Below are 110370 nucleotides of genomic sequence, written 5' to 3'. Positions count from 1 at the left end.
TTATTTACCGTTTTGTACTCGTTGTTGAGAGAAACCATATTACTCATGCTTTGTTTGTATCAGTGGCATTTCTTTTTGTTAGGGGTGGGCACTTGAAACCGAAAACTGCAACCGAAACACGAATCAAATCAAACCAAACTGAACGGTTTGGCTTTACGGTTTCAAAACGGTTTCGGTTTGAAACCGAACCGAATAGGGGAAAAACAGTTTGGTTTCGATTTCGGCCCTCCGAAACCGAACCGAAACCGAAACCGCATACTTTTATTAAATGTTAAAATTTAATTGGTTATTTGATTAGAACTACAATTACATTGCATTTGTTAAGACTCGATTGTGCATGGCATGCCCCCTTTACTTGTTATTTACCAGAAGATAGCAAGGTATGGATATTACACTAGAATAGTATTTTGTTGTCGTCAACTAAGTAACGTGAATTTATGATGGTATCAGACCCTAAACTTAACGCCAATTGTGAATTTGTGATGCAGCGAGGCAAGGAAGTCATTAAGCAGACCGCATGTTGGGCAAGCCCTTGATAATCTCATCTACAATTACAGTCTGACTTTTTGTGGGAAGGCTTTGGTGAATTTGTGATGCAGCAAGGCAAGGAAGTCATTAAGCAGACCGCATGTTGGGCAAGCCCTTGATAATCTCATCTACAATTATAGTCTGACTTTTTGTGGGAAGGCTTTGGCTTAGTAAGCCAAAAAGTGCTCTTCAAACTGCACTTGTATTGGTTATGATCACCCAGAATTGCAGTTATTGGACTTTCTTTATGTTACACTTTCTGTGTGTTTGCAACTTTACTAAAACACATCTACCACCTTTTGTTATTAAAAAAATTTCACATAGTTTGATTGGTAGGTTCTACCAAAACTAGAGTTATTAGAATCTTTTTTATGTTTGGGTTTGCGGTACTGGCATCGTATTTGATGTGCTCTTAGTTGCCTCAAGTTGAATTATTTTGTTATGGTCCTTGTGGATGTGAATTTTGTTGTCATCAATTAGGTAACCATAATAGTTTTTTCAAACAACGAAACCAAACCAAAACCGTTTGAAACCGAACCAAATGGTTTGGTTTCATTTTGGTTTTAGCCTCAAAACCGCACCGAATCAAACCGCAAAAACTTGTGGTTTTGGTTTTGGTTTCACTCAAAACCGCACCAAACCAAACTGCGCCCACCCTACTTTTTGTATATTAGTTCTTTTTAAGACTTGTGGTAAGCTGTTTTATGTTCACCTGAACTTTGTTAAATGAATTACTCTACCTTTGAAAAAAAAGGCATTCACATGGGTGGTGGTGCTCTCTAGTCTTTGCATTCGGGGCTTGCTTTGGTCAAATTTTGTCTGTTGAATTAAGTACCGAGTATACTATATCGTATCATTCTAGAATTCCCTTCGCACTTGGTCATGATATAGCTACCAATCCATTTTATTATCTTTAAAATAATTTTAATTGTTCATAAAAAATTTAAAAAATAATTATTTGATTTATATTCTTTAATTTATCGGAAAAATCATTCAGTGTAGTAGTACTGATTCATTTGCGTATGGTCTTTTGCTTAAGCTTGGCTGTCACATCTCGGCCTGGGCTCCCACCACATCTTGGGCTCGACTTCACCATAGCACGATATTGTCCGCTTTGGGCCCCAACCACGCCCTCACTGTTTTGTTTCTGGGAACTCACACGAGAACTTTCCAGTGGGTCACTCATCATGGAATTGCTCTCGCGCGAACTCGCTTAACTTCGGAGTTCTGATGGAACCTGAAGCCAGTGAGCTCCTAAAAAGCTTCGTGCTAGGTAGGGATGAGAATATACATATAAGGATCACTCCCCTAGGCGATGCGGGATCTTACAATCCACCCCCCTTAGGGGCCCAACGTCCTCGTCGGCACACTTCCAGCCAAGGATTGACTCTGATACCAAATTGTCACATCCTGGCCTAGGCCCCCACCACATCCAGGGCCCGCTCCACCACCGTAGCACGATATTGTCCGCTTTGGGCCCCAGCCACGCCCTCACGGTTTTGTTTCTAGGAACTCACACGAGAACTTCTCAGTGGGTTACCCATCATGGAATTGCTCTCGTGCGAACTCGCTTAACTTCGGAGTTCCGATGGAACCCAAAGCCAGTGAGTTCTCAAAACGCCTCGTGTTAGGTAGGGATGAGAATATACATTAGTGGCATTTCCATCTTTGCTAGGTTGCGTGGCTCGTCAACGGCGAAGTATCTGTGAGTGAGCAATTTATTTTATACCTATACATATTGATAGTTTCCCTAAATGCGTAGTTACTTCACTTTTATGCTTATATTGCCAAGTATTCGATATTGTGATATGAAATGTGATAAATGCTGCTATATGGTTGAGATATTATTGTCATGACATTCATACATATTTGTACATGCTCATCTTGCTGCACCCCGGTGTTAGTACTCCGTCCAGGGCCAGGGCCAGTTCTTCACGTGTATGTTCACATCCGTACCATTCGCTCGCCTTGGATCCAAGTTAGGTGCCAGTTCTGTCGGGTAAATTGCATTAGGCAATCCGACTTGTACGTGACCATGCTTCTGCACCAGTCTTCGCATGATCATAGTACTAGAGCGCCTTGATTACACCCAATCCTGTTGGGTATAATTACCTTAGGCAGTTCCGACTCGTGTGCTAGCTTAGATGATAAGCAAACTACTTATTATTGATTATCACTTGATTATATTACTTTGGCATTTGATATATCATGACTTGGCATATTTCTGATTATATTGCTGTTATATTTGATTATATACTTACGTAGTATGTTTTAAGGAAACTATACTTGTTTTACGGCAAAGGGTTAGTATATTCAAAAATAAAGGTTTTCGTATAAACATTGTTTTGCTGACCCACTCAACTTTGTTTTTCGCCCCTCCAGGTTTAGTAGCTGTCTTTACGCGTATACGAGGATTTTGGCAAATCCCAGGAGATGGTTACCTTCAGTGGTATAACCCTCATCCTATTTACTATACTGTCTTATACTCTGACATCACGTGTGAAAAGAGTTCAATCCCGCGCACTCTTTTGATTAGGCACTTTTAGGTTTAATTTATTTACTTTTTCCACATCACTACACTTTATGGCTTCGTCACCTTCCAGGTGTCAGCCAGCACAACTCGATTTGGAGTCCAAGTAGACATTCCGGGTCGGGGTGTGTCATTAGCTGTGATCATATTAGGTAAGTATGCATGTGGGGATAGATATATAAATCGGATCATGTCACTGTCATATGGATTATGCTTGTGTCCTCTTATGGGAGACTTACTTGTCTCTCCACTTCCGAATTAAGATTAACAAATTTTTACTTTCCGAACATCATAATCGGAATCATTATTTTTCTTTATTATCATTTAAAGATCTTCTGCCAAAAATCATTCAATTCAGAGATCGTTTAGTCATCTATACGTGTTAAACCAATCAACGATTTTGGTATTAATAGTATTCTTATGATGAACTGTCAATTTATTTTATGCATATATATGAATGGTTAAAAATCTCCAAATTGACTTTTTTTTTTTTTTGCAATATGATCTTTAGATGATAATAATGAGAATTAATTGTTTCGTTTATGATGTTTAGACAGTAAAAATTTGTTAATCATAAGTGAGAAGACAAATCTAGAGACACAAGCATTATCCTTGTCGCATTGATTGACGAATGGAATGGCCCTTGCTTATTTTATTTTTGGGGTTATATAGTTTCGCATCCACAATGCTTCTCTCTCTCTCTCTCTCTCTCTCTCTCTCTCTCTCTCTCTCTCTCTCTCTCTCTTCTTTTGTATATAATAAAAAGGCCGTGATGTAATTCCATTAAACTTGATAACTATTAGTGCGTGTCATCTTAATTCTGATAGTGTACTCAGCAACTGCAAGGGAAAACTGAAACTTGAAAAGTGAATTATGATGATCAGGGCTTATAATAATATTAATGTTAAAATTAATGTTGTTTTTTTAGAAGAACCTTGAACATTTCATTAAGAGGGGCCGAATATAAATTCAGTACAAAAAACAAACCCCAGAAAAAAAGGGTTTTACATTTGAAGAGATTTGTTTTTCATGTGCTCAGAACACAAACCATTACAAAACATGTCATAGATGACAATTTTTGTTTCAAGTATCTCTTCATCACTTATATTATGACATATAATGTATTAGCCCATGTGCCGAGTACATTGAAAAATTTCTCCTGCAATTGTCACATAAAACCAAATGATTAACATGTGGAACAATGAGCAAAAATAAAAAACTAGCCCAGCTCGTTTGAAGCCGCCATAACCCAGATCTAATTTTGCCAGAAATTCCAGTGTCACCCGGACTCTGCCTAGAGAAATACACTCCCAAGAGGAAAGGCGATTCCACTCAATTCCTCGCGACACTTCATCGAGCATCAAGACGCGTTCTCTGTTCGTAAAAGTTAAAGTTGTTAACAAGCTAGATAAAGGCTTAAAAGCTATGAAAATAAATGATATACTTTTGACTAGCTCGATCACTATTGCGACATGCATGCAGATTGAAAAAGCTTTGTCTATCGTTTTCTCATGCCATCTTTAACTATTAAAATCTAGCTTTATTTTGTATGAGCACTTTCCCAACACTTGATACCCTAACTGATCATGCATGCGTAGTCTTGTCTCGCATACTTGCGTGCTTGGGTGACTTTGAGTTAATTTGTCCTTAGGTTTTCCTTTTTACAAGTCTTTCCACATACATAAAAGGCATGCAAAACAAATTATAAAGAAAAATGCATGCTTTACCGAAGTCATGGTCACCAAGGAAAATAAGAATGAAATGATCATCATGAATTCAAGTTCTATGCCAGCTTGCTGTAGCAATCAATATATAAAGTAGAAGATTAATTAAGGTGCACTAATAGACATAATTGTTCATGTATATTAATTAATATTTGGCAGCATATATGTACAATTAATCACAATTCTCCATGCATGTGGTCATATAATTATAATAAAAACATGTAATGATAGAACAACACAAAATTTAAATGATTTAATTAGGCCTAATTTGACATAATTATTGATTATTTGTCTCTCATACTCACATTAGAAATAAGAAAGAAACTAATCAAGTCCAACACATAGATTCCACCCAACCGTTGGATTGCCACTTTTCTTGGGTGACAATAAGTTTGAACAATTCCAAACCGAGCCTCTTGGATTGGCCAATAGATTGAAGTCTAACCCGATCAATCCAACCAACTCCCACTCCTACTAGCTAGTTGCTAATGAAGTTGGTAAATGGATGGATATATTTACCAAAAACTGAATTTTAATTAATATAAGTTAATTTAATCATCAGTTATAACATATAGCTTAATAAAATTGTATAACAAAAAATAATAAAATAACTTAATGGGAGTTGGGGACGTTATGGAAATGAACTTGGCACGGTTCCGATTATTTTCCTAGGGATCTGAGGATCCCGTGATTATGACCATTTATCATACCTAACAAAATTTAAAATTAAATATAAATACTATCTAACAAAAACTGATCGTATGATATATGATGAACGGTCATGATCACAGGATCTCCCAGATACCCATGATCCGGCAGGATCCTTTTCCGGTTTTATTATAAATGGATACCGTTGCTCTGGTCCCGCGGAAATCTCTGGCCCTCACCTCATTCTCTCTCTCTCTCTCTCTCTCTCTCTCTCTCTCTCTCTCTGTGTTATGCTCTTTCTTTGAAATTCGCTCGACCTTATTATTCCATCAATATTTATTCTTTATTGTTCCCTTTCTAATCCTACTCATCTATCTCCTAGAAAAGAAAAGAATGCTGCTAATTTTTTTCTTTCTTCTATTTGGTTGCTGTGGTAGAATGTAGATTGTTCTCTTATCTGACAGAATACAAGAAGTCAGTTGGCAACTTGCCCGGCCAGCTGCCTCTTGGTAGAGATCACCTCATCACCAGTGGGAGAAATCAAAGGAGTTAACAGGATTTTAGGACGTCAGTGTTGTGCCAGCTGCACTATTCCAGGCTAGCTAGCCTGCCCTGAATTAAGCTTTCTTCTCAGTGCACGCAGCTGCTGGCCTTTTATATATATGATCGATCGATTTCACGTGCTCATCAATTAAGAAAGATGTTCTTGATCGATAGAGGGGATCGGTTTAATTAGTTTGTGATTATGTTATGAATCAAGGCTAGTAAAGTTTCTGTTTCCTCATAATCCATAAAAAAATTACGTAAGTGCATACGAAATCAATATATTAATTCATCTTCTCCTCCTCTCCTCACTTATATGTCTTTAATTGTGATTTTTGCTGCTGCTTCTTTTTTTTTTTTTTAACCTAATAAGATTCAAATCACCTTATCATTTTTAAGTAATTAATTAATTTTCGCTTTCGGTTTGAAGTATTGTTTGTGTAGAAGAATATACGATCATGTCATCTTCCGTACTGGCACGAACTGGGCGACAGCGACAACGATATGACAACAATTTCCGCCTCGTTTCCGGGTATGTAATATGTTCGCCATTCTTTCCATTCCTTACTTTCATGTTTTTCTTTTCCTTTTAATTTGGGATTTTCGCTTCATATATATTTGGCTTATTCTTTATTTTTACTGTTGGCATGCCTTTCGTTGCTTGTTTTAATCAGTCATGTTTTCCATTAATTAAATTGTCTTTTATCTCGATCGGTTGCCTTCAAATTGAAAATCCTTTGGTAGGAATAAGCTCTTGTTTCGTAATGAAGTAAAAATAATTTGATTACTGAGAAATAATAATATAATTATATAGTAAAGCACCAAAAGAAAATACAAACAAAAGTATCTTTTTCTCATGTCCCGACCACCGGCAATAGCATGCATATACAAAGGTATCTTTTTCCCATGTCCCGATCGACCACCGGCAATAGCATGCATATACCTTGATAATTGACTTTCTTCTTTGATGGAACCAACTTGTCTTCATCTCTCACTTGTCCGTTCCATTTCTTCAAAATATAGTCAAATTTTTTTATGTATTCAGAATATGAGCTGATATATTATGTGTCATAAAACAAATAAAGGAACATTTGGAATTTTTTTTATCCACTTGTATTATAACACGTGATGTACCAACTGACCCATGTTCTAAGAACGTTATCTCTCCAAAATATACGACTATTAGTGTGCCTTAGCATGCATATATATATATGTATAATTTTTTTTTAAACCTCGACTGTAAGAGGGAATTTTATTGATAACGAAATAAAAGTTACACCTAGTCCGGGGGGGGGGGACATAAATCTTACCTTTCTAGAAATGCAAACAATAAAGATAAGGAAAATAGAGGGGGGGAGACATGAAATATAATCCCTCTAATACCAAACTTAAAAGTCTAAACTTGCAAAACAGATTAAGCAACATCACAAAAACAAGAAAGTTAGTCAATATGCAAATTAATTTGAGAAACAGTAGCCAGGAAAGCCTTAGCATGCATATATATTATGGCTTCAATTTCTTTATGTTTATGGATTTAAGTGATATTTTTTGTCCCATTTTAAGAATTTCTAAATCACAAAATCGTAATGATAATTACATAGGGTAATGTTAGGGAGACTAAATTTGTTGACAAAATTTTGGAAACTAAATTACATGGAAGTTGATGATTAGTTTATTACTTAACCGTTGATAAATGTGTTCATTCCTATTGGTGACCATCATTTAGTTTGCCAAATTTATCTATAAATTTAGTTTTCCTAGCATTACCCAATTACATATATACACAATACGGGTAATGCTAGGGAGACTAAAATTTTAAACCAAATTTGTAAGCTAAATGATGTGTCATCAATAGGAAATAAGTACGTTAATCAACGTTTAAGTAATAATCCAATCATCAACAACCACATCATTTGGTTTGCAAATTCGGTTTAAATTTTTTGGTCTCTCTAGCATTATCTACACAATATACATACATCAACTATTACATAAGCTTGACCTTATTTCTTAATTCCCTAGTAAATTAAGAATTACACAGCGAGCAACTAGACTCAGATGCCACCACAACCGCTACCACCGCCACTACTGTCACCCTACCTCTATCGTTACCTCTGCGCCCTAACCACCGCACACCACTATACACTATATTGGCACTATCACCATACATCTACAATTGTCGCCACCACCACCACCACCAACATCAGCACCACTATCCATGCGACAACTGTCGTCGTCACCACCGCCAATATCATGTCTATTTTTGTTATTATATACAATTCTATCATTTTTACATTAAAAATCATTTAACGCTTATGCACTATTATCAGACTCACAACACTTTAAATAATACAGTTTGCTAAACACTCATCTGATTACATCTGGAGGTTTTTCAAACCATGCATGAGACTTGGTCATCTAACATTAAACCCATTCCCGCAAGTCAGTGGGCAACCTTATTCGTATCGCGTCGACTAAACGTAACCTTCCAATGGGGGAACGATTGCATAATCTGTCAAGCATCATTTAAAATGTGCCCAAAGGCACCATTACATGTCGCTGCTGCATTATGTTGGAGGGCGTTGATGACCAGTGATGCATCACCTTGCATCTCAATAGGAGAGGCCACCAAGTTGTGAACAAAACTCACTGCAGCGCGAGTTGTAATGATCTCCGCCATAACAGCCGAGCAGGCTCCCCGCATTCTTGCATCCATGGTTGCCACAAAGTCTCCGTGCTCATTTCGAACCACCACGCCAATCCCCCCAAGTCCTCCTAACTCATCCCACAGGCCATCGAAGTTGCATTAAGCCACCATACATCAGTTTCTGCCACTTGTGAGGGGTTGACACCCTGCTGCTCTTCTTGGACCCCCGCCATTTCCTGTATTCTTGCAGCCACGCTTGAGCTTTGCAATGGATATCTACTTGGTTCAATGCTTTCCCACTCCATAAAAAAGAATATTTGTTCGTGGCTAGAATTTCTGTTGGGGATGTTTCCTAGCCGACGAGCACACAGCTCCCCGAGAGGTTGGCGCCGGCTGATGCTTTCTGTCGGGCTTGTCGGGCAAATCTTGTCGGGCAAGGCTGAAAGAGAAGGACATGGTTAACTTTGAAAGGTGCATTTGTAGAGCCTTAGGTGTAGGCATTGAGGCTCACAATCAAGATTAACTTTTAGGTGTTCAGGCTTGCCACTGCCATCTATAGCATGGTAGATGTAAAACAGATGTTGAGTTTTAATTGTATATATACCTGAGAGGCTGTTTTAGTTATGAAATATGTCTTTGTGGGGCCTTAGGTGTAGGCCTTGAGGCTTCCCATCAATAACTAACCCAGTACTCGAACATATAATGTTTATTTCATTGATTGCAGAAGTGTTATGACTATTATACTTCTAATTACCCGAGCCCGAAGAGCAGAATGCATCCAAATAGGTGCTTTTGTAGGGCCTTAGGTGTAGGCCTTGAGGCTTCCCATTAGAATTACTTCTATACTCAAACGTTCTACGATAATCATAATATAACAGAAATAAAACTAGGAAATAGGTCGATTACTTGCGTCCCAAGTAATTTCTGACTTCTTGTTATCAAAGACTGTCGTGGATGGGTTAAGTCCACATAAAGTTCTTTTTTATGCCTTGAGACCAAGGACTTTTGAATGATCAATCTTACATGCCCGAGGGTTTAGAACTTAGATCTGATTTAAGTTGTGACTACATATTCCACTCGGATTCAAGCACTGATGAGTCTTTTAATCATCAACTTGATAGAACTAACTTGGATACAAATGGAAGTATACAACATATTATTAGACTTATGAATGAAAAGACAAAAAACAAAGAGGGTCGGGCAAGATTGGTCGTCTTGCAACTTCCTATCTTTGGGATTTATAGAGGGGCTTGAGAGCTTTAGAAAGAGGGGTAAAGAGATGAGTTTACAGAAGGAAATCGATACTACAGTAGGATTTATACAAGGTAGCAGAGCTTTTACAAAGGCTTTGGGTGAGGGTTGATCCCGAAATGGATGAAGGCTTGGGCTAACTACAGCTTCGTTGAAAGAAAATCTGGCTTGAGCAGAGTTTGTGCTTGTATTTGTTTGTTTGTTTGAGTGTCCTCATCTTTGATTTCTCTTTCTTCTTTTATAGACAGTTTGGCTTGGCCTTCTGTAGCTTTAACCTTGCCCGAATGCAGCTTGAAAGGCAATGACTCATCAGCTTTTTACTTGTACTGCCACTGTAAAGTGCTTTTGGGCTGATTAGCTGGCTGGTCTACACCACTTGGTCTCTAGGTAGGTGAATAAGTGGTGCAAATGATCTGCACCTAGTTGGGAAAAAGCCCTTTTCTGCTTTCTGGGCTTTGGCTGGGCTTCGGGCCCCTTTCCTTCTAGTCCTTCTTTTGGGCCGACTCCCTTTTGAGCCCAAAGTTCAAGTTTTAACCCAAACAATATCTTTCATTCCATTTAATACACCCCTCCTCCACCATTAGCTTGTCCATGGTAGTACTGAGCTCCACCCAAAAAGGAACAGGACTCAACACCTTGAAAAAAATTTCACGAGGCACCCAGGCTATCCCCCCAGATTTTGATGCTTGCTTCATCGCCTACCCTCCATCGGGATCCCCGTCGAATGATAACTCGAGCTTCCTCCAAGCTTTTCCAACAATACGAAGCGTTTGCCTTCACCGGAGCTTACATAAAATCTAAAGTTAGGGAAGTAGTGAGCTTTGAACACACGCGCAGCAAGGGAATTAGGTTGTTGAATAAATCGTCACCCTTGCTTTGCAAGTAAAGCAAGAGTAAATGCATATATGTCTTTAAAACCCAATCCCCCCTCACTTTTAGGCTTACACATTCGACGCCAATTTACCTAATGAATTCTTCTTTTGCCGAGTTCATGCAATTTTGCAACCATTTGAGTTAATTCTTGACACAAAGTTTTACGTAGTAAGAACGTCTGCATAATATACAACGGCACTGCTTGTGCTATGGTTTTTATCAAGATCTCCTTCCCTGCACTACTCAATAAGCTTCCTCTCCAGCCATTAAGTATCTTCCACAAACGGTCTTTCAATTTAATTTATTGACGAAGATGATGTTGAAAGGATGGATTAGCTTGATTATAATTAAATTTATCTAATTTTTTTAAAGAGAGATAATGTTATTATTGGATGTGAATGTAAATAACATGTGTTGTGCACATGATGTTAGATAGGAGTGTAAATGGCATGTGCTGTCTTAACACACTAAAGAGATCAAGAACAACTCACAAATTATACGAAGAAGAATAAAGGTTTAGAGAAGAAGCTATGAATCTCAAATAATTTCTGCAATTATATTTCTATATTCTCTTACAATACATGGAGGAAAAAGTCCCTTTAACTCTTCTAATACATTGACTTAGAAAGTAAGTTACCAATCCCATGTGCACAACACATGTCATTTACACTCTTATCTAACATCATGTACACAACACATTATTTACATTCACATCCAATACCCCCTTTCAATCTTAAGTCGAGTAACCCAACTTAAGATTGAAACAGTCCCTTAAAAAATCAGGTCCGAGCAAGCCCTTTGTGAGAACATCTGCAATTTGATCTTTAGTACACAAGTACTGAACTGACAAGTTTCCTTTTTGCACCCTTTCACGAACAAAATAAAAGTCAGTTTCTAAATGTTTAATCCTGGAATGCTGGACAGGATTCAAGCTGATAGCAATTGTAGACTGATTGTCACAGTAAATGACTGGAGGAGAATGCAAAAACACATGTAAATCTTTAAGAAGTAACCTGATCCAAGCAATGTTTGCAATTGTATGAGCTAAGGCACGATATTCAGCTTCTGTGGAACTCCTAGAAACAGAAGACTACTTCTTTGATTGCCAAGAGATTGGATTATTTCCTAAGAACACCACATAACCAGTAATAGAACGTCTAGTGTTTAAATCAATCGCCCAATCATAATCACTATAAGCATTTAAAAATAAAGATCCACTAGAAATGTATGTCAATCCACAGTGAAATGTACCTTGCAAATATCACAAGATTCGTTTTACCATGGCAAAGTGGACATCAGTTGGAGCACCCATGTATTGTCACACTGTATTAACTGCAAAAGGCTATATCAGGACGAGTGAAAGTGAGATATTGGAGACCTCCAACTAAGCTTCGATACAATCTTAACACACTGAAGAGATCAAGAACAACTCACAAATTATACGAAGAAGAAGAAATATTTAGAGAAGAAGCTATGAATCTCAAAGAATTTCTGCAATTATATTTCTATATTCTCTTACAATACATGGAGGGAAAAGCCCCTTTTAACTCTTTTAATACATTGACTTAGAGAGTAAGCTACTAATCCCATGTGTACAACACATGTCATTTACACTCATATCTAACATCATGTGCGCAACACATGTTATTTACATTCACATCCAATAGTTATGTTGGTCGGGACTTAGGAAAATAAAATCAAGGGTTGTTTTATTGACACCCCACATTTTTATGAAAACACCCCACATCCAAAATATTCCTCTAAAATTCCAACTTTGTCCCTCATTTTTCTAAATACACCCCCACCCTCGTACAAAAGTCAACAGCAAACAACCTCATTTATACGGCCACTACCTCTGAATAACTCTGTCGTTGACATCGCATGACCGACAACTCCCATGCAGTTGGTAACAACCCATCACCTCAACTCATCCAATTGGATAACCCTTCAGCCCCATCACCTCCGTCGCAAAAATCTGTCGTCCAACACTCAAACTCGCCCACCTCGTCTCCAAATTTCTTGTTGCCAAACTTTACCAACCATCCAAAATTCCAAATAGGGTAGAAGAAGTACATGCAATTTCTTGGGATTGTAGAGAGAGAGAGAGAGAGAGAGAGAGAGGATATGGTGCCATGGTGAGAGGTTGGTATTTTGCTCCAGATTTTCTGGGGTGGAATAGTGGAGGACGTCGTTGTTTTTGTAAGATTGTGGAGTGTTTTAATTTAGTTCAAATAGGGGTAAAAGAGAAAATTCATGTGAAAAAATGAAAGCGTGGGGTGTTTTCATAAGATTGTGGGGTGTTAATAAAATTACCCTAAAATCAATCATGTAAAAGATAACTTACATATGAAAGAAGGATGATAATTAATATATGATTCTACTGATTTAAAGACACATTGTTGTGTGCTGCCTGCCTTGCCTCTCAATGAGAAATATTATACCGTAAATTTAAAAGATGTAATTCGCTCTGGATATTTATATAATGGATATATAATGTCATATAATATATATATATATATTGTACTTTAATTACTATATATCAGACTGTATATAATATAGGGAGACTTTGGATATAGTCCTTAACTACCAATGTTCTTTGACGGAAACATTTGCGGTTTTTAATTTTTGATTGAAGTCCCTGACATTAATGTAATAATGTATTTCTATGTAGGTTATTATATTTTTAAATTAAAAATGAAATTTGTAGTTATTTATATAAATGAGATTTTAAATAAAACCCATAATTTATAGAATTAAAAATATTAAAGATAAATTATACTCTCCAATAGATTATGTATATATATACATGGGTACGTTCATCAAACCTAACCAAAAAATTATTGTACCGAAACATGGGTACATTTTTCAAAAACACAAACAAAAACAAAAAAGATATTCATAACATTATTAAATTTCTTCTATTAAACTTAACATGGATACATTCTCAAATCAACGGAATAGAAATTACTCATATAAGTTTAAAAAATGGATTAGAAAAAAAGATTGAATGAATTTTATATAAAAAAATGGGTACATTTTATTTTTCAAAAAGGGTACATTTGACATATAACAAATCGGTATATTTAAATTTAATTAGAAAAAATTGAAATTTTATACGAATGGGTGCATATAAGATTAAAACATTGAAATTTTTTTTATAAAAAATTAATGGGTAATAACTTATTGTAAATTTATTTTTTTATATTTTGGAAATGTTTTGAATTGAAAATTAATTAGGAGTTTAATAAGGGTGTGAGTATTAAAAACCTAAATCAATTACTAATTTTTATTTTTAAAAATTATGTAACTGACATGTAGTTCATTAATAATTTAATGTTATGGACTTTAATCAAAATCTAAAAACTGATAAGGTTTCAGAAACTAGGGATTGAATACTAATTTTTCATATAATGTATTACTCATAAAGCTAGGTTGTAATTGTACGTGTTGCAACAGATGCATTCCTTACCGGATAACAGAAAACTATGAAGATGATGATGAGAGTGGTGATATTGAGAACAAGATACAAGTTCTTATGGTTTCTTCACCAGACCGCCATGACAGAGTCTTCCCAAAAGTATACATACATCATCTTAATATATACCTTATTAATTAATTAATTTTTCCAAATTAATATCACTATTAATTCATGATTTGCTGAATTTTTTTCGTTTAATTAATGAACTTCAAATGTGTGTGTGTCTGTGTCTTAAGTAGGGTGGATGGGAGGATGATGAAACTGTTTTAGAAGCTGCTTGTCGGGAAGCCTTTGAGGAAGCAGGGGTCAAAGGAAATCTAAGAGTATGTACTTAGATCCATTAATTGATTATTAGGAAGTTATTTAATTAAGCTTGAGCTTGGCCAATGTTCGTGTGATAATCACCAACAATATGTATAGTTTGTTTGTTTAATTATTTGTTCTCTCGATCAGGAAACTCCGCTGGGAGTATGGGAGTTCAGAAGCAAAAGCAGAGAGGAGATGTGCAGCCTCAGCCTGGAAGGAGGATGCAGAGGATATATGTTTGCATTAGAGGTCACTCAAGAGCTTGATACCTGGCCAGAACACCAAAACCGTGACAGGAAATGGGTAATTCATTAGTACTAATCAAAGTAGATATTAATTAAATGGTATTTCTTCTATGCTAGTACTCATGAACCATTGGGAGTGGGAGAGATTAATTAGCTAATTAATTAATTAATGTGTATGGATACAGCTAAGCATAAAGGAGGCATTTAGGGTGTGCCGGTATGAATGGATGCGCAAAGCGTTGGAGCAGTTTCTGAGAGTCATGGGAGGAGGACTAGTACTGTCAGTTTGTGATGATAATGATAATATTGATGATGAGGATGGAAAAGTGAAAGTTGTGGAGATGATGATGGGATCAGAAGATGAGATGAAATTAGGAGGGGAGCTGCCACCTTCGGATTCTACCCTGCAGCCGCCGCTGCTGCCGTTGTCAGATGCGGAACATGTGATGGCTGAATGTAAAATAGTGTCGTCAAACTGCTACATAAAGCCAGCTTCTTCTTCTTCAAGTGCTAGTGCTAGTCAACTGGTGATATCAGTTCATTGTCATGGCACTTGGCTCTCAAGGACAAGCGGGGGTTGCCATTGATGGCATGCCGCATGCATATGACTATCGATCAAACATATATGTATATATGCTGCTGCCAATTAAATAGGCAAATTGGCATATGTGATGTTCAATTTCTCGGCCTAGTAGTGACCCTGACTAAATGGAAAAGCAAAAGCCAAATTGTTTGATGAAACTTTCTCCATCGATCAAATGTCATATACATTGTCATGATAGTGTAACTTTTAAATGTTTCTTTCTTATTAATAAATAAATAAATAGAGATGCATATGCAAATTGATGCAAAGATAAAATATCAGCAGAAAGTTTTAACTTTTTATTTATCTCCACTCCAAATTCCAAGATTCACTTATACATACGGTAGCGTTCTGATTTTTTATTTTTTATTTTTGGTTAAGGGTTCTGAGTTCTGACTGATTTTTTTTGAAATTTAGAACGAATGAGGCAAATAAGCCACTGAGGAGAGGAAACATGACTGGAGGAGGGATTTTTGTGTAAATTTAATTGGGTCATCGATCTTCAGCCCATTAGTCTAGCGAAACGGGAAAAGAGTCCACAACGATAAACCATCAGCTGCATCATGATGCCCCCCTCATTTGCTATTTGGCCCAATCCCCAACTACTTTCCATGAAGGAATTTTTCAATGTGCTGAAACCATGATCTAGCATACCCATAATCTTAATAAAGTTGATTGAAAATATTCAAAATTTCTTGTTGATGAGTGGGAATTTTTTTTTTTTGAACAAAGCATACCCATAATCTTAATAAAGTTGGTTGAAAATATTCAAAATTTCTTGTTGATGAGTGGGATTATTATTTTTTTAACTAATGATAGCATCTACACCAAGAAAGAGAGGGTGAACTTAGCCTCACAATGAGTTAGTAATAATATGGTTCAAATTCGCATTTAGTAAAAATTGAACTTAAAATCTTTCACTTACAAATAAGAAGAAATACCACTAAACCGTAATAGTGACGAGTTAGATTTATTTTATTAGGAAGGAAATAGACACACACGCATTGGACACGCGTGGAAATAGACTGACTTTCAGAGTGACAGACAGGTGGCGCAGAGAGAGTGGGGGGATTCAGGAGGGAAGCGAAAGAAGAGAAATATGCCTCCCCGCCCCAGATGAGAGCAAATGGCAAAATCCCTTCCCTCCCTCCCTCCACTCGTCGTAATTATTTCAGGAATTAGGGATTTATCATTTAGGTGGCAAGGAAGGGATGCCAAAATTTTTAAGCTTTATAATTAGTTGATATAATTTCAATCATACCAAGCTAAACGACCAGAGTAGAGTCCTTGTAACCTAATCTAAAAATCTGAAAAATCAAATGCTTTCTATCATTCTTTCTTCTTCTTATAATATAAATATAAAGGTGCTCAGTTTTAAGCGTTTAGTTACAGACAGGCAGACAGACGGACGCAGAGTAGAGGTGATGATGAGATGAGGTGATGAGGTGTTGAGAGCCTCCAAGGAGATTGAGATGGACAGCTTATAGCTAGTTGTTTTGTAGAAGAAGAAGCCTAGCATAGCCTCTTCAGATTAGGATTAGGAATTTAGGATTAGGCGGCGATGGAGCCGGACTCTGCAATTTCGACGCCCTCCCGGAATCCTCCTCCTCCTCCTAGTCAGGTACTTGCTGCTGATGCTTTCTTTTCCCTATTCATTCATTCTTTCTTATTACTTTTGCATTCATTCATTGATTCTCTGCTGCTGTTTGGATTGATTTGGTTTCTGTCTGTCTAATATCTATCCTTTCCACACTCGCCCAAATCCTTACCTATTTCATTTCATTTCAATTCAATTCAATTCAATTCATTTGAGCACTGGTCGATCCTCATGTATGTGTAACCACTAAGTAGCAAATGAGATTCTGTTAACTAGTTGTAATTTGGAGATCTTAAATACAAATTACAAATTCTCAATCTTGTCTCGCACTTTTCGCCTTAAAGAAGAAGCCGGTTTTTCCCAACTAGTGCAGTGTGGTTTATATTTTAAATCGTTATTTCCTCAGGAGGATTTGTTGTGTGCTTGTACCAGCACTCATTGAGTGGCTTTACGTTCTTGTCAGAGGATACCTAGGCCCAAATATATAAATAATTGAGTTTGAAAACGACGAGAAGTAATGGAATGCCTCATTCAATCACTTCCATATCAACTAGTTGGCATATAAGTATAGTTTGTGTTCTCTAGTTAAGGATTTTGGCTTGTAATCATTTTAGATATGGATTCTTTCTCCTATGCCCTGGGCTGAATGTGATTCATCTGTTACTTACCGACTAGTGTAACCAATTAACCACTTGTTGCTTTGCAGCTTTCATGGGTGAATCTCTCCAGAAATCTCATACTTGCATATCAAAGCCTTGGCGTGGTTTATGGGGACCTTAGTACTTCTCCTCTCTATGTTTATACTAGCACATTCACAGGGAATCTGCACAACCATAACTCTGAGGAAGTGATATTTGGTGCATTTTCTTTAATCTTCTGGACCATTACACTGGTACCCTTGCTCAAGTACGTCTTTATCCTATTGAGTGCTGACGATAATGGTGAAGGTGTGGTGACACTTGAATACATCCTTTGTGTGACATCTCATACTTGTTCTTATTGGGTCTCCAAAGGGTCAATATTTATTCTAATTCGTCTCAGGTGGGACTTTTGCGCTTTACTCGCTGCTTTGCCGCCATGCAAAGTTTAGTTTACTTCCCAACCAGCAAGCAGCTGATGAGGAGCTTTCAGCTTACAAATACGGTCCTTCATCACAGGTTGTAAGCTCTTCCCCATTAAAGAGATTTTTGGAGAAGCATAAAAGGTTACGGACGGCCCTACTAGTGGTGGTATTGTTCGGCACTTGCATGGTCATAGGAGATGGCGTGCTCACTCCAGCAATTTCAGGTACGGTACTAAGTTGTAGAATAATTGTTGGTGTTGAATACAGTCTATATTCATCTAATGTTAGTAAATCACCCATTTCAGAACCCTGAGACAGATGAGAAAAAAGAACAAAAAACTTATGATAACATTACTAAGTTGTCTTGCCCCTTAGGGAATATCCAATAAAATTGGGGCTCCAATCCCTGTAAACACGAGGAAGATGTATACATGTACAATTCGCCGCATCCAATACACTTCTGAATATATTCCTACCATTCATTTAGTAGAGCCACTTAATAATACAATGTCTGTCAGTCTTTCTGTTATTTGTTGATATGTTGATTGTTTTATGCTCAAATGCTGATAAGTTTTCAGTAAGCTCTACCTAATAAAATATTTTGTCTAGGCAAACCCAGATTGTTGATTTTTAATATTTGTTTCTATAATAATGTTTTCACACTTCCCTTGATTAAGGAGTTAAATCTTTGAGCGTTTCTTTTTCACGTGCAGTTTTATCAGCGGTATCAGGGTTACAAGTTACAGAAGAGAAATTAACTGATGGTAATTCATGATGCCTGTTCTATATCTTTGAGCATTTCTTTTTCACTTTCAGTTTTTTCTTATATCTTTTTTATAAACGAGTTTGAAATTCATGATGCCTATTCTATACTTCTCTGTGTATCATATAATTGGCTTTGCTTTTGATACTAGGTGAACTCCTCTTGCTGGCATGTGTCATATTGGTTGGCCTGTTTGCTTTGCAGCATTGTGGCACCCACAGGGTAGCATTTTTGTTTGCACCTATTGTAATAATCTGGTTGATATCGATATTTTCCATTGGGCTGTACAACACAATACAGTGGAACCCAGATATTGTTCATGCATTGTCGCCCCATTATATTATCAAGTTTTTCCATGAGACTGGTAAAGATGGTTGGATTTCTCTTGGTGGGATTCTTCTCTCAATAACTGGTACGCTGAATTCGAAAATTGATGGAAATTTTTTACATATAAATAATATATTTACTGGTTGTTGTACTGGTGTAACTATCTATACGAGACCTCTTTGGGAGAGTTATCTTAGCCCTGCAGTAACAAGAAGTTATCGTACTGGTGTAACTATCTATATGAAACCTCTTTGGCAGTTTTATCGTAGCCCTGCAGTAATAAGAAGTTATCAACGCCGTTAATTTCAAGATTTGCTCCTGCATGCTTGCTATTTTAAGTAAACTAACTTTTAGGCATCTGCATGTTTATCAGGTACTGAAGCTATGTTTGCAGATCTTGGTCATTTCACTGCCTTATCGATAAGAGTAAGTTTATTATTTATCTTATGATAACCTTTTTATTTTTATAAAAAAAATATGTGGTTTGTTTGCTCTACCCACTCTAGCTTTGTACGCCCTGATCATTATGATATGGACTGTGAAATTTCAAAAGTGAGAATATTTTTTTTTTTTTTTGCTCTTGCTTGTGCAGCTTGCGTTTGCATTTGCTATATATCCTTGTTTGGTAGTACAATACATGGGTCAAGCTGCTTTCATGTCTAAACATCCTGGCTCCATTCGTTACAGTTTCTATGACTCCATACCTGGTTAGTTCATCCTGACATTTATCAATATTGCTTTCCAGAATTTTGTTCTAAATCAGTGTTGGTAACTTTGCTCTCTGTCCTCCCATATCCGCAAGTTCCTGTATTTTGGCCCGTCTTTGTTATTGCTACCCTAGCATCAATTGTTGGAAGCCAGGCTGTTATAACTGCTACTTTCTCAATCATCAAGCAATGTCATGCCCTTGGTTGTTTCCCCCGAGTCAAAGTTGTCCACACCTCAAAGCATATATGCGGGCAGATCTACATTCCAGAAATTAACTGGATCCTTATGATCCTTACTCTTGCCATAACCATTGGATTTCAAGACACTACTTTGATCGGAAATGCTTATGGTATGTTATTTCTTTGTATCCCCACCTCCTTATCTGCCCCTTAAACAATTAAGTGAGGATGACAAATTGTTCACTTTTGGTTCTCAGGACTTGCTTGCATGATGGTTATGTTTATCACGACATTCCTTATGGCACTGGTAATAATCTTTGTTTGGCAGAAAAGTGTGGTTCTGGCTGCGATTTTTCTGATTTTTTTCTGGTTCATTGAGGGAGTGTACTTATCAGCAGCACTCATTAAAGTACCTCAGGGAGGATGGGTCCCTTTTGTTCTCTCGTTCATCTTTATGATTGTTATGTATGTCTGGCATTATGGTACACGGAAGAAGTATAACTATGATCTTCACAACAAAGTCTCGTTAAAATGGCTACTTGGTCTTGGCCCGAGCCTTGGTATAGTCCGGGTGCCTGGGATAGGTCTCATATACTCAGAGTTGGCAACAGGAGTTCCTGCAATATTCTCTCACTTTGTAACAAATCTTCCTGCATTCCACAAGGTGTTGGTTTTTGTTTGTGTAAAATCAGTTCAGGTGCCATGGGTTTCACCTGAGGAACGATTTCTGATTGGCCGGATATGTCCAAGACCTTATCGTATGTATAGGTGCATTGTGAGGTATGGGTACAAAGACATCCAACGGGATGATGGGGACTTTGAGGACCTGCTCATACAGAGTATAGCAGAGTTCATCCAGATGGAAGCGGGGGAACCACAATTCTCAAGCCCAGAGAACACATCATTTGATGGAAGGATGGCGGTTATAAGCACGAGGACAGTGCAATCAAGTTTGAGCTTGATAGCTAGTGAACAAGAGGGTTCTGGTGTGGGGGACTCCATCCAAAGCAGCAAATCTTTGGCCCTGCGGAGTATGGGATCAGTGTATGATGATGAGAACCCACAAATGAGGAGGCACCAAGTGAGGTTTCAGGTGCCGTCAAATGTGGGTATGGATCCTGCAGTAAGGGAAGAGCTGATGGATTTAATCCAGGCCAGGGAAACAGGGGTTGCGTATATAATGGGGCATTCATATGTGAAGGCGAGGAGGTCGTCATCCTTTCTGAAGAAGCTTGTGATTGATATGGGGTATTCTTTTCTTAGGAAGAACTGCAGGGGCCCTGCCGTGGCGCTTAACATTCCTCACATCAGTCTTATCGAAGTTGGGATGATATACTATGTCTGATGGAATAGATGTTATTGCTCCTAGGCGAGGGGGAATAAGGACAAATAATCGAAGGGGTAGGGGGGTACATATCTGCGCTTTGCTTTTGTTTCAATTTATTGGAATTGCTGTCGTCGTTTTTATTTGGTAAGCAACTGCAACACCACTTGGCGCCTGGGGTGGGTTTTCAAGTTTCAACTTTATTTTTGTAGAATTAATCATAAATTAGAAAGGCTTAGTAATTTATTTGCCCCTTGAAACTGTCTTTTATGGTATATGTTACTGCCAGGTGCCAGCGCATGCATATTATAATAATATAATAAGGCTTAGTAATTTATTTGCCCCTTGAAACTGTCTTTTAATCTCATTTTACCCCTTAAAACTGTTTTTCTCACTTTAAATCCATTTTCGTCTCATTTAGTCTCAATTCAATCCATTTTCACCCATTCTGTCAAATAAATGTTAAATTAGAGGTGGTATGGGCATTTTATTATTTATACAATTCTTTGCCGTTAACTTGCTAAAACAATTTCAATTCCAATTCCATTTTTCGGCAACTCTAATTCAAACTTTCGTCTCTCTCTTGCGGATTGATGCGTAGTTGAGTTGCAACCGTTGGATTCAATGACTAGCTTGAATTAGATTTTGAAACACAAACTCATTATTTGCTTTTTCCAACAGCTGCAACTTCTACTCCACACCAATATGCAAGAGAAACAAACATAGGTTTTAATTAGAGTATCAAAAATGGATTTGGGATTGTTTAACACCAAAAAAGAAAATAATGTTGACATAGTTTTAAGTATTTAACACAACAAAAAGATATCAACTTCTAAAAATTTCTTAGCCATCCAGTAGACACAATGTAATTAAATTTACTTCATGCAACTACTCCAAAACCACAGATGGAAGGCGCATTTCTCTCAATGTGGGTGGGACCCAATAAGTCCAAAACAATCAAATTTATTTGCTACCCAGTAACCCAATTTTCCCAGCAACCAAACAGTAATTATAAAATATCAAAAAATTGTTTTTTGGAAAATGAGAATAATAAAAAATAATTCACGTTTTTTACCTTTTACTTTTGCTTGCCTTTTCTTCACTGATCTCTTTCTCTGCTTCTTAGTATTCGATTTTCCGACTCTACAAAACCCAAAATTGACTACAATAAACTCAAAACCCATTAAAAACTTGAACAAACCCAAAAAACCAAGGAAAGCACAGAAAATATGAGAGTGAGTATTCTTCCTCAGTGCAATGTTTGAGAGAGAGAGAGAGAGAGAGAGAGAGAGAGAGTAATGGAAGGTACCTAAGGCCACCAAACGAAAAAATAGAAAAAACAATGTGCAAACGATGGGACAACAACAAAACGGAAATTGAATAAAGAGGGGGAAATACTCACCGATTTGTGTGAATCCTAGCGTTTATTTTCCGGATTGCCAGTTGCAGATGAAGAAATCATACAGAAAAGGCATGGAGGAGGGGGTTTTGTACGGAAGACAAAAGTGAGTTTGAGAAATTCATCCAATTTTCCCTTTTGTATGTTCTGTGGGAATCGAGAACGTGTGATAAATGGCGGTTCCATGTCCGGTCTGTCAACCGCTGCAACTGCTGCTCTGAACGTGCAATAGATGGTTTCCCTCTTTCCATCTGGAGTGTTTCTTCAAATAGGATGTGATGTAGCAGTTGTGGAATAATTGATCTAAAGGGTGAAAATGAATTTAAAGTGTGAGTGTCTTATCCAATGGTTGTGAATTATTATCGTTGAGAATTCCGTATTATTACGTTTTTAACCCTATTTTTTAGACAGTTAGTTTTTGGTATTTTGCATATGAAGTGAGGGCATTCTTGGCATTTTGAATGTTTCACCAAACTGGCCTTCTCCCTTTATATATATAGATAATAGATAATAAGGCTTAGTAATTTATTTGCCCCTTGAAACTGTCTTTTAATCTCATTTTACCCCTTAAAACTGTTTGTCTCACTTTAAATTCCATTTTTGTCTCATTTAGTCTCAATTCAATCCATTTTCACCCATTCTGTCAAATAAATGTTAAATTAGAGGTGGTATGGGCATTTTATTTTTTACACAATTCTTTGCCGTTAACTTGCTAAAACAATTTCAATTCCAATTCCATTTTTCAACAACTCTAATTCAAACTTTCGTCTCTCTCTTGCGGATTGATGCGTAGTTGAGTTGCAACCGTTGGATTCAATGACTAGCTTGAATTAGATTTTGAAACACAAACTCATTATTTGCTTTTTCCAACAGCTGCAACTTCTACTCCACACCAATATGCAAGAGAAACAAACATAGGTTTTAATTAGAGTATCAAAAATGGATTTGGGATTGTTTAGCAGCCAATTTGGAGGGAAAGAACAGTGTCAAAAGTAAAATTCTATACTACCCTTTAATTTAATGTTTATTTAATAAAATAGATGAAAATGAGGTGTAACATCTCACATCGCCCAGGGGAGTGGATCATGTAAGCCTTATGTGTATATTCCCATCTCCACTTAGCACGAGACCTTTTGGGAGCTCACTAGCTTCGGGTTCCATCGGAATTCTGAAGTTAAGCGAGTTCGCGCGAAAGCAATCCCATGATGGGTGACCCATTGGGAAGTTCTTGTGTGAGTTCCCAGAAACAAAACCGTTATGGTGTGGTCAGGGCCCAAAACGGACAATATCGTGATACGGCGAAGTTGAGCCCAGGATGTGGTGGGGGCTCAGGCTGGAATGTGATAATTTGGTATCAGAGCCAATCTCTGGCCGGAAGTGTGCCGACAAAGACGTCGGGCCCCTAAGGGGGGTGGATTGTAACATCCCACATCGCCAGGGGAGTGGATCATGTAAGCCTTATATGTATATTCTCATCTCTACTTAGCACGAGGCCTTTTGGGAGCTCACTGGCTTCAAGTTCTGTAGGAACTCCGAAGTTAAGCGAGTTCGCGCGAGAGCAATCCCAGGATGGGTGACCCACTGGGAAGTTCTCGTATGAGTTCGGAGTCGAGCCCATAATGTGATAGGGGCTTGGATCGGGAAGTGACATGAGGTGAACTAGGAATAAGTGAGACGAAAATGGCAGTTTTATGGGACAAAGTGAGATAAAACCAATTTCAGAGGTAAAGCAAGACTAAATGCAAATTCAGGGGCAAATCAATTAATAAGGTGAATAATCTCTACTAATTAATAAAACACTCATTGTCAACCAAAACTCTATTAAATTACCAGTTTAATCCTCTAATTAAAACGGAACATGAATAAGAAATATAGGGCATAAATGTAATTTCACACAACCAAATTTTGCTTTTTTTTTTCAAAGTCTCACCTATATGTAATCATAACATATCTCTCATTCAAAAAAATAAAAAAAAAATTTCCCACTCCCACATTCTTTATCACTCTCTTCCTCTCTCCTTCTATTTCAAAAACAAAAATAAAAAATTTTCTCACACTCTTTGTGTGTGCCCATATTCTAGTAATAATAATAATAAGAACAAGAACAAGAACAACAACATTGGGGATTGATTTCTGTACGTTTGAAATTCCTTGGAACTTTGGGAGTTGGGAGGGAAAGTAGCTTCACCTATTTATCTATATCAGCTATAAAATGTAATGAGCCAGTTACCAGCACCACCGCCTTCCTCCTACTTGCGACAGTGACTTTAATTATTAGACTATTAGTCAATTAGGCAACCAGAAGTTGGATAACCAACTGAATTAACCCAAACCCATCCTCACCTCAAGTCATCTCATTCATGTGTGATGTGCTGCTGCTATATGTATATATACACACACATATGCATTAGCTGTTAACAGAAACATCATACAAATTAACAACACAAGAAACAACTGCGTTCTCAAGGAAACTTTGGAAAATGGCTAAGTACCAAAACAATGCACTAGTAATACTAGCTTTTGCCGGCATCATGGCGCAGGAAGGAATGTTAATGGTGGCTTCTGCTCAAGGAGACACGTCTTGCCTCAGTCAGCTTGCTCCTTGCCTCAACTACCTGAATGGAACCCGTCACCCGCCCGACAATTGTTGCGATCCTCTCAAATCGATGATAAAGTCTAATCCACAATGTTTGTGTAGTATGATCAGCAACCGGGCCACCAATCAAGCTGAGCAAGCCGGCATCGATATCAACGAGGCTCAGCAGTTGCCTGGAAGATGTGGTGAACGTGTCAACCCGCTCGCCTGCCTTTCAAGTAAGATTCATTCATCGCACTAATTACCAGCATTGTCTTACTCTTAATGAATCATGTCCATAGTAAAATAAATTAATTCTCGTTAATTATCTGTTTGTCCTCTCCTCACCATCATCTAGTTAATTACTCTCTCTCTCTCTCTCAGCAGGTTCTCCTCCTAGTCGTGCTCCTAGTAATTCCAGGAACTCAGTTCCAAATTCTGCAAACGATGCCTTTTCGTTGCTCTCTCGTGGAAGCCTGGCGGCCACAGCTCTATCGTCGTCTCTTCAGATTCTTCTATTTATTGGTATCAAATACAACGCATTATTCTAGATGGAACACTTGTGGATATTGGCATATTGCTTGCAATTATGAAAACAGTCTTCTTGTATTTAATTAATGAATTATTCTCCTCCTACTCTTGCTCTTGTTATATGGGATTATTATTATTATTATTATTATTATTTCTTTCTAAATACAATTTCTGAGTAGCCCTAGATGTTGTGATCGATGCTGAACAAAGATGATTGTGGATTGATTTTATATGTAGTGCCTTGATGATTAAAGATCAAAGATGATCAATGTGATGAATGGGTGTGGCGTACCACATATATCAAATTTCTTATTGTTTTCACTTTGTATTTTCTTATGTGTTTTTCTTTTTATCTCTCTACACGCTCTCTATTTTTTTCTAGCGAACCAATGCCGAACGTTCGTGACCACTGCTACTGTCCTTCTCTCTTTCTTGTTCTTGAGTTTGATTTTTCTGTATCTATTAATTTATGTGAACTATATATCCCAATCATTCTGGTACAATTTTTAAATAGATATGGGAATGGAAAATATTCTTGTATTACTCTTCGATTTGAATTAGTATTTTTACTTTTATTATCAAACAAGCGGGATTTAACATCAAAAGCTTCAGGGGATAAAACTTCGAACAATGATGCATGAAAACGGAAACTACATTTCAAACCGATAGGGAAGAGAAAAATGTCGATGAGGAGGGGAGTTGACGAAAGAGTATATAGTGTTGGATTTATCCAATATAAATCAACCTTTAAGTGGTCTACTACATGTAATAGGAATGTAATATTGGAGAATAATGTTAATTGTGATTTGATCTCTTAAAGATATCAGTCCTATATAAGGTGTCTTATATTGGAAATAGGATTGATGTAATCCTTAATTGAATATGATTATGATACTTGACTTGGAGGCTAATAAAGTAAGTTTAGGTTTCCTTTATGGATGGAAACCCTAGCTTTTAGCCTATATAAAAACACCGGTCCCTATAAGCCCTAGAACACACAACATAATGCTTCCCATAAAGTAGTTGTATTCGGCTAGGAGTTTATAGAAGATCTTGGTGTTGCCGTGCCCTGCCTGTTTTCGTGTTCGACTTCCATGGCCGCCGTTGGAATCAGGTCAGTCACTCATTCGATTGTGTTTTAATTGTATAACCTTATAAGGCTCACAATTGGTATCAGAGCCACTGGTTATATGATTAAAACCTATTAGGTTTGAAGTTTGATTATATAATATCTTTTCTTTTGGACTGCGGTTTTTTAAATCCAAATTGTGATTGCATTCGGCAACATCACCATGTTGGACCTGCTTGAAAACTGCATAGTACGGTTCTGCATATAATTGTATATACTTGGCATATTAGTATGATATGCACGGCACATGTTTTACATCAATTCCTATTTGGTCTTAGAGACCGAAATTATCAGTTAAATTAAACAATTACATAATTGGATAATCTGTTTCTGCGAGTGGTGCCAGTTGAGTTCAAGTTTTCTTCCACTGCCACCACCCTTCAATTCCAAATGTGGGCTTTTCTAATTGAAGCACTAAATGATGATATTGAATTAACTATAATAAAGGAAGATTAAAATAGTTGGTTCATTAGTTCATGGAATTGTATAATTGGAATTACCATGGTGCTTAACGTTTTCTATTTCAATGTTCATATTAATGTTTTGGTTCAATTGAAATAGTCATTTTGTTCTAACCATGCACCGGAGAATTTGAGTTGATCAGCAAAGCCAAATAAGGAGGTTCATATATGCATCGCATATGAGATCCTGATGGAGGTCGGTTCTAACCTTGCACTGGAGAATTTTGAGATATATCACTCATAAATTGGTAAACTAATAATTGTTGAATGGTAGGTTTTCAAGCACTTCAAGCTTCCTTTCTTGTATTTAGTTCTCATAAAGAAAGATTGGAACAGTTTGCTTTGCTCATCTTTACTGAATTAATTATGACTGGAAGAAGATGGCATGCTTTAAGCTTTCTTTCGATATTCATGCCAATGTTTTGGTTGAATTGATTTAGTGGTAGATACAACTTTTTGGCTAACGTTGTTGTCAATTTTGTAAGCATATAGAAATATGTACTTCTGTACTAATCTTGCCAAGGAAGACTATGAAGCATCTCAAGTCAACAAGCTCGGTAAAGTCTCCTATCAAAGCAAACAATATTGATCATTATATGTGTCAATTGCGAATTAATTAGTTGATCATGCATATGGTTAGTTTTGACTATTAAGTTTTAAACTTGGTTATCAAAACAAAGAGAAAATATATGTTTTGAACATGATTAATTATGCATATAAGTGGCATACAGAACGAGGGAAAAGTAGATTTTTTAAGATATGCCAAGATGCATGCATATAAAAGTGCATATATATCTTGCTTGTTCGTGGCTTTTCGTTAGTAATATGCATGAGTGAGCCTATTGGCTGGTCCCAGCAGCTCCAGTCACTGCTTCCAGGGTGGAAAGGCAACAAGGGGACACTAAGCACCCCTCAAAATATAATTACATACCTTATAAGGTTTTTGGAATTACTTCTTAAACTCCAAATCTTTATTGCCTTTGTTATCCATTTGAATAAGGACTAATATTGTTTGCCATGAATTGCAATTGCATAAGTGCCAGCAATTGTTTGATCAAGCTAAGTATACGTAATTTTCTAAAGCCAATTATGTATCTAGAAGTTCACATTGCATGTGTAAAATTATCATGACACCAGTATCTAAATGGTATGTATATGGTAAACATGCGGAGAAGCATATGTAAAAATGCATAAATTATTTTATTGTTTGAGACTATATTTTGTACAAATAGTCTGGGTGTTTCGGCATTAGTACAAGAGTAAGTCTATTGCTCTGTTTTTCATGGGTAATAACTAAAATGGACATATGGCATGTTTTATTAAAGGGATTGGGTTGTCCTAACACAAATGTGTTGATTAGTAATGCAGTATACTAAGCATGATGGGGGATTAATTCAAGTACAGTTTATAATGATATTAACTCCATGCGGAATTTGCATGACTAATCAAATTAGTTTTGTCTACAATTTTGCTTTCCTATCTCAGTATAGTCATTTAATTGTACATGACTAATGCATAACTTATGGATTGACTGAGAATGATAGAAAGCATCCAATGACAAGAATAAGGGTATAATACAAGTGAATAAGGTTTGTAGTAATTATGTGACAATTCTCATTTGTATTTTAACTATTTATTTGAGAATTGTGGTTGGTCATGTGATTATAAATATGTTTATAAAGAAGTGGTGAACATATGAAGGCATAAGGTATGTATTTCATTCAGAGCATGTGACTAAATTGATAAGCATAAGTCTTCAAACTTGTTTATAGTTTATTAGTTTTTCCCATGCCTAAAGAATTTAAACAATGCTTTAATCAATCAATTTTTATGTGCCATAAGGGGAGAAGAAAAGAAATTAATCAAGGCTAATGTATGGCATGTATTGGAGATGTTTCTTTTGGAAGAAAAGAATTTTGGTAGTTCCTTTATTTAATTTGGTATTTACAAGGCTAATGCACGATTTTGATGCTAATGTTTTAGGAGCCTTGTATTACGGAAAGAAAGGTACAAAAGAAAAGGAACCCGTTTGACTTAAGAAAACATTTGAGCAATTTAGTTTTTAAATTAAAGGAATGTATTGTTCTTTTGCATTACATAAAGTATTTCTATTTCAAACAATTGACTCCATAATGATAAGTATTGACATTCTTTTGGTGGAATAAAATTTGTTCTATATGTGATTAATCTCTTTCAAGTATGCTGTCAGGTTTCTTGAGATTAATTTAATGTCAAAGGGAGTCATGAAGGAATTAGTGCCATTTGTTGGCAAGACTCAAAACTCGAATCAGGTTATCATAATTTTGTCACTTACAGTTAATTAATCCATGTGACTTCTTGTATCGTTTCAGGGCGGAGTTGATCAATGCCCTTTCAACTAAGCAAGCCGCAACGACTTAGTTGACGATGAAACTGTGCCCTTTCAACTAAGCAAGCTGCAACGGCTTAGTTGTCGATGAAACTGTGTTTTTGAGTTACTTCGGTCAATTTTGCATCTTAATTAGAATAAAAGGGATAATCTTCTTGCCTACAGGTGTGGATTACTTCTTTTAGTTTAATTAAGATGGCATAGTATGAGTTTTATTTCACAGAAGTTGTGAAAACCTTCATCTTGCCTACAGGTGTTGAAGTTTTTCATGAAGGAACTTTTGTGACATAAAATCTAGTACTAGAAACTAGTTAATTTTCTTGCCCACAGGTGTAAATTAATTTAGTTTCATGAAGTTAATTGGGATAAAGTTCCATGCCATTAGGGACAAATATTTCCACAATGAGCCCCATAAAAGGTTGTGGTTTGAAGGCATGGAAATCGGTTGCATCATGATGTATTTTGTATCTCTTTACGAGACTAGTTGATGCAAAGTATTGGACCCATGAAGGTTAATCAAGGATTGCTAAGGTACGCATTGTTTAAGTCTTATGCTTGTAAATCTTTTCAATTTGAACTATGATGTCTGTTTAGAGGATGAAATTTGACTACTAAAGTTTCCTTTGGACATTGAAATTGAAATGATATGAAATTGAATTTGTTATGGATGCATAAATTCATGATAGATGCACATAATTGTTTCTGGCAGATTGCGTGTCTTGATTTAAATCGGATGAATGACACGTCTAATGGTCACCAAATGACCTGAATTTTGGATATGTTCAACAGATAAATGTCTACTATGTGTCTGCGAATTTTCGTAATTTTCTGCCATGTATGTTAATTATGGTGAATTTACTAGTAACCCATGATCGTATAGACAGTTTTACTGGCAGATTGTGTTGGTCTTTTGAGACGTGACTTTAGACTACTATTGTGATCCAAAACGGCTCTGTATTTTTATTTTATGAAGATTAGTATGTCTATTTTGATTAGTATAAATTTGGTAGCAATCAAGCTTATAAATTAATTATGATTAATTCTAAAGTAAGTGTAACTCGTTGCTGAAATTCTGTTTGACAACTTTATGTTGGTTGAGATGTCTATTTTATTATGTCTAAAATATAGAGCAATTTTCTTTAGGAACATCTTTGAAAGAATATATTAACGAGTGTTTGCCCAAGTGGGAGAATTAGTGAACGAAAATTGGGCTTCACACTCATTAACTTATTTGCAAGTATAAACTCTGAAAACTTAGTGGGAGTTGTTCTAAAATTTTGAGCACTAAGTGGACTTGCATGAATCTATTAAAGCATTATTCTATCTTCCATGAATTTGTGTTACTTGAATGTCTATAATATGTTTAAGTTGCACGAATGGATACTTGGTATATGCGTACATTTTCTATTACTTGCAATCATTTGGATTTCTTGGTTGATCATTTATTTTGGGGCTCATAAGGACTTAGCATAAATGTGGACTTATTAATACATATAAGATGGTTGTTGGATACATGTTTTGTGTAACAGCAGTGAATGCTTTCAAGCTCAGTTGTACCTTTCATTGAGGTAATACGCATTCATTGACTAAGTAAGGCTACTCCCAAAGGCATATTTTCAAAAGTATGATTTAAGTATTGATTTGCAAATTAAGTAACGATGTTGCAGATCAGTGGGAGTTTGAGTTTTCGTGTTAGTAATGCCTTACAGTTGCAGATGACCTATAAGGTATGTATAGAATCCATGTATTCATTTTAATCTCCAGTTGGATTCATTAAGTCACATTTTTTCGTGTGCTAGTCAATCATCTGATAAAATATATATAAGATATCAAATTGTTATCAAATTGCATATTAAATGGCATGACATGGTTTATGTACTACCTCAGTTGTGAGGATTTCCATCTTGCCCGCAGGTGTTGGAAATCACTATGAAAGTAACTGGTATGGTGCATAGATCAGTGTCAGAAACATATTAATTCATCTTGCTCACAAGTGTTGAATTAATTTGTTTTATGAAGTTTTCGGGATATTTTACTTGGACATGTGCCTATTTGGTATTTTCAGTTGTGTCCGTTGGCTACAAACATTGTTTGTATTATTACTGATCTAATGAAAGTGATGCATGATTGTTTTGGAGATGTATTCAGACCTGCAGGTTATGGTGGTTTCATTAGATGAAGGATATTTGCATTGGCAGATTTAAGGCTTCGAAGAAGCATAAAGTGTAACTTGTGAGTTACAATAAAGTGGACCTGAGATGATATAAAGTAAGACATTTTGGTTAATTTAAAGTTTATTTAAAGTTTCATCTCTTGATCATAATTTGTGTTTCATGTGAATGAGGATCTTAGCATGTGTGATTATGAAGGTTCTGGGTTGTGTCAACCTTACAACCTTGTTAGTTCCATGTTAAGAAATGCATTTGACAGAAATTGCATTAAGGACGAGATGTAATCACTCTTACATGGCCACTAAAGTGACATTAGTCTCCAATCTCAAGTATAAACGTGAATATTACATTTTGTAGACCAAGTGGGAGAATGTTGGATTTATCCAATATAAATCAACCTTTAAGTGGTCTACTACATGTAATAGGAATGTAATATTGGAGAATAATGTTAATTGTGATTTGATCTCTTAAAGATATCAGTCCTATATAAGGTGTCTTATATTGGAAATAGGATTGATGGAATCCTTAATTGAATATGATTATGATACTTGACTTGGAGGCTAATAAAGTAAGTTTAGGTTTCCTTTATGGATGGAAACCCTAGCTTTTAGCCTATATAAAAACACCGGTCCCTATAAGCCCTAGAACACACAACATAATGCTTCCCATAAAGTAGTTGTATTCGGCTAGGAGTTTATAGAAGATCTTGGTGTTGCCGTGCCCTGCCTGTTTTCGTGTTCGAATTCCATGGCCGCTGTTGGAATCAGGTCAGTCACTCATTCGATTGTGTTTTAATTGTATAACCTTATAAGGCTAACATATAGCGGTGCCATTGTCGACAGCGACGACTGCTAAACATTCTAATTTTTTTTTTTGGCAAGGGTAAAGAGAAGAGGGGATCGTGGTCGTTGGTGACGTCGACGGAAAGTGTCACTGGTGCTTGGGTTGAGTTCACAGAGAACGGGAGACAGGATGTAGAGAGTATTGTTGATAGTCGGTGATTTCTGAGTTTCTTAGTTTTGTTTTTTTGTTTTTGTTTTTTCCAGTCATTTAAGGGCAAATTTAAAAGTTTAGTAGTGAGAATTTATTAGTTGGGTGTGAGACGATAATTGGGTTCAAATAAAATTTCTCATTAGTTCGTAACAGTTTTGTGATAATCGAACCAACCAACAAAAAGTATTAAGGCAGCAAAGACCAATGCACCAATTGCAATACAATAGAGTTGTAATTCACTAGTTATTACAGATGCTAGCCAAATTTGAAAAAAAAAAAAAAAACCCATAGGTTATTTGTATTCCTCAGAAACCCCCCCCCCCGTACATCACCATTCAATATTTCTTGACCCATTATTGGCCAAACCACTTGGGCACTAGGTCCAATGTGATTAGGATCACTTAGTCATGGCTGAGGAGACTACTTGAGACCATATATCACCTTTTTCACTTGAAAACTTTCCATTCCTCCCCCTGAGCTCAAAAACTTAGTGGAGGTCTCCATGAAGAAAGGCCCTTTTGACATCGAGCTGATGCAGTGGTTAAAATCTGTTAGCTGTAACTGACAAAATGATTCGTACAAAGTTGAGTTTAGTTTGGCCACAAGAGCAAACGTCTCGAGATAATCGATGTTATAGGTTTGTGTGAAGCATTTCTCCACGCTACGAGCCATCTCGATGGAGCCATCAACTTTGTGTTTCAGGGTTTTTCTAGTACGAGAAGACCGAGAAGGATGCACCTCTAGTGTACCAGTTATCGTGCCCTCGGTAAACGCTGGGTAGCCAAGTGCGGAGCGAATAACTGCTGAAAACATCTAAGTAGTAAACCCACCCAAGATGAGTGCTCTCCTATTCTGACTTCCCCAGAGCCACTAGGCGGTGGAGCTATGGGATTTGACAGCGGACTTAAAAAGCCACCTACAAACGCTTTACGTCCAATTATTTGGGATAACACTTGCATCCTCTGTATTACCGCGACTGCGGGCACAGAGTTAGCCGATACTTATTCTCAAGATATTGTCATTGCTTCTTCTCCGGAAAAAGAAGTTCATGACTTGTAGATCTTCTACCTTCACGCGACATTGCTCCATCAGGCTTTTGCCCATTACAAAAAATTCCCCATTGCTGCCTCCTGTAGTAGTCTGGGCCGTAATGTATCCCTCAAATCTCTCCTCCATCATTGGTAATAAACTTTCTGAACTATTGTTTTGTTCGGTTTAAGTTACAAATCTTTTTTGTTATATGTAAAAAATAGATGAATTTGCTTACTAGTCTACAAAGGAAGATAACTGAGGGAGATGGTTGATTAAGATTCTACAGGGTGGGCTGAAAACTTTGAATCTGATTATGGCTCTCGGAACTTTTAAAACTCACACAACTACAAAATTAGTGCTATAAACCCAACTTAAATAGCATGGTTTCTAAATACAAGACTCAAGCTCACATAAACCACTTTGAAAAGCTTAAAATGGAACGGTTTGGTATATCATCATCATCTTCTTCTTCTTCTTTTTTCAGTTGGAAAGACCTTTTATAGAAGAAAGTTTTTATTTTTATTTTTTTATTATCACAATTGATCATTTATCTTTACCAACTCATTAGTTTGATCCTTTTATGTTTCAAACTCATCCGTTTAGTGTTTATCTATTATCTTACTAATCAATGTAGTCATTGTCGTTATATTCTGTTAAAATATTTGTTAGGATACTTGTGTGGACATTTGTGGAACCCACAAAGCCAATCACATTGTGTCAAGTGGAGGACACTAGATAAGAGGACTAAATTGACGAACTTGAAACATAAAAAATCAAACTGATGAGTTGGCAAAAAAATAAAAGGAAAACTAATGAAAAAGATTTGAAAACTTTAAGTTTTAACAATAAAGATAAAATCAAGGATAAAGTGAATAGTATCATAATTGACTTTTTAGTATAAAAATGTGGTTTTTCGTTAAAGTGAACAGTACTATGAGCTTTTCGTTAAAGTTCCCAAAAATAAAAGGTGATAAAAATCTTATAAAAAAATCATTTAATACTATGGTCTAGTGATATTACTCTTCACTTGTAAGTGAGCTGTCTTAGGTTCGATTCTTGCTAAAAACATATATGGATTACATTATTGCTATCGTATTATGAGATTAAGCTCATTCTCTCTCCTTAGTGTACTATAAATAGTATAGTTTGTTAAAAAAAAAAAATCTTAAAAAAAGGAAACAGTGCTGTGTTTGTTGGGAAAGTTGTAAGCCCACCAAGGTCCATTACCAACAACAAGAAGGCAAATGGCCCAAAAATAGAAATATCTGGTGTTGAGTCTCAGTCAGTGTGTGTGGGACTGGGTGGCATGGCGTGGGCACATATCCTCCACTCCATTTGACAAAATAATAATAATAATAATAATAATAATAATAATAATCTTCCACTCCACATATCAAATGCCTGCCATTGAATTGAGTCGATGACTCACTTATCTCAACTCTCATATTGTTCGCAATGCAATTGCAAAAGCAGCAGCAAAAGTGAAAAAACGAATGGTGAAAGTAAAACTGTAAAACCCCTCTAAAACCTCTCAACTTTATCCACTGAAGGGTCGCTCTGCAGGGATCAAAAAATGGCGTTGCTCCTCCCAATCCCCGCCCTAAACTCTAGCTCGGCAATTCGAGGGCTGAGGGTGCCGCCGTGTCCCGGGGCCAACTTTTGTTGCAGAGTCGGACTCGGAAGAAGAGGACTGGTTTGCTGGGTGCCCAACGCTGTCTACACCGCCCAGACTCACACCCACACCCAAAGCACGGAACAGCAGTGGAAACCTAAATCGGGGAAGAGAGAGGATTCGGCAGAGGGCGACGACATATCCATTCTGAACGAGAGGATTCGGCGGGAGCAAAGCAAGAGAGAGGGCTCGGGAACGAGAACGGTGATGGAATCGGAGGAGGCGGATAAGTACATAGAGATGGTGAAGCAGCAGCAGCAGAGGGGCCTCGAGAAGCTCCGAGGCGATGTTGGTTACAAGGTGGACCCCTACACTCTTCGTTCTGGGGACTACGTCGTCCATAAGAAGGTCGGCATTGGTCGATTCGTTGGGATTAAGTTAGACAGTACTAGTCCCAATTTCAATTCCGCTTCCAAGACTGACTCCATTGAATACGTCTTCATCGAGTATGCCGATGGCATGGCTAAGCTTCCTGTCAAGCAGGCCTCTCGCTTGCTCTATCGTTATAATCTGTACGTTTTCCTTCCTTTCTGTCTTTCTTCCTTTTCAATCTCATGAATTCATTCCACAAAACAAACAAACCAACCAAAAAACGATACGTTAACTTATAATCTGTATGTTTTGTTTCAGGCCGAACGAAACGAAAAGGCCTCGCACGTTGAGCAAATTGAGTGACACCAGTGTCTGGGAGAAAAGAAAGACCAAAGGAAAGATTGCCATTCAGAAAATGGTTGTTGATTTGATGGAGCTGTATCTTCACAGACTCAAACAAAGACGCCCTCCCTACCCACTCACTTCTGCCATGACTCACTTTGTTTCTCAGTTTCCTTTTCAACCCACCCCTGATCAACAGCAGGCTTTCATTGATGTTCACAAAGATCTAACCGCCAGAGAAACCCCAATGGACCGCTTAATTTGTGGAGATGTTGGCTTTGGCAAAACCGAAGTTGCCCTGCGTGCCATCTTCTGTGTAGTTTCTGCAGGGAAGCAAGCTATGGTTCTCGCACCCACTATTGTTTTGGCCAAGCAACATTTTGATGTTATTGCAGACCGGTTTTCTATCTACCCCGACGTCAAGGTTGGACTTCTCAGCAGGTTTCAGGTAACCCAAGTCTTTTTCTTACATACTATACTTATTGGGTATCACATCTTATGCATTCTGGAATTTTCAAACTGCTCCCTTTAGTCTTAAACTGATCACAACCGTTATGGCATGTAGACCAAAGCAGAAAAGGAGGGGCATTTGGACATGATTAAAAAGGGGCAATTGGACATAATTGTTGGGACTCACTCGCTTCTTGGAAGTCGTGTTGTGTATAGTAATCTGGGTTTGTTAGTGGTTGATGAAGAACAGGTTTGTCATCGAATCTGCTATCTGCAACAAATTAGATTCTCTCCTAGTACCTACATAATCTTCTTTCTTTGTCTAAAAGCATGCACTTTCTTTCTGCTAAATAGAGGTTTGGCGTCAAACAAAAGGAGAAGATTGCTTCTTTCAAAACATCGGTTGATGTTCTTACTCTTTCTGCAACACCTATACCACGAACCCTGTATTTAGCCTTGACTGGGTTCCGTGATGTTAGGTAATGACTTGTCTTTGGACTTATAGAGATCTCTAGATCTAGATGCCCATTTCAATTTGTTCTGTGATACTTGGTAATGACTTATCTTTGCCGTAGTTCTTGCGTAATGCCAGTCCCTTAATTTGGTGCTGCTGTAATTATGTATTCTTCAATTTTTCAGTTTGATTTCAACTCCACCACCAGAAAGGGTCCCTATCAAATCCCATCTTTCTGCATACAGTAAAGAAAAGGTTTTATCAGCAATTAAGCATGAGCTGGACAGAGGAGGCCAAGTGTTTTATGTATTGCCTCGCATTAAAGGTAACCTCATTGAATGATGATCTATGCTTTTTAATACTCTTACAAACGCTAAGCACAAATTTCTTTGTCATGATGTTGCTCGGTAGTAGTGTCTGTATTGTTTCTTTTCAGTTTTATCAATGACTACATGCATATGTCACTATTTTGTGAGCCTGTTAACTTGTAGAGTAAATGAGGACTGCCTTGTTCGTGGTTCTAGGTTCATTTGGCTTACATGTCTAAAGAACAAAAAAAATTCCATTACTGAATAACAGTCTAATTAGAGGAAATTCAAGAATGTTTTCCCACATAAACTTTTGGTTCTCTTGATGGCTGATACATATTTCACTTCTGTTCTTATGATGCAGGACTTGAAGAAGTGATGGACTTTCTTGAACAGTCATTTCCTAATGTTGAAATAGCTATTGCACATGGGAAGGTATTTTCTTTCTTGCTTTGGCATTTGGTATCTCCAAAGGAAACCACTATGTGATGAAATTTTAAGAATTAGGGAAATTGAGGATGCATCAGGATTTGAACAAGAAAGTTCTTCGTATGCATCATTTTTTTTTTGTCAAGTTGTATGCATCATTTGTTACAACTTATAAAGGGATTTGCTCATTTGAGTTTCTTTTTCTGCATGTCAGTAATTATATCTGCATATTTTTTCAGCAATATTCAAAGCAGCTGGAGGAAACCATGGAGAATTTTGCACAAGGTGAAATCAAGATTCTTATATGCACTAATATAGTAGAAAGTGGGCTTGACATTCAGAATGCAAACACCATCATAATTCAGGATGTTCAACAATTTGGCTTAGCGCAGTTGTACCAGGTCTTATTCTTTCTTCTTTCTTTATATGTTTCCAAATGGTGCAACATATAAGGAATACTAACATTTGAAATTGTTATTATGGTTATTTTAAGTGCTTTTCAATTATTAAACAGGAGAATGTAATGGTACCTGAGCTTCTCCAACCCCTAATCCATTTTACTTACTGTGTTCTTTTTTGTTTCATTAAATGCATAAATGGTAGTAGTTGCGGGGAAGGGTAGGCCGGGCAGATAAGGAAGCTCATGCATACTTGTTCTATCCAGAGAAGTCACTGCTAACTGATCAAGCGCTGGTACTTCTTCTCCCTTATAGAATATTGTATACATTTTTGTAACTACTTGTGTTACCCTTCATGATATTTAGCACTTGTTTTTCATGATTGCATGCTATGTTAGATACAGTTTAAAGGCAATTATCTACTTTGCTCTAGATTTACTTGTCTGTGGTTACTTTGGAGTGTTTAAAGTAGCAATCATTGTGGTCATGCTCTAGGAGCGACTTGCAGCTCTTGAGGAATGCTGTGAACTTGGGCAAGGTTTCCAACTTGCAGAGAAGGACATGGGAATCAGAGGCTTTGGTACCATATTTGGTGAGCAACAAACAGGGGATGTTGGAAATGTCGGCATTGATCTCTTCTTTGAAATGCTCTTTGAGAGCCTATCCAAGGTTTACACACATGATTCAATATTTTACCTTTTACTTCTTGTTTCCATTTTAAGTGCAATTTTGGCTAGTTTTATTGTCATTATTATTATTGCATTTGCAATATCTTTTGTTCTGTAACTGCATAAAAGATTAATGTATGAGATGGAAATGGTTCAAAATATCTAAAATGGTGTTCAATATATTCTCTTCCTCTCTCGAACAATGCACACATGTAGTAACTGTTCATTCGTTAGGCCCACTCAAAGTCTAGAATTTGAGTTCTTATGTGAAATTTTGAACTCAAAACTTGCTGTTTTGTTTGTTTGATGCCAGGTTGATGAACACCGTGTAGTTTCAGTTCCTTACTGGTCCGTTGAGGTATTTCTACTATCACTTTCAGCATCTTAAAATAAACACTTGAACAAGGATAGATGCTGATTAATTTTGACACATCCTACTGTACTTCCTAGAAGAGATTGGGATGACAACATGCATGAATATTTGTATTTGATGGGTGTGTTTTATGTGCTTTTCAGATTGATTTAAATTTAAATCCTCATCTCCCCTCTGAATACATAAATTATCTGGAGAATCCCATGGAGATAATTCATGAAGCCGAGATAGCTGCTGAGAAAGATATCTGGAGTTTGATGCATTATGCTGAGAATTTACGCAGGCAATATGGAAAGGAGCCACACTCCATGGAGATTCTTTTAAAGAAGCTTTATGTGAGGAGGATGGCAGCAGATCTTGGAATAAGCAAGATATATGCCTCGGGAAAGATGCTTTTTATGAAAACAAGTATGAAGAAAAAGGTCTTCAAGCTGATTACCGAATCAATGGTCTCTGATGTCTACCGAAACTCTCTGGTTTTTGAGGGTGACCAGATCAAGGTAATCTCATATTTCATGATTAAATTTTCTTTTACATTTTGACAAGTGAGCTAAGTTTCGTAAAAGAAAATTTTGTCACGATATCATCATGTTGGTTGCGTCTCATGTTGCAGGCGGAACTTCTTCTAGAGCTACCGAGGGAACAGCTGTTGAATTGGATCTTTCAATGTTTGGCTGAACTGCATGCTTCCTTACCTGCTCTCATAAAGTATTAGGTGTCTTAGGGCACTGACAGGAATTCAATTTTTTTTTAAAGACGGACTAGTACTACACTAGTACACGATGGAGTGGATTTGTTAACCCTTTTGCCGTACTTGGAAGCCTTGAGCATTAGCATATTGATTGGGTCGTAAAAAGAGAGAGCCAAATATATCTGCCTGAATTTGTTGTAAAGCCAAGATGCCGTATACCTGCGTGAGTCACTTGGTAAGTCATCACCAATTGATCTGATGGTTGGTTTATTCAAATGGGTCTAAGTTATATCAGTACTCTGCACTGCAGGTTACTTGTGAATTAGGTAAGCAAGACAAGTGGAGGGAGATACATCATACATGCATAGATGCATACATACAAACAGGTGTGTGTGGGGCAGCGAAATACGCACTCTTCTTGTCATGCATGCATCCGCATACGCCATACACATGCATACGACGACGATAATCCTATTTGTATTTGTATACGGAAGGAAGGATCAGTCATTCCGTTGGTAGGGTATATGCATAGTTAGATACTAATTTAAATGCTCATCTGTAATTCTGTAAAGTGGAGTAGTTCTGCACTTGCTATTACTAGTAGAGATAGAGAAGAGAAATCATTTCAAATGGTGGAGGTGCTCTCTAGTCTCTAATTACTCTTGTTTCTCTTCCTTGCTGTTGCTAATTTGCTACTTTGGTTTGGTATTTGCCATTTGGTTGGTGGTTGCGGTGCGCCGTTGACTGACGGGTATAAAATCGACAGGTGAAGCCACGTATGCAGATAAATTACAGAATGTGGTCGTCCACTGTCACAAATTAATTTTGTGGCTTTTGTATTCTTTTACAGGAAATGGTTTTTTTTAATTTTCTGATTCGATTCTATCATTTAATTATCTATTTATTTATTGAATTCAAATGCGTATAGAAATAAAATCATGCCATTATCTAATTTTTATTTAATTTATTCAATTTACATATTAGAAATAATAAATTTACAAGTATGAAATGAAATAAATACATAAATACAAAAAAGGGAGAAAAATGTCAGATGTCTAATTAGCGATGGATTTCTTTTTATTTAATTTTCAGTCAATTGGTGGAGAGAAATCGAACCTCTTCCGACGTTAAGAGAAAGATCGGAGCATCATCACTAAATTATGACGTTAATGAATTGAAAAGAAAAGGAAAATACCAACATTAAGAGCAAATTTGCTAGTGCCAGGCAGCAAAGCAAAAATATTTCTAGTGTTGTCTCTGTTTTGGAGGACGGCTCACTTTACAGTTACAGATAGATTAGTAGGAAAGAGAGAAACGTGGAGCGTAGATCGATGATGGATCCCACTGGTCCAAGTCTAACTCTATTAATTTTGATTTAATTTATTTCATCAATCAAGCAGCTGTCCTGTGAAGCTGTGATGCGCCCTCTCCTTCCCAACTGATCTTATTAGAAATTAACAAGAAAGAAAGAAAGAAAAAAACAGAAGGAAGAAATGAGCTTTCAAGATGTGCAGAGTGGCGGAGGAGGATGGGGAAGGAAGGCATCGGCGTTTCCGTCTCAGGCGGTGGCTGCCGGTATATTCCAGATCAACACTGCCGTCGGCACTTTCCGTCGACTGGTCGATGCCATCGGGACTGCCAAGGACACTCCCGATCACCGCCAGAAGCTGTGCGTCTCTCTCTCTCTCTCTCTGTTATGCAAAATCGTTCATGATTAATGTGTTCTTATTGTTATGTAATGTAACGAGTGGAAATGCAAAGTGCAGGCACAACACGAGGCAACGCGTACTTGAGCTGGTAAAAGATACGTCTGCCAAGCTCAAATCCCTCACCCAATCTGATCACCAATCCAATGTCAATGTGCGTTTCTTTCTTTACCTCACTCACTCACTCACTCACTCAACTCACTCTCATCACTCATGCCTCCGCCTTTTGAATTTCATCTACTAAACTAAATCACACTGCAACAATTTCAGGCATTTCTTTCTTTCTAATTTAATTCAAATTTCAAAAAAATAATAATAATAATAATAAGAAAAAATGTTGTGATGATTTTTCAGCCGAGTAAGCAGATAGAAGATGCGAAGCTTGCAAGAGATTTCCAGACCACATTGCAAGAATTTCAGAAAGTTCAACAGCTCGCCTCTGAGCGCGAGTCTACTTACATGCCTTCCTTGCCAACGTACCACCCCTACCCTACTGCTACATTTCTCCTCCTTATCACCTTTCTAATTCAAATATTTATACTTGTGTTTGTGTGTGTATGTATGACATTGGCTTACCTCCACACCTTGTTCCTGTTCTTGTTTGTTTTTGTTCTCCTTGTTTTATTGGTGCTTGCTTTGACAACAGCTCTGCAGCTTCCGCCTCTGCCTCTGGGGAATATTTGGAACCTAGCAGTGGCAGCACCAGGGATCAGCACCGCCAACCTTTCCTTCAGGACCAAAAGAGGTAACCCATTTCCATGCTCTCTATCTATATTCACATCATTTGCTCTGCCTAACATTCCAGTCCTTTTTCTTTTCGTTTTATTATTTCTTCTCTCATTGACTCGTTACCAATTTCACATCATCCTTCCCTTCACCTTCCACTTTTGTCTTTTCATCATATGAAAAAATGATTGAATATTGCTTACCGTTCTTCAGTTCGACTTTTTAACTCTTGTATTGTTAAAAAACTTGGAGCTCCCATCCCATCCCATGGCTATGGCCAAAGTTATCTTTTGTATTTTCAGTGGCTCAAAGTCTCAAGTTGCTTCTATGAATCGTGTACATTGGGAGGGAGTCTTAACTTCGGCTGACAACTGACCGTGTATGGTTAATAGTTTGAGCATCTTTGCATGCACACACCCTTACACATGGGTTGGGTTGATACACGTTTTACAAGGATTCGCATTTCTGTTTTGAACAAACACCTCACCTACAGGCAGGAGTTACTTTTGCTTGATAATGAGGTTGCTTTCAATGAGGCCATCATTGAGGAGAGGGAACAGGGTATTCGAGACATAGAAGCACAAATAGGGGAAGCTAGTGAAATTTTCAAGGACCTTGCTGTTCTCGTCCATGAGCAGGGTGTAGTCATTGGTAATACAGCTCACTTTCACTTTGCATTCATGGAGCTTTTTGCTCTTATTTTATTTATCGGGCATATTGTTCTATCATTGCAGATGACATTCAATCAAACATTGACAACTCTTCTGCTGCAACGACCCAAGCTAGAGTTCAACTAGCTAAGGCGTCCAAAGGAGTTAAATCCAGATGCTCATGGGTAAGGAGTAAACAATAAATTAAACAAACTAGTTAACTTTCACGTCTTATCTACCCCACTTACCATTAATACAGGGTGTTTAGTTCTTTGTGATTGATCTGTTAGGGGAAAAGGATGTGTTTAGAATTGTGCACGTTAAAAAAAGAAGTGAGAATTAATGTTATCACAAAAGGAATTAGCATCCTCACATCAAGTCATCTAGACTGTGATACATAATATAGAAAAGAAGACATTAGGTTGCAATAAGAAATGGAATTTACGAGCAAAATTGCGAACACAAAACTTTCACTTGTTTTGTTTAGTGACAAATAGCAAGAAGACTGTCTGGTCTGGGGTAGCAGAGATTTTGTAGAGGACATGTTTGGGTAGTTTGCGAACAAGATCACCCTACCACACAATAATTTTACGTTATCTTAGAATTTGATTCTGATTATCTCCTGTTTGTTATTTCCTGTCAAATTCTTGTCTGAAGCAGCGTATCTTATCTTCAATGTTGGTCTATTATCTGTTGCAGTGTTGGTGGGTGCTGGTAGTTTTGGTCGTGGTCGTCGTGATCGTCGTAATCGTCCTTATCATATAATGTGCAAGTACATACATACATAGTCACTGTGTGCCTCTGCATGACAATGTTGTTTGTCTGATCAATTCTTTGTTTACTGATGTCCTCCAGCTTTTGGTTGAGGTTTACATGTATTAGAGTGGAAACTGGAACGTCTCTTTTTTCACTTTCCTTTTATCTTGCGGCGGTTTTGCGTGTTTTTGTTATCTGTATTATGGTTCCTGGGGTTCACTTTTTGTAATTTTTTTTGTTTTTAATAGTGGATTACTAGTTTTTGGTTTAGCTGTCTTGTTCGCGTATATTAAAAATGCATGTCCTTTCCAGCTCTCTTCCAGAAATGAGACCACGAGAATACGAATGGAAAGAAGGTGAAGGTGAATATGGTGAGGATTTGGTACGAGTCCTGAGATATCGATGTCTATTTTCTGAAATGTAAATAGTGGAAACCAACAATAAAACTGACCAAGCGGCTGCAGTGATTTATGTGTTGAAGACGATTGTTTTCGTGTTTCCGATATGAAACATAATAAACGTGGTCATCGGCAATTCAGGATGCCCATCAAAACTAGGGAATGATCTGTTGGAACAAATCCTATTCTAACATTAACCCTAGACCACAATCAGACATAAGGATCGAAGACAAACTTGTCGAAGCAACCATAGTAGTACCATATCAGTAGTTTCAGGAGAACACATTTGTGCAGCATAACTGTCGAAGCCATCGTGGTTGTCAAGGAACTCTTCTACTCACTTAGAGACCTTTATATTCTAATGGTGATAGACCCCTTGAACGTAGAACACTTTCTCTGTGAGTAGGGAATTCATTTTATATAGATGCAATGGTAGCCAACTTCCATCTATCGTGGAGGGTTGGTTATTCACCCGTTGCACCCAATCCCAACCGTGTATGGAGCAGTAGTGATTAGTGCTTATTTTCAAACGCATGTTGGAAGTGTATTCCTCAATTATAGGATGTAGCTTTACACGTATTCAAACTCTATTTGACTTGGGGAGCATTTTTGTTCACCACCATAAACTATGGTGTATGCTCACCATACACCTAATCAATTGACACGTGTCATTTCACTTAACTCTAGTTAACTTTCATATTAAATGTTAGTTTTTCAATTTTGAAAAACATAACCAAGATTAAGTGAATTGACATATGTCAATTGATTAGGTATATGGTAAGCATACACCATAGTTTATGGTGGTGAGCAAAAATGCTCCCATTTGATTTGTATTACCAACCCATTACTTCTCCTTTATCCTAACTAGTTGAGTCCACATAGGATTCTTACATGATCTTGGGTCCTCAAACTAGGGATCGAAACTATGGACCCTGTGTTAATGCTTAAAATTTGCGGGTCAAACTCATACAGGTGTGGGTTGATACTCACATATCGTAAGGTTGACTTAGAGGATATAATAATTTTAAAAAACAATAGTAAGATGAACATAAGGATATATCGTGGTTCACTCATAAAGGGCATCTTCATATTCACTCAACAAATATAGTCTAATAAATATTTAGTCTTGGTCAACGTGACTTCATCTAGTGGTTATTTGTAGAGCACTCGGAAAGGTGGTTGTTCGTAGAGCACTCTGCATGCATAGCATTGTATGTCTAGCACTCTTCCTTAGCACTGCATGCTTGCCGCTAAGCCTTGCACTGCAATGGTGGTCCTGATAGAGAATCCTGATTCGGCGATCTAATTAGAGCACCATGGTTTGGTGGTCTAATTAGAGCACCCCTTTGATGGCCTGGTGGTTTGATTGGACCAAGATTGTCTCCCCTCCCACCTTCCATCCCCTTCCATCCCCTCCTACTTTTCTAGCCATTGATTTAATGTTTAGTTATTTTAATGCTCTAGATTTTACCACCTCACCAACAACTCCAAAGCATCTTTAAAGCCCGATTTTGCATACTTTTTATGCTGCCTTTCCCACCTCCTCCTATCCATTTCCTGACTTCTTTTTGCCGCCTCCAAAATGACCATAGTCACTTATCATTTTAGCATCCGCCAAAAATATTGGTTATTTGCTCTTCATTATCCAATTGTACGGCCAAGAAAAAAATGAGGACCCCAACATGTTATCAAAAAGAAAATACAAATCCAATAGCAAAAAAGAGCAAAAAGAAGCAAAGAAAATTACATAAACAGACCTGGGAAGACCCAATGAAGATGCAGCAGTGTGAAATGGCATAAGGATAGAGTTGCAAAAGGTAAGAAGATCAAACTTATATCGAATCGGCGGAAGGTGAAGTCATCTTAAGTGGAAGAGGCGGGAGAAAATGACTTTAGGGGCTGGAATGGCAGCAAAAAGAAGTCAGGAAATGGATAGGAAGGGGCGGGAAATGCAATAGAAAAAGTATGCAAAATTGGGCTTTAGATTCTTTGGAGTTGTTGGTGAAGTGACAAAATCTGAAGCATTAAAATAGCTAAACATTAAATCAATGGCTAGAAAAGTAGGAGGGGATGGAAAGTGGGATGGGAGATACTCTTGGTCCCGTCTAATTAGAACACCCTAGCACTCTGCCTAGCACTTCAAAGATTGCCTAGCATGTGCCAAAAAGTTATCTCCTCTTACCTCATGAGGTCTTAGTCCTCATTTCTTCCTTTGGGTATTGGTTTTCTCTTCTTTCCATGTGCCTTGGACTTCTCGTTTCTAGAGGCCAGAAAGGACCCTGCGTTAACGGACTTGGATTGTCTGCCCTCCTATTTCGGTGCCCTTCCCGTGCCCTCCTGTTTTGTGTGGTCACGGTTAAGCCACGTCAATATTTTATATTATTTTTTTATAAAAATAATAAAACAAAAAGAAATAGTAATATAAAATGTTGACGTGGCTTAACCGTGACCACAAAAACAGGAGGGCACGGGGAGGGCACCACAATTAGAGGGCAGACAATCCAAGTCCTGCGTTAACACCCTGATACCCTAAACTCGACCCTGAGATCTCATTGTTCGCGTGTCAGTGGAACATAAGCACCTAGGACTTGATGGCTAAGGTCATTGTAACCAATTATACTGATTCTGCCACCCAAGATCCAGACATGTGGCCACAACTCCAGAGATGCGTAATAACGACTCTGACATGGCTGGAATGACAGTCACCGATCTATACATGCCTTGTTAAAAGTAATCTTCATTGAATAAATCTAGATTTGTAGTAGAATCTTGATTGAATACCATGATTAAAATTTAAAATGACTAATCTCAATTGAACAAGCCACTTAATGGTATTTCTTTAGCTAGTAAGTGAGATGTCTTATGTTTGATTCTCGTTAAACAAGAATTTGAACCACATTATTATGGCTAGCTCAGTGCAAGTCTTATCTCACTCCCTATTCCTTTAGTTTAGATAATATCATATGTTAAAAAAAATACTCAATTGAATATACCCCTTAAAATGTTTTCTTTATTATGACCTAAAATGCACAATAAAATCTCGCTAAATTCACAAAATAAAAAAGTCTTCACTTTTCAAACTGAATTGAAACCAAATTGTTATTGAATACAAAAGAATTTTTATAAACAGTTTATAAAGTATATTTGGATTTTATAGACATTTAATTTTGTCGAAAACCATAATCAATACCTTGAACTTTCATAGCTTAATTTTTGATAGTCGGATCGAATAAATTGAAAAAAATCAATAACTAAAATAAAATAAAATTGTGTGAAAATAAAAATGAGTGTGTGATCACTGTCATATTTAAAATCATAAAAAACAGCCATAATTTTACTTTTCTTTTTACAATCTACCTAAAGAAAATGCAAAATATGCCTTGTTGCCTCACCAATTGGCAATGCGCCAAAATGCTCATGTATAAAGAAAAGTGGCCCGGCCCCCATACGTTTTCCAGCGCAAGAGTCTTGAGAATTGAGATGGGTGAGTTGGGAAGGAGAGTTTGCAGAGGTTATGTGAATCATCTACAGCGGTCGTCGGCTTCTATATCATAGGCTTCTCAGGATCTGAGGATCTAAGTAATTAGGAGGATCATCTGATTAGGATCTGGTTGGGATCGGAGCGGAGGTCGAACGATGACTGCCTGTGTTTAGCTTTTGGCCTGCCTCCTCCTCGTTTTTTATTTATTTATTTCATTGCGAGTATTTATTTATTTGAAAACAAGTAGTCGATTCGCGACTCAAAACTCCAAGACTCAAGAGAGTTAAGGATTGAAGCAGCAGCAGAATAAGCAGGAAAAGAGAGAGAGAGAGAAAGAGAGAGAAATGGCAGCCCTAGTATACCAGATTATGTCTTCCTCCGCATTGGTATCACTGGGACTCTACCACATGGTGGCCACCACCCGCAACCACCTCAAATCTCCACAGTCTTATGCCGCCAAGCCCTACCACCCCTTCCCCCTCTCCTCTTCCTCTTCCAACCTTAATCCTCCTCCTCATCATCGCCTCAGGTATCTCCAGCTCTATGCCATAATCGCCTGCCTATTGGTCGCCGTCGTCCACCAGACCCTCACCTCCTTCGACGCCGACCCACTCCTCAAGGGCAGCACCCCCGTCCACCGATTCACGTCCCTGCAGTCCGCGGCCTCCCTCTTCCTCTTTCTGGTGCTCACGCTGGCTCTGCTGCTTTCCGAGTGTGCCCCATCGGTTCTTCCGCTGCCCTCGGATCTGGTGTTCGGGCTGGCCGCGGCCCTCTTCTACCTGCAATCGCTGGTGTCGTGGGGGGCGGCGTCGGTGCAGACGTCGGATCTGCAGGCCAAGTGCGACTCGGTTTCCGGTCGGATCACGGCGGTGGCGTCGGGGCTATGCGCGGTTCTGGCGTGCCAGCCGAGGGTGTTCGTGGCGGATGTGGGGTTAGGGGCGGCCATGTGCTTGCAGGGGCTGTGGGTGTTGCAGACTGGGCTGTCGCTGTACGTGGAGGCGTTCATCCCGGAGGGGTGCCACAGGCTGCTGGACGTGGTAAACGCGGTGGAGGGTTCCACCAAGTGCGACCTGGACGAGTCCCGGTTCAGGGCGGTGGCCATTTTGGATCTGGTGTTCTTGGTGCACGTCATGTTCGTCCTGCTCATTGTCATGGTCACCTACGCCGTCGTTGCCAAGTCTGTTGGAATCCGCAGATTGGGTTCATATGAGGCCTTGCCCAACGCTGCCCCCTCCTCCGACCACAACCACATTCAGATGAAAGCCTTGAGCGGCACTCAGGCTTAGCTAGCATCCATAGCCACACCCTCACCCTCGTTCAGGAGAATCACCGGTACTTTTTTTTTTCCTTTGTTAGATTTTTTTTTTTTTGTTCTTTTTCTTTAAATCACTGTAGTACTACTGTGATGACATCCGGCAGATTTTTGATTCTGTGTGTATACCATTAACATTAGTTGCATTATGTTACCATCACAAGTACAAACTGCAAACTGCTCTGCTCATTCTTTTGGCTCTGGTATCTTTTTTTTTTAACTTCTTGCCCTATGTTGCCCTCTCTCCTACTCTTACATTGTTACATTAATGAATCCGGCTCCTCTCTTATTTCCTGCCTGTTTGTTGTGTGGTTTCTTCTTTGTTCTTGTCAATTAGATTAGATTACTTGTTTTGCTGGCGTACTGCTTGAAGGGCCTTTACTGCCTACCATGTTGTAATGAACTTGTAAAATGAAAATACCATTTAGGTGGCAATGTCGGGTTAACCATTCGTTTGAGACATCTTCAACTTCTTCCCAGGATTGCATGATTAGAGTTAGAGACACCTGCGCTTAAGGAAATAGACTCACAGAGTGTGGGTGGGGGTGGCAATGTGGCCATGAAAGATTCTAAAGCTCTTCACTAACAGCTTCACTATAGAAAGAAAACCAGATGCAATGATTTTATTAGTCTCCTTCTTTCTGAAGTAACTGACGAGTAAGATCTGTTACCATACATGGGGTAGCTTTGCGGATAGTGAAGGTACCCAAACTCCTGCATTTCACTGCAAAGCACTCCTTGGTTGGTAGATATTTTGAATTGAAAACTGTTTGGTTCTTTTTCAAATGGCATGGTATAATCTTTCAGGTGCTTCGTAACAAGTTTCAACGCGCGTTTGAAACTTTAGATACTCTCATCTTGGTTCTTTTTCAAATGGCATGGTATAATCTTTCAGGTGCTTCGTAACAAGTTTCAACGTGCGTTTGAAACTTTAGATACTCTCATCTTGGAAATAGATTCAGGTGGTTGTTCCATTTGGTTTCATGTTTTTGTACATCTTTCTAAATTTATTCTGGCAGTGCTTTGTGTGTCTGCTCATATGTGTTAATTTAAGCTGGGGATGTGCTATCTCAGGATTTTGATCGACGGTACCAAATGACTTTGTTGTGCTTGGTATTGCGTGATAAAACTAAAGCATTACCATCATTGTCATTCTATAGCATATATGATAAGATGACGATTAAAGATTATGTTTGATACCAACTTATACTATGTAGTTATATTGTTTGCATAATTAGAGTGGGTGTTGGATTAAGTTACCGTTTGTTTATAAATTTGTTATATGAAGGTATGAAGTTGATGAAATGGAAGGCTGAAAAACAGAACAATTATAATTGATTAGTATGAGAAAGTTGTGGTACTACTAATGGTGTCCTCTAAAGAACCGTGTGCGTTTCATTCTTTTTTGTGTTTGTATAAGCTGTTACGAATAGCATTTCCCTTACTGGGAGTCTGGGAGGGCGTAAATGGCATTGAACAGAGTTAATCAAATACGATGGTTTTGGTCGAAAACCGATAAAAATGTGATTGTTAGCTCAAGTTTTTCTGACGGATAATGCAACAAGGACAAGAGCACAAAATTCCATCTTTTGGCTAGCTAGGACATTGAATTCAAACAGCCATGATTAATTCTCTCTCTTAGCTAGGACACTTCATCGTATGTCAGTTATCCACCACAAGAAGATACAAAGATGTTAATCACACGACACACTACAGTAAGAACCTATGCATTATCTGGAAAAGTTTTTTGGCCACACCAAAAGAAAGGGACTCCGTGTTATATTTTATGATATTCCTGAATGCTCGGAATCCTGATCCCAAATAAACAATAGGTTGAGAGAAATTAGCTAGCTACCTAGCCACCTCAACTGATTTCTCTGCTTACATTTCCAAGAGAGGGAAATGCATGTGAGACAGAATACATTTCTATAATTATCGGCACAATTGATCAATATGTTGATTGAAGACGGGAACTAATTTTAATTTTTTATTTTTGAGGTAATGCGTTTTGTAAAAGTATATATACGTAGTTGAAAGTTGGTGTCAAAAAGTAAATAACGTATAAGTGATATATTCGCGTGTTCTCATCCTTTACATACTGCATCGACACGAGTTTTCAATAATATAATATTAAATTTTCTTCAAAATATATTTGCATGTTCTAATTACAAAAATTGCAAATTGGTTCACCGATACATGTAGTCGATGGGCAGAGAGTATGCAGATACTCGTCGTGCTTCAACCTCGTGAGAGGTGATTCCAGTTAGTTAGTTAGAATTAGTTGAATTAATTTGAAGAGCTGAGGTAATGTTTTTCAGGGTTTAATGGAATTACCAGTAATAGCCTAATAGGTAGTTCAAAACTCCAACCAAATGATATCAAACAAACAAACAAACTACAACCCGCCTTGTAAAGCCAACAGGATCCTCTCCGGATCCTTTTGGTGAGGATTTAGTGAGGATCTTGAGAATTCGTAAATCGTGTCATTTTATCGTACATTTTGCAGTTAGTTTTTTTATTTTTAAATATTGCTTATGTTTATTTTTAAATAAAAATATTTAAAGTAATTTTTGATCTCATGATATACGATAAACAAACACAATTCACATATTCTCGGAATCCTCACAAAGAGGATCCGGTTTCCTTGTAAAGACGTTGCTGGCAGTTTAGAGGCGAAGATTGACTACTTCAATGACAGTTAGTGGAGCCCACTCCTTCCCCAAGCGAAAATAAAAAACAAAGATGGACGGACAGATGATAGCAGTTATAGTTTTGTTGTCATGAGGGTTAGCGTAGGTGATTGTCTTGCCGACAAGTTCAAGAGTACGGCCGTCATAGCGTGCGTTGAAGCATCACGCCTTGGGCTATGGACCGGACAACTCTTTTCTTTTCTGTCTTCTTCTCCCTCGTCGTCTCTCCTCTTCTTTCTTGTTTCTGGCATTTCTGGCATTCATTCTTCCCTAATCCTTTCCTCCTTAATCTCAAGTCTTTCACATCCATCCATCCATCGATCGATCTCGCATCTGGGATTCTGTTCTCTTTGATAATTATCTTCTTCTTCTCTCTTCGGGAAATAACACACAGATTAAACAGAAACACAAGGAAGAAAAGTAAATACCTTCACAATTTGGATCCGCCTCGATCGAAATTCCAACTTGTCCTTGAGAGACAGGGGTAAATTAATAGCTCCAAATGTGGTTTCTTTCTATATTTTTCTTCTTATTTCTTTATGAATTTATTTGTTTGTTAAATGTATTTATGATTTCTTATTCTTATGCCTGATCTATCGAATCGAAACGAAATGATAATAAATATTAATTTTTTCATCTGAATTGTGAATCATATCATATAGAATTACAATCATACATACATGTTATTTTTGCTCTTTTGTATCATATCATATCATATTATATCATATAGAGTTACATCTGTCAGATTGTCTGTTAATGTGCAATACGATTGATTGATTGATTGTAAATTCAAATTTCACATAGAATTACATCTGTCAGATTGTCTGTTAATGTGCGAGACATTGGGAATTCCTCAAGCATTTCTCTTGCAAATCGCCGCTATATATGTGATTGTATTCTACTTGTGCCAGGTTCAGTAAGTAATATTGGTTGGCAACTTGACACCTAAGCTGCATGCAGCCTCGGCTTCACATCTCTCTCTAATCCATGGGGGAGTGGGTCGTTGGAGCTTTCATTAACCTTTTTGGCAGCATTGCCATCAACTTTGGAACTAACCTTCTCAAATTGGGGCATAACGAGGTTTATTCTCCATACTCTATTACTTTGGGTGGCTGTCTTGTGTGTATGTTTGCCCATTCCCTTCTTCTCGTTGAACCATTATACATTGTGATCGTGTCTAACAATCTTTAGGCAAATTGATAACCTTCCACATGTTATTGTGATGACTTTCCCACTAGTAGGGTGTGTATGCTTTTTCCTTTTTTTAGCACTTTACTCTAACTGTTACTGCACATTGTTGCTTGAACAATCAACATGCAGCTTGCAAAGCAACAATACAAACCACACCTTTCATTGCATGCTAAATCTTCATTAGTCAGACTTTTACTTCCATTGATTTCATAGTTTTCATTTGATGTATGTGAGAACATCTACATTTCGTGTGTTTTCAATTCTCGTATGCTGTCAACCACTTTGTAGCTAATCTGAAAGTGCAGACTTGAGCCACCTGTGTTCCTTCTGTAGCAATTTAATACTGGTAACTGTATTTATACCATGATGCAAGCGTCAGAATGTTTATTTTCTGTTTTGGCAGAGAGAGAGACATTCAATACTAGAAAGTGATGGAGGAAATGGAAAGCTTCCTTTGAAGCCTATTATACACTATCAGACATGGAGAGTTGGTACAGTTTTCTCTCTCAGTGCTTCATCTGTTCTAACTGTTTTGGATATTCTAGTTTGCACGGTGGATTACGAACACAGGACTTAAAATAAGTTAGCTTTCTTCATATGCAGGCTTTTTATTTTTTGCTCTTGGTAATTGCCTAAATTTTGTATCCTTTGGATATGCTGCTCAGGTCAGTATAAACTCTATTTTGTTAGCCTTGTTATTTGAATCCACAAAGTAGGATTAGTACTATACATACACAGATGTCAACATCTGCGACAAGAATATCTGGATGAGTTTGTTATTTCTAATTAGTTTTGTTTTCTTGTATCCTTCTGTGCAGTCACTTCTTGCGGCACTGGGTTCTGTTCAGTTTGTATCCAACATTGCCTTTGCTTACTTTGTGTTAAACAAAATGGTGACTGTAAAGTACGTTATAATCTGAAGTGAGATTGAATTTTCATAACTGTAATGCTGTCCATACATCCATTTTACACATATTTCTGAGTACATCTCTATGTAATAAGACTGCTTTCTTTACAGGGTAATGGTTGCCACAGCCTTTATCGTTATTGGGAATATTTTTCTTGTTGCTTTTGGCAACCACCAGTCACCTGGTACATGATTCATTTTCAAGTACCATCCCAAACTCCCCCCTGTTGTAAACACACACACACACACACACACAAGTACAACGATTGTCCCTGCAAACATTGCATACAACAGCCTTATCACATCCAACCCCATGTGTGCTGGTCACATGACTGGTTATTGTGAGAGGGCCGTAATATATAACTGTTGCAGAAAAGACTTTCTCCACAAACTCAAATGTAATGAAGTTTAATTGTTTTTGTTACAGTATACACACCTGAACAGCTGGCCGAGAAATACAGCAATATTGCATTCCTATTTTACTGTATGATCTTGGTTTTAGTTGTTGCCTTGCATCACTCCATTTACAGGTGGGAATTAAGTGATAAACTCTTCCTTCTTATTGGTATGGCTCCAACAAAATTCATTTACATCAATTTCTGGATATACAGGAGAGGAGAGCTTCTGCATGCTGTTTCTGGCCAGGATCTGAGACCCTATTGGCATATGCTGCTTCCTTTTTCCTATGCTATAGTTTCAGGTGCTGTTGGATCATTCTCAGTGTTGTTTGCAAAATCTCTGTAAGTTATCTTTCCATGATAGTTCTCCTTGTGTAACGCATGTGGTGCAATCATGCAATTCCCTTCTGTTTCTAATTCCTTTGTTTTTTCGTGGCAGATCTAACCTGCTACGTTTGGCCATGTCTAGCAGTTATCAGTTACATAGCTGGTTCACATACTCCATGCTCCTTTTATTTCTAAGTACAGCTGGATTTTGGGTATCAGTTGTTGCAGATTAACTCTAGATTACTTGTCTCACAAATTGCTGCAATTGCATGCTGTCTTGCTATGGTTCTTTATTTAGCTTTTATATTAACACCTTCCACTTCCACTTGTGCAGATGGCTCGTTTGAATGAAGGATTGTCATTTTTCGATGCAATTCTTATTGTTCCTATGTTTCAGATTGCTTGGACATTCTTTTCCATTTGTACAGGATTTGTATATTTTCAAGAATACCAGGTTCTCTCTCTCTCTCTCCCCCCCCCCCCCCCCAACCCACCCCAAAACATTTTTTTCCTTGGAATATGTTTTTGAGGTTGTGTGAAAAGCATATTTTTGTTCTCAAAACAGGTATTAGATGCACTAAGGACAACAATGTTCATACTGGGAATGATGTCTGTGTTCGTAGGCATTACTTTGCTGGCACCTGATGATTCCAGAGGTATTTAATTCATATTTTAAAAATTTTAAGCTGGCAGAATATCAAGACGTGAACTAACTCTTTAAATTTCAGGTGCTGAAGTCAAAGAAAATCCATCTTTAGTTTCTGTGGTGTCTTCAAGCATTCCAAAAGACATGGGCAGGTACAATACATTCTTTTATGCAACTTTTATTATATGATTTCAATATTGTAGCATATTGATAGCAGTGCAAAAGTGGATATTACACTGTTGTTTTAGTTTAAAAACATATGTTGTAGCATATGCTTTCAAATTTGAGCTGGATGAGTATTCTTTTTGTCAATTTCACCACTGTTTGACACCTGCGTGGGTGTTACAGGTTTGCTGTTTCATCTGAAGATGTACAAATTAGAGACACACGATCATTTCTGCAAGGAATCCTGGTGAAGATTTCAGATGCGATAGTGAAGGCAAAGGTGATCTAAACTGGCTTGTTGAACTTACTGAGATAGAATCCTGGTAAATATCGCATGACTGACTATTAATGCTCTGAACTTGGATCCTTTTACAGACTGCTTGTGCATTGTCACTGGGATTTGGAGATGATTCAATCAATGCATCTGCTGTCCTCGTGATGCCTATGGTGTCATCAAAGATAACGGGCTTTAGAGGAAATGGGTTTGACCGCGCCAAGATTTTCTCCATGAGAAACTCTGGTTGGACCAAGATGTCCATGGATGAAGATGCTACAAAAATGCTGGAGACAAACCCCGTGCTCTCTGAGAGCCCGTGATAGGAGTAGTAAATTGCATTAAATTGCTTCTTAGGAGGGAATTATATTCACTTTGTTGTGTTTTGTAGAAATACAAATGTTTAGGATTCGTTGTATTGTGCTTTGATGTTTTTTTAACGAGGTGTAATTCGTCACGTTATTGTATATTCTTTGCTAATATATTTGGAAGAAAGCTTTAGTAATCGTCCATGAGCTCTATATCGATCGATATGCATTTGCATCACCTTTATGCACCGACGCCCCCACACAATTGGTTTAACCTGAGGACTCATGGTGTAAAAGTTCTTAAAAAATAACTAGGCTAACACTGAAAAATTAAACAATAGTATTTCATTCTTCATTCATGATAAGAAAAACAGCATTGTTATATATTTATACGGGAAATGACTGTTTATCTTTATTTATTTATGATTATCAGATTGAAATAAATAAAATAAATAAAAATAATCATAAATAAAATAAATAAAAATTAAGGAACATGTTTAAATAGATATAAATTAGGTTTTTTTTTTTATCCAAAATGGTATTTGAGATTTGCATAAATCCTCACTCTGATTTGAAATCGATAGAATTGGTTATTGAGTTTGTCCACAATCAATCATTTTGGTCATTCTGTGAAAAATCTTCTATAAAATAAGGATAAAATGATAAAAATACCCTCAATTTTTGTCAAATTATTTTGACATATTGTTTATTAGATTGAGGGTAATTTTGTTATTTTAATCCTTATTTAACATAATTTTTTAACGAATGACCAAAATGATTGATGGTTGACAATTTCAGGAACTGCTTTTATTGATTTCAAATATCAAGAACCAAAGTAAATAGTTAAGCAAATCTCATAGACCATTTTGATAAAAAAAAACCTATAAATTATACATCAGAGCATGATAGAATTTTTGTAGTTGTGTTATTTGTTTTTAACCAAAATTTGATCTACGAAAAAAAATTAAGTGTTGAAAATTGAAATGTAAACCCAGGAGACGTGTAATGAATTGTAGTTGCCCGAAAAAGAAATATAGTTGAGCGGTATCTTGTAGTTTGAGTTGGAAGAGGATCCTCTCCCGATTCACTTTGTGGTGATCTTAAGAATTTCTATATTCTAACCGTTTATTGTACATCATACGGTCAGTTTTTGTCATATATTATTTGTGTTTAATTTTAATTAAAAAAAAGTCAAATAATTACTAACCATACGATACACGATGAATGATTAAGATATGAAGATCCTAGGATCCTATAATTATTTGAAGTTCGAGATTTGTAGATCTACTCCTCGACTCAAGAGAGAGGAGAGATACTTGGTACGCCTGCAGCCTTAGCCTGCAGGAATATATATCGATATATCTACAGATGGAATCCAGCAGAGGAGGTGCGATCGTAGAAATCAAAGTGGTGTCGTGCAAAGATCTGAAAGCCTTCAATTTCTTCCAGAAGCTGTCAGTTTACGCGCTTGTGTCGGTGCAAAAGGATGACAATAAGCAGCAGGTGGTGGTGGATCAACAAAAACAAATGATGAATAGAACACCAACAGATAAGGAAGGAAATGGGAATCCAGAATGGAATCACGAGATGCGCTTTGAGTTTGATCAGTTTGATGACGATGATGATCTCTTCATTCAATTCGATCTACGACACGAGGGTGTGGGCCTGTTGGGAATCGGAGACAGGAGTATAGGAGAGGTTCGTGTGCCCTTGAAGGATCTCATACGCCTACAACAGCAGCAGGATGCATTGGCAACGTACGTAAATTATCAGGTGACGACTAGCGATAAAAAGCCCAATGGGATACTGAACTTCTCCTACAAACTACTGAATTCCAAGCTACCTTACAAATTTGAGGTACATATACAATACACCCATATGAACCATGCATCCCTCTTAATTATGTATACATACATATGTATATATAGTAAAATTGTGAAAATAATAATAGTTATAGTGATCATTATATACATATACTAATATTTGATTTGGTTTTGGTCGTCCATTTGAAAAGGGTAGTACTGGAAGTCATGATGTTCATGATCATCAGCCGCTGCGTATCCAATATCCCACAATTACATTTGAAGACGATGACGATGATATATGTATTAGCAATAGCAATATTAGCAGCGCCGGCTACCACAACAAGTTCAACAGCAGTACCCAAGTCTGCAATCCGGCCAGCTCGCTAATGGAATTACATCAAACTCATACTAGTAATGCGCATTACAATTATAATCCTCCTCCGCCACCACCGGTGCTACCCCCAGCAGATGATCATGTTCATGCCTATTATCTACCTCCGCCACCGCCACCGCCACCTCCTCATCCTCCTCCTCCGCCACCGCCCATGGCAGAATATAATTATCTTCTACCTTCTCATCCAACTCGCCCGTTCCATCATCCTTACCATGATTACGGTCCTTGGAGACCAGAATTTAGACCACCGCGGCCACATGGACATTGACATCAGCTGGAGGTCATAATTGGGTTTTTTTAATCAATTAGTTTGATATATTAATAATAACGGGAGAGATCGTCGACGTGGTTGGTACTGGTACTGGTAGCTATTTCATTGTAACCTGGCCAACCGGTCTGACTTTGACTGACTGCCGGTTGGGAAATAGGGATTTTTCCAGTTTGACGTTCCTTTTCTTTTCTACTAAATTACTGTGTTTTTTTTTCTATTTTTATTTTTTAATATAATGATATATTTGTAAGAAGTGCGGAATAAAATAATATCATACTCGCAATTTACCATATTTAAATTTATAATATCTTTCATTTACAAGTGAAAGGAAATACACGCTACTTTATTACTTACTCTTTGAGCTTTTTTGGTATGCATGATTCGATTTGAATAGGAAGCTCTCGAATTTCAAGATATAGTGAAGGTGAAAATGGATGGTTTTCAGTTGGTGGGAATTAAAAGATAGAGGATTAGCTATGAAGGAAATTCCCTCCTAATCCTACCATTTTAAAAAGAATTGGAGAAGAATTGGAGTTGTTAAGTTTTCTTCACAAATATTTCTATAATTTCACCCTTCAACATACATTAATTCTAAATTCATTTCAATCCAATAATATATATGTACCAAACAAGCCATTTATGGAGATATTTCTAAATTCTTAACAACTAATGGTCGTAATTTTAACCTACTCTTCTTCGTGGAGAAATTTCTTAACTAATGGTCTCCTTCTCCTCCTATCTCTCTATTAGTCTTGACTCTTACCTTTATCTTTGAAATGATGTTGTTTAGCTTGCTGGGTCATTTCTTTGTCTCTATTCTTAACAACTAATGGTCGTAATCTTAACCTACTCTTCTTCGTGGAGAAATTTCTTAACTAATGGTCTCCTTCTCCTCCTATCTCTTGATTAGTCTTGACCAATGTCTAAAATATCTATGATATCAGAAATATCGGTAGTCCAAAAACACAGAAATTTTGATAGAAATATCGGGATATTATCGATAGCGATAAAAATTGAATAAAAACCACGGAAATTGTAAGAAAAACTTGGAAATTTTTATTGAAACTTTGCAGGATGTTTATTTAGTCAATTATCTATTAGTTTATCACAAAAAATTGGAAGGAAATACATTACATGATTGGATTTAACTGATTTAAGTTGATGATATAGCGAGATGACAAACGTTGTGAGTGTAGAAAATATGTAGTAATTAATGAAAGAAGTTTAAACACATCATAATCATTTATATATAATGAATTAGTACAATATTTTACACTTTATACATTGCGTGGTAAGATACATGAGTGACTTAGTACCACATAGAGTTCCTACCTTGATCAAGGTCTAAAATATCGACGATATCGGAAATATCGGTAGTCCAAAAACACGGAAATTTCGATGAAAATATCGGGATAATATCGATATTTTAGACCTTGGTCTTGACTCTTATCTTTATCTTTGAAATGATGTTGTTTAGCTTGCTGGGTCATTTCTTTGTCTCTTTTTATGATTTGTTATCATTTTTTTTCTTCAGGATTTCTATATATTTCATCTAGTTTCTTAATTAGCTAGACCACTGAAAAGTGTCTGCTAGCGGGATTGGGGTTATGTTGATTTAATTCTTAGATGATCAGCTAGAATTTTTATTTTTATTTATTTATTTTTTTTTTTGTAACACTTGGGTACTGAGTACTGAGTGCTAAGTAATCCAAAATTTACTGACCTCCTAATGGCCCAGCCTGTCAACTTTTTTTGGTCTCTAAACCCTAAGCCAAACATCAATTACTCTGTAAGCCAAAGATTCTTCTTCTCCGTGGGATTAGCTACACTCCACCGTGGAGTTCTAGTGGGCGAGGGAATGCGCCCCACTTCTACCACGTCAACCGTTAACAAACAAATTGACGGACAAAGAAACAAGATATGACATTACAATAAATTCATAATTTGATGTATGACATTGCAATGTTCAAAAGATAAGGTATGAGTTTGTTATGTGACCCAAAGTTGAGATGGTAACATATAATTTACTCATAAAAAATAACCTTTTAGTGGGGCATTTGATATCAACTAATTAAAGGGGTACTCCATGTGTCAAAACTGATGTTTGGGTTCTGAAAACTCTGAAAATTTTCTTCATAGAGTTCATAAATAATTAAGTTTTACCTTCATTAAAAAGGTAATACTGTTGCAGTCATATTTAGAATAGGAATGTGATTGTGTAAATCCTAGTGTATCTAGGGATATCTTTGAATATTCTCTTTAGTAGTTAGTATCCTATTAGAGTTGTAATATTATTAGGGTAATGATTTAACCTATCTTACTACTATAAATAAAGACATAATGGGGTGATATAACACATACCTCACAATTAAATCTCTTTCTTTTCTCTCTTGCCGTGGGCCTCTCTCCCTCTCTAGTCCTAAATACAATTTAATTAAATAGGCCTACAACACGTTATCAGCACGCTCTTGCTAGAAGCTAAGGAACTGAAAGGATCGTAGGAAGAGGTTTTCTTCTACAAAATTCAAAGGATTTTATTTGTTTTCTACCAATCAGGTATGCTTAAAATAAAGTAAGATATTTGAAACGTCCACGAAGCATGAAAACATTCCCCATAATGCATGAACCCCTCGTACTTATATTTTCCTTCTGATATATATTGTATATGATTCATATATTTGTCAATATATATATATATATATATATATATACGTTTCATGGATTAAGCAATTATTTTGCTATGTGGAATTTGTGAGTCAAAAAAAAAAAAAATTGCTTAATCCATGCTACGTTCCAAACCCTAGAGATGTCAAAAAAAAAATATTTATGGGAATTTAATGCGGCTCGTCGCCGCATTGCCGTAAGCACCATCGCCGACCATTGCAGTTAGCCTACAGCCCAACCGCGTGGAGCAAACATGGGAACGGCATCGTTTAACGCAATTTGGGCTTTGTTGCTCATGCTAGACAACCCAAGCCCTAGGCCTGATGGGTAATCACGGGACTGATGCCCCTAACCCAAACCAAGAAGGCCTAAAGCTTTCTTGGCCTTGTCCCGCGCGTCCCTGGCCCAACTCCAGTAGCTAAGAGTTGTTGGGCCTTTCTTAACCCATGCCCAGGCTTGCCTCCAGTAGCCTGTTGCTTGCTGGGCATCGGCCTATTCGCCAGCAGCTTATGCTGCTGGTCTTGTAATGCCCATGCCCAAAACCCGACCCCATTTTTGGCTGGGTTTCGTTAGTGCCAACCTGCAAGCCAGCCTTGGGCTGGGCCTACTCCCAGGCCTCGTTTTGGCCCAAACCAATAGCTTTTGCTGATGGGCTCACCCAGACCACACAACCCAGAAGCCTGCTGCCCTCCCCGAGGCCCAATAACCTGCAATTGAGCTGAAGGGCCTATCCTCGAGTCGTCACCCATACCACACAACCCATAAGCCTGCTGCCCTTCCCAAGACCTAATAGCCTGCAGCCGAGCTGCATGGCCTGTCCCCGCGTCATTACCAGCCAATTTTTGTCATCCCCACATTATAAATCATGCCCAAAGTATTTTTTTCTTCGGATACTTTGGTTTAAGCTAATTAATTCTAATTTAATTATCACTTGGTTTATCACCAACCGAAGCTAATATGACCCGTCTATCATTATTTTACTTCCACGTTGACCCCGTTTGGTCCCGATCTATTGAATTAATTAAAAGTGACTTGCAGTCCATTAATATGATAATTAATCCAAAATTATTGACCTGAAGATCACTTTTGGATATTTACGATTCAATAATTTATTTTTCTACTTTGAACCATTGACATCCTTTCGTAGTCCTGAAACTTTCACACTTGAGTTCCCGCAGCAACTCAAATCCATTTTAAATCAGCATATTGCATTATATGTTCTCGCAGGACATCTCATTCATTAACTAATCGTTCATAAAACTAAATTGAACCTGTAGTTTCATATTTAGTGCCTTTGAAACCTGAAGTTTTCATTCAAAACTTACCACATGAAACCTGTAGCTTTCATGTTTAAATTAAACCAATACATGTCTATAGACCCTGAATATTCTATGATGTATGTCTATGGATTTCCATAAAACTTACCACTTGAACAAGCTTGATTTCATCGCCCTAGAAGTCTTTAGAAGAAACTACCTAAAGTGGGTTCAAGATGTGAAGCTCCATCTTACCGCAAAGGGTATTAAAGCCACCATTGAGGCACCTACTGATGCCAACCCCGGCGATGAAGCCCATAAAGCTACTGCAATGATCTTCATTTGAAGACACATCCATGATGCACGGCAGACCGAGTACCTCGCTGAGGAGGACCCACGCACCATCTGACTTGCTCTGGTCGACCATTTCGATCACTAGAAAGACATTTACTTGCCTGAAACAAGACACGACTAGTAACATCTACGCTTCTAAGACTTTAAGTTTGTGAATGAATACAACTATGAAGTTTGTAGAATTTGATCACTGCTTAAGTTCTATAAAGTGGACTTAATAGATGCAGATCTCCTGGAGAAGACCTATTCGACCTTCCATGCAACCAATACTATCATGCAATAACAATATAGGGCACATAAGTTCACCAAATTTTTGGATTTGATCTCTGTTTTACTTCTCGCTGAAAAGCAGAACCAGCTTTTGATGAAAAATCATCAAGCTCGACCAACTGGCTCAAACGCCGCACCTAAAGCATATGCGACCAATTCTAGCAACTATAAACGACGAAAGCATAGTCATGGCCATGGTAATGGGCAGCAAGCCCAACCATGGGCCCAAGGTTAACAGAGCCAAGGCCCCCAAGGGAGGGAATTTGACCCAGAAGTGCCAACCCCTTGCCTCTAAAGCCCTAAATTTCAAGAACATGGGAAAAACTACCGTTCAATCGGCTTCCACTGAAATGCACATGTGCTACCGTTGTGGATCAAAGGATCATTGGTCATGCGTATGCAGAGCTACCCCCGATGCCATTGCCAAGTATTATTCCCGTCGTGAGTCTAACTTTACCTATGTGGAACATCCTGAAGATGCTACTACATCTATGGCGATATCGAATTTTTAGGAGGCATCAGCTCCTATATACGAATAAGTTTTATTCTTCTAAACATGTTTTTAGGGTGTCTTTACCCTTAGTGGCCGAACCCCTCCCCCTTATTTTTTAGGTTTATGGTTTAATTTTTGGACAATTTTCTAAATTTTTGGAATAATTTGTTTGGTTTTGGTTTGTTTTGAATTATGGATATTAATTTTCGAATTGATTAATTGAATGAATGGAATTATATTTATGCATGGACATCCCATACGTGACATGATGCGCCGTATCCTTAAATCATCACATGGGTATCATTTACCTCCATACATTGGATTCTCGCCATGCAAAGTTTGTTCTCTGGGGAAGTTCAATACTTAAATACTCAACCCTCAATTACAAAGAGTATTCACAACACTCTTAAGTTTCTTCAGAGGATTCAAGGGAATATTTGTGGACTTATCCAACCAACGTTTAGACCATTTAGGTATTTTATGGTGTTGGTTGATGCATCAACATGTTGGTCATATGTCTTCTTATTTTCCACACGTAACACTACATTTACGAAACTCCTAGCACAAATTATTAAGCTTATGGCTCACCACCCTGATTATTCAATCAAGTCGATTCGACTAAATAATGCTGGAGAGTTTACGTCACAGAATTTTGACGACTATTACATGTTAGTTGAGATTAAAGTTAAACATCATGTACCACATGTTCACACCCAAAATGGCCTAGCAGAAGCTTTCAAAAAGCGCCTTCAATTGATAGCTTGGACTTTGATGATGTGAACCAAATTGTCGGTGTCTGCCTACGGCTATGCAAGATTGCAAGCAACTATGTTGGTCTGCCTGAGGCCCACCGCTACCCAACCTCATTCACCATTACAGTTGGTTACTGAATACGAGCTTGACGTCTCGCATTTACGTGTGTTTGGGTGCGCAGTCTATGTGCCAATAACGCCACCACTAGGTACCAAAATGGGTCCTCAGAGAAAAATGGGAATCTATGTCGGTTATGATTCACCATCAATTATTTGCTATTTAGAGCCTTTGACATGAGATATCTTTACCGCACATTTTGCGGATTGTCTCTTTGATGAGGCATTCTTCTTGTCATTAAGGGGAGATAAGCATGCTAATGTTCCTGTGAACACCGCGAATTATCGTGGTATGCTCCCACTATGACTCATTTAGATCCCCGCATTGCTAAAAGTATGCTGGATGCTTTTACTGATCTAGCAAAGGTGACGAGATCACATATACTCGCTACAAACGTACATACAAGGATAGACGTACCTCAAGTACGCCATAGTACCGCCTGGGAAGGCCAAACCATCCCCGAGGGTGGGGCGGCCGCACTTTCCTCGTAGCCCAGTACATTGGCGGTTAACCAATCATCTGCTCATACCCTGAAGCATGGCAGACCCCCTAGTTCAAAGGATTCATAACACTGGAAGAGGAAAACGGCACAAACTAGTGACCCTAGTATGAATCTGACCATTGCTCACTCATTTGTTCCAACGCATGTGGTTATTCTAGATTACAGTGATGTCTTATATGAGACAACCCGACCTCTCAAGAATCGTGAGATTTCGATCCATTACACAATATTGGATGAGGTTTGGAATCGGAATAAGATGATCATTGACGACGCATTTGCGTACATAGTAGCTACTGACATCATGCTTAGCTATGACATTGAAGCACATTCCGTCGATGAATGCCAATGTAGAACGGATTGGTCAAACTGGAAACAAGCAATCCAAGTCAAACTCGATTCACTTGCAAAACATAAGGTGTTTGGACTTATAGCTCATACTCCACTGCATATGAAGGCCGTGGGCTACAAATGGGTTTTCGTGAAGAAGTGTAATTAGAATAATGAAATAGTGCGATACAAAGCACGCCTCGTAGCGCAAGACTTTTCTCAACACCTTGGGATTGATTACGATGAGACGTATTCCCCCGTAATGAATGTCATAACGTTCCGCTACCTTATCAATTTGGCGATTTCTGAAAAACTGAATATGTAGCTTATAGACGTGGTAACCGCGTATCTCTATGGGGATCCATATACGGAAATCTACATGAAAGTTCCAAAAGGACTTCCATTGACTGGTTCAAATAGTTCTAGACCGTATAACATTATCTCTATTAGATTGAGGAGATCACTCTACGGATTGAAACAATTTGGGTGGATGTGGTATAACTATCTGAGTGAATATTTGACAAGTCAGGGTTATGTGAACAACAAACTATGCTCATGCATGTTCATAAAGAAGTCACATTCTGGATTTGCGATCACTGCAGTTTATGTCGACCACATGAATCTCATCGGAACTCCCGCAGAACTTGAGGAAATTGTCGTTCACTTGAAATCGAAATTTGAGATGAAAAATCTTGGGAAAACTCGATATTGTCTCGGCCTAGAGATCGAGCATTGTTTGGATGGAATCCTAGAACATCAATCGAACTACACTTAAAGAATGTTGCGACGTTTTAATGAGAATAAAGTGAAGCTTTCGAGTACTCATATGGCGTTCGGATTCTAAATGCTAAACGAGATCCCTTCCGTCCTAAGAAGGATGAGGAAGAGATTTTGGAGCCTGAAGTTCCATAATTAAGTGCAATTGGTGCTTTATTGTACTTGGCTCAATGTACTAGACCTGACATCTCCTTCGCTGTGAATCTTTTGGCTAGATACAGCAATGTGCCTACACGCATACACTGGAATGATGTTAAAGACATTTTTCGCTACTTCAAGGGCACAACGGATTTGGGTTTGTCACAAATCCTCGAGAGAAGTCGCCGCCCCCCTCGGTCGTTGGGTTGATTCTCGCCTTGTTGGTTATGTAGATGCTAGTTATCTATTTGACCAATATAGGGCACGTTCTCAAACGGGTTATGCCTTTACTGTTGGAAACATCGCTATATCTTGGAGATCTAACAAGCAAACGCTAGTTACGACTTCTTCGAACCATATATCTTGAGTGCTTTTGGTTGAGAGCAGTCATGGAACATATTCGAAGCACTAGTGGTCTTACTACCGTCGTTGATCTTCCTACGATGATCTTTGAAGACAATGCAATATGTATCGAGCAGTTAAAGAAGGGATACATCAAGGGAGACAACACCAAGCACATAGCATCGAAGTTCTTTTATTCTCACCAGCAACAACAACATCATAACATTGAAGTTAAGCAAATCCAAACTTAGGATAACTTGGCTGATCTTTTTACCAAGTCATTGGCTGAGTATACTTTTCAAAAGCTCGTCCAAGGAATCAATATGCGTAAATTATTTAAGTTGAATTGCTTGTAGTTCTCTTATTTGGAAGTTATGTCTAACTCAGGGGGAATATCCTTAACATACTCACTTGATCTTTATGTACTCTTTTTCCTACAATTATGAGCATTTTTCTCACTGGGTTTTTGCTATCTAACGAGGTTTTGATGAGGCACCCATCATGGGATGATCATACTCTGTTGAGTTCACTACTTTCATCCTATTTGACGTTTGTTTTAGATATTATGCATACTTCTCATTTTTCTCCTTAGTCTATGGGTTTTCACCTGCCTTAGGTTTTACTATAGCGATATTTTGTGAGTTTTACTACCAATGCATACTTTCTTTATATTTGAGATTCGCATTCGCTCGTTGTGCCGCCGATTTCATAAACTGTTCTACCTCAACTGTTGAAGATCTGATGTGATGTTTTGTTTGAGTATTTACACACTCAAGGGGAGCGTTGCAGTCATTTTTAGAATAAGAATGTGATTGTGTAAATCCTAGTATATCTAGGATATCTTTGAATATTCCCCTTAGTAGTTAATATCTTATTAGAGTTGTAATCTTATTAGGTAAGGATTTAACATATCCTAATACTATAAATAAAGGCACAATTGGGTGATACAACACACACCTCACAATTAAATCTCTCTCTTCTCTCTCTTGCCCCCAACCTATCTCCTTCTCTATTGCTAAATACACTTCAGTCAAATAAGCCTACAACAAATACAATTTAATCTTCATAGTACTTTTCTTTTGAATTTTAAAGAAAAATAATAATAAATACCCCGGCTAAGCAACGTATGACCACTAGTCAAACATGGACAAAATTTAAATTGAGGCACCTGATTTCCTAAAGTTGCACCCACTAGATACTAAAGCTAGAGCTGCCTAGAACCGAGAGGCATCTAATCATTTTATTATATATTTTTGTCATTATTCTTGATAAAGCCAAAGTTGAAATATAATCGTTGGTGCTTTTTTCCTTTGGTGGTGGTGTATGTGCTTTTTTTTAGTTGATTACGATTTCTGCCCGACTATACAGTGACATAATTTGTTTGAAGTTTGAATTATCAAATGATTTTTATTATGTGTAATTTTAAGCTAACCTTACATTAAAAAAAAGAAAATTTTAAATCCAAAACACAATAAATTAAAACAAAATTTATTGACTACTAAAATAATACACCACTTGCTAAATTAAAACAAAAATCCTCCAATATTAATTTCCTTACAAAGTAAGAAATAAGAATATTTAGCTAGCACAATCAATCACTTTAACCATCACTTTCACTTTTTTTACTTTTGCTTTTCTTAACTCCCACTCTTTCTCTCTGTCCCATAAAAATGATATACAGCTAGCCAATTGCATGTAAACATAACTCTATAGCATGACCATGTGTCATTATATATCTATATAGACAAAACTATATAAAAACCCATACGCACACCACGTAGCTAGATAATTGCAATGCGCCTGCGTACAAATCAATAGTGTGTATCTCTCTCTCTCTCTCTCTCTCTCTCTCTCTCAACAGCGCTGCGATCATTCCCAGCAGCTGCAGGCTTGTGGCGTACGTGTGCTTTGAGAAATTAAGTGCAGATCGATCGAGCAATAGTTGCTGCGCTAGCTGAGATTAAGAAAGATGATGAAGAAGAAAGTATGTGCAGCATTAGTGAAGCAGATAATAGGTGCGGTAAGCTCAATGGGCAAGGGTAAAACCCTAGAGGCTCTCAAGAGAAAAACCAGGGCCATAAAGGCTCGAATCATCATATTCTCGTTGCTGAGCAACAACAAGTTGGTGATGATCACCTCCATCTCTCACAAGCTCCACGCTTTGTTTGGCCACTCTGACGACTCTGATCATCATGATGATCATCAGCAGCTGGAAGAAGAAGAAGATGATGACGATGATGGTATTAATCAAGATCATCAGTACCAGAACAGCAACAGTATTATTAATAATGATCATAGTATAATATTAATGTCGTTCCATGAATCCCAGTCCCACCTGCAGCAGCCGCGGCCGGTTCATGATAATACTATTATTAGTACTCCAACTGATCATCATGATCACGATTACATTACTACGTCGGAGGACCACGTCGTTATCAATGATGCAGAAAAGTACCCAGATCTGACCCACTCGCTGTTCGACTCGGACGATGATCAGTTTGGATCTGTGATAGATATTGTCAAGAACTCAAAGCAAGAGGCCGGCCAGGAATTCAGTCTCGAAGAAGAAATAGACCACGTGGCAGACTTGTTCATAAGAAGGTTCCACCGCCAAATCAGAATTCAGAGGCAGCACTCCTTCAAGAGGCACCAGCAGCAGCAGTAGGAGCTCATCCACACTGTTGCCTGATCGACCTACCTACTACGCGCGCGCTTACCTGGCTTATATAGGCATATAGCTATTGCTTCGTTTTAGATAGCTAGGTGCAAAAACTATGGACGGAGAGTAAATTATTTTGCTATTTTAGGGAGGAAAGATAAGTGTTTAGATGTAAAAATCTTTGCTAGTTATGTGAAAGAAAGTTAGAAACTCGTGAAATTAACCTTGAAAGTTTGCATGACGGCATGAGTTCAAATTTCGTCAGTGGCTAATCTAACAATTATTTATTGTTTGACAAAAAAAAAATGTCATTTTGGTTCCAGTCTGTTAGGATATATATGTGTGTGGGATTATGACACTTGTCAATAGATTGTGCATTTAGTTAGTTAGTTAGTTACATGTATTTGAGCTGCTATATAAGTCTAAATGTAATGACTTCATGAGTAAGAAATACATAATACAGATATTCATCTCTCTCTCTCTGCTTACTTTCTCTCACTAAGTTCTTGATAATTCTCTCTCTGATATATCTGCATACATATTAACATGGTATCAATCGCCGGATCAGCTAACGCTACTCTGTTCGATCCTTCTGATTTCTTCCGCTTCTCCAAATTGATATAATATCATTCGCCGGTTTTCTTCTCTACGTGTTTCGGCGTCGTTGCTGCTCGTGATTGTGTTCTTTCTTTGTACGAGTACACTCTTCTTCTTCTCTTCATTTCTAGGGTTTGCTGCAAATTGGGATCTGTGACGTTGTGTTGAAGATTTGCTGCACACCAGGTGTTTGTTTTGGTGTCTCAGTGACAAGTTGTTCTTCGAACTTTGCCAATATGGTAACTGCATCACAACTTCAGATTCTTCAATCTCCAATTACTGCTCTTATTTCCACAATTCCTACATCTGTGAATATTAAGCTTGATGATACAAATTACTTGAATTGGCAATTTCAAATGCAATTGTTGTTAGAAGGTCATGGGATTATGCAGTTTGTTGATGGTTCTAATCTCTGTCCTCCTCGATTTCTTGTTAATTCGAGTGACTCTGGTATGGTATCTGGTAATTCTTCTTCTCAACTTGAGAATGATGCATATGTTGTTTGGAAACTGCATGATAGAGCCTTGATGCAACTGATTACTGCGACTTTATCACCTGCTGCCATTTCCTGTGCTATTGGAAGTTCTAGTGCCTGTGATCTTTGGAATCGGTTGAAAGAACAGTTTTCTACTGTTTCAAGAACCAGCATCTTTCAGATGAAATCGAATCTGCAAACCATTAAGAAAGGTTCAGATTCTGTGTCTAAATATTTGCAGCGCATTAAGGAGGCTCGAGATTACTTGTCTGCTGCTGGAGTTTACTTTGCTGATGAGGATATTGTCATCTTGGCCCTTAATGGTTTACCTCTTGAGTACAATACTTTTCGATGTGTTATTCGAGGACGGGAAAGTGTCATTTCTCTTAAAGACTTTAGGTCTCAATTACTCGCAGAAGAACTAATTGTGGAGAGCAATGTTTCATCTCAGTTTTTTGTCTGCCTTGGTTGCTAATACCAATACCATATCTGAACCTAAGTCTTATCACACTCAATCACAACCTGGTCATGTGCCCTATAGTTCTTCTAATGGCTCATCTAATGGTCATACTGGTGGTTTCAGACAGTTTGCCAATAACAGGCAGAAGGGTAAAGGAAAGTTCAATCCAGGGTATCGGTATCCTGCATCAAGACCACAGTTCTTTAATCAGAATCATGTTCCTACATCTGGTGTTCTTGGTCCATCTCCAACTGTGCCTTTTGTTCAATCTGTGTTTTGTCAGTTGTGTAATGCATATGGTCATACTGCACCATTTTGTAACTCCAAGACAGTGGATAAATCTAGTTGTCAGATTTGTGGAAAGAACAACCACACAACTTGGTTTTGTTTTTACAATGATAAAGGTCCTTCATACATTGGTCCACAGCACCCATCTATGGCTCAGTACTCCTATGCTCCTTCAGCACCTCAGTTCCCTTCTCAACCTGCGATGCAAGCCATGCATACAGTGGTTCCATCCTCTTCTCAGGCATCTTCATCTCAGTCTTCCCCTCAAATTTGGCTTGCTGATTCTGGGGCTACGAATCACATGACCACTGAGCTCAGTAACCTGTCTTTAGCCTCTCCATATCCAACCAATGAGACAATTCACACTGCTAATGGAGAAGGTTTGACAGTATCTCATGTTGGCAGCACTGTTATTCATACACCAGTTCATCCTATCAAATTAAATTCTGTTTTATATGTGCCCAAATTGTCTCAGAATTTATTATCAGTGCATAGAATCTGTCTTGATAACAACTGCTGGTTGATTTTTGATGCGTTCTGTTTTTGGATTCAGGACAAGGCCACAGGGAGGATTCTCTACAAAGGGCTATGCAGTAATGGACTTTATCCCATCTCATCCCTTGCCAAACATCCTGGTTCTTATTCCCCGAGTAAATTCAAGGTTTCTGCATTTCTGGGACAGCTCATTAGTTCATCTCTTTGGCATAGTAGGTTAGGTCACCCTACCAATAATATTGTGTCTACTATGCTCAATAAAGCTAATATTCGGTGTTCCAAGGATGATGTACCCTCAGTCTGTCATAGTTGTCTAGAAGGAAAGTTTACCAAATTGCCTTTTCAATCTAGTACTCATCAATCTCAAATACCTTTTGAAGTTGTACACAGTGATCTTTGGGGCCCTGCACCCTGTAATTCAATTGATGGTTTCAAATTCTATGTAACTATCATTGATGAATGTACTAGATTCTGTTGGGTATTCCCACTTATAAATAAATCAGAGTTTTTTGATACATTTGTCTCATTTTATGCCTTTGTTCAAGCTCAGTTTTCTGCAACCATTCAGTGTTTACAAACAGATGGTGGGGGGGAGTATATAAGTCATAAACTACAAGCTTTTCTCAAAGCCAAAGGGATGGTACATCAAATTTCTTGTCCATACACTCCTGAGCAAAACGGCTTAGCCGAAAGAAAACATAGGAATCTTATAGAAACTACTATTACCCTGCTGCAATATGCTAAACTTCCATCTCAGTTTTGGTCTTTTGCTTGTCAAGCTGCTGCCTATTTAATCAATAGGATGCCTACACCAGTTTTAAATCATAAGTCTCCATTTGAGTTACTCTTTGGTACATCTCCTGTGATTACTCATCTTAGAGTTTTTGGGTGTTCGTGTTTTCCTTTACTAAAGCCCTATAACACTTCCAAATTACAACCTAAAACAACTTAGTGTGTTTTTCTGGGGTATGCCTCTAAATATAAAGGCTTTATTTGTTTTGATGTCTTGAAGGGGAGGATCTTTATATCTCGGCATGTTGTGTTTGATGAATCCATATTTCCGTATCAACAATTACTAGCTCAGTCTAAGTGTGTCACTTCTGATATTCATCCTTCATTACCCTTAGTAGCTGCATCAATACCGTATATCATCCCTCCTCCACCACTTTCCACCCTCGACTCTTCTACTTTGAATACCACAGATGCTTCATCTTCTCCGTCCATTACTGTCTCAGCAAGCTCTTCCTCCTTACTCCCTGTGGATCCTGAGTTTGGTCCTAATCATCTACAACCGGTGTTGCCTATTGCTACTTTAAATATGCATCCTATGCAAACTCGGAGCAAGAATGGTATTGTGAAGAAGAAAGCTTTCCTCAGCTCTCTCAATGCTTCCGGTTATGTTGATTTGTCTCTGTGTGAGCCTGCCACTTATAAATCTGCCCTCAAGGTCCCTGTTTGGTATAACGCTATGCAAGAAGAAATTGAGGCCCTGCATACTCAAGACACTTGGAGTTTGGTTCCTTTACCTTTTCAGAAAAACTTAGTGGGCTGCAAATGGATTTTCAAGCTTAAGAAGAACTCTGATGGTTCTATTTCTCGGCATAAAGCTCGGCTGGTAGCCAAGGGCTTTAGTCAAGAACCTGGCCTGGATTATGGGGAAACGTTTAGCCCCGTAATCAAGCCTACTACTATTCGCTTAATATTAGCTTTGGCTGCCCATTTTAATTGGTCATTAAGGCAGCTCGATGTTAAAAATGCCTTCCTCCATGGCTTGTTGCACGAAGAGGTATATATGGCTCAGCCTCCGGGGTTTGAAGATCCCACTCATCCTGAGTTTGTATGCAAACTACACAAATCCTTATATGGTTTGAAACAGGCACCTCGGGCATGGAATGAACGGTTCACCAATTTTCTGCCTTCTCTTGGTTTTACTTCCACTTATGCTGATTCTTCTCTGTTTGTTAAGCACATTGGTACTGAGATTGTCATTCTCCTACTCTATGTTGATGACATAATTGTCACCGGCAGTGCTTCTTCTATCATTCAACAGGTCATTGACTCTCTTACACATGAATTTGATATTAAAGATCTGGGCAATCTGCACTACTTCCTTGGCATTCAAATTGATCGAATTGGTCCAGGTTTTTTCTTGTCTCAGACCAAGTATATACAGGAGTTATTACAGAAGGCAGAAATGGTTGATTGCAAGCCGTGTGATACACCTTGCTTACCTAACAATCGCTTACTCAAGGATGATGGTTCTCCTTTCAACAATCCGGCAGCTTATCGAAGTATAGTAGGTGCATTGCAGTATCTTACTTTCACCCGGCCGGACATTGCTTTTTCTGTTCATCAAGTGTGTCAGTTTATGCAGGCTCCTATGATTTCTCACTATACTGCAGTCAAACGAATACTGCGATACTTAAAGGGTACTATGACCTTTGGTATATCATACTCTGCTAGTGACTTACAGTTAAAAGCTTTTAGTGATGCAGACTGGGCTGGTGACCCTAATGATCGACGGTCTACAACGGGCCTAGTTGTGTTCTTAGGTGGCAATCCCATTTCCTGGTCATCTAAGAAGCAGCATACCGTGTCACGATCCTCTACCGAGGCGGAATATCGGGCCATGTCTTCCACTTCCGCTGAACTTGATTGGCTCCAACAGCTTCTTCAGTTTCTGCACATCCCACTTCCGACAGCTCCAGTTCTCTTTTGTGATAATTTGTCCGCCATAGCTTTGTCCTTCAATCCTGTTCAACATCAGCGTACGAAGCACATTGAGATAGATGTTCACTTTGTGCGTGAAAGGGTTGCTCAACATCGTCTCCTGGTTCAGTTTGTTTCTTCCAGGGAGCAGTTTGCGGATATCCTTACAAAAGGCCTTAGTTCTCCTTTGTTTCGGTCTCATTGTACCAATCTCATGCTTGGTTCATCCAAACCTGAGATTGTGGGGGGCTGTTAGGATATATATGTGTGTGGGATTATGACACTTGTCAATAGATTGTGCATTTAGTTAGTTAGTTAGTTACATGTATTTGAGCTGCTATATAAGTCTAAATGTAATGACTTCATGAGTAAGAAATACATAATACAGATATTCATCTCTCTCTCTCTGCTTACTTTCTCTCACTAAGTTCTTGATAATTCTCTCTCTGATATATCTGCATACATATTAACACAGTCAACATTGTTAGATTGAAATCTTATTGTTTTTTTTATTTTTTTATCAAAATCCTTTGACTTTGTACACCTCAGCGTATTAGTATTACTATATTTCCATGTCATCTTTTTGATATCTTAAATAGAAAACTGTAATTTAAAATATTAATTGCAGTCCAACATTTAAGGGATTTAAATCCAAGATTTTATGTAATTCAAAATCCTAGTATTATGAGATTCAATCAATCGATCAAGTCTAAAAGAAATTTTAAATTTTAAAAATTCAAAAATTTATAGGATATATATGTACAAATCTCACGAATTATGAGACTTAAAAATTAAAATAAAAACAATTTCTACAATAAAAATTCATGCACAATGCACATATTTTTGTGAATTTCATTGAGTAGTATTAAGGAAAATAATACACCCCATGAATTCATACATACAAAAGCAATGTACCCACGAACTTAGACCAAAAATAATATATGTACCCATAACATAAATAGTATATGGGTACATACCGAATTTACAAGAACACCCATGGGTACATTTAAAAACTCAAGGAAAAGAAGGTACATCCTACCATTGTTTTATAGGCATGATTATGTGGGTACATAAAATGCAGCAACCTTAAAAACCATTTTACATAATATTCTCCAAAAACTTTTTACCTGTTATAAACTTCTTATTTAAGTGTGATTGTGTAAATCCTAAATTAGATTTGATTCTAGTTATTCTTCCATGTTAGAACTTGTATTCCTTGGAGGAGAGTGATTTCTTCTTCCTCTTATTACTATAAAGGGGTTTGCTATCCACATACCCCATTTTACTTCTCACACACCCCTTGATAATTTTTGTCAGTTGATCTTCTTCAATTCATCCGATTCGACGGCCAAAAATTAAAAAGGTGTGTGAGAAGTAAAATGGGGTGTGTGGATATCACACCCCACTATAAATAAAGACATTGCGTAGGGGGATAACACATCCTCTACACAACCCTACAAACACATCTCTCTCTATGCCGCTAGCCCCCCTTCCCCTGTCAGTTAAATATAGGCCACAATAGTATCCATATATTTATGTAAAACAAATTTGAACAAACCAAAACATATTATAGCAATAGATATATTAGAACGAAACATGTAGATTAAAAATGTACCCATGGATATAAGTGTAGCCAACCAGACATTGAATAATCAAGACTAATATATAATAATAAAAGGAAAAGAAAAAAATATAAAGAACAAAAGAAGATGACTTCAGAATGGTACAAATTTCACATAGCCCGCTCACTCTACAGTCTCTGCATGTTTGAATCAACCAAATTCTTTGAGAAAGCGATGCTTGCGTTGCCTTGCCTATGCCACACAAATCTCAAAAGCCGATAAAATTATTGATGCTAATTTGTATTTTAATCACAATTCAACATATATGCATTGGATCAATTCAGAAATGGAGAAAAAAATGGAGAAAATTGGGTTTGGGGTGTTGTAGATTCCGGATGTGCATAAGGGAAGAAGAAGAATGGAGGAGTTCAAATGGATTTTCCTTGTTTTAAACTTACTCATATAGTTTATTTTGCCTTAAATGCATAAAGGGATGAGATTTCATTTATGATGATGTGTAACATTTTAAATGCTAAAATGATGACATGGAATCAGTCAAATGACGTTAATCTAAAATAAAAAGGTAATAAGGTTTAAATGTAATATGAAAATAAGGGATGTGAACCTAATTAAAATAATAATAATAATAATAATAATAATAACAACTTGTTTTCACAACAAAACTTCTCCCGACAAAATGACATTTGTCGGAAAAAGTTATTTATTGCGGCAAAATTCAGTTTTATCCCGGCGGAAACTTTACCAAAGAATTAATTTTTTTTTTGTAGTGTAAGGTATTGGAAAACTGAGATTCAACCCAAATATAGTCAATACAGAGGGCTTACTCTCTATAGAATTTTAACCCACCTTTTTAGTTTAAAGAAATTTGGGGCATTTGTTTTTGGATTTGACTCAATGAAACTTTGTTCCTTGAGTATTACGGGTCTCTGAACTTGTTACAATATTGAGTAATAATTCTTTTGGGTAACAACATTAAACTTTAATGCAAAATAAGTTTAAAATGGCAAATAAGAGACATAAGTTCTAACAGAGTTATCAAGATAAAAGGATTATTGCTCCATATTATGACAATTTTAGGGATCATAAATTACGGATTTTAAGTTCATAAACCAAAGCTCTAATTTGATCAAAGTTCAAAGATCATTGCTCTAATTTTCTATTCTAGTTTATGATAATTTTATCCAAATTTTGGCATGAGAATACTAATTTAATGACATGAAAGTCTAACATATCGTTTCCTTTCTGAACTCTCTTCCTTGGAAGCCCTTAATCACTAAAAATGATGTAGGATGAGATTTTGGCTAATTTAGTCGTTTCCCTTCCTGAACATCGTTTGTGGTGAATTTCAAAATGGGTTATGCTTCTAATTTGTTAATGTGGTGCAAATGCGGCTTAGCCCATTTAAGTGTCTTGAGCTTACCACTTCATCAATTTATGAATTATCATACAATCAATCAAACCAAAGTTACAAATTGATATAATGGTAATACTTTAAAGTGAAAAATGAGAATTAAACACTCTTAACCACTCATGCTACAAGCACTTTACAACTTTTCCTTTTAAAAGTGATTTAAATCGTTGAGTGAAAAATGTAATTTAAATTGTTGAGGAGGGCCGAAGCCCAAAAGAAAACAATTACACAGAAATAGGCCTGGGCTTAGACATATCTACCAGTTGGGCCTCTATATTCATAAGTAAGACTTGGCAGTCTCAAACAGAGAGACCGTAGTTGATAAAATTGTTCCGAATTCAGAATCCGTTTTACAAAAGACGGAGACGGCTGGTGGCTGGTGGCTGGTGGCTATTCGAATACCAATACCAATTCTAATTCCAAGGTATGTAATCTGTTGTGATTGGGTTATGTCGGAATCGACTAAAATTGGGGATGGTCTGATGCTCCGATGCTCCGATGCTCCTCATCTTTTGGTTTCACTTCTCAATGTCGTCGTTGAGGAGAGTTTTTGGCTGCTGTGCATCACTGTGTCTGATATTATTCTAGAATTCTTTTGCAATTGCAATATTTGGTTGGTGTTTGTTTGTTTGCAGTGCCCATGTGATGTGATGTGATTGTTCAAATACAATGGAACACAGAAAGAATGATGACCGATGCAGCAATACTTCAGTCGTTGGCATTCAAGGTACTGCTATTTCAAATTGCAATGAAATCGTAATTATTTTTGTTCCCATTCCAATCATTACTTGATTTTTTAACTTATTTCGAAAGTCAGCCAGTCAGTCTCTCTGGTGCTTGCCCGCAAATGATAAATTAAAATAAGTAATACAAGATCATAATCCGTTCTCCCAACCCAACTTATGCATATTCATGGTTTCCATTCTCCCTCTGATGCTTGCCTGCAGATGATAAAGTGAAAGAAAGGTCCAGAGACCAAAGAGAAGCTCTTCCAGGGGAGCCTAAATGTGTTATATGTAACCGTTATGGTGAGTACATATGCCATCAGACAGACGATGACATTTGCAGTTTGGAATGCAAACAAACTCTCTTATGTAAAGTGGTCGTCCCCCATTTGCCACTCAACCTCCCACCTCCCAAAACATTACCCGCTACTGATGAGTGCTTTTATGTTAGAGATTCTGGTGCTCAATCCCGATCTCAATTCTTATCTGCCGACCACACTGATTTGCTTAGAACAAGACTTGGAATTCATGTGAAGGGAGACTTAGTTCCAACACCAATCTTGTCATTCTCTTCGTGTAATTGTCCTCAAAAGCTCCTCCAAAATATAGAGGCTGCAGGCTTTGAACTGCCTACACCAGTCCAGATGCAAGCAATCCCAGCTGCTTTGAGTGGCAAAAGTTTGCTTGTTTCTGCTGAGACGGGCTCTGGTAAAACTGCTTCCTTTTTGGTTCCAATTGTTTCTCTTTGTGCAAACCTTCGCTTTCAGCAGTCCACAGACCAAAAGAGGCCATTAGCAATGGTTCTAACACCAACCAGAGAGCTCTGCATACAAGTTGAGGAGCAGGCTAAGTTGCTCGGAAGGGGTTTGCCTTTTAAAACAGCACTCGTGGTTGGTGGTGATGCAATGGCCAGACAACTTCACCGCCTTCAGCAAGGAGTGGAGCTCATTGTGGGAACTCCGGGCAGGCTGATAGATCTTTTAACGAAGAATGATATAGAACTGGATGATGTAAGGATTTTCGCACTTGATGAAGTGGACTGCATGCTTCAAAGGGGCTTCCGGGATCAGGTAATGCAGATATTTAGGGCTTTATCGCAACCCCAGGTTTTACTGTATTCTGCAACAGTCTCCCCAGATATAGAGAAGATGGCAAGCTGTATGGCAAAAGATGTTGCCGTAGTCTTTGTTGGCAATCCCAACAGGCCAAATAAGGCTGTGAAGCAACTACCCATCTGGGTTGAGTCAAAGCAAAAAAAGCAAAAGCTTTTTGACATATTGATGAGCAAGCAGCATTTTATGCCGCCTGTGGTGGTTTATGTGGGATCAAGACTTGGGGCAGATCTCCTATCTAGTGCAATTACAGTCACCACTGGGGTGAAAGCTTTGTCGATCCATGGGGAGAAATCCATGAAAGAGAGGAGAGATATCATGAGCTCTTTCTTAATGGGTGAGGTTCCTGTTATTGTAGCCACTGGGATTTTAGGCCGTGGGGTTGATCTCCTGAGTGTGAGACAGGTTATTGTGTTTGACATGCCCAACTCCGTTAAGGAGTATGTCCATCAGATTGGTAGAGCATCTAGATTGGGAGAAGAGGGTACAGCAATTGTATTTGTGAGTGAGGAGAATAAGAACTTGTTTCCAGAATTAGTTGAAGTTTTGAGATCTTCTGGTGCAGCTATACCTCGGGAGCTTGTTAATTCACGGTATATGGCACGCCCATACTCCATTGGCGGAGGCCAGAGAAAGAGAAAGCATGATTGATGAAATTTCGTATTGTTCTATTCCATATTACTCTGGATTCAGGGAATTGGTTAAGTTAGATACATTTACCAAAACAGAGTAACGCTGCAATGTCATTCTTGCTAATACAAGATTTTGCTGGGTGGTTATGGATTATAATACGATTAGCAGGGATAGTTTGCGGATTTCAGGCTTTACAGCCAAGCAGCTGTTTGCACTTGCAATGGAGATGTGTGTGTGTGAAATTTGGCTGCGAATACATGTGATTTGAGTTTGTAGATAGGCTGTTTACAACAACTATTGTCATCTCGTGCCTTCAAATTGAACTGAAACGAATTAAATTTGATCTCGTTCAAGCTCGATCCAAGGTCCTGGTGTCTAAGATTGGATTGAAATGGATAATGGCTTTGAAATGTTGACTAATTTATCTTCTACGACAATATTAGCATTCGTTGGTTGCCATTCAATTTTTTCGTTGATATTCAATTCAATCCTTAACATCAAACAAACAACCTCAATTGAGACAGGGTCTTGCTAGGAGACGGTGATAGGTGGATTTGGCAAAAAGAGTAATCCTAAGGAAATCAAATTTTGAAAATTAAATTTGCAAACTAAATGATGTGATTATAGATAATTGGATTATTAAGTGTTGGTTCATGTGTTTATCTCTTATTGATGACACATCATTTAGTTAAAAAAAAAAATGGCTGGAAATTAGGCGTGGACGCGGTGCAGTTTGGTGCGGTTTCAAACGGTTTCGGTTCGGTTTTTGAGAATTTTTTTCTTTTTTCTCCTTGGGTTTTTGGTTCTTCTGATTTTGGTCCGAGAAGGAAGGGAAAATGTTGAGTGCTTTTTTTCTCCAGTCACGGTAGCAACCATATTCCAAAACTGGTAGCTAAAGGGGGCTTGCTTTTACAGATTTGTGCTGGTTGTTTAGGACGAGCACAAGGTCTTATGCTAAAGCGGGGCTTGCCTTTACAGGTGAGCTAGCTATGCTAGTCAAGGTCTTATGCTCTTTGAGCGGAATTGAGAGAATTGATTGCTCTTCTTGTATACTTTGATAATTAGGAGTACTACTGATTAGATTTTCAATTAGAACCGCATTTTCCTTTTCTCGTTCTTGTTATTTACCTGCTGCATTTCTCTTCTTTTCCCATTTTGATCCAGTGCGGGTAAGGGAATACAATAGATCAGCTAAGACCAAGTTATGTGAAATCATTGTCAGAAACTAAAGTGAAAAACATTGCCGCCGGACTATGGCATACACTGTGTAGTTGAGTCTATACTATAAATGTATGGACTCTAATAAAGAATCAATTAAAACATGACATTTACTATATGGTGCGGTTTCGGTTTCGATTTGGTTTTGAAAACCCAAAACCGAAACCAAACCGTTTTCCTAACTACGGTTTGGTTTCGAAACTGCAACCGTTTTAAAACTGCAAAACCGAACCGTTCGGTTCGGTTCAATTTGATTCGTGTTTAAGTTTCGATTTTCGATTCCAAGTGCCCACCCTACTGGAAATGAATACATACGGAAATAAGCAACAGAAAATGGAACGTCTTGAAATTCTGAGGGACCAAGTGATGTAAGTCAAAATTCGGAGGACAAAATGGAAATATAAAATATCGCGAATCAGGGTGGGGATGCCCCGTACCTGGTATCCGGTGCTTGAAAATCTAACTAACGAACCTACGCGCGCGGTATAATTTTATTAATTTAATAAAAAGAAGAAAATACAGCGGAATGTCAAGATGGAGGAATCATTCAAGATTCTAACTTGTTTTTCTTTCTGTTTTCCATTGAATTGATTTGATATTTCGGTTGAGCATTAAAAGAATCGTTTGTTTGTTTCTTCGCCTTCCAATTCCAATTCCAATTCCAGGTTCATATTCAGTTTCCAAATATCTATCGTGTTTGTTTGTTTGTTTGTTTGTTTGTTCGTATCCAATCTGAATCTTCCATGTTTGAGTTTGTATGGCATGATTTATTCAGTTCATTCTTTTATTGCACTTGGACATTATTAATGATGAGGATAAGGAAAAGAAAAGACCCACATTCAGCCATGTCTTACTACTCTTAATTGCCATCACTCAAACAAACTTTTAAGAACAATCTTACCCGATACTAATTGACAGTGCACATTTCGGCAAGCCTAGCATAGCTTTACATTTATATATTGCAATTGTATAAGACCAATCTTACCCACAATTAAGAAATATGCCATATCTTTGTTTATTGGTTGTGAATTCACTTTTGTTGGAAGGTTGTAAACTCTTGTTAGCTTTTCAAACTAGGCTACTCAGCTTATAAGCTCATTCTGGTACTTGTTTTCAGTGTGAAGAATTTGAAACAGACTATAGTTTATGATGAACGGGACTCACAGTGTTGACAAATGTTCTAGCTTAACTTCCTTGAGCGGCCATCAGGATGTTGAGGATGACTGCATGATTGCTGTTGTACCATCTATCAGAAGAGTATGCTAAGTTAGATGGTTCAGTTGCTAGACGCCTTTCCAACCTGGCACCTGTTCCTGTATTGAAAATTTCCTTTCTCCCCCCTCAATTCACTCCTTTCATTCATACCTTTATATCTGATATTATGATATCTTTTGCAAAATTCCAGCATGTTCCACGGGTAAATTCCTACATCCCCAATATAAGTGATGCTGGTTTGGATCACCAATGCCTTCTCCAGAGGTATGTTTACGCTTCAGAATAGAAATATGGACTGGTTATTTTGTGGTTGACTACTTTCCTAAAAGGAATTAAGATAACTTCTTGTATCAATCTTCTTCCCCTTTCTTCTTGTATCAAAGGAAAAAAAAAAAACCACGTAAGCTCGCACTTGGAAATGGCTGAAGGTATTGGCAAACCTCACTTTGGATATTCATTTTTGCAACTCATAGAAAACCACATACAGTCCTGAAAATGATGTATTTTATTACCATGTTTGTTGGGGTGTTGGACCTGTTGGTATTATTAATAGGAGAGGTAGTTTACCCTTGGGTGTGGGTTGATGTTTGTACTCAAATTATGCTTGTATTACAATACTTTAATCTATAACAACATGTTAGTTTGTAGATAAATTTATTTCTAATCTCATTTAGGCATTGAGTGTGATGCAACTCTGTACTCAGCATATTGGCGGACTAGAAGTAAATATCTGTTTTGTATTCTCCACACTTCTGTTTAACTTCTTCTTGGCTGATAGTTTAGTGAATTTCTTATTACTTCCTTGCAGGTTACATGTCCATAGTTTATATGAAGTAAAGGTTTCTGGTGATGGAAATTGTCAGGTATCTGCAATACTGAAAATCCAAAATAATAGGTATGTCATTTTTAAGTTAAATTGATTTCTTTTCTTATTGTTTTGCAGTTTCGTGCACTTTCAGACCAGATGTACAAATCTCCAGAGTATCACAAACATGTTCGAAAAGAGATTGTGAAGCAGGTAGAGTGTATATGAAGTAACCAATTGCTATAGCAGGAACAAAATTTTAGATGGCTAGAAAATGGACCGGAGATCCATTGGTATGAAATGAAGGATCAATTAAGGAGATAATGGAAACTGCTACCACTGCTGGCCATCGCCATATTTTGATTAAAGTAAACCTCCATCCACCATATTGTCACCTCCGCAGTCACCACCTTTACCACTCCTGTAACCATTGGGTGGTATAATGCCAAAGCGACTTTTCTTTGCTCTCACAACTACTGCTACCTGTGTCCTTTCTCTCTACAAAGCATAATTATCATGACCAGAATCTATAGTGACCTTTCAGTGCCACATTGTCTCATTTTCAACATTATTTTACCAGTTCTTTGATTAGTTTAAAGGGGAACAAAAAAGTGGATGCCGAATTTGAGTATGCTTGTCGTGCACTACTTTTCCTGTTTCCAGCTCAAAGACTATCGTTCTTTGTATGAAGGCTATGTCCCTATGAAGTACAAGCGCTATCACAAGAAAATGGCAAAGTATGTCAAATTTTTTAGGGTCATTAGTTCGGTTATTTGATCAACAAGCTTCTGTCTGCATACATGAATTCTGGCTTAGTTTCATCTGTTTTTCGGTACAGCAGGTTTGTATTCACTTTTAATTTCCACATGATGCAGATCTGGTGAATGGGGAGATCATGTTACCTTACAAGCAGCAGCTGACAAGGTCTTTTACATTTGTCCCAATGGATCTGAATTTCTCTCTGTAGATTAGTAGTCGGCATATCATTCTTATTTTCATTATTTTCTCGTATTTTCATTGTGGTTGATTTGTACTCATTGGTTATTTATCTTAGCTTTATTAATATACTTATTGATGATGGCATCAAGACTTTTTCAGTTTAACTGGAAATATTTCTTCATGAGCTTGAAATGGAACTTGATATTGAATCTTTAGTTGCACAAAAAAAAAAAAAAAAAAAAAATGAAAAATGATGCAATAGTTCAAATATTAGTACATAATTTATTTTTTTGTAGAAATAAAAAAAAAAAAAACGTAGACCAGTGCTCACAACTTGGAAAGTTTCTTGTTGGCATAGTGTTTATGCAATATCTTCTCTTGTAGTTTATGATGTTTCGTAATCTTGGTTGGATGCAGTTTTCAGCAAAGATTTGCCTTTTGACATCATTCAGAGATTCTTGCTATATTGAAATTATGCCTCAGTACCAGCCACCAAAATGTGGTAAGATGGAAGTACCTTTGCTCCTTTATGCTCATTGAAATGAAAAAAAATAAATAAATAAATAAAGGAGATCCTCTAGTCTCGTAGTTGTAGATTTAGATGAAAAATAGTCTTGTAAAATGCTATAGGACAATTTCAGATTCTAACATTCTTATTTTTCCTTCTAAACAATGCAGAGTTGTGGCTGAGTTTTTGGTCCGAGGTTCATTACAATTCATTATATGAAACCCGAGGTGTCTTTCTTTTGTTTCTTTTCTGTGTTTTTATTTGATTTACATCAGAAAGAGGCTCATTTTATAGGTGTAAACTGCAGTACAAGGAGAGAGTTTGGTTAATATCTTAGTTGGGTGTCTTTTTTGCAGACGCTCCAATTCAACAGAAACCAAGGAGGAAACACTGGTTGTTCTAGGCATCTAGAACTCGGGATGTTCAAAGATTTTAGTACTGTGCATAAGTTCTCTAGATGTTGCCTTTTTCATTGTTTTTTCGAGTTTACAATTTAATTCAGTTACACCGTTGCATGCTTATGTATATACAACACTAGAGTTTTGACGATTACGGCTGTGCTGGATGGTTGAGTGTTTCAAGATTGTATTATTTGAATTGCTCAATTCTTTTGTAAGACCAGAGACGGATGGATCGTTCCTTTTAGTTTTAAGGTATTTATCGATTATCGATGTGAAATTACTAAGATGAATTTTATTATATATTTTTTCGCCAGTTGTTTTGTTGGGTCACCTTGGCCACGGTAATAATGAGCTGTATGGATTATTTGGCGGTTCCCCCACGTAGTCACATATCCCCACCTCCTCTATATTTCAATTTTGTATGAAGCTATTATTGGAATGTTGATTCCTATTACTGTATAAACCATACATGAAATTGGCACGGGGAAGGAATGGATATGAGACGAATAATTTCCTAGCTATCTTATTCTTATACCTAATTCTTTTTTCTTTCCATTTATTGGTTGTTAACGTATGATATGACATGAATGAGAATGATAGTCATTCCTTGTGAGTAAACAAGCTCATAAAGTTTCTAATTCTCATTTCCCAGCATTTCTAACACAGGAATGAGGGTTTCGTTACAATCCCTTGGGAATGGACATTAATTGGAGTTGCATTTCCAAGCAAATCATCACGCAAACCATATGAGACCACGTTAATTTGATATGAAGCACTGAAAAGGAATTGGTAAAACAAGCTTAACATAGATGATTAGCGTTGCTTTTAATTTTGGTGTAGCTTAATCATTTAGTTTCAAATATTAGTGCGAGTGTACTACAGCAATTGTTATACGTGTAGCCCCAGAATAAAAAAAATTCGAAGCCAAAAATAGCAATGGATATATGTAATGTATATAATAAAAATATAATAATAAAGGAATCAACAACACACGCTTCAAAGTTTAAACGACTTGTTCACCTTGATCTCTACATACATCAAGACTCATCTTGCATAATGAAAAGAAGGAGAAATTGGTTTCAACAATATTCTCATCGTTAATCTGAAAAGAAGAATAAAAGTATAAATTATAAACACATAATGGTTAGGGAAAAACAAAAAACATGGATCCGGCCGCCAGGAATGACGAGGAGAATAGGAGTAGGAGTAGCTAATTTGAATTTTGAAAGGATGATCACTTCCAGTTGTTGGCGACAATGTCAGCCAAATCAACAACCCTTTGGGAGTAACCCCACTCGTTGTCGTACCAAGCAATGACCTTGACCATGTCATCGCCCATTACCATTGTCAATGAGGAGTCGACTGTGGAGGAGACATCTGTGCACCTAAAATCGACTGAGACAAGGGGCTCGTCACAAACAGAAAGGATACCTGCGAGCTCCTTCTCGGCGCTGTCTCTGAAAGCAGCGTTTACCTCTTCTGCAAAGGTCTTCTTAGTGACTTGGACAACAAGGTCCACCACCGACACGTTTGGGGTGGGCACACGCAGGGCAATGCCATTTAGCTTGCCCTTCAGACTTGGAAGAACTAGGGCCACGGCCTTTGCTGCACCTGTGGAGGTGGGAACAATGTTGAGAGCAGCAGCCCGTGCACGCCTTAGGTCGCGGTGGCTGGCATCAAGTAGCCTCTGGTCACCAGTGTAGGAATGCGTGGTAGTCATGGTACCCTTGATGATGCCTGCAGTATAAAATAATATCCTTGTAAGAAACTGACATGTGTGCGTATGTACTACGTACTAGGTACACACAACATTGGTAAACAAATTTGGTAATGAAGGAATCTGGTGAAAAAAAGAAAATATACAAGTAAGGATGAGAAAGATGTAATTACCAAATTTCTGGTCAAGGACCTTGACGAAGGGGGCAAGGCAGTTGGTGGTGCAAGAAGCATTGCTAATAATGGTTTCATCGGGGTTGTAAGCGTCAGCATTGACTCCGACCACATAGGTGGGGATGTCACCCTTTCCAGGGGCAGTAATAAGTACCTTCTTGGCCCCTGCCAGGAGGTGCTTGCCCGCGCCATCCCTATCGACAAAAACACCAGTCCCTTCAATCACCAGATCGATCTCCAAATCCCTGTCATGCAGCCATTGACAAATTAATTAGTACATGATCGATCATATGTATATGCATGTACACGTCGATGCAGGTGTGTGTATTCACTAATAAAGCTATAACTCATTAAGCCAACTCACTTCCAGGGCAGGTCTAGTGGGTTGCGGCTAGACACGACCTTGACAATCTTGCCATCAACGGAGAGGCCATTATCCCCAACGGGCTTGACATCAGCATCAAAGATACCGAGGGTAGAGTCATACTTGAGGAGGTGGGATGCCTGCTTGACGCCTCCAGTGTCGTTGATGGCAATGACATCAAGAGGGGAGTCCTTGCGTCCATGCCAGCACCTCAAGAAGTTCCTTCCAATTCTTCCAAACCCATTTATAGCCACCTTTAGCTTCGCCTCCGTTACTCCTTTTTTGTATACTCCGTTGCTTCCCAACTTCCCAAAATTAAAATTTACAAAATACATATTACACCGCCACATTTACAAACATACGTTTTAAACTCGATCTTATGCCCCGATAACAACAATTCTTATTCTCCCCTTTGTTTTTCAAAGTGAGCAATTATGCCCCCACTTAAAACGAAAACAGTTCATGTAAAAGGGGTAAAGCAGTCTAATTGTATAATTTATAAAATAAAATTTTGATTTTATAAATAAAATGAAGAACTAAAAGAAATTAAAATAGTATGAGACAGCATATGCACACAATAGATAAAATGAAGAAAAAAACACAAACTAACACAACACAATAGATAGACCCAAAAAAAAAACACAAACTCACATTCGCAGGCTGCATTTGGATTTGGGAGAGGTAGTTACCAATAAAGAAATGAGTCACTTTTGGAAAATGGGGTTCACACGTAATAGTAACAGTAGTTGCATTTACCCATTGTTTGATGGTCGATGCGCAACCTGCTTGGACTCATTGACACACCATTTTTGAAAAGGGTGTGCTATCCACACACCCCATTTTACTTCTCACACATCTTTTGATAATTTCTGTCCGTTGATCTTTTTCAATTCATCCGATCCGACGGCTGAAAATTAAAAAGGTGTGTGAGAAGTAAAATGAAGTGTGTGGATATCACACATCTTTTTGAAATCATAAGCACGTACGCTAGCCGTATGCATATACTAATATTCCTTGTATATAAACCACGGTGTTTATTAAACTTAACTCCCTGGTTGTTTAATTATGAGATTTGATAACCACAATTGGTATTCCTTAAATGTTATGATTGATTGATGATCATTGAAACGTTATTTACTGACACTAGCACGTATGTACATAGGAAAAGACATGGACAGTAAGACATTAAAGACAAGAAGAAATAAATCAAAGTAGTAGTAGTAATACTCACAGCAGAGGTCTGGAAGGCAATGACTGAGAATAAATCGTCTGAGGTCTTCCTTCCGAAAGGAAGGCAAGCTAATGAGGTACGGAGACCTGAGAATTCTGCAAATCCCTTTCCATTGGCCTGCAAATTAATCGATTTAATCATTTTGGGCATCGTATACACACACACACTCACACACACACATATAGAACACAAATTAAACAAACACTAGCTAGCTATAATTAATTAATGATCAGTTTAACTAATTAACGTACGGTACTCTACATGTGCGCTTAATTAGTTTAAGTAATCAGCTGGCCTATTACTCTTGCGTCTGTGTGCATGTATATGTATATAAAAAGTGTATATCTAGCACACAATGCAATATCCGTACAGGTCTGAGCGAGCAAATTAAGAAGCATAAAGTGATTGAGGCAAGAAAACGAGAAGGAAGCTGCATATATGAACCTGAAGAGATGGTTTGGCCACAGAAAGAATAGCCGAAGCCATTCTTGGAGCGGAGCAGTGCTAGCTATGCACTAATAACTAGCTCAGGGCAGGGTGGGTGGGAGGGAGGATATAGCTAAGCAGTGGTAAGGGAGGAAGGAAGGAAGACAGTCACAAAAATCACAAGGTCGTTATATATTCATTTGAATAAATGATTGAGATAAAACTAAGATGATGAGATGAGGTACTAGTGTAATGTGTCGTTGGAAGGGAATGACTGAAATTAAACCAAGAGGACTTAAAGAGTGGAGAGGAGAGGATGAGATTATGGATAGAGCCTATCATTCAACGAATGGCTGTCGTTTGAAGCTTTGTGTTTTGTGTCCCCCTCTCTTTCTACTCTTCCTCCCCCAACTACTCGTATTCCTATTCCTTTTCATAATTCTCCTTCCATCATCACATCTTCCCCTGCCCTCAGCCCTCAGCCCTCTCACGTGAATATTCATATTCTACTAATATAATGTTGGACGTTAGGCCTTTGGGCCTGAGCCTCATTCTCTTAGTGGGCCAATTTTCATCTGTCGTCGATAATGAAATTCCAAACAACTTGTTAGAGCTTCTGCCCACTAGTTCGATCTTTAGTGTACACGTGTGCAGCTGAATTGACTTGATCTTTACTGCAATTACCCATTATTAAAACGCGTAATGCTAACGAGATTAAATTTGTAAATAAAATTTTATAAATTCAACGATATGAAAGTTGATGATTAGATTATTACTTTAATGTTGATAAACGCGCTCATTTCTATTAGTGACAAATTATTTAGTTTGTAAATTTTGTTTATAAATTTAATCTCGATAGTATTACTCTATTAAAAATTAGTGGTATTTGAGTCCATTTAGTTGAAACAAGTCTCATATTTGAAGAGTGCTGATAAACAAAACCTAGGGAAATTGTATTTGGACCCAATAAACCTATTTCTACACCCATTAATTTTTTGTTAAATTTTATATTCCAATTATGCCCTAAAAAAAAGATGGGTGTAGAAAGATAGTATCAACTGGGGAATGGGTGGGTCGAAATGGCCCTGAGAGCCACAATTGGCGGCTGGGTGGGTTCACCGACCACCGGACAAAGCCGTTGATGGTGTTTTGTGTGTTGAGAAGCACAATGACTCTGTCTGAGGTTGCGGGAGGTGCGTGGATGAAGCCTTGGTGTGCCTTATAGGCAAGACTTTGATCCAGTCGAGCGCGAACGTTGTCCCATGCAGGGCCTGCTGGTGGTACTGATGGAGGAGATCTCCTGGGATGGTTTGGGTAGTAATTGAAAATGCCCAAACCGGGTGGCGTGCTGGCGTTCCAGCTAACCACATTTGTTGTGATCCAATAGTTTCTTGAAGGGTCTTGGTCTGCTTTTAATAGCACAGAATATGTCTCACCGGAATTCCGGCGATCCCTTTTCTGAATTCCGGCAACCCACCCAACCGCCAATTGTGGCTCTCAGGGCCATTTCGACCCACCCATTCCCCAGTTGATACTATCTTTCTACACCCATCTTTTGTTTAAGGCATAATTGGAATATAAAATTTAACAAAAATTTAATGGGTGTAGAAATAGGTTTATTGGGTCCAAAAATGACTTATTTTCTTAATCTTATAACTGAAATAGGATAAACCGGTCACGTACAAGCTATGCGCACTATGCACAAAACTGAAATGAAAAAAATACTCACACATAAATTGTAAAAACTCACAAGTGATGACGTCATTTTTCTGATTTCGAAGAGAGAGCTGTGAGCTTTGAGTTTTTAGGTTGGCTCAGATATGTGAGCATATCATGTGCATATTGTGTGCATGTCACTGGAAATATATGATTTTTAAAGGGATTCCAGAATCTAGGTTCAAATCAAGGGTTTGTAAAATACAAAATTTTAAAGGATTACAAGAATCTAGGCACCCACGTATCCTCCAACACAGTTAATTGCACGATGCACATCCACAATAAAATCGACGTCATTGCACGTATCATCCCCCAACTTCATTTTCGACCTCGACGGCGACAACGCTGCCGTTATTAGCATCGAGATTTTTTAACTTTTCCCAAAACCTGATTTCCCAAAACGGAGGCAAAATACTCACCACACCCCTCAAAGATTTGCTCCAAAACTCTCGCACTTGAAGATTCCCTCCAGGTATTGCATCAAGAACCCTAATTTCTCATAGTAAAAACAAAAATCCCAAATTAAAAAATTGAAAGCTCTGATCTTTGCCACATCACTCAAATTCCAGAAAATGACCCATTGCATCAATAGGATAAATGCTAAGAAAATAATAGAGAGAGAGAGAGAGAGAGAGAGAACTACAAAAGCTGGAAGTACTAAAATGAGAGGACTGGATGGCCGAACTTGCTTGATTTGCAGACAACGTGGGTTGAAGCCCAGAAAGATATTTGCGGGTGTAGGAGGACCGGATGTTTCTCTCTCTCTCTCTCTCTCTCTCTTCTTTGTTTCTTTCTCTACAAAATGAGTAATGAGGGTTAGAATTTTAGGAAAACTAATGAAAAGGGCTTGAAAACTTTGAGTTTTAATGATAAGGACAAAATAAAGAGTAAAGTAAATAGTACCAGGATTGACTTTTTAGTGTAAAAATGTGGTTTTTCGTTAAAGTGAACAGTACCGGGTGCTTTTCGTTAAAGTTCCCTAGAATTTTTGGGTAACCCATTTAGATGGGAGGGCAATTAGATCATTTAGGGCACGTTTGTTTGACAGGATTCGCTGGGACTGGACTGGACTAGACTATAGTCCAGTGTTTGGTGGGTACCGGGATTAGCTTTAATAAGCTTAGGTGGGATTCGCTAGGACTAAGGGGGGGCTTAGCCGTTCTTCACGAGGGATCCCAAATTCGGGCGGACTCGTAAGCCAGAGAAACCGCGTCTTCCCACATCTCACATCCCACATCGTCCTCATCTCTGCGTCTGCCCTCGTCGTCGTCCTTGCCGTGCTCCCACATCGTCCTCACGCTCATCGTCGTCCTTGCATCTGGTCGCTGTCATCTGCCTCTAGTCGGTAAGCTTCGAATCTTGGATTTTTTTTCGTCGATTTGTGTGGATTTGTTTGTGATATTAACTGAGGTTTATTTGATTTTGTTGTTTTGGGTTTGAGAAATTCATAATATACAAGTGGATTTGCAATTGAACAAATTAGGGTTTTGTTATTTAGGTGAAATTGAGATTAGAATTTGGGGTTTTCATAAGATGAAATTGAGATTAGTCTCAGGTGTGTGCTCTCTGTGTGTGTGTTTGTGTGTACTGAAAAAAAATTTGTCTGTGTGTTTGTGTGTGTGTGAGTGTGTTTGTGTGTGTGTGTGTGTGTATGTAATCTGTGTAACCTGTGTAATATCTGTGTGTGTGTGAGTTGTGTGTGTAAAATGTGTGTGTAATCTATCCGTGTGTGTGTGTGTAACCTGTGTTATTTGCAGTGTGTGTGTGAGTTGTGTGTGTAAAATGTGTGTGTAATATGTCCGTGTGTGTGTGTGTAATCTGTTTTTGTGTGTATGTGTGTGAGTTGTGTGTGTAAAATGTGTGTGTGAGTTGTGTGTGTAAAATGTGTGTGTGAGTGTGAGTGTGAGTGTAAGTGTTTGTGTGTGTGTGTGTGTTTGTGTGTGTGTGTGTTTGTGTGTGAGTGTGAGTGTAAGTGTGAGTGTGAGTGTGTGTGAGTGTGAGTGTGTGTGCAGTGTGTGTATGTATGCAGTGTGTGTGTGTGTGTGTGCAGTGTGTGTGTGAGTGTGTATGCAGTTTGTGTGTGTGTGTGTGCAGTGTGTGTGTGAGTGTGTATGCAGTGTGTGAGTGTGAGTGTGTGTGAGTGTGAGTGTGTGTGCAGTGTGTGTGTGTATGTAGTGTGTGTGTGTGTGCAGTTTGTGTGTGTGTGCAGTTTGTGTGTGTATGCAGTGTGTGTGTGTGCAGTTTGTGTGTGTGTGCAATTTGTGTGTGTATGCAGTGTGTGTGTGCAGTTTGTGTGTGTGTGTGTATGTGTGTGTCCAGTGTGTGTGTGTGTGTGACTGTGTTCAGTGTGTATGCAGTGTGTGTGTGCAGTTTGTGTGTGTGTGTGTGTATGTATGTAGTATGTATGCAGTGTGTGTGTGTATGTATGCAGTATGTATGCAGTGTGTGTGTAAGTGTGAGTGTGAGTGTGAGTGTGAGTGTGAGTGTGAGTGTAAGTGTGCAGTGTGTGTGTGTGTTTGTGTGTGAGTGTGAGTGTAAGTGTGAGTGTGAGTGTGTGTGAGTGTGAGTGTGTGTGCAGTGTGTGTGTGTATGCAGTGTGTGTGTGTGTGTGTGCAATGTGTGTGTGAGTGTGTATGCAGTTTGTGTGTGTGTGTGCAGTGTGTGTGTGAGTGTGTATGCAGTGTGTGCAGTGTGTGTGTGTCTATGCAGTGTGTGCAGTGTGTGTGTGTGCGCAGTGTGTGTGTGTGTGTGTGTATGTATGCAGTATGTATGCAGTGTGTGTGTGTGTGTGCGTGTGTGTGTGTGTGCAGTGTGTGTGTGTGTGTGTGCAGTGTGTGTGTATGCAAGTATGTATGCAGTGTGTGTGTGTGAGTATAAAAACAGAGTGTGTGTGTGAGGGTAAGAGTTTGTTGCACTCTGTCCCCGTGTGTGTGTGTGTGTCACTGTGTTCAGTGTGTGAGTGTGAGTGTGTGTGAGTGTGAGTGTGTGTGCAGTGTGTGTGTGTGTATGTAGTGTGTGTGTGTGTGCAGTTTGTGTGTGTGTGCAGTTTGTGTGTGTATGCAGTGTGTGTGTGTGCAGTTTGTGTGTGTGTGCAATTTGTGTGTGTATGCAGTGTGTGTGTGCAGTTTGTGTGTGTGTGTATGTGTGTGTCCAGTGTGTGTGTGTGTGTGACTGTGTTCAGTGTGTATGCAGTGTGTGTGTGCAGTTTGTGTGTGTGTGTATGTATGTAGTATGTATGCAGTGTGTGTGTGTATGTATGCAGTATGTATGCAGTGTGTGTGTAAGTGTGAGTGTGAGTGTGAGTGTGAGTGTGAGTGTGAGTGTAAGTGTGCAGTGTGTGTGTGTGTTTGTGTGTGAGTGTGAGTGTAAGTGTGAGTGTGAGTGTGTGTGAGTGTGAGTGTGTGTGCAGTGTGTGTGTGTATGCAGTGTGTGTGTGTGTGTGTGCAGTGTGTGTGTGAGTGTGTATGCAGTTTGTGTGTGTGTGTGCAGTGTGTGTGTGAGTGTGTATGCAGTGTGTGTGTGTCTATGCAGTGTGTGCAGTGTGTGTGTGTGCGCAGTGTGTGTGTGTGTGTATGTATGCAGTATGTATGCAGTGTGTGTGTGTGTGTGCGTGTGTGTGTGTGTGCAGTGTGTGTGTGTGTGTGTGCAGTGTGTGTGTATGCAAGTATGTATGCAGTGTGTGTGTGTGAGTATAAAAACAGAGTGTGTGTGTGAGGGTAAGAGTTTGTTGCACTCTGTCCCCGTGTGTGTGTGTGTGTCACTGTGTTCAGTGTGTGAGTGTGAGTGTGTGTGAGTGTGAGTGTGTGTGCAGTGTGTGTGTGTGTGTATGTAGTGTGTGTGTGTGTGCAGTTTGTGTGTGTGTGCAGTTTGTGTGTGTATGCAGTGTGTGTGTGTGCAGTTTGTGTGTGTGTGCAATTTGTGTGTGTATGCAGTGTGTGTGTGCAGTTTGTGTGTGTGTGTATATATGCAGTGTGTGTATGTGTGTGTCCAGTGTGTGTGTGTGTGTGACTGTGTTTAGTGTGTGAGTGTGAGTGTGTGTGTGTGTATGCAGTGTGTGTGTGTGTGCAGTGTGTGTGTGAGTGTGTATGCAGTTTGTGTGTGTGTGTGCAGTTTGTGTGTGAGTGTGTATGCAGTGTGTGTGTGTCTATGCAGTGTGTGCAGTGTGTGTGTGTCTATGCAGTGTGTGCAGTGTGTGTGTGTGCGCAGTGTGTGTGTGTGTATATATGCAGTGTGTGAGTGTGAGTGTGTGTGTGTGCAGTGTGTGTGTAAGTGTGAGTGTGTGTGTATGTATGCAGTGTGTGTGTGTGTATGTATGTAGTATGTATGCAGTGTATGTGTATGTATGCAGTATGTATGCAGTGTGTGTAAGTGTGAGTGTGTGTGTATGTATGCAGTGTGTGTGTATATATGCAGTGTGTGTGTGTGTATGCAGTATGTATGCAGTGTGTGTGTGTGTGTGTGCAGTGTGTGAGTGTGAGTGTGTGTGTGTGCAGTGTGTATGCAGGGTGTGTGTGTAGTGTATGCAGTGTGTGTGTAAGTGTAGTGTATGTAGTGTGTGTGTGTGTTTGTGTACTGTGTATGCAGTGTGTATGTATGCAGGGTGTATGCAGGGTGTATGCAGTGTGTGTATGTATGTATGCACTGTGTGTGTACTTGCAGGGTGTGTGTGTAGTGTATGCAGTGTATGTGTGTAGTGTATGTAGTGTGTGTAGTGTATGCAGTGTATGTAGTGTGTGTATGTATGTACTGTGTTTGCAGTGTGTATGTATGTACTGTGTATACAATGTGAATGTTTTGTATTGTGTGGGGTTGATGCTGAATTGCAATTTGTTGTGGTTGTTGGTTGCAGAGAAGAGGAGCATAAACGGAAGGCTAAGGCTAAGGCTACTGCATTACAGGTGTCCTTTAATTTCCCTTTTCACATGCAATGCCTAGCAATGATAGCAATCCTCATACTAGTGTTCTTAGACACATGTTTATAGATGTATAAGAGTAGAACATTTTGAATATGATGCCTCGGGTTAATGAAAACTTTTTTTTTTCAACGCCATATGTATATTTGTTGCCTCGGGTTAATGATTTAGTTAATTTGTTTTTTGTTTTTTTTTTGTTTGGATAGATATGGATCGAAGGAAGCTTTTATTGATCTTATTGTTAGAGATGTCTTATTTGGAAACAATTTGTATTTGTACGATTCTTGTGGTGATGATGCTACGTGGCAAACAGAGACATGTTGAACGACCCACATTGACTAACCGTTCACTTATTAGACGAGAGATTAGTTTGTGTTATCTGAATGGTATAATAGGGAATACTGATACTGAATGTGTTAACGAATTGAGAATGGATAGAAGGACTTTTGGCATATTATGTGACTTACTTCGTCAAGATGGGAGGGTAAAAACTGATGGTTTGGTGTCTGTAGAGGAACAGGTGTGTATGACTTTACAAATATTAGCACATCATACTAAGAATCGTAGTGTTGGCGGTAGATTTTATAGGTCGGGAGAGACTATAAGTAGGTATTTCAATAGCGTATTGCAAGGAATTTTGCGATTACAAGGTTTCCTACTAAAAGTCCCACAGCCTGTGCCTATTGATTCTACAGATGCTAGGTGGCGATGTTTTAAGGTATGATGAGAAATATTTTTCATTTTCCTTAAGCTTTAACTCTTCATTCCCTTTGTATAAATTAACAAAAAGTTTTTTATTTTTTATTTTTAAGAATTGCTTGGGAGCATTGGATGGAACACACATTGATGTGCATGTACCTGAAATTGACAAACCAAGATACCGAACAAGAAAGGGTCGAGTCGCAACTAATGTGTTAGGTGTGTGTTCAGGAGATATGCAGTTCATATATGTGTTTCCGGGGTGGGAGGGTTCCGCATCAGACTCTAGAGTGCTACATGATGCAATTAGTAGGCCTAATGGTTTTAAGGTACCAGCGGGTAAGATTATTACTTAGTCTCAACTTTCTAAGTTAGGTTTAGTTCTGTTTGTCAACTACAAAACACTAATAAGGTCTGTTTTTTTTTTTCATTAGGTTGTTATTACCTTGTAGATGGTGGTTATACAAATGGTGAAGGATTCCTTGCACCCTATAGAGGAATACCTTATCATTTATCTGAATGGGAGGGACGAACACCTTCTAATAAGGAAGAATATTTTAACATGAAGCATTCTAAGGCAAGGAATGTAATTGAACGCTGTTTTGGCTTGCTAAAAGGAAGGTGGTCGATACTAAGGAGTCCATCTTTCTATCCGATAAGGACACAAGGTCGAATAATTACCGCTTGTTGCCTACTACACAATCTTATTAGGCAAGAGATGTTAGTAGATCCAATGGAGAATTTGCCAATAATAGAAGATGGACAAAATACAGAAGAAGGTGAATATGTTGGTAGTGTTCAATCATCGGACCAGTGGACTGCAATGAGGAATGATATGGCTGAGGAAATGTATAATGAGTGGAGAGCAATTAGGAACCAGCAACCGAACTAGCTATATGTTTTAATGATAACATTTTATTTTAGTATTCCTTTTTATCATGCATTTGTTAGATATTAGCACAATGATTGGATGGTATGCAAATTAATTGGATATTATGCAAGTTGATTGGATATTATGCAAGTTGATTGGATATTATGCAAATTGATTATTTGTATGGTATTTTCCTTCATTAAAATATTTTTTGTTTAGGTATGGATAACGAAAATATTTTGAATGCTACTCAAGAGCCAAAAGGAAGAAGGCGTAAATGGGAAGCATTTGAGGAAGAAGTATTACTAGGAGTTCTTGAGGATTTTGTTGCTCGGAAGCAACGGTGTGACACCGGTGCTTTCAAACAAGGTACTTTGGTTGAAATAGCAAAAGCTGTCAATGTTTTATGTCCTCATTCAAATATAAAGGCAAATCCACATATTGAGTCCAAGTTGAAGAAATGGAAAAAAACATATAGTATGGTCGTTGACATGATAAACACAAGTGGATTTGCATGGAATGATGTCAAAAAGTGCGTTGAAGTTGACAGTGATGACGCATGGCAAACTTATGTGCAGGTTCATATCCTATTTTATTTATGCATTAGTTATATTCTTGCTCCTATATTTGTTACGCATGCTAAATTTTAGTTTTGCTATGTTGATATAATCTTAGAGAAATAAAGAAGCCGATGGATGGAGAAGCAAACCTTTTCCACTGTTTGATAGATTTGCATATATATTTGGAAAAGATCGGGCTACGGGTAATGTAGCCGAAACCCCTGCTCAAATGGTGGAGGAACAAAGTCATGATCATGTTGGTGAAAGTGATATTTGAGGTGATAATTTTGTTTCTTCAATGAACCAACAAAGCCAACAAAGCACCCCATCTGAAAATAGCCAAAGAAAGAGGAAAAGAGCTGTGGGAAGTTCAAGTGATGGAACCGAGGCAATTATCAGTGGACTGAAAGATTTTTATGTTGAAAGTGGGAAGAGGATGCAAATGGTAACTGAAGCTTTAGTTCAAGGTACTGCAGATCATACTGACATAGCTAATGAACTTGAAGCAATGGGTCTCTCTCCTATGGATCAAATTGATGCATTGTCTCTTATTTTGGATAAACCAAAAAATGTGGGAGTGTTCAGGGCAATCAAACCGGAACTCAAGAAAGTGTTCGTCCAAAGACTTTTAAGAGACAACGCAAGCGGATGAGGATTTTGGCTAATGTTAACATGGATGTATTTTATTAACGTTAACATGGATGTATTTTATTAATCATACAGTCTTATGTTATGACTTATAACTTAGCTTTGCACTAGTATTTTGGCTTATGTTTACTAGCCATTTTGTAAATTATGGAGATCTATTTTGGCTAATGTTAACTAATGTTAACTAGGATTTTCTAAATTATGGAGATCTTATGTACTTGTATTTGTTGAAGTTGCATGTATTGGCCACTATTATTTTTTTTCTGTTGGGTGATAGAGTTTAAATCAAGCTACATTTGCAAATTAAACCCAATTCTATTAGCAGGTAATAGAAACAAAACAATTGTCAATTTTTTTTAAGATTCATAATATACATGGCAAAAATATGCTCCAATTAACCCATATCATGAGATTTGTAGCATTACTCTATTACACAATGACAAAAATTTGTAGTCCTAGTCTAAGCAAACACAAATCTGGTGAACAGTACTGTTTTTCTTATCCTGCTTCTTAGTCCGAGACTGCACCAAACGCTTCACTAAGTTAGTCCAGCTTAGTCCAGTCTAAGCCAGTCCAGCTTAGTCCCGGCAGCTAGTCCAGTCCGAGACAGTCCGGCGCAACAAACGCACCCTTAAGGTATAGGAAAAATCCTATTGTTGTGTATGGTGTGTTCATGGTCTATGTGTATCTGAAAAATCCTATTTCGGTCCCAAAATTAAGAAAAATCTCTTAGAAAAATTCTATCCGAAAAAGCCTATTGGTTTAATTTATCTTTCAAAGTTAACTCCATAGTAGGTAGAAAAATAAGACAATAGGGTGATCTAGCAGAACCCTATTTGAATCACGTGAATGAGGAGAATGGTTACTATTCACAAATATATATATATTTTTTCATGCTTTGTAAGTTTGTTCCCTGAAAATAAAATGGTTGTTACAATGCAAAGCAATGTCTTCCTCTATCGACCAATTTGTCCTCACTCATTTTTGTGGTAACAAATGGATTTGGAAAGTAGAAAATAAATGTAAGAGATTTTAGTAAAAATAAATATTGAGTCTTGGTGAGGGTAATGAATAAGATGGTTGGGTATTTATAGGAAAAAAAAAAACAAACAAAAGGGTTTTTTTTTTTTGGAAATTTAAGAATTTTTTGGAATTTTACTTTTTGAATTAATCCTAACCGTTGATTTCCAAAAATAATTTGAAATCAAGCGCCACATGTTGCCACATGGCACAACAACATTTTTTTATTTTTTTTGCCAGTTAGTTCAAGCCCAGACATTTCTTGCGAGTGTAATTGCAACGGAAGTGAGGAATCCTCGTCTGATTTTCTTTGTAAGGATCATCGGGATTATCAAATTATATCCGTTCATTATATATCGTGCGATCAGAAATCATTGTAAATTTTCTTAAAATTGAATATAAACAATACTTAAAGAAAATTAATCGCACGATATATGATGTACAAATATGATTAGAGGATCCCCGAGATTCTCACAAAGAGGATCCAGCAAGGATCCTCTCTCGTCTAACGGCACAAGCCTTTGGCCAGTTGCCTTCCCATTTTTAGACCTATGGAGAAGCTTTTTTTGGATTAGAGGCAACCCAATTGCAAAGGCAAGGCAGGGACCGTAGAGAAACCATGCTCTTATTTGTGATGAGTTTGATAACCAAGTATTTTGTATAAAACTCATTTTATGTCAGAAGAAACAAGTATTTTTCATATTTTAAACTTGGAGGAAATATATATAGGAATTACATGGATCGCAATCCAGGGGATATGAAATACAATAGGAAACTAATTCTTATTACAATGGAATTACAAGAGTGCATTTTTTGCTCACCTGTAAAGTGAGAGTGATGCTCACTCCCATTGATTGCCGTTTAAATTAGTTGAATTTTTGAAATATGCGTCTAAAATCAGTTAAACCAAACTAATTTAACTCCCATTGATTGCCGTTTAAATTAGTTTAAGTTTTGAAATATGCATCTAAAATTAGTTAAACCAAACTAATTTAACGATAATCAAGGAGATGAGCAGCTCACCCCCTGAAGGGTTGAGCAAAGTTGCACTCAATATAAAAGGGCAACAAGTTAAAAGAAATTTCATACACCATTTCTCATCTCATGCACATCCCTCTTAACATGCAACCATTAGGATGAACAGTTAAAATAAAATCAACGATCATGATAAAAGGTGCAGAAGGTAATTAAAAAAAAAGTGTTGAAATCACTATTTGTAAATACACAACTCGCCAACACCTCTAACAGAACCGCGAACGCTTCAAAAGCAGCAAGGCAGCAACAAGCTACCTAGCCTCGTCCCTAAAATAATTTTTTTACGAAATTCCTTCTCAGATAAGAGTTCAAATTTACTATTTTTTTTTCCACAATTTGTCGTGCCTTTCCCACAATGAGAGACATTGACATAAAATGCTCTCTTGATTCCAAGGTACGTTTCGGGAATGACATCTTATAGAGTGTTACCGATGGAGCATTTCCAGCTTTCTAGCATAAAATGCTTGTACTTTGAATGAAAACCCTAGTGTGAGATTCAAAGAGTTGGTTAACAGACTGGTTGAGAACCCGTTGTTAACCACAATTAGCTGGAAGGTAGGTCTAGAACGTAAGTGCAGTCGACAGAGAAAAAACCTTCGAAGAGTGAATCCTTGATGCAAACTAATTAATTCAACTTCACTTTGTAGATTCTCAACATATTCTGTTGAAAAATTTCACTGTTAGATCTTCTAACAGAATCATATACCTTCTATCAACTACTCAGTGTTCGCTATGAATGAAGGTAGTAATGCAATTTCATACTGCAGTGAGAAAAATTGAGGCATTCCTTACACACATGTGACCCACTAGTAATGAGGAAACAAACTCACTAACAAATTGTCAAGTCATACTTGCATTACTCATTAAATCATACTGTTTAGTCAAATAAAAAAACGCTAAACCCTTCAAAAGAAGATGTTGTATATGTGTATGCGACTGAATTTCAAGCTAAGGAGCAGACTGAGATGGTCAGGTAGGTGACAATCTCTTTTTTCTCATACGAAAATGGCATGGCGAAACAGAAATAAAATGCAGAGCAATATCAACATAGCAAATCAAATGATAGCATAGTTATTAAAGATTGAGCAATCTATCTAACAAACGGATGGAAATCAGATACAATTTAATTATCTTTTCAATAGCAGATATCCAAGACTATCATCAACCAGGATGCATTTTCGTAAGAAATATAGGAGGCAAGGAGCATGAAATGCAATATTGATAACCAAATCATATATGGCTTCAGCTAATGTTGACATCAATTATCAATAAAGTAACAGAGTGAGGCAGTATTATCTCAATTATGACTAGGAACTACGAGCTAGCAAGGAGGACTGACTAAAGAGCAGCTGAGCGATGGCATTTGGTTGGTGGCAAACTGGAGTCTGGAGTCTGGAGGAGTTAGTGAAATGCCCGGTCAGTGGTCATACTTATTCATACCCTGAGTATCTGAAGCTTTGTAGAGAAGGCAATTGCAACCCAATCAGGTTGGGAAGAGGACCACTGCAGCTGCTCGATTTCAGCCCCAGCCGTGTAGGCCAGAATGGGATCGAGGCCACCCTCCACCGGCTGGCCCATGGAGGAGAGGTCCCAGATGAGGGCCTGGGAGTCATCACCGGCGGTGCAGATGTGGCAAGAGCTGTGTGGGGCCCAGGCAATGGCGTTGACGCTGGACTGGTGCCTCTGCAACTCGACCACGGGGAGGGTCGGGAAGCGGATGTCGAGGACGACCACCTTGGCGCTGTCCATGATAATGGTGGCCATGTACCTGGGGTCCTGCTTGTTCCATCCCAGGCGGACCAAGGGAGTGTCCGGCTCCGAGCTCTCGTAAATGATGGTGGAGTGCTCCTTGTCGCGCAGGTCAAACACTCTCACGGAGCCGTCCGCCGAGACGGAGGCGAATACACCGACGCCGCCCCATGCGATGTCGTACACCTCCTTGTCGTGGGCGATGAGCTGGGTGTCTACGGCCTCGCGCTCGATGTCCCAGATGGTGCACGTGGTGTCGATGGAGGAGGTGCCGATGCGCTTCGGCTCCGCCTCGTTCCAGTCGAAGGAGGTGATGGGCCCGCAGAACTCGGAGTTCTTGTTGCCGTTGAGGAGGGACTTGAGCTCCACTGACGACGAGGAGTCTGAGTTGTCCTCATCCCCCGAGATGCGCCACACGCGGAGGAAATCGCTGGAGGTGGCCAGCAGGTCTGGCTTCTGGCACTCCTTGTCCGGGATGAAGATGGTCTTGGTGGGCGGGTACGGGTGCTCGAAGGACAGGTTGGGGTCCGATCGGATCTCCCCGTTTGAGTCGTCCAGCTGCACGATCTCCACTCGGTTTGGGGCCTGCTCGAGGAGGCTGGCGATGGCCAGCCGGTACTTCTTGTCCCGACGGACGCTCCAGTTCATGGCGTAGATGTGCCACGGCGCCTCGTAGGTGTAGATCTCCGATCGTTTCTGCTGCTCATCTGACCCGTCCTGATTTGGGTCGCTATTCCTACTCGCCCCCATCCTTCTTTCTCTCTCCCCCCAATAATACTATTTTCCAACTTACAACGATTACCAGTCCACCGTCCCCACTTCCCCTAACCACAAAAATTAAATTACGCTACCCAATTCAATCCAATCCAATCCAATTAAATGAAGCAACTACAAATAAGTTAGTGAACAGAAGGAAGGCTAACCGCCGAAAGGTCCGAAACCCTCCTGGAGCTTCCCAGGTTCAGAAAGAATCAAAGTTTCAGTTTCCCTTTGGACTTTTAATAGTTGTGGGTGAACTCGTCTGATTGTGCTCTGAGAGGCATCGCAAAATTTGGCCCTCCTCCTCCTCTTTCTTCTCCTTCTTAGCCGTCAATAATCATTATAATTATAATTAGGTTTAATCTCAATTTACTATTTCTTGGTCCGTGGATAATATCTGAACGTGGTCCGTGGATAATATCTAAACGTGACGTGTCAATATGAATTCGATATTAAAAAATAAAAAAAATTAATAAACTAAAAAAATAAAAAAATTACAAAGTTATCTTCCTCCCTTACTCCCCCTTCCCGTCTGTCTTCCCTGCTGTACAAATCTGTGGTGGAGGGTGTCGTCTCTCAACCATATTTGCACCAGTCCGAACGACGAGCCCAAAGTTCCTTCTAGCACAAACACATACACAATCAACCTCATCTCACATCCAAATCCACACCATCCTCTCAATTCCCCAACTTCCCTAGATTCAGTAATCCCAAAATCAACACCAAATTAGGAAATTTCAACGCAAATTGAAACGGAAACCCTAAAAACTTTGAAAAAAATCCAATTTCCAAACCCCTTACGATTGTTCGAAATTTGAATTGGAAACCCTAAGCTCTCTTTGGGAATGAGAGATCTATTAGGGCGGCGGCGGTGGTGGCGGATCAGAGAAAAGTGGAAGGGAATTCAAAGAAAAGGAAGAGAGAGAGAGAGAGAGGAGAGTAGAGATGATCTCCTCGTTGGCAATGCGGGGAGTCGAGGAGGGATGGGGGTTGGATGGGTGCAAAAAAGAGAAGGGATGGGGGTAGGGAGGGCGAAGCAGGAATTGTCGGGGGAGGAGTTAAATTTAAAAAGTTTGGAGTTTCGATAAATGTGAACATTGTGAACATTTATTCAAGGTTTAAGTCTAGAATTTGTAAGAAGATTATTTGAACTACCCATAATATTCATAGTAGAATATGCGCTAACAAAAATATTCAAAAGAAGATTTGGACTACTCGAAATAGTCGGAGGAGGGTTTGAACAACAATATTATTTGAAGGATGATTTAAGCACCGTTTATTGTTGTATCGTGCTATTACTTAACACTTATGAGAGAACCGGCAAATTTAAATAAATTTATTATATACCGTATAAATAATTGTCTATTTATTATATATCATATAATATCCGAAAAATATTGATTATAAAACATATAATATATAAAAATATTGACAAATTTTCTTTATTACTTTGTTGAATTTGATGGTAAGAGAAAAAAAACAAATAATTACGAGTTCATAATATTTTACAAATTATTTTTTGAAGCTCGTATGGTGAATTTTAAGATAAATAAAATTGTCAAACAAGTGGCTAAAAAAATATTGGAAGAGTGGTCAAATTAATTACACAATAATTAAAAAACAAAACAAATTTCAATATAAATCAGAAATAGCAAGTTAGGTGGCGCAAATTGATTGGCCAACAGTTAAAAAAAATTGTAATTCTGAAAGGGCATGTGTGGTGGGATGGGAGAGAGAGAAAGTATCTCCCTTCTTCATTTCTCTTCTTCTTTGTTAGAATCAGAACTTCATTTCTAGAAGCTGCAAAATGCAAATCTTCATTCCTCCTTTCTTTGGCCTAGGTTTTTTTTTTTTTTGGAAAAAAAGAGAGCTCGCGATTAGCCTGTGCTGCGATAGAGCAGGGAAACCCAAAAGACCAGAAAACCAGACGGAATTTCATCACTTCTGACTATACCGGAGAGGCGGAGCCACCTCTTCTGGGCTTGATTTTCGGCAAGGGGAGGGGTGCCAGCCCCTCCTTGCACCTTTGTAGCTTCGCTCATGGGTATCAGGGAAAAGGGTTGGATGAGTGCAGAAGAGAGAAGGGAGAGGAGAAGGAAGGGAGGGAGGGTTAGGGTGGGTATTAAGGAAGGGGAATGTGGAGTGGGTGAGGGGACAGGATAGAGCCCAGATTTTTTTAATTTCTTAATATTCACATGGATGCATATTAACACGTGGTGTCTAATCATTGTCCACATGAGTGTCATACCATCAATTAAGGGTTGATTTAATAGCAACCTAAACATATGTATGAAAGTATTCCAAAATTATGACTTTAGGTACCACTTTGGGATGAAAAAAAACTTCATGTACCAAATGTTAAAACCAAGAAACTTCATCAGTAGTAAATTAAGATTAACCTTACAATAAATTAAGCTTCTCCTACCCTGCTAACTTCTGTACCATACCCATTTTGTATTTTTTTTCTCGTACGGTAATGGTAAAATAATTGTACCAAACTTATTATCTAAAACTAATAGCAACTTTTTTATTTTATTTTAGCAAACGATATATTTACATTAAGGGGATGAGGTAGGCTTAGTCTCACAATGGGCTAGCAATAATGTGGATCAAATTCGCTTTGTCAAGAATCGAACCTAAGACCTCTCATTTACAAGTAAAGAGGAATATTACTATACCATAGTACTAAGTGCCAAATCTAAGAGAAATGTTAATATTATAGGGAAATAGAAATCGGTGTTGCAGTCCTATTAGATTAGGAATGTGATCGTGTAAATCATATCATATATGGGATATCCTTATGAGATTCTACTATATCTCTTAGACTAGATATTATCCTATTAGAGTTGTAATTCTATTGGGGAAGGGGATTTACCTTCCCTACTACTACAAATAAAGGCACAATGAGGTGGCATAACACACACCTCAAAATTACACATCTCTGTCTTTCTCTCTATTGTGCCGTAGCCCTCTCTACAGAGAGTTTGTTCTTCAATCAGGGGAATATTACATTTTAATCATTCTTTTTTATGATTAATTTATTCTTTTATTGAATTGATCTACATGCTATTGATTCAATTCAATTTTTCTTTGGTGAACGTGATACAACGCATTGGAGATGCAATTCTAGCTTTCAGAGAAGAATCTTTTTCAAATTCAAAGGCTAAGTTGTTTTCCGCCAATCATGTTCTTTTTAAAATAAATTAAAATATTTGAAACGACCATGAAGCATGATAACATCCCCATGATGCATGAACCCCCTACATTTATATTTTCATTCTGATACATATATTGTATATGTTCACATATTTTTCAATATATATATATATATATATATATATATATATATATATATATATGTTCATGCATAACGCAATTCTAAATTCATTGTGTGGAATTTGTGAGTCAAATAATCTAAATAAAATAAAAGCATGATTTTATTTTATAGGTTATGAAAACCCTAAATAATAAAAATATGAAAAAAAAAAGAAAAAAGGGGAAAAATATGGCTGAGTTGTGGCCTGAAGTCGCACCATTTGAGCCAAGCCATCACTGCTCAGCAACAGACCTCCAGAGCGATGACTTTGTCATCGCCTTCCCAAAAGAAAATTGGGCAGCCATCTGTGAAGCCCAAAGTCCAATCCCATCGCCATCTGCACCTTGTTTTCAATGAAAAAATATGAGATTCTAGTTGAAATCTCGTCGGGAATTTTGAAGATTTAATTTGAATCTTCGAGTTCTTAGACACCCATGGTGCTATCGCTATGGTCTTTGATGCTAGCTACCTTCGTCTGCAACACTTCCAGCCTCCACTAGTAGCTGCACACACAGCCGTCTTTACCATGTTTTTTGGAAAACCCCCTAGCCTTGTTAGAGATTGTTTTCAGAACAGGCCTGCATCAGTTAGACCCTATCCCAGGATAATCCGCCTAACATTTTTCTCTTTTGGGCTTATGTTCACTCGATCCACATTTAGCTAAGGCTGATGTTTTTTTTTATTCATAGACCAAGCCCACTTGGGCTTCTTTTGTTTTGGCCTGCATACCAGCATGTTGCTGGGCTGTTCATCTCGGCCCGTAATATTGCAACAAGCATGCAACTTGCTTTGCAGGTTATTGGGCTGCCCAATGGAGCCAACCCAAGCCCAATTTGGGCTTTATTTTTCTTGTGTGGCTTGCAACCAACATTAAACAATTACTAGGCCTAGGCAAATATTATTTTTGCTTCTAAGATCGACCCCGAATTATCTTGATCTATTGAATTAATTAAAGTGACCAGTAGTCCATTAATCTGACAAGACATCCAAAATTATTGGCCTGAAGCCCACCTTTGGACATTAACGATTCAATAATTTATTTATTTTCTTTGAACCGCTGACTCCCTTTCGTAGTCTCGAAGCACTCACACTTGAGTTCCTGAAGTAACCCAAATCCATTACACTTAGTTGTATATTGTATTCTGTGTTCTTACATGTACCTCATTTTATGAACCAGAAGTTCATAACTAAACTAGAACCTGTAGTTTCAAATTTAGTACCCTTGAAACCCGAAGTTTTCATAAAACAATACACCCATGAAAACTCAAAATTTTCATGTCAACCATGTCATAGAACCCGAATGTTCTAACTTTGATACTTATGGATATCTTATTTCTATAGCACCAATCACAATCTTGTTCCCCCTATTTAATGGATTGTCGTACTGTAACAAGTTCAATTTCACTGATTTGGACATTTCTTGACCGAAACCACTTTATGTGGGTACAAGACGTGAATCTCCACTTGACTATCAAGAAGTTGAGTAACCATTGAAGCCAACAATGGCATGGAAAAACTAAATAAGCCTTCACCATGATCTTCACTTGAAGACTTATGCCCCAAGCATTACTAATGGAAATACCTCCCGAATGAGGATTTCATGGCTCTTTGGCTTGCTTCTATGACTCATTTAATCATGAAAGATATTGCCTGAAGCACACCATGATTACGTCCATAAATGAGTACAATTCTGAAGTTTATAAATTCGATCGAATTTGACTGGAGAATATTTTTCTCGTCATTCCATGTTTTAACTTATTCTTGAAGCAACAGTGTAGAAAGCGGAAGTTTACCAAATTCTCGGATTTGATTATTACCAAAAATGTGAAAAACGGTACAGACACAACCTCAGCTGGAGTCTACTGAACGGTATAGACCCAGCTCGGCTGGAGTCTATCGAATGACCCCATCCAATTCGGTCAAGGTCTACCGAATGGTGATTCCCAGTTTTAGTTGGAGCCCATCGAATGGTATTGTTTTGCTTTGGCAGAGGCCTACCAAACAGACCATTCCAACTTCGACCGGAGCCTACTGAACCTAAGTTTAGGTCTGTCTCTTTCACAATCCAATTTTGAGTTTGTTTTTACAACCTATGGTAGAATCAAGGCCTACCAAGGTGTGGCATCACGCTCGAAGCGTGATCCTTGGCACCTAAGACCTAAAACTTCAAGAATAAAGGATAATATTCCCAAACCTTAACCTTGCAGAATCTACTTTCGTCTTGATATAATAGATCATTGGTTATGCACATGTTCTTGCCCGTACCAATGCCATTAAGGAGTACCATTCTCGTGGTAAATATGTGAGACTAATTTTGCTCCACCGGACACCGTTGAAAGAACAAAATTTTGACATGGAAGACCTTGTTGACTGAATCCCCTTAGTAAACCATTTACTTTGTGAACATTTTTATATGTTCTTGGATTCAATTTTGGTGTTTGTTTTAGTTATGGATAATCTTATCTACTGTCCTCGAATATGAGTTAATTGAATCATGTTTCTTGTATACATGTGACCAAATTCAATTAAACACATAATTACAAATGTAGGAAAGTTAGTTGTCTGGATGAATGCGATACTACGCACACTAACTTTATACTTAAATCACATCTCTAGCTACGACTCTGGATTTATTCAACTTGATTAAGAGCATTGGCACGCTCATTGTTGTATGAATGATATTGACTTACCATTTAAAAGGCCTTATATTCTCCCCGTTCTGGAAGAACGTTGTTGAGTTTTAAGGATATTCGAGATGACAACAATTATAAATGGAACCACTGAAGAAAATAGAGTTGAATATCTTTGCACCACCTCCAAAAAATGAGCCTGAAGCTTTGTTTTAGGGCTAATAGGTTGCCTCTCAACTGGGAACACGCCACATGTGGCTGGCCTAGAGTTTAGTGATTGAGCAATTTACTTTGGCACGACCTTTTGGGACACTTAGATCGAACAATGATGCCACGACGCATGTCCTTACCCAAAGTAAGGATCTTGTGCTTACAAGCACAATTTGCCAAGCTTGCTCGTTAGGGAAATTAATTTTCTAAATTATCCCTAGCAAAGATACGAAACGACCCTTTTTTTCACAACGAATCAAGGGAATATATGTGGACTAATCCAACCAAAATGTTGACCGTATAAATACTTATGGTTTTGGTTAATGAATCGAAAAACTGGTCACATGTTTGTCCACACAAATTGCTATTAAACCTCCTGGCCGATTTTAAGGGTTCACCACCCTAATTATCCCACAAAGTCTGGAAGACTGGATAATGCCGGAGAGTTTATATCGATGGTTTTCGATAAAGTATTGCATGTCTTTTGGGTTTATAATTAAACATCGAATTCCCATGTTCACCCCAAAATAGCCTAGCAGAGCGATCATAAAGTGCAATTTAATTGATCGCTCGAACCTTGGTGAATGCACCAAGCTTACGGTTTCTGCTTAGGGCTATGCAATCTTGTACGCAGTTATGTTGGTCTGCCTTGAGGTCCATTGCCACCCAATCATTTTTTATGTTACAGTTGGTTATTGGGTATGAACCTGACACTTCGTATTTACGTGTTTTGGGTGTGCATTCCATGTGCCAAGTTACATCGCTACAACGTACCAATATGGGTCATCACATAAGGTTGTGAATCTTTGTCGATTACGATTCTCCTTCACACTAACTCTTTTAAAGCCTTTGCATACGATCTTTTTACCGTTCATTTATGGATTATTACTTCAATGAAACAGTCTTCTCGCCGTTATGAGGATATAAGAACGTCAACGTTCCTGTAGAACAACGCGAATTTGTGTGGACGTTGCCTACTATATCTCATGTCAATTCCCATACCGCACAAGTGTGATAAGCAAGTGTGATGTATTCTAGCTTTCATAAAGTTGCTCCTGACGCATTCTTCTGATTTAGCTAAAGTGACGAGATCATATAACAACTACAAACATGCCTGCAAGGATAGACGTGCTCAACGGATGTCAAGTTAACATCCTTGAAGGGTGTGCCGCCCTTGAAGGATGGTTTGGCCACCCCTGTTAGATGACCTGGTATCCCGGCGGATATCCAATCAATCTGTGTTGGCCTGAAGCACGACAGATCACTAGGTTCATAAGATTCATTTCCTTAGAAGAGGAAGATCACTACACAACAATGAATCCATACTTGATCGTTGTCTCAAATCATTTCCATCTCATGAGATTAATCCGGATTATTCCCAAGACTTGAAGTTCTTGGTCCAGTACACTAGTTTGGATAAGATAATGGAATTGGAATGAGATTATCATCGATGATGTTTTCACTTATATGGTAGCTACCGACATAAATGAAAAGCGAAGATATCGAACCGTGTTCCTTTGATTAGTGACAATGTAGAACTAATTGGACAACTAAAATTACAATCCAGGTTAAATTCCTTACCAAAGTGTGTTTTGGACTCATAGTTCCTACATTGCCCAAGATAACCCTACT

General features: G+C 38.1%; 13 protein-coding genes, 2 long non-coding RNA genes and 1 pseudogene across 21 annotated transcripts; 13 read left to right on the top strand and 3 right to left on the bottom strand.

Moving 5' to 3' along the window:
* The first annotated feature begins 5674 nt into the window (after nucleotides 1-5674).
* LOC126610009 (nudix hydrolase 13, mitochondrial-like) lies at nucleotides 5675-15641 on the top strand. The gene is made up of 6 exons (XM_050277978.1): nucleotides 5675-6233; nucleotides 6404-6505; nucleotides 14198-14318; nucleotides 14459-14542; nucleotides 14673-14828; nucleotides 14956-15641. Exons 2-6 carry the CDS (start codon nucleotides 6432-6434, stop codon nucleotides 15355-15357), a joined length of 837 nt encoding a protein of 278 aa, XP_050133935.1. The 5' UTR covers nucleotides 5675-6233; nucleotides 6404-6431; the 3' UTR covers nucleotides 15358-15641.
* An 829-nt stretch (nucleotides 15642-16470) lies between these two features.
* LOC126610005 (potassium transporter 4) lies at nucleotides 16471-21574 on the top strand. Its single transcript, XM_050277971.1, has 9 exons — nucleotides 16471-16974; nucleotides 17657-17897; nucleotides 17992-18237; nucleotides 18727-18777; nucleotides 18928-19188; nucleotides 19477-19529; nucleotides 19696-19810; nucleotides 19906-20160; nucleotides 20248-21574. The coding sequence occupies exons 1-9, from the start codon at nucleotides 16915-16917 to the stop codon at nucleotides 21333-21335; spliced, it is 2370 nt and encodes a 789-aa protein (XP_050133928.1). The 5' UTR covers nucleotides 16471-16914; the 3' UTR covers nucleotides 21336-21574.
* Nucleotides 21575-24957: 3383 nt separating this feature from the next.
* Nucleotides 24958-33139, top strand: LOC126609905 (non-specific lipid transfer protein GPI-anchored 30-like). 3 transcript variants are annotated; one of them, XM_050277834.1, is made up of 3 exons: nucleotides 24958-25527; nucleotides 25673-25813; nucleotides 26432-26536. In XM_050277834.1, exons 1-3 carry the CDS (start codon nucleotides 25194-25196, stop codon nucleotides 26458-26460), a joined length of 504 nt encoding a protein of 167 aa, XP_050133791.1. In that variant the 5' UTR covers nucleotides 24958-25193; the 3' UTR covers nucleotides 26461-26536. The 3 variants fall into 3 exon arrangements, with proteins under 3 accessions (XP_050133791.1, XP_050133792.1, XP_050133793.1); XM_050277835.1 differs by having other exon boundaries at nucleotides 24959-25527; nucleotides 25676-25813; XM_050277836.1 differs by lacking the exon at nucleotides 26432-26536 and adding an exon at nucleotides 32830-33139 and having other exon boundaries at nucleotides 24960-25527.
* A 2245-nt stretch (nucleotides 33140-35384) lies between these two features.
* Nucleotides 35385-40778, top strand: LOC126610992 (ATP-dependent DNA helicase At3g02060, chloroplastic). Its single transcript, XM_050279180.1, has 13 exons — nucleotides 35385-36157; nucleotides 36276-36747; nucleotides 36865-36999; nucleotides 37104-37228; nucleotides 37389-37528; nucleotides 37876-37946; nucleotides 38180-38341; nucleotides 38547-38633; nucleotides 38834-39007; nucleotides 39320-39364; nucleotides 39523-39879; nucleotides 39993-40305; nucleotides 40381-40778. Exons 1-12 carry the CDS (start codon nucleotides 35547-35549, stop codon nucleotides 40092-40094), a joined length of 2481 nt encoding a protein of 826 aa, XP_050135137.1. The 5' UTR covers nucleotides 35385-35546; the 3' UTR covers nucleotides 40095-40305; nucleotides 40381-40778.
* Nucleotides 40779-41152: 374 nt separating this feature from the next.
* On the top strand, nucleotides 41153-44469 carry LOC126610993 (syntaxin-22-like). 2 transcript variants are annotated; one of them, XM_050279182.1, is made up of 7 exons: nucleotides 41153-41739; nucleotides 41837-41930; nucleotides 42131-42252; nucleotides 42423-42521; nucleotides 42996-43153; nucleotides 43237-43337; nucleotides 44221-44469. In XM_050279182.1, exons 1-7 carry the CDS (start codon nucleotides 41564-41566, stop codon nucleotides 44266-44268), a joined length of 798 nt encoding a protein of 265 aa, XP_050135139.1. In that variant the 5' UTR covers nucleotides 41153-41563; the 3' UTR covers nucleotides 44269-44469. The 2 variants fall into 2 exon arrangements, with proteins under 2 accessions (XP_050135139.1, XP_050135138.1); XM_050279181.1 differs by lacking the exon at nucleotides 44221-44469 and adding an exon at nucleotides 43852-44178 and having other exon boundaries at nucleotides 41160-41739.
* A 3239-nt stretch (nucleotides 44470-47708) lies between these two features.
* On the top strand, nucleotides 47709-50611 carry LOC126610297 (uncharacterized). Of its 4 annotated transcripts, XR_007618461.1 has the most exons (3): nucleotides 47709-49119; nucleotides 49528-49906; nucleotides 49995-50289. XR_007618461.1 is itself a non-coding variant. In XM_050278314.1 (2 exons), the coding sequence occupies exon 1, from the start codon at nucleotides 48132-48134 to the stop codon at nucleotides 49071-49073; it is 942 nt and encodes a 313-aa protein (XP_050134271.1). In that variant the 5' UTR covers nucleotides 47709-48131; the 3' UTR covers nucleotides 49074-49119; nucleotides 50388-50611. The 4 variants fall into 4 exon arrangements, 3 of the variants coding, with proteins under 3 accessions (XP_050134271.1, XP_050134268.1, XP_050134267.1); XM_050278314.1 differs by lacking the exons at nucleotides 49528-49906; nucleotides 49995-50289 and adding an exon at nucleotides 50388-50611; XM_050278311.1 differs by having other exon boundaries at nucleotides 49580-50289.
* Nucleotides 50612-51949: 1338 nt separating this feature from the next.
* Nucleotides 51950-56202, top strand: LOC126610295 (probable magnesium transporter NIPA8). The gene is made up of 14 exons (XM_050278308.1): nucleotides 51950-52273; nucleotides 52701-52869; nucleotides 53384-53471; nucleotides 53584-53645; nucleotides 53799-53884; nucleotides 53999-54072; nucleotides 54315-54417; nucleotides 54499-54627; nucleotides 54725-54824; nucleotides 54947-55066; nucleotides 55178-55268; nucleotides 55341-55410; nucleotides 55607-55703; nucleotides 55799-56202. The coding sequence occupies exons 2-14, from the start codon at nucleotides 52777-52779 to the stop codon at nucleotides 56018-56020; spliced, it is 1335 nt and encodes a 444-aa protein (XP_050134265.1). The 5' UTR covers nucleotides 51950-52273; nucleotides 52701-52776; the 3' UTR covers nucleotides 56021-56202.
* A 1062-nt stretch (nucleotides 56203-57264) lies between these two features.
* LOC126610296 (protein SRC2 homolog) lies at nucleotides 57265-58773 on the top strand. Its single transcript, XM_050278309.1, has 2 exons — nucleotides 57265-57862; nucleotides 58020-58773. Exons 1-2 carry the CDS (start codon nucleotides 57374-57376, stop codon nucleotides 58470-58472), a joined length of 942 nt encoding a protein of 313 aa, XP_050134266.1. The 5' UTR covers nucleotides 57265-57373; the 3' UTR covers nucleotides 58473-58773.
* A 9310-nt stretch (nucleotides 58774-68083) lies between these two features.
* LOC126609932 (uncharacterized) lies at nucleotides 68084-69368 on the top strand. Its single transcript, XM_050277865.1, has one exon. It carries the CDS (start codon nucleotides 68438-68440, stop codon nucleotides 69131-69133), a length of 696 nt encoding a protein of 231 aa, XP_050133822.1. The 5' UTR covers nucleotides 68084-68437; the 3' UTR covers nucleotides 69134-69368.
* Nucleotides 69369-77449: 8081 nt separating this feature from the next.
* LOC126612218 (DEAD-box ATP-dependent RNA helicase 41) lies at nucleotides 77450-79968 on the top strand. The gene is made up of 3 exons (XM_050280579.1): nucleotides 77450-77569; nucleotides 77781-77872; nucleotides 78093-79968. The coding sequence occupies exons 2-3, from the start codon at nucleotides 77815-77817 to the stop codon at nucleotides 79631-79633; spliced, it is 1599 nt and encodes a 532-aa protein (XP_050136536.1). The 5' UTR covers nucleotides 77450-77569; nucleotides 77781-77814; the 3' UTR covers nucleotides 79634-79968.
* A 1536-nt stretch (nucleotides 79969-81504) lies between these two features.
* Nucleotides 81505-85014, top strand: LOC126610960 (OVARIAN TUMOR DOMAIN-containing deubiquitinating enzyme 12-like; annotated as a pseudogene).
* Nucleotides 85015-85632: 618 nt separating this feature from the next.
* Nucleotides 85633-89011, bottom strand: LOC126610959 (glyceraldehyde-3-phosphate dehydrogenase A, chloroplastic-like). The gene is made up of 5 exons (XM_050279138.1): nucleotides 88631-89011; nucleotides 88187-88303; nucleotides 86956-87260; nucleotides 86592-86836; nucleotides 85633-86438 (listed from the first exon to the last, which is right to left on the bottom strand). Exons 1-5 carry the CDS (start codon nucleotides 88670-88672, stop codon nucleotides 85936-85938), a joined length of 1212 nt encoding a protein of 403 aa, XP_050135095.1. The 5' UTR covers nucleotides 88673-89011; the 3' UTR covers nucleotides 85633-85935.
* A 1468-nt stretch (nucleotides 89012-90479) lies between these two features.
* Nucleotides 90480-91148, bottom strand: LOC126612144 (uncharacterized). The gene is made up of 2 exons (XR_007618972.1): nucleotides 90972-91148; nucleotides 90480-90817 (listed from the first exon to the last, which is right to left on the bottom strand). It is a non-coding gene; the product is annotated as an uncharacterized LOC126612144 (long non-coding RNA).
* Nucleotides 91149-91356: 208 nt separating this feature from the next.
* LOC126609871 (uncharacterized) lies at nucleotides 91357-95619 on the top strand. The gene is made up of 3 exons (XR_007618309.1): nucleotides 91357-91673; nucleotides 95178-95226; nucleotides 95448-95619. It is a non-coding gene; the product is annotated as an uncharacterized LOC126609871 (long non-coding RNA).
* Nucleotides 95620-95707: 88 nt separating this feature from the next.
* On the top strand, nucleotides 95708-96982 carry LOC126609870 (protein ALP1-like). The gene is made up of 3 exons (XM_050277802.1): nucleotides 95708-95959; nucleotides 96054-96279; nucleotides 96375-96982. The coding sequence occupies exons 1-3, from the start codon at nucleotides 95768-95770 to the stop codon at nucleotides 96830-96832; spliced, it is 876 nt and encodes a 291-aa protein (XP_050133759.1). The 5' UTR covers nucleotides 95708-95767; the 3' UTR covers nucleotides 96833-96982.
* A 4298-nt stretch (nucleotides 96983-101280) lies between these two features.
* Nucleotides 101281-103600, bottom strand: LOC126611411 (WD repeat-containing protein LWD1-like). The gene has a single exon (XM_050279696.1). It carries the CDS (start codon nucleotides 102571-102573, stop codon nucleotides 101509-101511), a length of 1065 nt encoding a protein of 354 aa, XP_050135653.1. The 5' UTR covers nucleotides 102574-103600; the 3' UTR covers nucleotides 101281-101508.
* Nucleotides 103601-110370: the final 6770 nt, after the last annotated feature.

Source organism: Malus sylvestris, chromosome 17 (assembly GCF_916048215.2).
Source record: "Malus sylvestris chromosome 17, drMalSylv7.2, whole genome shotgun sequence".
Lineage (NCBI taxonomy): Eukaryota > Viridiplantae > Streptophyta > Magnoliopsida > Rosales > Rosaceae > Malus > Malus sylvestris.
The sequence above is the reverse complement of the archived record's forward strand: the minus strand, read 5'-3'. Positions and strand labels throughout refer to the sequence as shown.

Bases quoted from the DNA above. Each gene is read 5' to 3' on its own strand.
- LOC126610993 (XM_050279181.1), top strand. From the start codon at position 41,564: ATGAGCTTTCAAGATGTGCAGAGTGGCGGAGGAGGATGGGGAAGGAAG. The intron at 41,740-41,836 runs GTGCGTCTCTCT...TGCAAAGTGCAG, and splicing joins CCCGATCACCGCCAGAAGCT to GCACAACACGAGGCAACGCG. The intron at 43,338-43,851 runs GTAAGGAGTAAA...TATCTGTTGCAG, and splicing joins TTAAATCCAGATGCTCATGG to TGTTGGTGGGTGCTGGTAGT.
- LOC126609870 (XM_050277802.1), top strand. From the start codon at position 95,768: ATGACTTTACAAATATTAGCACATCATACTAAGAATCGTAGTGTTGGC. The intron at 95,960-96,053 runs GTATGATGAGAA...TTTATTTTTAAG, and splicing joins CTAGGTGGCGATGTTTTAAG to AATTGCTTGGGAGCATTGGA. The intron at 96,280-96,374 runs GTAAGATTATTA...TTTTTTCATTAG, and splicing joins TGGTTTTAAGGTACCAGCGG to GTTGTTATTACCTTGTAGAT.
- LOC126610992 (XM_050279180.1), top strand. From the start codon at position 35,547: ATGGCGTTGCTCCTCCCAATCCCCGCCCTAAACTCTAGCTCGGCAATT. The intron at 36,748-36,864 runs GTAACCCAAGTC...TATGGCATGTAG, and splicing joins GACTTCTCAGCAGGTTTCAG to ACCAAAGCAGAAAAGGAGGG. The intron at 37,947-38,179 runs GTATTTTCTTTC...ATATTTTTTCAG, and splicing joins TAGCTATTGCACATGGGAAG to CAATATTCAAAGCAGCTGGA.
- LOC126609905 (XM_050277834.1), top strand. From the start codon at position 25,194: ATGGCTAAGTACCAAAACAATGCACTAGTAATACTAGCTTTTGCCGGC. The intron at 25,528-25,672 runs GTAAGATTCATT...TCTCTCTCTCAG, and splicing joins CCCGCTCGCCTGCCTTTCAA to CAGGTTCTCCTCCTAGTCGT. The intron at 25,814-26,431 runs GTATCAAATACA...CAAAAGCTTCAG, and splicing joins TCAGATTCTTCTATTTATTG to GGGATAAAACTTCGAACAAT.
- LOC126610295 (XM_050278308.1), top strand. From the start codon at position 52,777: ATGGGGGAGTGGGTCGTTGGAGCTTTCATTAACCTTTTTGGCAGCATT. The intron at 53,472-53,583 runs GTACAGTTTTCT...CTTCATATGCAG, and splicing joins CTATCAGACATGGAGAGTTG to GCTTTTTATTTTTTGCTCTT. The intron at 55,411-55,606 runs GTACAATACATT...TGGGTGTTACAG, and splicing joins ATTCCAAAAGACATGGGCAG to GTTTGCTGTTTCATCTGAAG.
- LOC126612218 (XM_050280579.1), top strand. From the start codon at position 77,815: ATGGAACACAGAAAGAATGATGACCGATGCAGCAATACTTCAGTCGTT. The intron at 77,873-78,092 runs GTACTGCTATTT...GCTTGCCTGCAG, and splicing joins TTCAGTCGTTGGCATTCAAG to ATGATAAAGTGAAAGAAAGG.
- LOC126610959 (XM_050279138.1), bottom strand. From the start codon at position 88,672: ATGGCTTCGGCTATTCTTTCTGTGGCCAAACCATCTCTTCAG. The intron at 86,837-86,955 runs GTGAGTTGGCTT...GCTGCATGACAG, and splicing joins CCACTAGACCTGCCCTGGAA to GGATTTGGAGATCGATCTGG. The intron at 86,439-86,591 runs GTAATTACATCT...TTTATACTGCAG, and splicing joins GGTCCTTGACCAGAAATTTG to GCATCATCAAGGGTACCATG.
- LOC126610297 (XM_050278314.1), top strand. From the start codon at position 48,132: ATGGCAGCCCTAGTATACCAGATTATGTCTTCCTCCGCATTGGTATCA.
- LOC126610009 (XM_050277978.1), top strand. From the start codon at position 6,432: ATGTCATCTTCCGTACTGGCACGAACTGGGCGACAGCGACAACGATAT. The intron at 6,506-14,197 runs GTATGTAATATG...GTGTTGCAACAG, and splicing joins AATTTCCGCCTCGTTTCCGG to ATGCATTCCTTACCGGATAA. The intron at 14,543-14,672 runs GTATGTACTTAG...TCTCTCGATCAG, and splicing joins GGGTCAAAGGAAATCTAAGA to GAAACTCCGCTGGGAGTATG.
- LOC126611411 (XM_050279696.1), bottom strand. From the start codon at position 102,573: ATGGGGGCGAGTAGGAATAGCGACCCAAATCAGGACGGGTCAGATGAG.
- LOC126609932 (XM_050277865.1), top strand. From the start codon at position 68,438: ATGATGAAGAAGAAAGTATGTGCAGCATTAGTGAAGCAGATAATAGGT.
- LOC126610005 (XM_050277971.1), top strand. From the start codon at position 16,915: ATGGAGCCGGACTCTGCAATTTCGACGCCCTCCCGGAATCCTCCTCCT. The intron at 16,975-17,656 runs GTACTTGCTGCT...GTTGCTTTGCAG, and splicing joins CTCCTCCTCCTCCTAGTCAG to CTTTCATGGGTGAATCTCTC. The intron at 19,811-19,905 runs GTTAGTTCATCC...CATATCCGCAAG, and splicing joins TTTCTATGACTCCATACCTG to TTCCTGTATTTTGGCCCGTC.
- LOC126610296 (XM_050278309.1), top strand. From the start codon at position 57,374: ATGGAATCCAGCAGAGGAGGTGCGATCGTAGAAATCAAAGTGGTGTCG. The intron at 57,863-58,019 runs GTACATATACAA...CCATTTGAAAAG, and splicing joins AGCTACCTTACAAATTTGAG to GGTAGTACTGGAAGTCATGA.